General features: G+C 41.3%; 5 protein-coding genes and 1 long non-coding RNA gene across 17 annotated transcripts in view; 3 read left to right on the forward strand and 3 right to left on the reverse strand.

Moving 5' to 3' along the window:
* rps6kb1a (ribosomal protein S6 kinase b, polypeptide 1a) overlaps nt 1–10,924 on the reverse strand; it is a 12,862-nt gene extending 1,938 nt beyond the window's left edge. Inside the window, exons 1-15 of one of the 2 annotated variants that reach the window (XM_010748995.3) lie at nt 10,618–10,924; nt 9,708–9,751; nt 7,380–7,500; nt 5,409–5,477; nt 4,624–4,771; nt 4,422–4,479; nt 3,495–3,595; nt 3,000–3,090; nt 2,784–2,874; nt 2,569–2,676; nt 2,380–2,442; nt 2,173–2,250; nt 1,981–2,088; nt 1,146–1,258; nt 1–749 (exon numbers count right to left, since the gene is read on the reverse strand). The exon at nt 1–749 is cut by the window's left edge and continues 1,938 nt beyond it. In XM_010748995.3, the coding sequence (XP_010747297.3) occupies nt 485–749; nt 1,146–1,258; nt 1,981–2,088; nt 2,173–2,250; nt 2,380–2,442; nt 2,569–2,676; nt 2,784–2,874; nt 3,000–3,090; nt 3,495–3,595; nt 4,422–4,479; nt 4,624–4,771; nt 5,409–5,477; nt 7,380–7,500; nt 9,708–9,751; nt 10,618–10,689 (1,530 nt within the window). In that variant the 5' untranslated portion in view covers nt 10,690–10,924 and the 3' untranslated portion in view covers nt 1–484. The remainder of the gene's footprint in view (nt 750–1,145; nt 1,259–1,980; nt 2,089–2,172; nt 2,251–2,379; nt 2,443–2,568; nt 2,677–2,783; nt 2,875–2,999; nt 3,091–3,494; nt 3,596–4,421; nt 4,480–4,623; nt 4,772–5,408; nt 5,478–7,379; nt 7,501–9,707; nt 9,752–10,617) is intronic. The other variant, XM_019255446.2, reaches the window with a different exon arrangement.
* Nucleotides 10,925–22,659: 11,735 nt separating this feature from the next.
* LOC104933516 (vacuole membrane protein 1) lies at nt 22,660–81,802 on the reverse strand. 7 transcript variants are annotated; one of them, XM_019255433.2, is made up of 11 exons: nt 76,551–76,714; nt 76,240–76,378; nt 73,710–73,800; nt 72,250–72,360; nt 59,612–59,854; nt 55,973–56,104; nt 46,596–46,676; nt 46,111–46,227; nt 42,308–42,369; nt 26,915–27,017; nt 22,660–25,607 (listed from the first exon to the last, which is right to left on the reverse strand). In XM_019255433.2, exons 1-11 carry the CDS (start codon nt 76,690–76,692, stop codon nt 25,464–25,466), a joined length of 1,365 nt encoding a protein of 454 aa, XP_019110978.2. In that variant the 5' UTR covers nt 76,693–76,714; the 3' UTR covers nt 22,660–25,463. The 7 variants fall into 7 exon arrangements, with proteins under 7 accessions (XP_019110978.2, XP_027129760.1, XP_027129761.1 ...); XM_027273959.1 differs by adding an exon at nt 81,784–81,802 and having other exon boundaries at nt 25,494–27,017; nt 76,551–76,650; XM_027273960.1 differs by adding an exon at nt 81,784–81,799 and having other exon boundaries at nt 25,494–27,017; nt 76,551–76,653.
* On the forward strand, nt 76,630–81,051 carry LOC109137403 (uncharacterized). The gene is made up of 4 exons (XR_002041650.2): nt 76,630–76,720; nt 76,976–77,081; nt 77,196–77,332; nt 80,692–81,051. It is a non-coding gene; the product is annotated as an uncharacterized LOC109137403 (long non-coding RNA).
* Nucleotides 81,803–81,964: 162 nt separating the features above from the next.
* On the forward strand, nt 81,965–84,937 carry ptrh2 (peptidyl-tRNA hydrolase 2). Of its 3 annotated transcripts, none has more exons than XM_019255436.2 (2): nt 81,965–82,094; nt 83,900–84,937. In XM_019255436.2, exon 2 carries the CDS (start codon nt 83,908–83,910, stop codon nt 84,424–84,426), a length of 519 nt encoding a protein of 172 aa, XP_019110981.1. In that variant the 5' UTR covers nt 81,965–82,094; nt 83,900–83,907; the 3' UTR covers nt 84,427–84,937. The 3 variants fall into 3 exon arrangements, with proteins under 3 accessions (XP_019110981.1, XP_019110982.1, XP_027129763.1); XM_019255437.2 differs by having other exon boundaries at nt 81,970–82,090; XM_027273962.1 differs by lacking the exon at nt 81,965–82,094 and adding an exon at nt 82,128–82,152.
* A 371-nt stretch (nt 84,938–85,308) lies between these two features.
* Nucleotides 85,309–118,786, reverse strand: cltca (clathrin, heavy chain a (Hc)). Of its 2 annotated transcripts, XM_010749001.3 has the most exons (31): nt 118,470–118,786; nt 107,643–107,850; nt 107,267–107,269; nt 104,005–104,273; nt 103,743–103,904; nt 103,514–103,627; nt 103,096–103,269; nt 100,349–100,546; nt 100,040–100,240; nt 99,353–99,505; nt 99,050–99,172; nt 98,103–98,240; nt 97,834–97,998; nt 97,557–97,737; nt 96,841–97,004; nt 95,619–95,744; nt 95,379–95,521; nt 94,821–95,055; nt 94,575–94,697; nt 94,352–94,497; nt 94,059–94,242; nt 93,606–93,798; nt 93,057–93,214; nt 92,700–92,972; nt 92,291–92,608; nt 92,008–92,139; nt 91,784–91,894; nt 91,516–91,686; nt 91,178–91,399; nt 88,308–88,383; nt 85,309–87,342 (listed from the first exon to the last, which is right to left on the reverse strand). In XM_010749001.3, exons 1-31 carry the CDS (start codon nt 118,509–118,511, stop codon nt 87,209–87,211), a joined length of 5,040 nt encoding a protein of 1,679 aa, XP_010747303.1. In that variant the 5' UTR covers nt 118,512–118,786; the 3' UTR covers nt 85,309–87,208. The 2 variants fall into 2 exon arrangements, with proteins under 2 accessions (XP_010747303.1, XP_010747305.1); XM_010749003.3 differs by lacking the exon at nt 107,267–107,269.
* Nucleotides 118,787–124,228: 5,442 nt separating this feature from the next.
* Nucleotides 124,229–130,150, forward strand: nherf4b (NHERF family PDZ scaffold protein 4b). Of its 2 annotated transcripts, none has more exons than XM_019255439.2 (11): nt 124,229–124,410; nt 126,537–126,564; nt 127,212–127,276; nt 127,363–127,574; nt 127,659–127,863; nt 127,984–128,120; nt 128,277–128,481; nt 128,574–128,770; nt 128,870–129,079; nt 129,223–129,435; nt 129,527–130,150. In XM_019255439.2, exons 1-11 carry the CDS (start codon nt 124,236–124,238, stop codon nt 129,557–129,559), a joined length of 1,680 nt encoding a protein of 559 aa, XP_019110984.2. In that variant the 5' UTR covers nt 124,229–124,235; the 3' UTR covers nt 129,560–130,150. The 2 variants fall into 2 exon arrangements, with proteins under 2 accessions (XP_019110984.2, XP_019110983.2); XM_019255438.2 differs by having other exon boundaries at nt 129,524–129,706.
* The last annotated feature ends 1,083 nt before the right edge of the window (nt 130,151–131,233 follow it).

The following is a 131,233-nucleotide window of genomic DNA, read 5'->3' on the forward strand; positions in this document are numbered from 1 at the left end:
ATAACCACCCCCTCTGCAACCGAATTCTCCCACCACGATGGAGGCAACTAGCCGTAAACACTAAAAGTAACATTGTCCAGACTTATAAATAAAACAGGATAAAAGAGCACCAGTAAATCTTACGGTAATGCCATGTTGAGTACACCGAAACCACCTCAGCCCACTCAACAGCTGGCATCACCCCCGCCAACGAGGAAGTCAACTTTCATTTGAAGAGCGCCTCTCTCGATCACTCCTCCGACTGACCACATGTCTAACCGTATTTAAAATTGCTGCATCAGGCTGAGGAGGCCAGGCTAAGTCGGGAGGATGTGGGAGGCTAAGAGGAAGGGAAGGCGCTGCTGGAAGGAAGAGCTGGTGATCAGCATTGACAGTGTCAGTCAATTTAAAAAATAATAATCTACAAGTCTCTTGGAAAGAAAACAATAAAAAGGGGAAGAGGAGGAATTAGAAGAGTCCTAATGTTCGTAGGGCGGGGCGAGCATCATAGGTTCATTCGTAGATGTTCAGGCCGCTTGGAGTTCATGGGGTAGGCCTGCTTTTTGTAGGGCCCTACGTTGATGCCTGAAGGGTGCCTGATGGGAAGCGGCGCAGAAGCCTCGGAGTTGCCGCTGCCGCTCGTGTCCATTTGCTCCGCCGTCGACACCTCCATCGGTTGCTCCGAGGAGCTGCCAGGGGCCAAGAGGGATGGACAGCCGGTCAGCGTTGGTCCTCGGGGCCAGCAGTCCCCTCCTACGAACTTCACTGGACTGTGGGGGAGGGAGGTGCGGGAAGATTATTCCTCTGAGCAACTGATGCATCAGCTCTTACGAGGTCACATCATGTGAAAAAAAACATGTCGGAGGAATGATTTCGACAGTACTCTTCAAATAGTCAGCACATATCTTCCTGACAAACAAGTGTTTTAATTCCCTCTGAATAAAGTTCAACTCACATCTATCTAACCCATGATGAAGAATTATTTTTGAGCCCTCCTGCTGTGCCGCTGGAAAGGGACTTGTATTTACCCGTCTACTGATGACTCTATTCAGGTCAAGCCAGTTACAATTACGAGGTCAGCAGATGAGTAATCGATGTGGGAAATGCTTGCTGTGAGGAAAATCTGTAAGTGACCAAGAGACAAAAAAACAACAACTTGCCGTTACCTCACAGGTGTTCTTGGGCTTCCTGGGAACTTCCGCGGAGAGCGGACCTTTGGCTCGAAAGAGAACTTCTCTTTGACGTTTTCAAGCACAGATGGGGCTACATATGTGAAACCCTGGGGGAGGGTTAGGGGGACAAAAAGAAGAAGAAGCAGCAGCAAAAAAAAAAAAGAGAGCAAGGGAGAAAGAGAAAGAGAGAGAGAAAGAGATGTGAGTCCACCTCTTCAAAGACCATCTTTCCAAAAACAACCCACAGCTGATGATGAGCAATGAAAAGCTGAGTAAACCATATCATGCAATGTGGTGGAACAGTGAGCGAAGCTTCCAGGAAAACCAACAAGACTAAACCAGATGGGACGCATTAACCGATTCTCGTAAGACCTATTTGTTCAAAAGGAAATAAAAAACATCATGTCCAGAGCTGGTCTGTTTGTATGTTTGTTTACATGATGTGTCCATGCTTCACCGGAAGCTTATTTCAATATTAAAATTATGTTTTGTCTTAATGGAAGTACTAAATTATTCACCACGTTAAAAGTAATTACTTGACTCCAGGATATCTTTCCTACTTTATGTAGAGATTACTCTCCCAGGTGTTACTAGTCAGTGGCCCTCTCCTGCTTGCTACTGTTGTGAGGTTAAAACAAGAATTCAATCTTCAGTAAATGGCCACATTCCAAGCTAAATAATCTATTATTTGCTTGGTGTCATGTTTTATTATGGATTATTCTTCCTTACATAACTTGCTAAATGCCAGAAACTGTGTACAACACAAACTGGGGCAGAAAAGCACCAGAATCCGCTGCCTGCTGGGAGGTACGGCGCTAAGTTAACCCACCAGGAAGACTTGATTGGCACTTTCGCTGAGAGTGGAGTCGTCTGGGCTGTCCACTGGAGTCTGGCTGGTGAACTTGGAGTCAAACTGGCTGACGTCATCAGCTGATTGCTGCAAAAAAAAAGAACCAGGTCAGGTAGTCGTCTTGCAAGAAGGACTAGACACAATGTAAAATAAACATACAAATAAACTCACCAGGAAAGGTTTAAACGGAGGCTCTACTTTGCGAGCGAGGAGGTCATCCCAATTTATATGCCGGAAAAATGCGTGGCTCTTGAAAATACAATGACAGCAGCGAGGTTTTTTTATACTTCATGACTACTGGCTATTTATTCTACTAAGTCCTAAGTCAACACACTGCATGTGTACACTTGTGACTGTACTTCCAACACGTATATTTACCTGGACCTCAGCAGCATCTCCTGGTCCAGCCCCGAGTCGCAATGAGGCATTTCGTTTCAGCAGCTGAAAGACAAAATTTGGAGGATTTAATTATGTTCATTATTGTTTCTGGCACTCCAAATATTTGAGCAGAGACGACACAGCCAAGGCAGAAGGAAGGATTTTTTTATTTTATTTTGTACAGCTCACCTTTTTTAGGAGGTCCCTGGCTTCTTGTGTGAGGTAAGGTGGAAGGCTGAGTTTACATTTCAGGATTTTGTCAATTGTCTTCTTTCGGTTTTCACCGGTGAATGGAGGCTATTCAAAAAAGTAGCAGGACGGACACAATAGTTAGCAACAGCAGCAGATGATTGAAAGTTTTACTTTCTTCAGCGATGCTGCCGTTGGATCGACTGTGAACTTACCGCTCCCGTCAGCATGTCGTACATGAGAGCTCCCAAACTCCACCAGTCCACTGCCCGGTTATGTCCGCTCCTCATTAGGATCTCTGGAGCCCTGAAGAAGGAGAAGGGAAAGACCAAGATGATACACTGAACCGTCTGAAGAAGTGGGAAATGTCACTGAATGTTCAGATGTTTAAAAATCTGAAATAATCTCTGTACGATGATTGTGTGACGTACATGTATTCGATAGTGCCGCAGAAGGTGTGGGTGACCGTTCCGTCATGGATGGACTCTTTGCATAGACCAAAGTCTGTCAGCTTCACGTGTCCTAGAAGGAAACCGAGCAAAGCAACAACATGAAAGATTAGATAAAGAAAGGTCATGTGGGGAAAGGACAAGGATCGTTGACAGTATCTGATTCTACTGAACTTCTCTTGATTTATGATCTCAGTTAACAGTTTCCTCAAATGTTTATATCTATCACCACCTTCTAGACTTCTTCCATACAGCACGCTTTATAAATTACAGTCCTATTTAGAGTGAAGTATCCTGCCAAGACCAAACACATCCCAACTCGCAGTACATTACCCACCAGCTCTACATTCTTGTCCGCATATGGTCACTTTTGCCGATGGCCATAATGCCAAATTCAAGGCTTCACATTTCACGTAGATCTAGATGCAAGTTTTTCTAAATTTGTGTTTTTGCGAGAGACACTTCAGGTGTGTGTACCGTTGTTGTTGAGCATGATGTTCTCGGGCTTCAGGTCTCTGTAGATGATGCCTTTCTGGTGCAGGTGGCCCAGCGCCATCGAGATCTCAGCCAGGTAGAAACTGTTGAGCAAGCATGTCAGACGCATGTTTAGTTAACACTTTCATCGAACCGTCAATCACTTTTGTACATTTAGAAATGTACCAACACGTTCGACACGCCTCGCTGCTCTTCGGTGATCTGCAGTTGTTGTCCTCGATGACATTTAGGTTATTCTAGGAATATTACCCGCCCTTATTTGTTCAGCGGCTTGCTTCGTGTAATCACCGCTCTCATCTACAGGCTGTGTTTAGAAAACAGAGCAGCAGGTACTGCGAGTGTTCGTCTCCGTTCCAGGTGACCCTCAGGCTGCCTCAGAGACGGTGTCACCTGCTTTTACAAAACCGAATGCTTCGGAATTCAAATAAGAGACTGAATGTATGTGTCCTGATGTGTTTGGCAAATTATATCTGCTTTCAGACTCTAAACAGCCGCTGTCTGTCTGTCTCTTTAGAACCACTTGTTTAATTGCTAACATTATTCTGCCAGGGACAAGTGATCGCTCTGACGTTCAGACATCATCTGGCATCATCTGGCAGCACCGGGTGTTTGTTAAGATGCCCATAGTGCTGCCATTTGGAAATGGTTTAATATTGTAAATACTGGGGGGGTGGCCTTTAAAACATGTATACAAACATAGGAAGTGTGAGTGGAAACGGGAATGAAAAGATTCAATGAAATTTAAGCATAACATCCTGAAACAGAATAGTTTCCAGAAACTCTTAAATGCCCCCAAAATTTCCACTGATCACCAGAAACTCTGGGAATTAGTCAGAGGAGAGCTAAAGGCTAACGTTATCCCTGGCCAGATGTTTCGAGGCTTTACCTGTGACACACGAACTAACTCACCATGCTGTGTCTTCCATGAAGATGCCCTCTCTTTCCAGTTGCATAAACAGCTCCCCACCTGCAAAATGTAGCAGTTAGAATGTATTCACAGTGGAAATAAAGACCCAGATTTTCACTTTATTTAAAAGAAAAAAAACGCCCCCTAATTTCCTGCTTCCTTTGGTTTGTGCTAAAATGTTTGACTGGGCATCACTATGCTTACCGCTCAGATACTCCAGGATAAGGTACAACTTTCCGCCCGTCTGGAAGGCATAGATGAGGTCCACAATGAAAGGGTGCTTCACCTCCTCCAGAATGTTCCTCTCGGCTTTGGTGTGCGCAGTGTCCTTCGCATTACGCACAATCATGGCCTGGCAGGACACAGAAAAAAAACACAGGGAGTGCAGGGTGTGAAACTATTCAGGGAGTGACTTTAAACCCATTAGCCCGGTGTCAAACATCAGCTGCAGAGGCGGAGCGCGAATCAGGACGCCAGGATGGTAGCTACAGTAAATTCTCATTAAGCCAATAAACACAGTCATTAACCAAAACCTCAAGCTTCTGGGAATATGAGCTGGCTTTTCAGGAAAAAGTCAGGCCCCGGCTCCGTCTCAGCTGCAGAGAGGAGGCCAAGCTGAACAGAAGCAGCAGATCTGAGGTTTCATGGGAAAAAGCTCGGTGCCATTAGTTTGGGTGGTCTGCCCTTCTGGCTTCATAGCTAAATCCACCAGTATGTCACCAGAAAAGGCACACAGCGACATTCAGTATATGTGAAACACTATACACAGTTAAGCTGCACTGGGCTCGGGAGTCAGCTGAGTATTAAAGGTGCTAATTCCCCGTGGATGTAGGTTACTTTTGTTTGCTTATGTATGGATTAAATCACACAGATGCCGTTCCTCTTACACAACATACTGCATGTACACTCACCTTCAAATGCATAATCAAAAAGGACAAAACGTTACGCTCCGTATCAATCCGACACCTCTGAATAATATTAAAACTCACCTTCTTCAGAACTTTCATAGCAAATATCTTCCCAGAGGTGGCACCCGATACCTTCCGAACTTGAAACACCTGCACGAGGAAGAAATCCATAGAGGTTTAAACAGGGTTTCTGAAACATTTTTTTAGTACCACAGAATGCAATTCAAAACCTGTAAAAAGTATGTGACAACAGGGCGTAGAGTCATATCATATCACATTTCTGCAGCGTTTCCAAGCAGTTTATAACAATAATTCTTTGGAGAATAAATGACTGGGTGAAAATGTTCTTTTACAAATTTGCTTATAAAGACACAGAGCTCATATTAATGCTGCTGTAGCCAGCTCAGCGTGCTGCGTGCACAATCCACCGTTGCAGAACTATAAACTTTCAGTTTATAGGCGTCTGACTTCTCCTGGCGGCCTTCCACGGGACGCAAAAACATCTTTTTAAAAAAAATTACGACAGCAAGCAAGAAAAAAAACCCTGCAGATAACCTAACATGACATTTCTTTTGCAGATATTTTCTTCTTTGTCTCAACTATAGTTTGAAAAATTGCACTTTGTCATGCCGGGGACATTCAGAGAAAAGATTTACGACAAACAAAAATCGGCAGAGCGCAAAGTTCAGACGCCGCTATTGTGCATGATGTGTATTTATTCGACTAGACGATGAATTAACAAAAAAGTCACTGTCTTGTTATTCTTCTTTATTTATTTTCTTTTTTCTAAACTGCAACCAGGGACTGTATTTTAACTTTTATCTGTCTGCCCGCACAATTCTTGAAAGACTTTCTCTCAGTTTTAAAAGGCCAAGGGACTCGGCCAAAATACATCCTTTAACTACACAAGAACGTCAAAACAAATGACAGTGTGTTTCAAAAAATGGAATTACTTTGCAACACTGAGAAATTCCCAAGATGAAGTTAATGACTTCTTGGTCATCATACATAAAAACCACTTCAAGGAAGAATAAGTCATGCATCCGCTTGCTTTGTGAGAAAGTGTTTCCAAAATAACTCTGATGTCGGGATTAGAAAAAACGAACGTCAGAAACTTTCCAGCTCTCTATGGGATGGTAATACCAAAATGACACAATGTCAACACCAAAATAAAAGCATAAAAACAGGACAGATTTCCTTATCTTAAAAGGCTTTACAATTATACACAGGGGGCTGCAGGAGATTACAGTTTGTGTTATGGTGATGTGGGTAAAGGCGGAGATGTTTCTGGAACAGCTGTTCTTACATTTATATGGTTGGGTTAGATTTTTTCTCACCTTCCCACAGCCAAAAACACTGGAACTGACCTTTGGGTATTGAAAAGGCCTAACCAAAAAATGCTTAAATATCTACCATGCAAAACTCAAATTACCAAAAACTTGTTAGGAAAAAAGTCCCCGCACATTTTTTGGTGATCCCAAACAATTTCTTCTCCCACATAAATGGAAATGTGATGGCAGGTCCTGAGCCAAAATGGTATTCCCACACTTTGAAAAAACAATTGTTTTATTATATTTCAATAGCTTGGAGTCTAATATATTTTTTATTGATACCAAATCACATGTGAAAGGATCACATAAAGTGCACACTGAGAATTACACCAAACTACACACCCGCACAGCTTTTTCATCGCAATCCAAAGAAAGAGAAAAACAGAAGTTTAGTGTTAAGGGGGATGAAGGACTCGATTTTATAATCTCATTTTCATGTACGAGGTCGTGCAGCGGTCAGCACTGTCGCCTCACAGCGACAAGGTTCGAACCTCGCCACCTTTGCATGCTCTCCCCCGTGTCTGCATGGGTTCTCGGTCCAAAGACACGCATTTAATAGGTTAATTGGTGTGAAGTGTGTATGGTTGTTTGTCTCTATGTGCCCTGTGATGAACTGGCGACTCGTCCAGGGTGTAACCCTGCCTCTAAGCCCTAAGTCACCTGGGATCGGCGGTGACAGAGAATGGATGGATGGGTGGATTTTCATGCAAGAGTGTCTCACCTTTCCATAGCCACCTTTCCCCAAAACTTTCAGCAGCTCAAAGCATTCAGGCCTGATCTGCTCTGTTCCCTTGTTCACGCTGTTCTCTGAAATTTCAAACTTCTCACAGTCATCCATGTTACTGGCAAAACAAAACAAAAATAAAGAAAATACATTTTTTTTAAAATCACATTCAAAACTTTCACTTAACACTGTGTTAACAATTTCCAAGACAGCAAGGCAGCAGCATCATCAATAACAGTTATGACATTTATTCATTAGTCAATTGAAAGTAAATTAATTGCCATTATTTCGATTGTCAGTTCATGTTTTGAGTCTTTTTCAGCAGAATTACCAAGTTTCATCTCCTCATAAGAAGAATTTGTTGCTTTTCTTTGTATAATATGATAGTAAACTGAAAACATTTTGGTTTTAGACTGTTAATCATATTTTTTTTAAAACGCTATTTGAATATGCATTACTCTTTTCTGGCAGACCAAAGATTAATTGAGAAAATTACAGGCAGATTGAATGATGATGAAAATGATCGTTAGGCCTTAAATTTATTAAGACTGAAATGTGCAGTGTCAGCGCTTCATTTCTTCTAGTTCAGTGTGGGTAGGAGGAGAAGCTGCTGACCTAAACTGTTAATTATCAGCTGTGGATGACAATTTCTTATAGATGAAAACAGATACACATCTGATTATTAAGTGTTTGACACAGAAATACACTGGGAATGTTTTCTATTTCGAGGGTCGAGGACATCCCCTGAGGAGATTACTGAGCTGTGGTCACTGACGTCCAGAGCCAGGACAGCTGCAAAGTATTGTAATTATGTTGTTTGTTTGTTGAAATGAGATTTATTAATGTAGACTTCTAAATATTTAATAACAGTTATGACATTTAGGCCTAAACATAGACAACTGAGGATGTGATGGTGGCACAACAGTGTGTGCATTGCTAAATATATCCACATTAGTGCAGCGACCCTATTCAACGTGATATACATTATTAATGAATACATATGGCTAATGATCCAGATGTTTCCCTGCAGAGCAGTGACGATCCACCGCACCTTATGGTTACCTTTAGATGTCACTCATCTTTATTTGCTTATGGACTTATGCGGTATTGTTAAACTGGCTTATGTTTGGTTAGTGCTTACTGTAGCTAGATGAATAAAAACAGTGTCCTTGTAGCTCATTTTAAACTGGTCCATGTTTGGACATTGCTTCAACTCCATGGTCAACCTGTTCCATAGTCTCACCCCACTAACTGAAACACAAAAACTCTTCCTCTTTGTCCGAATTAAAGTTAGATTAAAGTTTATTTCCCCCCCTTAAATTGTAACTCCCCTCGTGCATAATGGATAATTTCTGTATATTTGGTCATAACAAGAGGTTATAAATGGCTCCAGTGGTTTCTGAGGAATCATTTAATGTCCTGATTATTTAATTCAGACACAGCGTGATGTGAGAATGTCTAAAAGATAAAGAATGCCTCCTCCGCCTTACTCAGAGGTCTCATTTGCTTATGTCACATATTCATACACATGCCAAGACATAATCTGAATCCTTAAATGGGATTATTTGTGGTTATGTCTTAAGTTTTTTGGGGGACATTTTCTATAAGAGTAAGTTTGACATCTTCATCCTTGCTCCAAGAGCATAAAAATGTCAGTTTCCTCTCATTCATACTGTTTGTAAATACAGGAAATATAGTCGTATTTAAGACGTTTGTATATTTCTTTGTTGCTTCACGTAGGAGGTGGTTAAAAGTGTTAGATTAGTTAAGACCAGGGCACAAAATTAGCACTACCCACCAGACAAATGCTGATAAAACCAGTCAAAATAGTAACCTATTGAGTGGTTGGTTAAATTTATTTGGCACTCTGGTTAAGATCGCAACCAAAATGATAAAATTACACAAAATAATCTTCATACACACAAATATTAGTTATTTTTTTAGATTGATTAGTCAATTGAAAGTTAATTAATTGCCATTATTTCGATTGTCAGTTCATGTTTTTAGTCTTTTTCATCTCCTCATAAGAAGAATTTGTTGCTTTTCTTTGTGTAATATGATAGCAAACTGAAAACATGTTGGTTTTAGACTGTTAATCATATTTTAAAGTAGGTAAAGGTAAAGTATGCTTCCTCCTCTTTACTCAGAGCTCTCATTTGCTTCACAAACATTCATGTCACATATTCATAAATGGGATTATTTGTGGTTAGTTGTTTTTGGGGACATTTTTCTACAACCCTTAGTGCTGACTTCCAGTCACCAAAATAAAAGCACGACATGTGTTGCCCCTGTATATTACAGTTTACTTGCTTGCAGTATACTCACAATTCAAAGCCACTGCATTGGTCCATGTATTCACTGAGCTGACCCTGCAAAAAAAGTCAGAAAATCTCATCATGATGAGCCAACAGGAGCTTATTTATAGACCAAAACATCACAGCTTCAGGTTAGTTAACAGGTAAACGAACTAACTAACCACCTGCATAGTCGAACGAACACTTTATCGTTCAAATAAACTCATATTTGTAGCTTATATCTTGGTTTTATAATGAAATAGTGTCTGATACATTATACTAACAACTAACTTCATGTCAGGTGAGGTGGTGGGGAAAGCTAGGCAGGCTAGTTAGCTGCTAGCATTGGTAGCATTTCAGCCAGTCGTTGAGTTTAAACCGAGAGTTAATTAATTAATTAATACGCTCATTAACGTGAACAAAACTGCTGTCTTACAGATATATGTGGCGTTTGTGTGACTAGTTACACGGTAATAACGGACGAATACCGATGCAGAGGAGCGCGGAGGAGACCGGTTTGAAGCGTAGCTCCATTGTCGGACACAGCTTAGCTTGGAGTTATTTTCTGTTTCTGTTTGGCTTCGTGTTTTTTCCCCACAGCAGCACTTTTATTATAAAACTGTATGTTTACATGTTGTTTTTGTTGATCTGTATGTTCATAAATCAGATTTTAACCAACCCTGTCCGGCGACAAACACTTTTCATGCAGCTCGTTTAAAAAAAATAATAATAACAAACTGCACTCGGGAAAATGTTTAATGTAGAATATCTGATGGGGAATTTATTTAAATACTATGTAATGACTGTGTGTGTGTGGGATACTATCTAATTTCGCGGGAAAGGGGCGGACGAGGACGTGTCCGATAATAGACCCCGCCGACACAAGGCCTCTGAACTGCTAAAAGCGGCTAACGGCTAACGGCGAGCTAACGTAAACTCACCCCGTCCTCGAGTTCGTCGTCAGAGACTTTCTCATCCGGTTGATCCAGATCGATGTCGAAAACACCAGCCATGGCCACCACGGCTCTTCAGCTCCGTGCGTCTTTAAGTCAGAAACACACACAGCCCCCCCGCTCTCTCCCCTCTCCCTTTTGCTTTATGGGAGAGCCATCGCCGCTACAACCGGCTACAACCGAAAGAAGCATGGGCTAACGTCCCGCTAACCAAAACAACACAAGGCTCCAGCCTCTAGTGTCAGGCAGCGGTAATACTCTGCTGCTCTGCCCAGGCTGGAGACAGATAATTCAGTCACAAAACAAAAACAAACACACAAAAAAGTGAAGACCTTCAATAATAGCAGGAGTGGGGATTTAATATTAAAATGATTTACATGTGATGATGTGTTAAAAATAACAACATGATGTTTGTTTCACCTCCAGAGGAGCTTCATGTCATTTAAAGCTGCTGGTGGTTGATTGATTGATTGATTGAAGTGTTTATTTCGAATATGCAAACAAAATAAAAATAAAAAATAAGGCAAAATATTTAAACATAGAAATATATATTCGAAAAGGAGTGAGAATCAGAATAAGAAATACTTAATTAATTAATTAATTAATAAGAAATTGTTTTTGTTACAGCAGCTCCCAAACGGTAATTGAGATAGTAAGTGAAAAAACAAAAACTTTAACCCTATACACCTATACAATACCCTATTTTAACACTATATACACACATGTATAAATAACAGTTAAATAAAACCAGTAACAGTGAAAAACCAGAGGAGCTTCATATCATTTAAAGCTGGTGGTGGTGGTTGGTTGATTGATTGATTGATTGATTGATTGATTGATTGAAGTGTGTTTATTTTGAACATGCATACAAAATAAAAACAAGGCAAAATATTTAAACATAGAAATACATATTCGAAAAGGAGTGAGAATCAGAATCAGAAATACTTTATTAATTAATTAGAAATTGTTTTTGTTACAGCAGCTCCCAAACGGTAAGTGACATAGTAAGTGACAGCAAGAAAACAAAACTTTAACCCTATACACCTATACAATATCCTATTTTAACACTATACACACCCATGTATAAATAACAGTTAAATAAAACCAGTAACAGTAAAATAAAAACCAAGTAACAGTGAAAAACCAGAGGACCTTCATGTCATTTAAAGCTGGTGGTGGTGGTTGGTTGATTGATTGATTGACTGAAGTGTTTATTTTGAATATGCAAACAAAATAAAAATAAGGCAAAACATTTAAACATAGAAATACATATTCGAAAAGGAGTGAGAAAAAGAATAACTTACAAACTCCCACCCCTTCTCTTTAAATAATAAATGACAATACCAAGCTTCCTTGCAACTTGTTTAGATATACCTGATACTTATAGATAAATAGAATATATCCCTGACTTTGTATTACAAAAAACAAAAAAACAAAACAAAATAAAACCTGCATATGCACTTAATACTTACATACATACTCATACACAGACGCATACACACATGCATGAAGAGAAGCAATAACAAAACAAAAACAAAACAAAGGAGACAATAACCTCATAACCCTTAGTGCTACCTAACACCTCCCTCATCCCTGTACCTCTTTAAAATAGTGTCTTTGTAGCTCATTTTAAACTGGTTCATGTTTGGACATTGCTTCAACTCCATGGTCAACCTGTTCCATAGTCTCACCCCACTAAGTGAAACACAAAAACCCTTCCTCTTTGTCCGAATTAAAGTTAGATTAAAGTTTATTTCCCCCCTTAAATTATAACTCCCCTCATGCATAATGAATAATTTCTGTATATTTGGTCATAACAAGAGGTTATAAATGTCTCCAGTGGTTTCTGAGGAATCATTTAATGTCCTGATTATTTAATTCAGACACAGCGTGATGTGAGAATGTCTAAAAGGTAAAGTATGCCTCCTCCGCCTTACTCAGAGGTCTCATTTGCTTCACCCACATTCATGTCAGATATTCATACACATGCCAAGACATAATCTGAATCCTTAAATGGGATTATTTGTGGTTATGTCTTAGTTTTTTGGGGAACATTTTCTATAAGAGTAAGTTTGACATCTTCATACTTGCTCCAAGAGCATAAAAATGTCAGTTTCCTCTCATTCATAATGTTTGTAAATACAGGAAATATAGTCGTATTTAAGACGTTTGTATATTTCTTTGTTGCTTCATGTAGGAGGTGGTTAAAAGTGTTAGATTAGTTAAGACCAGGGCACAAAATTAGCACTACCCACGAGACAAATGCTGATAAAACCAGTCAAAACAGTAACCTACTGAGTGGTTGGTAAAATTTAAACACCCTGGGAAAAGAAGGTCATTTTCTACTCTGGATCGCAACCAAAATTATACGATTACACAAAATAATCTTCATACACACAAATATTAGTTGCAAACAATGGAGATTTATTACTTTTTAAAAACATTTTTAGATTGATTAGTCAATTGAAAGTCAATTAATTGCCATTATTTCGATTTTTAGATGTTTAGATGTTAGATGTTTTGAGTCTTTTTCAGCAGAATTGCCAAAAATGACCAAGTTTCATCTCCTCAAATAAGAAGAATTTGTTGCTTTTCTTTGTATAATATGATAGTAAACTGAAAACATTTTGGTTTTCGACTGTTAATCATATTTTTTTTTAAAAACGCTATTTGAATATGCATTACTCTTTTCTGGCAGACCAAAGATTAATTGAGAAAATTACAGGCAGATTAAATGATGATGAAAATGATCGTTAGGCCTTAAATGTATTAAGACTGAATTGTGCAGTGTCAGCACTTCATTTCTTCTAGTTCAGTGTGGGTAGGAGGAGAAGCTGCTGACCCAAACTGTTAATTATCAGCTGTGGATGACAATTTCTTATAAATGAAAAACAGATACACATCTGATTATTAAGTGTTTGACACAGAAAAACACTGGGAATGTTTTCTATTCATCCTCCCTGTTTTTTAGTACTTCTGACAGATTACTGAGCTGTGGTCACTGACGCCCAGAGCCAGAACAGCTGTAAAGTATTGTAATTATGTTGTTTCTTTGTTGAAATGAGATTTATTAATGTAGACTTCAGCAAGATACTAAATATTTGGTCCCTTTGCTTTAAACTGAGGTTTCTGAAATTTATATAAAACGCTAGACTAACAGCTTCTAAGAGGATGCACGACAGGTTTATTTCACTTTGGACATTTTTACATGTCACAGTCGGACCTGCGTAACTGTGTAACCTGTAACACCTGTGCTTTTCCTACTGCAACAAATCAAAAAGTCTAGCCTATATTAGACCTTTTTTTGAGGCTATGCAGTATAAGAGGTTAAGTCTCTGGCTGTAGTGGGTTCCACCCAGTCATAATCAGATTATATATCCCTGTAATTCACTGAAGGGTCTGTCTACAACTTCCTTTCTCTCCAGTAGGTGGCAGCAAGGAAAAGGAAATCCCCTTTACAGGTATGAAAGCTGTTTTTCATTCATCCTAATATCTGCCTGTTTAGTTGCACTTTATTGAAATGAATTCAAGACCCTGATGAGATGCCAATATATTAATTAAAATCTTATGCATTTTAGTCTAGAAAGTCGAGGTATGTTTCTTCCTCAGGTGGTTTAAAACTTCATCTAGATGAGGATTTGTGCTTCAGTCAGTGGCAGTGATTATAAAAGACAAAAAAATGCAGCAACACTGTATACAAATGTAATAAAACTACTATATTAGAGAGTAGTGTGTGCACGATGAGTGATGTGCATGCCCTTGTTAAGGCTCCCCTGAGGTGTTTTACCTCACACAGAGGCAGCAGAGGTGCCTGACGCTGGACGATGCAACTAATCTGACAGAGTTGCAACACTGCTTTTTTTTTCTTTTTTCCTCCTGTAAGCCCTCCACACTTGCTAGTGATGTTGTTTGTGGTGTATTTGGAGGGAAAGTGACTGAGATCTTGTTGTGTTTCCTTCTCCCTTATCGAGCTCCTTTTGTAGAAATCTGAAACCGCATTTTACAAGACAGCAAAAAGGTCTGAGGACAGGTTGGATCATGTTTTCATCTTTCAGAGATGTTCAAACACAAACATGAATGTGATATTCTTTGTAGCTAGTTTAGGACAGAAAAAAAGAAGAAGGTCAAACTGAAAAGAGGTATTAACAGTTAGAAATAAGACGTTAATTATTTCAGAAATCGAATCGCAGTAATACGTGTGAAGCGGTTAACACCTTGGATTTTTTTCTCAGCTTTTCATATTTTGTGATCTTCTAAATGTGATCCATAGACATTCAGATACATTTCAGATATTTTTAATAAGTTGAAATTATTGTAACTGCCATAATTTCAGAGGCACTTTGGAAATTCGGTTTCATTTTACCTGGAATCCCAACTATATTTATGCATATCAGTAACATTTAGATCGCTTTTTTATTACAAATATTTTGTAAGATCACCCCAAGACATGTTTTAAGACTCCACTTTGAATGAAAATTCATGGCTGATGAGGTTTTTCTACAAAAACAGAGTTTAATTAACGAGTTTAAAAGCGAATCTGCTCCTCTGAACATTAAACTGTTGAACAAAAGAGATGCCTCCTACCATTCTCAGTGTTTCCACATCACACTTGTGTAAGTTGCGTATTGGACCACATTTGGCTTCCAAACTACTGATGTCACAAATTCCTGGTCCTTCATCCACATGTTAAACTTAAGGCAAGCAGAGAGAGACACCCTCCCCTCCTCCTCCTCCTCCTCCTTCTCCTTCAGCAGATGAATGTGAAAGTAACCATGTAGTGACTCTGCACATACTGCACATCAGGTTAAATCAGTACAGACTGGGACACATAAGGTCGGATAAGAGCAGATGACTTGCTGTGACGGCACAGCAATGTCACGACACAGGTTTTTTTACAATGATATGAGAGAAACAGTTCTCCTGTTTAGACCAGCAAACGGTGGTTATTTTCAGACTCCAAGGGTATGTCATGATTAGTCATGATGGTAATGGGGTAAACAGGAAAGCCTGTTGGATGTGCGTATTAAATAAATGTAATCTTCAGCAATCCCTTCCCGCTGTTTTCCTTCAGAACAGCTGATGCGAGAGCAGTCAGCGGGGCTCCCCAGCTGCAACGCCACATAAGTATTGATGAGATTTTTTTTGCCTAAAAGAGAGAGAGGGGTGGGGGTTCTTGTCTTTGAAAGAGTCAAACCATATTTGATCTCCACCGTATTTAAGTAAAAGTGACAGTGATTACAGATGAGTCCCTCAGTTTAGGAGCCAAAAGGTCAATCTTTACCACAGCCTCTTTTATTGTGGGGGTGTGGGGAGGGTGCCTGTAATCTCTCTCTCAGTAGGCTCAGGAAGGGCCCCCTGCAGGCCGGCGTTACTTTGAGCGCTGCCTCTATTCTCCCCGTCTGATAGTTTGTTTTACTTTGATTGCTCGCTGATCAGATCCAGCTGCACGGGGTAACAAAATATGTTTTCTGTGTGTGTTCTCTGTTTTGTTTAGCTTTGTTTATGTTTACAAAAGAACAGACTAGACACTGTTAGAAAGTCGCAGAGCTCTGTTGTGGGACCGTGTGATGACTTGAGGTCGGTATTGTGTTCACTCAAAATCACTTTGCATATCAACCGGCTGTGTCGTGCTCTCATGTTTCGACTTTGTCCGTATGGAAGGTCATTAATTTAAAAACGCAGGGTGAAAGCCGTCAGCATCTTGATCTGATTTTTTTTGTTTTTTCCTTGAATGCATACGCCTGGTGTTTACTGCAGGACAAAGACTTGTGGAGTGTTCTATCATAGTCTGAATGTTTTTTTATGTGGACAATAAATACCAAGAACTTGAGAACACAGTACCATATCTGCCTTTATGAAGCTCAATTGCCTCATAAATACTACTAAATTGTTAAAAAATGGCAGGCGTTCTCCTTTAACTGTCCAGCAACCTATAATTGACACAAATTTTCACAATAGACGATTAAGATATCTGATCGCAGCTGATATCCAACAGCAACATCCAGTGAAAAGGTGACAGCAGAATTTACTGTAGCACACTCGGGGAGGTGAGGGAGTTTGTTTTCCAAAGAGAGAGTATGGGCCACAGAGTGAGTCCTGAAAGACAGATATTTAAGCATCTGCTAAAGTAATCCCTGTAACCCCTGCGTATTATGTTTATTTTATGCAGAGGGACACTAGCCTAACAGGGTCAGCCATAACATATACATCAGGTCAGCTGTGCTGGAGTTTGGCTTAGATATGTGTCAGAACAATTAAAGGATAAACTGTGTTTGAAATGTTTAAACCGACAAACAAAATGCCTTGTGAAGACGGTGCTCAGAGTTGGAGGTGAATACATGGATATATTTTGATCTAAAATCCAGAATAAAGTAGTGGAAATCGTTTTTTTTAAAGATGATGTCTAGCTTAAATATTGTCGGATTGTAAATGCCCGCTGATAAATGTCTCTTACCATGGAAGTCCAATTCTGGCAGAACAAAGAAATGAAAAGCCAGAACAACAACACCCACTTCCTTAGCAGTGATGTCACAAGAAGATTCAAATACAAACACTCACGATAAGTCATTTGGACGTTTGAAGTGCGCATCTATTTTTATCGCTGACTAACATTTCGTCAATTTTCTTCCTCCGGCAGAAATCGGATTCCAGTTTCACTGAGAATTTGGAGGAATATACAAGAGAGGTAAGGATGCAAATGTTTCATTTCCCTTTAAGAAATTTAATTTCCCTCAAGATGCTGAGTGGATTAGGAAATAAAGCCAAGCACTGATGTACCTTTGATAATTGAGGACTTCCACACTCCTGTTAGAGTGTGGGACTAATACAGACACCGTCCTGTCTGCAGAGTGTCCTCTGAAAGAAGTTCCACTTTTTGGTAGTGCAAGGATGTAGAGCTAAAGGATGATTATCATAGATGCTGCTCTACCATTGATAGAAATGAAAGATGTCATGTAAAAGCTTTATTTTTTTCAGGTGAGGTTGTTAAAGCAGTAGAAGTACTTTGGTGGAATATCACTGCAGAAAGGCTCGTCCAGATGAGCTTGGGAGCACAGTGTGTTTGTTGTGTAGTCTGGCATGGATGTGTCTGGTTTTGTTTGCTCTTTGTGGTTGTTTGCAGCACGTTGATGGGCACGCTGCATACAACCACACTGCATGTGGTAAACAGGTCTCATGCAGAGTATGTGGACAAGGCTAAAATTAGCCCTGATTGCAATGCCATAAAAGCTGAGAGCTTAAGTTTGTAATGGTAATGTCACATGTTTTTGATGTCAGTATATAGACACAGAATATACAGATGATAGCTTTCTGTCTGCATTTTGTTGAACATCAGAGAATCTCTAAAAAAAGAAGATTTAAGCCCGATATCGGTACCGATACTGATCTTATGTCACGTATCCACATCCGATACAGTTTCTTTGTCTGCGTTTTTTTTTTTCCTTTTCATTCTGTATTTCTGCTATCATTTAAATTCATTAGGAGAGAGCAGGCCAACACCACAGTTTTTATTGCCACAGAAATCCCTGGCCTCAGGTTAGGTTACATAAAACTGTCTGGGTGCCAAGAAATACCACGATTAGTTTTTACCTTTCTGTTTATTACCAGATTAAATAAACAACATGAGGTGTTAGTGAGCTTCGGAGGCGTTTAAAGATATATTTTTGAACGTTGGACAGAGCCTATAAACTAGTTCTTTCAATGCTTCTTGTCTTTATGCTAAACTAAACTGATATTCTAGCTGAGTCCAGCACCGTAATAAGCCTACAAACATGACAGTGGTATTAATCTTCTCATCAAACTCAAATAAGTATATTTCCCAAAATAACAAACTACGGTTCAAACCCACAAAAGATGAGATATCAGTGATCATAGTCGAGTTGATTTAAATGACAAAATGTTTTTTAGTTCGATACCACCCTTGCAATTTTGATTTCTGGTGTAAATTTTAATCTTGATTTTATTAGCCACGCTGGCGACCTGAAATTTTGCACAAAAATTCATGTTCCCGGGGACGAAATACCTACTGACTCTGCAACTCTTTGACTTTTCCTCTAGTGCCTCCATGAGGCTGGCACTTGGGTTTTTTTTTTGTTTTGTTGAAGATGTCCATGATCCAAAGAGGAAGCATCCTACCAACTTGCGTGATAATCCCCTGACTTCCCCCACAGGCAGGATGCCATTTAAGTGAAGCTGGAAAGTTACAAAACAATTATGCCCACAGTTCACTTCCCCGCCCTTCAATAAATCAGGGTTTTTTTTGTTTGTTTCCAGCGCACCTACAAAACTTCAAACTTTGTCCAAATATGCATCTGCTGGCAGTTTTTCCGGTTCATGCGAATGTTGCCTGATTTGCATGTACAATGGAAAGGGCAGACCACACATTCCCAGCATTGGCATGCTTGGAAGGCAGTATGAGGCATTCCTCTGTAATATTTCTGAGATGGCATCATGTCATGACACAGAAACCTGCATTGACATGTAAAGCTGTGCTTAAGCTGCACTCAGTGCCTGAGGATAAAATCTGCTGCGGAGGAGAGTCCGCAGAAGATTTCAAGCATTCCAAAGGTTGACTCAGTGACGTTTTCTCACATCAAAGTGTGTGAGTCCTTTCTTAAACTTTGTGTGTGTGTGTGTGTGTGTCTCGGGGTATTATGTACATTTCAACACTCTTACGCTTATTCTACTCTCAGGTATGCTGCTGCTGTATTTTGTAGTTTAACTACAGCAGTCACGTCCCCTGTGTATTCCTGACACACCTGAATGACGCAGTTTTTTTTGGCACAACTCCTGGTACATAAAAAGGTTGGGGAAATGAAGAAGCATGACGAGCCATTATGCAGGTCTAAGACTCCTCTCTGTCTTGTTATGACACGTAGCCACACAAAGAAGGAAAAAACCCATGAAAAAAGTGACACAGCCCACTTGCGAATGTAGCTTCGGACCAAATTGTGATTTGTTTTGGACACCGGTGCTTGATTTATGTTGTAGAAATTTGAAAGTACAATAACAAATACGCAACCTGACTTGGATCAGGAGTGTTAACTCCTTGAGAAAAAGGCAGGCTGAAGAGCTAAAGTACGGATGTGTGTGTTTCGTCACGGTGCCCTCGCATTGCCACCTGGCATCGGCCATTAGGCTGTCTGCCATGCTGGCACTGTGTGGGCAGGAACAGCAGATGCTCCTGCCTAACTATGCTCTGTTAAAATACCCACACATAATTTAATTGAACACAGTGCTGGGAGATGTGTTTTGTTACGTCAAATTCATTCTGGAAAAACATATATGTTATCAAATGGATGATGATATGATTTAAATAATTGTAAATCACACAACAAAAGAGGCCAGCCAAGTTCCTGTTGATAAGTCAGACACTCAAGTCTTTCTGAATCGACCTAGTGATATAATACCAACGAGACCAATGATATCTCCTCTCAGATGGACTGAATTAAGAAGAATCTGAAGCCACTGATAAGCGTGTTTGATCTTGGCATGCCAAAACCACAATAAAGGAAACAAAGGCTTTTGGAGCTGGGGCTTTGCAGTAACCACATTTATAAAGTGTGTGTGTGTGTGTGTGCACGTGCATGTATAAGCATGAGTGTATGACGGAGAAAAGAGAAATCCACACATATAAAGCTCACAAAAGTTACACTTTACACGTAATGTGTTCTGACATTTATAACTATTTTTTTTTTTTTGGTTTATGGTTTTCTGTCTTGGTTTGTAGGTTCCTCGTTGTTTCACTGTTTTATTCACTTTTGTGCTTTTAGATTCTTCTTAGCATTTTCACTGTTAGAGTTATTATTATTACTATCATCGAAATTATTGTTTAGTAGTTTTAAAAGAACAGAAACAGAATCCGTTTTGCTTTTTTGCGTTTCAGGACTTTTATTTGCCAAATCAAAAGCTACAAATAAATGGGAATTCTAATGATTTATTATGTTGGATCACCACCTCTTGATATGTTTTAAGAAATGTAAAATACAACTGTAATTCTGCGTAATGCTTTAGGACAGATATGTGATATATTTCCACCAAATCAACAATTTAAAACTCCTTCTAATTTACGCCCCCATTCCCTCTGCGTCACTGACAAACCCAGAATCGGTTAATTTGCCGTTTCCAAAGTTTAAATACTACGCACACGATGCCTCTCTTACTTCACTGAAACGTCCGAACACGCACCAGAGGTTTCAGGTTTCAAACCAGTGATGTCACAATAATCCTACTCATACGTACATGCTGTTTTAAACTTGGACTTGAGGTGAGCACAAACAAACTCAACTCACTCCCTCCCTTCAGCAGATGAATGTGAAAACAGTCCGGACAGACGTGATTCTGCACGGTGACGCTGAAACATCTAAATGATGTAACAAGGTGCAAGACATATTTCTCAGTGGAGGTGAGGTGGGGTCTGTTTTTTCAGCAGATAAAATATAAATGGGGTTTTTTTTCAGAGGGCAGCCTACATCAAAACTTCAATGCTCAGTATTTTATTATTGAATTATGACACACTGTTTTAACTGCTAAAAATCAAACTGCAGTTAAGATTACACCAGTCTGACACCACATCGTATGATACTGTATCTTCTCTCGTTCTAAAAATGGCGTGTTCTGCAAATAAAACAGCGGGTAATCCTGGGTGACTAACCCATAAATTGTAATTTTCCTTTGGTAAGCATCGTTCTCGGTACCATTCGGTCTGCCTGCTCACTCCACTGCGGTCCGACGTGACCTCCTGACTGCTTTTTACCAAAACAAAAAGGACCTTAATGTGATTTGGAATTAAAAAGGGAATGAAAAAAATCCATATGGTCAACATAATTTAATGAGACAGAGTGTGAAAGGAACTAAGTGGATAACCAAATGCAGAGTGGGCTTGTGGGTAGGTGGGTGGTGGATGAAGTCTGTGATATTTCAGCATCCCTCGGTGGTTTGCCTGCTGACAGGGAGGGGAAAAAAACTGGAGAGTGAGAGACAGTGAGGGAGGTGGCGGTGGTGGTGGTGGTAGTGGTGTATGTGTGTGTGTGTGTGCGGGGGGTGATGGGGATGGGAGGGTCACTGTGCCAGAAATTAAACCAGACTCAACTGTAGTATATGCACAGCATATGGAGAGATCAGAGAGAGAAAGACAGGAAGGACAAAAGCAGTGTCATTATTTGAATGTCAGTCCCCCAGCCTGTTTGGACAGGCAGGATTTGCATGTTGGGTTTTCAGCCGGAGCCCCGGGGGTGGGGTGGGGTGGGGTTGAGGTGGGTGGAAATAGTCATCTTCATGGTGCTCAGGGTGTGGCTGCTCTGGGAACAGGACTTTTTTTTTTTCTCAACAGGGGTCTCTCTCAGAACAGGCCACACATCAGACTTCAGGACACAAGATCACAAGGTGTTCGCACCCGCCAATGTCGCGTTCCTGTTTGCTTTTTTTTGTTTTTTTCACTTCATAACCACAGAAAACTGATCTGAGAACGAAAACACCTGAACCACATCATCAGAAAATCAACAGAACAACCGTATGATGTACGACACATGAATTTATCTGATCGATATGATTTCATTAAATTATTTAACAGTTATGCTGCTGTTCATTTTATAGCAAGTCACCCAAATGTAGGTCACAGCTAACTTTTTGTATATTAAGCTTTTTTCTTTCAGATTTCACAAGAAAACACTTCTTCAAATGATGTTTCACGTTATTCATATTTCAGAATAAAAGCACATATTCTGTTTTATGGTAAGAGTGCTGAATTTAAACACAGCGACAGAAGTGTTAGTGTAGCCATAATTCATAACTCATAGCAAAGGCTTAACTTGGAATCTGAAATGGAGATGATGTCAGTGTGGAGAGAGCAAATCAGTAATGTGATAAGCGTTTGGATGTGAAACATTAGACGGGGAAATCGGAGTTGTGATGGACTCAGTATCCTCCTTGTCCCTCTTTCTCGGCTGACATGCGAGATTCTTTGGAGGCCTGAGGGTCAACACCGGCCTAGTGTGGTCAAGACTTATCACAAAATGAACAAGAACACCAATCGACTTTTTTTCAACAGACTTTATTTATATTGAAAGCAGATGGAAAAGTGCATACACATTTTAAAATAACCCAGGTAACAGTAACATCTATTAGACAAGAAATACAGGCACTTACACATCGAAATATAAACAGAATTTCTAGACAAACATGCACACACACATTCAGACAGGCATGCCAAAAGGGGGCTCCCTTATGGAACAGGACATCCTGAAACTGCCAAGAAAAACACTCTGTAAGCCAGCGAGCCATTCCAGTGTTATCCAATGATTTTGCTTTTATGACCAGGAAAAAGTTTTACCCCCTTTTTTCTCTGTTCTAGAAAAAAAAAAAAAGAAGAAGAAGAATCTAAAATAAAACTGAGGCTTTGCGGCAAAAGTATCCACTGGTCAAGCAATGATTTTCAGCTTTGTATAATTACCAATTTGTGGCCCTTAGAAAAACACCCCCTCAAGAGAGTTGTTCCAATAAAATGCAGCCTGCTACAAAAAAAAAAAAAAAAGTGCGTATTGAGCAACAGAAGAAAGTACTGAGTAAAAGAGAAGAGGGAAGTGTAAAAGGGAAGGGGAGAGCCTGGTGAGCACTGTGTGTACCATACCTAGGACTGAGTGTCACAATGTGATGTGTTGCAATAAGGTGTGTACTGTCTGGATTCTCTGGAAATTCAAGAGGACAGAGCCAACTCACGCACACACACACACACACACGTACACACAGAAGTATACTACTGAGATCACTACATCTGCATTTGCAAACATGCGAAAACACAGTTCCCCACATAAAACCACAATAAAAACCCTCAGAGACGTCAGCGTGGAGGAAATAAACAATAGACCCATGTCTCTGACGTTTCACAAGCGGTTGGGATAAAGAGAAGTGACATCGGCAGCGCGCACACACCTCTAAAATGGGAACTGATGCACAATGACAATAACAGAAAGGAGGACAAAAAACAGGATGCTGGGTCAGATGAAAGAGCCCGAAATGTCAGACAGCCTACAGACTGTTGTCGCCTTGCAATCTTAACAGCCAACACCAGTCTGATAAGCTATCTGACAGGCCGAGAGAGTGACGGACATGCCTGAGACGTATATACGCATGTACGGACACGACACGACAATGAAAGAAAAAAAAAAAAAAAAAAAAAGGAGGAGGTTTAAAAAAAAAATTTAAAAAATAAAAAAAATCCTAATCCGACTTACCATGACAGGAGAAAAGAGGAGATGTGAATGTTCTGACTGGAGCTGGTGCAGAGCGCAGAGCGCAGAGCGCAGGGTTCAGCCCGCTCAACAGTACCCCTCTGTTTTGAATCTACTCGAGTGATTCGTCTCCTGGCTCCGTGACTGGGGCAGTGCAACGAGTTCATTCGGAGGTTCAGCTGAGGTAACGGCACAGACGCTTTTCACTGTGCGCTGGAGGGTTTTTTTTCTCTCTCTCTCTCTCTCCCTCTCCCTTCTCTTTCACTCCCTCCTGCTTGTGCCTGCTCTAGCGCCCACTGTGCTCAGTCCAGCGTAGCACAGCAGCGACACAGAGAGAGAGAGAGAGAGAGAGGAGGAGAAAATAGCACATTTCACTGGCAATTACAAAAAAAAAAAAGAAGAAGAAGAATATATGGATGTTATCCAAAGAGCCCAAAGATCATTAAGGAGCTGCTCGTGTAATGTCAAACATGAGCTTGCATGTCCTCCAAAAAAAAAAAAAGAAAAAAAAGGATGAAGACAAAGTGAAGACAAAGAAAAACACTTACCATGACACAGACTGTCTCTAACTTCAAGGGGGGGACAGACACTATCTGCTATACTGAGACACACTCCTAGTCTATTAGTGGAGAGCGCAATCTGCTTTAATCCATAAAAGATAAAAAAAAAAAGGGGGGAGAGAGCAACAAATGTGGCAGGCCACGCAAACACGACCTGCTATCTCTGTCTCGCACCGAGGCACAGCCGTAGATCTGATTCAATATATGGCTGCATCTGGTAAAGTAGCCCCGGGGCTGACTCATGTGCTCTCTTCCTGGAAGCAGAACAATAAGGGCAGACAAAGGGACCAGCAGGGTGATTCATGGCCGGTTTATCATTTCTCATCCAGTAAAAAAAAAGTACCCAAGAGATGAGCTTTACTGCACACACAAAAGACGTGGTCATCTAAAGCACCATGAAACATTCATTAACATCTCCGACTGCGACTGACTTCTACAATATGCAGAAATGAAAGTGGAAACAATTATGTACAAATGTCTTATCTAACCACAGCCAATGCTGGACAACAACTCTACAGTACGATACAGTAATAAACACAGAATGTCTTATTAGTAATCCAACAAATATAGATAAATAAACAGGTTACTGAACATGTTACTTTGAGCTGCTTTCACAGATCACGCAGCACGAAAATCAAAAGTAATAATCCTAGCTTATTTAAGGTTCTCCTAGAGGAACAAACAGTGCAGCTTAAGGCCTCACTGAGGAGAATTATTGCCAGCAGCTTCTTCTCACGTGCTCAGGAATTGCTAAAAGCACCAACACGGACACTTAACCATGCAACAGCTTACTCACACGCACCCCCCAACGAGCACCTACCTTACAGAGAACAACTGCAGAAATCACTACCAAATGCAAAAAAGCCTTCAAAAGCAAGTGAATGGAAGTCCAAGTTCAACATAAATATGTTGCTACAAGAGAGAAACCAGATGGATTTAGCTTCAGATAATGGTGGTGGCATCAGCCAGGAGGCAGAGCAGAAATGAGGAAAGGAGCGGTGGGGAGCTTTTGGAAGTTGACGGCTCGCCGTGATCGCTAGGCTGGCCTTCACTCCGTCTTGCCCTCCGAGTACTTCTCCTGCTGCTTGCGCTTGGCATAGCTCTGGGCCATGGAGTTGACAATGGAGCAGACAAAGAAGCATACCATGATGACCACAACCTTCTCAAAGAGCCACGACAGCCAGCTCTCCTCCTGCCAGGAACCACAGAGAGCAGAGAGAGAGAGAGGAGAGAGGAGCTCGGTCAGTAAGCTGAGGGCCACCCCCACCCTCACCGCCTTCCACCTTCCCTTCACCCCACACCCTGCTCTCCCCTCTGCTCCTGATGCTGTAGGCTAGGTGGGGATCCAGCTCCATGTGCAGGACAGATAGAGATCAGGGGTAATAAAACACGCGGCAGCCCCCACCGTCCTCCCTCCTAACGCCCCCACTGACCCCAGCCTGCAGCCTGCCTCCACCAAGTTAAATTGCCTCGCTTCTCTCCTGTAACTGCAGGAGGCTCAAGTTACAAGAAAAAAGGAACATTGTTCTAGAAATGCCTTAATCTGTCCTTGTGCAACTCAGCCTATCCTTTTTTTTTTCTTCTTCTTCTTCTTCTCCTTCCTAGTAAGCGCATAAAAAAAGAAAAATCGTTTTCAATGAATCACTTAGAGCAAAGAGAGAGAGAGAGAGAAAGAGGGAGTGAGAAATAGAGAGGAGGGGAAAACGCTTTGAAAGAGAAATAGGCTACAGCTACAACTGGCTCTTTTTGTTCTAGACAGGGGGGTTTTGATGGATTGTCACTGGCGGAGGGGGGGGTGGAGGCCCCCGCCCCGGTCTACAGTCAGTGCTGGGTTCAGGCAGGGCACCGAGTGCAAGTGTGTGTGTGTGTGACACATAGGGGAGTGACCACACTCACACACACACTCCCAATTGGTAAGATGGAGCATGAGTCAGCACGCCCCGCGCTACAGTAGTACAGTTCAGTACAGCGAGTGGAGCCAGACCCCACACTGGCCCCTCTCCTCCTCCTCCACCTCCTCCTCCTCCTCCTCCTCCCTCCTCCTCCAGCCCGCCCAGTGCAGCGCTAACCTACTCTGTCATTCTGGCCCTAAACAAGCCTCTGTAATCTACTGTATCACTACAGGTTATAGTAAAATATACAACATCAACATTTCTCTTCTAAACATGAAATTAGGTTTTTTTTTTTCTTTTTTGTTTTGTTTTGTTTTTAAATAAAAATAAATCATATCGTGGGGATTTACAAATTTTAATTGGAAGCAAATGGCACAGGTAAAAAGAGAACGAGTTGTGTTCATGAGAGGAAAATGGGTCAGAGATATAAAGGAAGGCTTAGATAAAAGAGAAGAAAGGGACACACACACACACACAAAAAAAAAAAAGTGGAGGGAGAAGGAAGGAGTGAAAGAGGCAAAAGTAAGGGGGCCGCATTCTTTTCTTGGCACGCACACGTGAATGAATAGAGGCTGTGAGCTGTGGGGGCTGAGGCCCCTGTACTTACAGTTGGGATCCCCTCTCCAGCATGATGGTGCAGCTTGGCCTTCTGGGCCTCCAAGTACTCCCTGAAGGGCTTCTGCAGTGCCGCACCCAGCAGTGGAACAGCTCTGCCTCAACCAACAGAAAGAGAGAGAGAGAGGTGGTGGAGGAGGGGGGGAGAGAGGAAAAGGAGGGAAAGAGGGAGGGAAGGAAGAAGAGAGAAAAAGAGAGAGGGGAGGGAGAGAGAGAGAGAGAGGGGAGGAGGAGAGAGAGAGAGAGAGGAGGGGGGGGGGTACAAATCACGTCACATCATTGTTACTCACCAGCCCAAGGGCAGCAACAAAGGGAGGCATGCTGTCCTATGTCCTGTACAGGGTCGGTCTCCCCTGCTTCCTCTCTCCCCGAGAAGAGAGAGAGAAAGATGGAGAGATCAACGAGTGCAATCCCTTCACTGCTCATCCCCGCAAACACACATAAACACACACACACAAGCACACGCACACAGAACACAAACACACACAAAAAAAAGAAAAAGTACAGACTGTACCACAGCTAGAGAAATAAAAAAATTAAATAATAATAAAATAATAATAAAAAGAGATAAAAAATAAAGTTGGCCGGTCCTCATACAGCAGCCGCGGCAGCAGTAGTCACCCACATTCTCCCGCTCTGCTTTCCTCTCCTCTCTCACACACACACACACACATACTCTGCTTCCTCTCCCTCTCTCGCTCTCACACTCGCTCACACACACACATCGGTGAACTCGTTCAACTCCCCTGCAGTGCCTCCTCTGCCGCTGCAGCGAGGAGAAATGAATGACTTCTCAGAACTCTCACATTTATCACTGGCGGTTCCTGTAAGAACTGGTTTCAGCCAATTAATGAGGAAGTGAGTCGTACCCGAGCTGTCTCATCACTGGTCGAGATCTGTGGGGGGATGGCCCACGGAGGGAGGGTGCTTCTGTAAGACGGCCCATATTAGGAAACCCTTTTACAAGATTTAGTCACCAACTACAAGCACACTACTACCCCCCCACCACCACCACCACCCTCACACACACACACACTCACACACTCCAAAAAAAAACAAGAAAAGAAAGACGCGAGAGACTGCAGAGAATGCCCTAGAATAGCGAATCAGTGGCCCATCCCTAGGCCAGAGTTAGTGATTAATCACTAAACAAATACATACTTTGTATGTTCTTAAATACATACAAAGACCTTCACTTATTTTCTTTTGTGGCGCTCGATTACATCCCCTGAGCTATTGTTTTCTAAAATATTTCTTGCTCTGCTTGTGCGTCTTTTGTTCGCGTTGGGGGGGGAGGCTTTATCAAAGCTCAAAGCTCAGAGACACATCAAAGATTTTTAGGGCAGGTTTGCGTGGGCAGTAATGTCACATACGGTTGAGTTTATAGCTGATAACTTTCTCTGAAGGAGGCAAGTCATTTCCGTCCCTCCCCACCTCCACACACACACACACAGACATTCATACACGTACACACACCTATGTTGTGGTGAGAAAAAAAACAGGTTGTGTTAAATGAGTTTACAACAAGGAAGCCTTTTAGTAATGATTAACTTTATACCAGGTAATGGATATCCTACATGTGAATGGGCATAAAGCAGACAGGAAGTCTAACAGATGGATCACGCTTTAAATTACACAATAGAAAATGGTTAGGACACACGGTATCAAAAATCAAGCAAGGATTTTTTTTGGAGGGAAACAAAGCCTCTCCTATTCCCATCCCCCCACTTCACAAATTCCTGACATCTACTAACACACAGAAACTTACACAAACTTATTTTAAAATATATACATCCTGGATTTAAAAACAAACTGAACATGACTTTGCACGGGGAAGAGTAGAAAACACAGGAGGAAAAAAACACGAGTTCAGCAGATAGGGGTAAACAAGCAAGAACAAAGAGCGAGAGAAACAGTTTTTCAGAAATGGCGGGCGAATCATCTCCTACACGATGAGCAATACTGAGTCATGAGCCTGGGCAAATCCACCAACAAAGAGGCTCAAAGCTAGCAGTCTAAAACACGTTTTTAATGCCTCACAGTCAGGACTGTCTCTTGGTCTTTCCATTAAAAAATCTGATGATTTTATGCTTCTTGGGACTATATTTTCACTTTTTGCAGCAGGGGGTTGTCAGATTTCTGGATTTAAGATTTTCTGCTGTAAGTTTGTTCATAATATATCCGTGAGTACCTGTGCTGAACATCTGTGTGTTTCTGTGAGAGGAGTTCAGAAGATTATCTCTCTTAATCAGAGATAAAAAAACGAACTTCCTGTTCACTAGAATTAAATGAGACATTTGTGAAACCTGTGCATGCATTAAATAGATGTAAAGTTTCATGTGGTACAGTACTGTAACAGCTGCTGCTGACTTTTAATGTTCAGTAAAAGTTTTTGAAATTTAAAATGGTATTTATGGTTCTTTTCTAAATTGAGACGAGGCGAGGCAGAGAAAAAACTAGAAGCTGAAAGTTATAACAGCCATAAGATGTAATTTGGCAAACATTAAGCCTGTACTATTTACACAGCAGCTACTGAACAAACTTTAACAACTGGTTTGTTACAATCCTGTGCTTTAAGTCAGAGTAACAGAAAAGTCCTCACTTGTATGTTTTTTCCTCAGTTAGGCTCTGAGACACTGTGGCCTTGACAAACAAGGAAATAAATCAGTTTGAACAAAACTATTTACAGCACTTTTTAAATAGCAAAACATCGGATTTTTTACCCTCTGAAAGCTCTTGCCAAATTTCTGTATTAACTATAAAGGCTCGCTTCTGACAAAAATGGATCATATCTCAATTTATGGCAAGCATAATTCGCTTTAAAAATACTAATGAAGCCCTGTAGAAGAGCATGCATGTTGGTTCTATTAATTTATTAAATGTATACAATGCTTCACTCGTGATTAAAATAAAGCTAATAGATCCACATCTGTAATGTTATTTAATGAGCTGAAACATAAGCAAAAATGTGCCTAAAACTACATTCAATTTGTAGTTTTTGTCTTCCAACAGTTTTTGTCATTTAATGTCATAGTAAAGGACAGAAACTGACACACAAATTAATGCTGTATATTATTTCAAATAAGCAATTCTCTTATGCATTTCACACGAGAGTACTCTTTTTATAGGTCAGCATCCAAAAATATAAACGGGTCTAACAAATTTATTGTGAAGTATAAAAAGACAGTTAATCCAAACAGATCTATAAAATGTGACTCTTCTCACTTTGTTCTTCCAAAGAGAAAGAATATGGCATTGTTAAAAAAAAGGATAATAATATCAATAAGGGAAAGTAAAGTTAAAATCTAGGTGGTTTTACAGCCACAAAAGCCTGCATGTGTGGATCCTATCAAACTTTATAACTGTTGTTTTCCAATTGATTGAATTACTTCCAGAAGTTGTGCAAAAAAAAAAAAAAAAAAAAAAAAAGCACAAGATGCTTCACTTGCATGGGTTGTAAAAATCATTCCCAGCAAATATATGTGGCTTATTATCAACACTCTGGGTGTATCTTACATACCTGCACATATTAAAGTTAAATATTGTGCAGTGTGTGTGTGATAATTTGTTTCTTAATCAACATCAAATAGGTAACATGTAGGTTTATAGATATGAAAGAGCAAAAGATCGTAACTCCATCAAGTCATTTTCATTTAGTCAGTAAGTCAATAACTTAAGAACGAAGAAAAAATAATGAAATATTATTAAATGTTAAGATTTATTAGCTGCAACAAGGACACATGTATTTATACATTTATCACATATAAGGAACAATATATATATTTATATAATTAAAAAGCAAAGCTGTAGATATTTAAAGAAATCAACATGTTAAAAATGTGTTACACGTCTGACTGTGTGTCAGGTAAGAAGTGCAGCTCAGCAGCTGAGTTAAGTTTTTTGGTTGAAGCGGGTATAAAACTGTTCGGATACGTGATGAGTTCAAGTCCAACAGACAGAAAAGTGACATTAACCGCTACGCATGCTGTTTTTGTTCAAGTCTGTGTCATTCAAATGTGCAAAATTACTGTGTTTTGAGAGGGGGGATTACCACTTCATTCAACACTAAATTCAAAGTGACTCAACACAGTTTGATCAGTATTTCTGGACACCAACAGCTCTCGTCCAGAGACACAGGAGAAACCACAGCACCGCCACTGTTCCACAGTGCCACCAAAACGTACACCACTTTTCCCCCCTAATTTTTCCGAATTATTCTGAGTGGTCATACAGTACAGTGCGACTGTGCCACATAAACATATGAACCACAAACTGTTTGACAACTTATATCCGTGTGTTTAGTGAAATTCAACAATGCTGCCTGTTGGTGGACTTTACAATCAAAGTCAATTTTAGGGTAGTCCATCAAACCAACGAGGCACAATTTTGACCAGCTTATTCTGTGTTTGTGAGGAGAACACACACACACACACACACACACACACCTCACATATACACACACACAATAAATGAAGTATGAAGTATAAATATTTCATTTCTTTGTACAAAATTTAAATAATTTAAAGTAACAAAGACAAAATAATTCAAAATAGAGACGCTGACATGTGGTGTGATCTGTGACCTCTACAGCTCCCCGTCCTCCTCAACACAGAAGGACTCATCACCTCCGTCTGCTAAAGAATCCAGAAGAAGAGAATAGAGGGAAAGAAAATATTGCCAGTAAAATATACAAGGAAATCTATACACTTCCTGCAACAAACACACCTTTCTTAAGAACGTCTACTTTTGCTTAGTTTTTCTTACAAAGAAAAGCGAGCACATGCAGTTTTATGTATCTTTCTGGGCTGCAGGTTATAGATACAAATCAGCATTCTCTGCTCAAAATGTATAAAGATTATAATTAGGTGTCAAAAGCTACATATTCGCTCTTGTGAGGGATGAAAAAGTAAATTTTTGCGCTCAAGGCTATTCACAGCCTCCACTCCTGTTATCATATAACTTTCACCTGCAATAAAACAGCACCAAGCGGTGTCAGAAACCACGCCCTGCCTGCCTGTAAACCAACCAAACACACCAAGAAAAGAAGCCTACTTGATCAATAATCAGTAAAGACATGAGGGTAAGATAAGCTTTTGGAAAACTGGGCAAGAAATGGAGGGAAAACCCCACATTCCTCCGCTTCCTGCAGTCTGATTATTGCTGTGAAGGGTTAATTTGCTGAACGCCATTTCAGCCTCTCATTTTTTAATGAACTATCATTTCCTGCTGCTGTTCACAGAGCGTGGAGCGTGTTTAGGCGTCCTGTGTTCGTTTGGTGAAAACTGAATTCCTCAGGCCATGAGTCAGTGGCAACCTTTGACCCGTCTGCCCCTTCTGAAGGCTGCCACCTCCAATGGCACTCCAACACACACACACACGCATTTTTCTTGTTCTTTATGTTAATGAAAATCCCAAAAGTTCAGACACACACATGCACGTGCCCTGGCGTTCCAGGCAGGGAAATGATAGAGAACAAGGGCTCACATGACAGCCAAACCCTGTCCAGGTCCAACTGGTTACAACACCATCACAACAACTGGCTTAGGCAATCGCTGGTGTTACCCAACGCTCCACAGGGCCACAGTTCACACCTAACATAACAGCGCCGACACCACAAGACGCACGTGCATACTGTGGTTAGGCGGTGTTCTGACCTGAGGTACTGAAACTTGGACCTCTACGCCATCTCTGTGCAAAGCACTGACAGTTTGACTCATTTCCTTTTTATCAGCTCAGGGCTCGATGAATTACTACTGCTCTAATTTGATTTTATTAAGTGTCAAAATAATGAAATAATGTAATCATGACAAGAGATGTGTGTTTCACTTTATTGTAAGGAAAATTTGGATTCACGTGCAAATGTAAGGTAATATCTGTGTGTGTGTGTGTGTGTGTGTGTCAGTCTGTTCCTCCTCCAGTTTAACCGGGCTTTTTCCCAATGACTTCACCACTAAAGCATGAAAGCCCACTCCTGGACGGAGATCCCCCTGCCCAGTGTGTTTATCACATCCCTGCTCCACAGCCATCCATGTGTCAGCTAGCACACATACACACACACATATACACAAGCTCGGACACATGCTACCCTCTCGGGAGCCGGCAGTGCTGCCAGGAAATCAGGGGGCACCAATTATAGCAGTCTATTATTCCTCTCACTTCCCAGACAGCCACATAAAACAGCCTTCCAACCCCTATGACCCCCCAGGTTTCAGGTCGGCATGCCCACACAGACCCTCTCGGTCTGGGTGTGGAGGTGTGTGTGGGGTTGCTGGGTCACTGGATAACCAGGCCTGTACCCTTCCAATGGCGAGAAAGGGTTGTTCAATGAGTCAGATGTGACTGGAGACATATCCAGATAAGTCATACTTCTACTTGCAGAGCGGCAGCGTCAGGCCTGCTGGAAATAGAGGAGGTGGTGGTGGAGGAACAGAAGATGTTTAGGGCATCGCTGCTTACTCAGAGTGTCTCCATCCATCCCGTGATGTCATGCTTGGAGAAATGGCCGCTGTTTGGGATGTATGGTGACATTGTTTCCTATGGGACAACGTCTCGCCCCCTTTTTTTTCCCCAAATGAACACCCAATGACCCGGTGATAACCCCACCTACTGTATTTGTACTTAAATGTACACTTTATTAATCCCAAATGGGAAACTTTGCAGCAAGTCAGAAAACCCCAAAAAAGAGGGGTTAAATGAACACATTACGACATGTTAAATAAATGTGAAGGGCAGAAACACACCAAAGAAACGAGGTCACGGGGTGGAAAATTAATGGCACGTGGAATAAATGAGAACTTGAGACCGTTTGAAGCTCGACTGTCCCATAAACGCGATGTATGTCACTAATCCAACACAGCAGGTTAGCCAGTCAGCACAAAAGTGTATGTGTGGGACTTTGTACATGAACCACACCAGCTCCATACAGTCCCACAGTGTACTGTATAGAGCTGGTGTGGTTCATGTACAGTCAGACAACCACATAGATTACTACAAAAGCCACAACATGCTCTATATCTTTTTAGGTACATAATAACATGTTCTACTCTATAGGCATAAAACATAAGGGCAAGCTGCAAGGTCTATTAAAACTGTTTTGTGCGGCAACGTTTAAATATGACAGATGCATAGAATAGTGAAATCACTGAAAGTGAAAGTGGATATAGTTATTTGATATTTCTTTTGTACATATAGCCTTGCATTTGTGTTTACAGGCTGCAGAGGTTGTGGTTAAGTGTAAGAGTGAAGACAAGTGAAAGTTCCTGATGTCTGTGAGACAGAAATGTCTTGCTACAGTATCTAGTAGTAGTATATACGTACAGTATCTTCATGTACTGGAACATCACTGAGGAAAGGTGAAAGAAAAAAACAGACATTATTATTGTATGAATTTGATTTACGCTGCCATAGAAATCTAATCCCAAGATTTTCAAAGTAATAAATTATGTTCAGAGTGGTGAATCTTTGAGGTTCAACTGAATAAAAATAATTAGCAAATGATTTATGTGTCTGGGATAAAACAAATAAAACACAGCCTCCTCATAATTAAGATTTATGGTTGCCCTGGTTCTCACGGATTATTCACAACTGGACAATACGTGGCATATTTACGGGAAGGATGATCGCAAACAACACTCCTTCCTACCTCGCTCTCCCTGTCTAACTTTTTGTGAATTGAGCCGATGGAGGACAATGTGCCTGTTTTGACGGAGGTGTGGCGGAGGCAGGGTGTGGACGGAAGAGGGGCTCGGATGGCTGCCCGCCTGGCCTCTGAGTCAGGGTCTGTCTGGGATGACTCCTCTGGCAGATCACAGACACAGAGACACATACTCATGAGAACTGGCGAAATTACAGCACGCATTACGACGTCCACGGGATTTACAAAACAATACACTTCAGTGGAGGATGCTGATTAAGAGCTCGAGGTCACGTTGTGTTCCCCCTGATAAATGAGTTGCTCTAAAAATGAATCAAAGGTGTACTGTTCCCTAAAAGAACACACAAGCCTTTTGCCATCATGATGAATAAACAGATTAGTAATTTTTAGAGCCTTGAACTGAGCATGTGTAGGAATGATGTGATGAGCGAGCAGCATGTGTAGTCTGGCACAGTGTAAGACCGGGGACCAAAACAAATGAATCAGAGAGGAATAAAGCAGTAAGTCCTGCTATACTTGAGAGGCACATGATATGACACCAGACCTGGAACACACATCTGACCTCTCCCTCTCTCTCTCTGTCACACACACACTCACTCATCAAGCTACAATGACATTCAGATCGTTGCGTACCCTCAGTGTGCTATTAACCGCAGAAATAGGCCTACAGTACAAGATATGAACAATAAGTCTTCTTGAGCGATTGAATATTATTCTAAATGGCTGTGGTAAGACCTTTTGGCTCAGAGTCAAACCTCTGTTACTGCCTCTGTATTTCTGTCAGAGCTCGTGGGCCAAGGTAATCAGAATGGAAGTGGGGGAGATGAGAAAATGGACGCCCCGCCGGGCCTCGCATTAAACTTAACGACGTTGTATAAAAAGACAGCCGGCCGCAGCCTGCCACTCCATCCCTCAGCCCGCTCACACTGTCTCGCCCTGTTTGCCTCCGATCCCGTCATCCTAAGTGAGGCATCTGATGGTTGGAGGAGAGCAGGGCAGGTCGTGGAAGGACTGATCAATGCCATCTTTGTCAGGGGCGCTTCTCAGGTGACCAGAGCACCCAGTGACTAACAGGATCGAAAAATACTCCCTTCTTGCAGATTGGGTTAACGGGAAGGCTTTGCTCATGTGGCTCAAAGAAGGCTATTTATAGGAATGTGACAGAGACGTAAATGGTTAAAGAAGAGAGACTGCAGTGCTGTATATTCATTACACAAAAAGATATTGATTGTTTCTTTGCCCCAAATTGGTGCATCTGCTTCACACAGACCTCTGTGGTGAAAAAAAAAATCCCTCCCTGGTTGTCAAATCATACGAGCACACGCTACAGCTGCCTTCAACTCAGACAACTCAACATTCAGTATGAAACCACACAAACCTAGTTTCTATATGAGTTAGGGGGAGTGTGCAAAGATGGGTGAAATTCTGTGGAAACGAGCAGTAACAGACATTTCTCCTATAACTTCACTACTTTTACAAGAACACAGATAACTGCACTACTGTGCAAAACCCAGAATAGTTTGATTTGCATGGTTCAATTCAGCAATTTCACTTCCCCAGCATCACCCAACTTTTCTCGAGTTGCTCGACAGTTCACGTCCAGAAGATTGTGGGTTGACCTCCAGACTAGTACGAAATAGGAACATAAGAAGAAAATGGATTACACTGAAGGATCGGTCCACAGTTTTTTTTTTTCCCAAGTCTGTCATAAAACATAAATCAGGAGCCAAAATGAACATTAAAACAGGTTTTATTTGCTGCAATCTTCCCTCCAGTAAGTAGGTGATAGAGGACAAAATCCACAGTCAGTCCATAAATTTAGTGGGTAGAAAATTCCCTTACACACACAGAATCAAAGTACAGAAAGAGACCAGATCAAAAAATGTCAGTGCAGGAAGTAAGCTGAAAGTAATTCAGCTCTCTTAACTGATTTATGCTTACTCCAAAAGCAACCTAAGGATACCTACTTAAGGTGTAACGTTACAATTAAAACAACTGGCATGCATCTTTGCTCTCATTATAATGAAATGAAAATGTTGATTGTGATCTGGAAAGTTCCAGTATGATCCGGTGAGCAGCTCATACAACCCCCGACTGCCCTGCTCTGACCTGTGACTCTCCCCCAGCCTCCCTCTGAGCAGGGCTGCCCGCCTGCTGTGATCCCCTAATGCCGACAGACGTGTGTGGCAGGAACAGCCATCTGCAGGCCCATTGTGCTGGTAATGTACTCCCACCTTAGTGATGGACTCACATGGAAATGCATGCATTCTCATGGAGACGCGCAGGGTTCCCCCTGTGGACCGGGCACACCACTCTCTACTGGATAAACCTTTTCAGATCATGACTCTTCCTCTCTGCACCTCAATGGCTTTCTCCCTGAGAGCCTGCTCCCTCCCTTGACACATGAGTCTGACGGATTTGCCTGGCTCAATACAATGCACGGAGGGTGGCTAACTCAATCAAGATGATGGATTATTGAGAACAGTCTTTTAAAGTACTGGTGCAAAAAGCCAGAAGTTGAGATATGATCAGATGAAACTGTAACGGTGTTTCTCTTCTTGTCACAGTTTCTCTTTTCTCACTTTCTGTCTTTTCCACATTCTCACAAACATAACCAGCACCGTAACCTTCCTCACACTTTGGCCCTTCCCAGACCTCTACAGAAACTAAACCCAGTCCTACCACAGTCACCACCGACAAGGTGTAAACACACCGGACTTCTGTAGACGGTGAATCACCAGCACTTCAACACAAAATCAGCCCAACAGGCCTCATCACTACAGCTGTTCTCAAAATTAGGGAGGACTTCTATTTTTTTTTCTTGTTCGTATATATCATCACATGTGGCTTCTGAAAAAGCGACATGGATCGAAGTTGGCGACTCACAACAGATCAAACGAGGAGACTGCAGACCTAGGCAGCATGTCAAGGACAGGAAAGCTCCCTTTTCCATTACTGCATACAATGGGTGATTTTGAGCTTTTCCTGCTGTATATCTCCACCTCACTGGCTGACAAAGCCCCAGCTGAGATAAGAGAAAGGAGGATGGGGAGGATTGGGCACTGAAAAGATTAATCTGTTGCCCTGAAGTTATATGGAGCACAGCAGTCGGGGCTTGTTCACTTGAAGTCCTTCTGGGGACTTCAAGGGAATTTCAAGGAAATTCAAGGAAATATAAGGGTTGTGGGATAAGTCTTCAAGATTCAAGGGGTGAAATTTAGGTGATATAATGTAATTACAAAATAAAATACATACATTTAAAAAAAAATGTTTACGGTCTGATATTTATTTATTCATGTATTTAAATCAAATCTACAAAACTCTCATGACTTGTTGAATCCTGTGCAGGGGTCTTTATGACTAGAGGTGAAAGACTGCAAAACACTTTAAAGTAAATAACAGCATGAAACATCGTGATGTGCAACTGCTTCAGATCTTGATCAAAGCCCCACTCAGTGTGAGTTTGCAGAGTTTTCTAACTTAAACAATGACTGTACACACACGGCCGGTCTTGAAGAGGGAGACATCTGTACATTAGTCACAGGACATAAGAAACCTAACAAGTCTGATCAGACACACAGCTCCATCTGACCTGGTTATCAGTTCCTGTTATCAGCCCAAAAGCCTTCTGAGGAAGGTTTATTGTGACTTACTGGCACTTCAAAGCAAAATTATCTTTATTATTATCCTACTAAGGCTGACAGATGGTTATAGATTTAACCTTAAATAGTTTGTATGGCAGGAAAACAAGAGTGAAACCCATCTGCCGGAGATATGAGAATCTGTTTTCACAATACACATGAAGCAGTAATACATCAAGTTTTAAATGTCTGACACACATTTTTTTTTCGGTGATTGGAAAAACAGTTGAAAAAAGGAAAAAACACTTCACTTGATTGAACAACTGTCAAAGGACAGAACTTATTTTTCCACCAAACTTTTTTTTTTTTTTTTGGTCTAGCTTTTAGGAGGAACATCAGACATTTTAAGTCACTTATGTTCAGCTTCTTCTTTGCATATTCTCTACATTTAATTTCCAGCTAGTAAAAAAACAACAACAACAACTCAGGAATTAGTCATTTTTGTTAACAGAGGCGATGAAAATGAATGTTGACAGTTTTAAAAAGCTTCATGACGTTTAAGCCTCAGATCCAAACAGACTGAATTTCCATTCATAGAAAAACTACTTTCCTGATTAAAACTGCTGATGAATGAGTGACAACTTTTAGAAATATCCATATTTGGAAATAAGATCACTCCTAAAATGAAATGAGACATAAGTGTTGCAACACACAATATTCTCTTATTGAAACTTTAAAAGAATTTGTGGACACTCCCTGCTGGGTGAATAAGAGAATATGCTCGGTCATGATTAGAGGAATATTAACTTAATACGCATTAATCAAACTGCGCTGATGTACTGTACAGCAGTGTTTATTTGTTGACAACCGCACAGCAGAGTTTCAGTCTCTCAAATCATCAGTTCGTCACATCTAAGTTATGAAGTGCTGCTCAAATATGTAATACTTGCAATCTGTAGTAATGGAAATTTTAAGTCACTTATGTTCACACACAGACACACACACACACACACACACACACACACACACACACACTTTCTGTATTCATCTTATCACGAAAGTATGCGCTTTTACTACTATTGAAAAAAAGCTCTTTCAAAAACGAAAGGTCACACTACAACAAATAATTCAGGGGATTCACCGGGTAAAACAAGTCTCACATTTTGAACAAACAAGACGCTCGTGATAGACTCATAATGAAATATGTTACTGTGTGTTTTATCAGGCAGTTAATACATTATTATAATTAATAAATGATCAACTTAAATAAAATAAACAATAAATAGATTAATCAATAATGAAAAAATGTTGTAAATCTTCAGTAATTTTCAGATAATTTGAAATTTTAAAGTCTTTGGAAATCATGTTCTGTGAGCTATTACACACTGAGAGCTTACAGCCACTGACTTTAGTGTCCTCTGAATGAGTGTGTGTGTGTGTGTGTGTGTGTGTGTGTGTCTGTCTGTGTGTATGTGTGTGCTAACTAGCTCACCTGACAGGCAAAGGGCAGGAAATTAATTGTGTAGTATTGCATTATGTCATGCGGGAATGAATTCACCACGGCCAAAGTCCAACGGTCACTTCAGTCATCCACAAAGACAAATACTATTCCCTCAGTTTACAGAGACTGAATCCAGAGCTGGGCAAACAAAAACAAACTGAGCCTAAATATTAAAAATCCAAAACAAACACACAATTTGTGTCTCTATTTAACCACCCAGCAAAAGCATTTAGTTCAAAGTGAATTTTATTATATGAACAAAAAACAGATAACGATAACAAATGCCCCACACGCTTATAATATTTCACATGGGCTCATTGAAAATTCCTCAGATGTTATAAAACTCAATCAGACCACACAACAAATTTTTCATCTGTGTGAGAATTTTCAAAAATAATCATTAAACGCTTTTTGGAAAGCGAGCCTCTAAATCCTAAATTTTTGTTTCATCTGTTTATGCAGCACTGAAAAGTCAAAGCATTTTGTGGAAAATAGTTTCCACACATTTGAAAAATTCAATTAAAAAATCATTAAAAAAAATGGGGAAAATCAGATCACACTGCAAATCCGACGAAGTTCAGGCTTTAAATGTTTCACTGAAAATTTTGGAAAAGTCCGAGAGAAAGAAAACAAACAACACGTGGAGAAAAAAAAAGAGAGGACAAATGTTTGAGTTTGATCTGCATGTGTGTGTGTGTGTGTGTGTGTGTGTGTGTGTCACAGAAAGTATGCATGTGTGCATGCATATGTAACTGTTCGTGTGGGGGTGGGGACTCCAGGCGCCAACGTTTAAACGAGCGTAAAGGTGTAAATTTATTTTCAAGCACCTGCGTAGTTAACGCTAACACTGTGGTCTGACTGGTGCCTAAATGGTTCAAACTGAAAGGCTGCCGCTCATTCATAAGGTAACGTGTGAGTGAGAGTGAGAGCAGCACAGAGAGTAAGAGGTGAAGGTGGAAGGGCCTCAGTGAGGAAGGAAGCTGACAGTTGACAAGAGGGAAACTTCCTTTAGAGAAGAAGCGGGGCCTCGAGTCAAAGTGAAACCTGTCGATAACCAATGATCTGTCGCTCTGAGTCTGCAGCTCAATGAACAGTGACTGACTGAGTGGAAAAGTCTTTCACAGCCCAACACACACACACACACACACACACACACACACACACACACAGATATAAAGAGTTTCTAAAAACTTCAACATTTCTTCAACATAAAGTTTGTGATATCTAAGTTTCATCCATCACACCTAAACTGCAACATATTTTTACGTTGTGGCACTAACAAGAAGATTCGTGTGTCGTCTACGCAAAAACACAGACGCAGAGAACAAGAAGAGCAACAGCAACGTGTTGCGGGAGCCGGCGCTGGACAAAGTCTCCCAGAATTCATTTTAGAAAAGCAAACGCGCAAGAAGACAACATGGCAAGGAAGAGAGCTGATGCAATCTCATCGCTTGATTTCAGCAAGTGTGTGTGTGTGTGTGTGTGTCAGCGTGAGACAGGCCAAGGGTGCATGAGCATATGACTGTGTACGTGCGTCTGTGTGTAACAAACACTCCCACAGGCAGGTGTGTAGAGGGCAGTTTCCAGCTGCAGCCTCTGGCATCTCTACAAGGACACCCATCATGGTACCCATCGTGGCACCCACACCCAGCACCGAGGCTCTTTGAACTTACTTACATTTAGCCCATATTTTAAAGATTCAAAGAGGTGTGTGTGTGTGTGTGTGTGGGTGTAGGTGTGATTTTGACCTTTTGTTTTGCATTTTTATTAAAAGGTTTTACTGGTTTTACATCTTCAAAAACCAGTCTGTGTGTGACGGCTTCATCGTTAATCTTTTAATCCTACAAAATAACTTAATGGTGTTGGTATAATCACGCTGTTTCCAGCTGGGCACACAAAAATACTGACAGCTAAGTTTCCTACGTGAAATCACTTTCACCGGACGCTCGACTTTTTCTTCCCAAGATTTCCCAGACGAATAAACATTAGCACATCCGACCTGAGAGGTCTTTTTCTATCTAAAAAACGGGGAGGTTGAATCATGTTGATCAATCGTTAGACACCGAGAAGCAGCCCTCTCTTTTGGCTAGTGCTCCCTATGAGATCAGGTAGGTAACAACCAACCAACCAACAACAGTGCATCATGAGAGATAAAGCAGAAAGGAGGTTTTTGTGGTAGACAAGAGTTCATCCCGTCCTGTGAAGCAGGGCAGAACATGTTCATGCCCATAGTCATCCAGTGGAAAAATCCAGGCCATTAATCATTATGAAGACTATTACAGCAGAGAGAGGAGCCAAAAGGGGGAACAAAATGTGACAAAACCTCTGTTTTTAAATAAGGTCCGTGCAAAGTACTTCAAGCGGGACAAAAGCAAGTCATCCTCCGAAAGCGCCATGTTTAATTCAAAGCCACCTCTGACTCTGCGTGACCTTCCTCGTAGTCACAAAGAGGAACAGGCAGGATCCACACAAAGGGACAGAAATTACCTGAATGCCACATGACGACCCAAAAGGTCCCTCAACCGTCAAGTCCTGCATTAACCCTTTCATGTGCCATAGCTTGCACATCCCACATGGTACTTTTGGTGAGCAAACACGCGCGTACGTACACAAGCACACACGCGCGTACGCCCGCTGAGGGTTACTCACCCGATGAGAGAGACCATCTGCTCCACTATGTGCCTGCTGAAGGTGATGATCACAAACAGTTTCTGTATGACAAAGAAGAAACACACAGAAAGAGCGAGTCAGTAACTGAACCATGAGGTCACTGCTGGGGTTCAGAGCAGGGCAGTATGTGCATCACACACACACTCACCCTACCCATTATGACCTGGCTCATGCCTTGCACCACTAAGGCGGTTTGATCTAAAAGCTGCTTTTGTCATGGAGGGTAAGACATAAAAAGCCCGGGCTCTATGACACATGACCAACACAGTACACTAGGTCAGCATATCACAATGACTGTCATAAGAAGTGTGTGTGTGTGTGTGTGTTTGTGTGTAAAGAATGGATGGATAGATGAGTATAGGAATCAAAGGAGATGTGTCATTGCTTCAGAGGGGGTCTGGAGGCTGACTCCAGTCCGTCTGATTCCTGCTTAGTCACTGGGCCAGAATGGACGGGCAGATGACTGGCAGCTATTCTTTGCTCCTATCAGTCCCGTGTCCTCCTTGCAGGGGTGCAGAAACATGCACCCACCCCAGATTTTGCAAGGTCATTTGCTTGCCCTCTTGAGTTGCTGTAGGTTGCTGTACTCTCATAAACACACGTGTGTTTTGACCACTAAAAATGTGGTTTGATCCAGTAACCTCTAGGTTGTTTCTCGCGGGTCCGTCATTACAAACTCATGTCGTGCAGAAAAGAATTGTTCAAACCCGCAGGACCTTATTTTAAATTCTCGTCCAAATCCCATGTTTTCCAAAGATACTAAATATATACTGCTGAATTACAGGGAAAAGTGTATGATACATGAGACATCTAGAATTTTCCATTTTATATAATGACAGAGCCATAAAAATGTCATCTTGGATTTAAATATTTCATTCTATTTAAATGAGCAGCTTCAATTAGAATATTTAGTGTAATGTGCAAGTGTCTAAATATTTCTTATCTGACACAGCGGTCAAACCTCTCATGTTACGTAGGTGTTGTTAATAATTTTATGTATAATCAGCCTCGTGATAAGCAGAATATTTTTCAGGATGCTTTTGCAACAGGTTACTGATCAAAGGAAATGAAACACTACCTTTGTGACGTGCAGATCTGCACCAATCCTGCTGCAAACTGACCTAGCAACGGTGCAACGAGGACCACAGATAATTTGCAAATCAATTTAAAAACCACAAAAGTGTGAATAAATCTAAAACTGTAGGAAACACGCAGAGTAAGACACTATAAGTCAAGAGAAATAATACTCAGAGCGTCACTTTACAGTTACGCTGAAGATATCTTGGCATCAGGATGCCTCAATGATTTTAATTAAACGTGACAGCTTTTTTTTTTTTTATTGCTGCTCAGTTACACTGTTGTGTTATGTAACATGTCACCGAGTCCAAACACGTAGTATTATTTGGTTGTCTTTAGATTTGTGTGGGTATTAAGCCTCTGGACTTCACTGAAGGTTAGACAGAAGACAGACGAACAAGAGAGTGGAAATAAATGTCAAAATGTTGGCAATGCCACACAAACAGCTCAGTTGGTAGAGCAGCCGCCCCGTGTACGAAGGCTCGGGCCAGGGTTCAAATCCGACCTGTGGCTCTTTCCCGCATGTCAATCCCCATCTCTCTCTCTCTATGTTCCTGTCACTCTTCAAGACGTCTCTGTCAAATAAAGCTCAAAACCGCCCCCCAAAAATATCTTTAAAAAACAAAACAAACTTATAATTGACATCTGCTACAATAAAAAAAACTTGACATTTGCTGTTGTACTATTTCTGAGCCTCGCGGAAAATAAACACGAGACGTCACAGCGAGTAAATCCTCTCACGTCAACGTTGTAAACTTCAGTTAGGAGTTTTGAATGGGGATTTTGTGCACCCACATCTTCTTAACAGACACTGATGACTGATCTGCCATGCCACAAGAAGGAAGCAGGAAGGGACAGCAAGATGGCCGACACAGGAAAGCTGACTAAGATCCCCTAAATGTGTCTGCTCGGAAACAAACGATGACATGGTCTTTGACTGGCTCATTTCAGAGAATGCTGATAAGAGCTACGTACATCCCAGTCATAACAAGTTTGTCTCACACAGCCAGGCAAACACAATAACAAGGGGGAAGCAGTCAGTTCTCAATAGAAAAGGAACATTCGTTATCAAGAACCATGAGGTGATCTGAGTGAATTGACAGTAATGTGGAAGTGAGAGCGTCCTGCTTTTAGATGTCGTGTTGTTGCAACTCGATGCACGAGATTAAATGTCAAAGGGTGGAACAATAACAACCTTTTCATTTCACTTTTTTTTCTAAATGAAAATCCACAATCCTCTGCCACACCTCGCAACTCTTCTGTCCTCGGGAAAAAGAAAAAAAAAAATCACCTATCTCAAGGGCCTGACGTGTGTTTCCATGACATCAGCCCTCATTCTCAAGTGACCTGCTGCATCACAAAAGGCGTAAACCATTCAACAGTCGGACATTCAGACGTAAGGCTTACGGAGCATAAAAGGCAGAAGTAGTTCTGTATTTAAAAAAAAAAAAAAGCCTTTCCTTGGAGACTGCTGCTGAGAACACACCTGAAGCACAGGTACAAACCCAGATCAAAAACACGCTTTGAAGCACACACATATATACACACACCCACACACCACAAGCCTCAAAATCCCCTTTTGTTCCCTCTTGGCCCATGAGGGAAGAACGTCACCTGCTCTCCAAGCGTGCTTTCTTCTAATACTTCTTGTTTTCTGCTGAAACTACTGATTCATTTGCATTTAAAGCAAAAAGAAAAAAAAAACCTGGGCTTGGGAAAAAACTCAAACGAGCAGCTACCTGACAGAACCAGGTGAAGTCTTTCTTTTCTTTGAGAGACTGGGACGGACACACCTCTGTCAGCGGAGGCCCCTGGGACCTCTGGGTGTAATCTGGTATGGTGTGTGACTGTGTCTACCATGCATGTATCTCACCCCCTCCACCACCTTCCTTTCCACTTCCCCCAAACTCTCCCTCTCTCTCCATCACCTCCCACAGACAATGTTTATCTGCTTCAGCTCGCACTCACTAGGTTCGACCTCCCACCTTTTTTTTTCTCAGTTTGGTGCAGGACAATACTTTCTGCGTTATGATAAGGAGTGAAGAGAAATGCTTTTGCTACCCTTTCGTCTCTTCGTGTGTCACAATGAGCAAATCCCAGCGTTTTCTTAGAAAACAGAAAGTCGAGCCCCCGGTGGTAATCACAAACATACTGCAAATATCTGGAAATCCTTGACGCAAATTGAGGATTTTCCAGGATTAGAAGAAACATTTGTGATGCCAAATCTCCCTCACGGCATGTTTTTTCTTCGAGGGGTTTTGGATGTATGTGTAATTTTCCTATAAGTTCTCGATCTGCTGCAGCAGTCTGACCGGTCTACAATGCACTGGAGGTGCTGCAGCTGCGATCACAAAATGGTTGACTCCCCTTACTTTGGCTGCACAAAATGGCCTCCTTACTACCAGCTGAGTGCAGTGCAGAGATGCTGAGAGTGTGATTCATTTTTTTTTTTAACTCACTCACACTCTGAACAGTATTAAAGATGTATGCAAATCTCAAACTTTGACACACACATATATATATTTTGTTGCTTCTCTGTAGTGTGGAACAGAAAAGATAACATAGATACATCTCCACTGCTGTGAGAGTGAGCTTTACCTGCATGGTAAGGCAAGTCTCAACTGCACTTTTCTCTATAAACAACATATCAGCTCTGGCATTATTTACATCCATATCCTGTATATTAATGAACAGCAGCAGCTCACCTGAATGTGCATTTTGATGACTGCTTTTCCGATGAGTGTTGCACCAAAAAAAGTCCAGAAGGGAACCAAAAAATGTCCACAAGTTATTCCTGCCAAGTCAAACAAGGGGTTTGGAATCTGTCGGGGAAAAGATAGAGATGATTAGACTTGATATTATCTAAATTTACCTCAAGAAATACAAAACAAATCATATGGAACAATATAGCACAATGTGGAAATCCACCAGAATTTATTCTACATCAACAGATACGCCTATACAAGGTCACTGATAGTGCCAGGAGAATATCTGATACTTATCAAACATACTTTTCAGAATATTTACTTTTTCTTCACATGTTGAACAATTCAGAAACTGCCTTTTCTTTTGATGCTTACGTGTCACTAAAGCATCACTGAGAACACGACAAAATGATTTAAACTCACTCCTTCGTGAGGGTGATGCATGTTTTAATTAAAAAGAAATGTTTTTGTGTGGTTTAACTTACAGAGGCACAGGCTAAAATCCCCAGGAATCCAACCCTGTGGATCAGTTTCTGCACTGCTACTTTGGCTCGGGTGGCAAAGTCCTAAAAAGAAAAAAAAAAACAGCAGAAGCGAGAAAAATGTGTGATTAAAGTTTAACCACAGACTTCCTGATGATCATCAAATGCTGATCACACACTGTAAGTATGTAAACTGTACATACATAGACAGATATACAGACTGTAGACAATGCTTTGTTCACAGAAGACACCTCAGACTTGCTTCACAGATTTTTTACTAAACAGCAAATTGCTAAAAAATATGAATTTATTCTTATAATTACTGCAGAGTTTTCTATCAGACACACACCATCCTGTATGAGGAAAAGCTACATTATGTCTGACAGATTCAGGCTGTTTAAAATGAATATGAATGATTTAGATTCATATTTCACATCATAAATTATCACAATAATTTCAGATAAATTTCAGATTATTCTTTTTTTTTATTATTGAAATCACACAAACTTTTAGGGGGCAAATTAGAGCAAAGATGTTTTTTGTGTCTTTTTTGTTTTTCTAATTTTTCTTGTGTATGTGGAAGAGGAATATCACAAACGGGTGTGAAATAAATGTGTGTAGCCAGCTGCGATGTTGTTTTTGCAGAGACTTTTTAATGACTGCTTTGAAACCCATTCGAATGTGACATTAAAACAAATGAATAATTTCAGATGCTACCCTAATTTAATAACATCTTATCATCAAGGATCTGCTTTTAGGATTTCCCACATCATCTCTGAATGATAAAGTGTCATATTATTTACAAATCACTGCCATCAAACCTTTTAATTTTATATCTAAAAACACACTGGGGTCCAGATGAAACGAAAAATGAGGGGAAACCCAGTTTTTACAATCTCTGCTTGATTTTAAATAAATGCAAAGCAGCAGCAGCTGAAACAGGAGCATTTTCTACCTCCTGTAAATGTGCCCTGAATAAAAAGTTTTAAATGATTATTAAGCAAGAAAACTACTGACAAACCAAATAATTAGACCCTCAAAAATGAGATGTACAGCAGTGCAAACTGTTAAGAACTTAAAAACATATTTATTTTAAAAGGACTTTGCATCAGAGTGATTTTCACTCACTCAGTCTTTCTGAACTTGTTTCTAAACCCTCTGAAGTTTTAGGAGCTTCATTTTAAATGATCAAAATCGTTAAAACTTCATATATTAGCATGTATTTTTTTCATTACTTGCACTGACATAATTTTTTAATTCTAATTTATCCACAATCACCAAAGTAAATGTGAAAAGTGTAAGTGATGAGGAACTCATGAAGGGGAAAAGCTGCCTGCTTGTGCATATTTATTACAACAACAAAAAATATGAACTTATCTAATAATAAATAACTTTTTAGAGGGAAAATATAGCTATTTAAATCTTTTAATAAATGTTACACTAAAGTCAAGCCACTACATTAAATTCCTGACTCTCCTGCCAACACAACTATCTTCAAGTTCACAGTTGAAAAAGCAGTGATTCACCTGCAACATATTTAAAAGAATTACATGGCTTGTCTCTAAACATGTTCCCTGATTGTGGCAGAAAGATAAACTGGTTTTAGCTCGTCTGTATCTTACCTCCAGTTCCAGATATTAATTCCTTTGTCACTGGGAATGTGAGAACAAGACAACAGACTTTGGCCATTGCAGTGACTCACAAATTCTTACTTTTTTAAGCTGCCCATGCTCTATCCTTCCTGACAGCTCCACAAAAGCCTCTTTTCACAGCAGTGACACAGATTTTTCCTCAATATACCTTTTCTGGGAAGAGGAGCTTTAATCTGTTTGGATTTTCACCTAAACTACTTCTGGGAACACAGTAGGAATGCAAAGGAAGCCCCCTGATCCAGGACCTTTTATATTTTTTTTGGATAACACAGTCATTGTGTAGGTAATTTATAAAATGATTACTTTAATACCATACTATAGGCATTGTTGTTATTACTGTTATTATTTATGCACAGAAATTGTGCTGGGTAGAAATCAAAACTTTATGACAACAAAAACAACAATAAGGACTCTGAAATTTTGAAATATTTGATGCGTGAATTTTTTATTTTGCAGGCCTTAAAATATTAATAATCTGATTGTTGTATTTTTTTATAGCCGTGCACTTTGTAATGTCTGTCACTTTTTGATGAATTCTCCTTTTTTTAATGATTTCTACATTTAAATGATCGTGAAGTTGTTGCACTTTTATGATGAAAAACAATAAAATTATTGTTTCTTTGCAAAGTTCATATAATTAATGTAACAATACTGCCTCTTTTTAGGCACTGTGAAGTTCTCCACATATTCAAGTAATTATAATTGTGTTATTTCGGATGCAGCATTAGTTTAACACAACTCTTTGTAGCTAAGCACTGTCTCTTTGACATCTAAATGAATATTTAATCCTTAAATGTGTGCTTAATTTATCCTTACATAGAATTATGCTCAAAAATAATAAGTTATTTTTCTGCCTTCTACTGTAACAAATCTGTATATTATAGTTTGCAATGGCAATATGAAATTTTGTCGATGTTTTATACCAAGAGAATCCTTTTCACCCCTTCATTTGTAACTTCAAACTCATTTTACATTCATGTAAAAAACTCTGAATGAATAACTGCAAATGCAGTTTATAATAAAAACTATATGAATATGGCTTTTGTTCTAAAGTGAGGTAACCTCCATTAAAAAGAAAACACACACTCTCTCACACTGACTGCTGATATGAACATAAATTTATGTCTTGCAGCAAACATCCACTTTCAGAATACTCAGACAACAGTTTATTTTTCCTGAACCGAATGATTTATGTTTTCATAATATTTCCTGACGTTTTTTTTCACGCAGCAAATTGTTTCCAAAAATGCATCACATTCATTTTTGAATGAAATCCTCACATAGTTTGCGATTAGTGGTCTGTGTTGAGTTATTTTAAGTCCTAATATGCCTTCTTCGTGAGTGTTTTCTGTATATGAAGCAAACTCTTTTTTTTTTCCCCCCCTCCACTGAAAACGGATTTTTATCACTTTTATCACAGGAGGAACAAAAGATGAACTGAATGTTTCATATGAACACACAAGAAAAAAATTGTTTTCTTCTAAAAAAGTAAGGCCTCCAACTCCAAAACACATTAATTTGAAAAAGAAATGAGGTGCAGGAGAGGGGCTGGCAATACTTGATCGTACCTAATATGGTCAACAAAACCAGTACAGTGCTGATGACATTCTTTACAGGGTGCAACCAAGCGGACCGGAAATTTGAGAGACATGGGAGGTCGCCTAATAAGGTTTTGATGGGGGGAGCGAAGGGACACAGAATCTGATTGGTTCACGATTTGAATTTCTGCCTCCACTGACGTCCAATCATGAAGGTTTCTCTTTGGACTATCCTGCAGTTTTAATTCTAGCCTGTCCCAGTGTGAGCATACATGTGCGTGAGCGTGCATGTATGCGTGGGAGTGTGTGTGTGTGTGAGTTTGGTGTGTGTGTGTGTGTTGCTCAGCTGGTGGGAGACAGAGAGGGAAGGAATGTGTATGGTTGGTTTACAGCTGAACCGCTGAGGACTGAGTCTGGCCCGGGGACACCTGACAACTTGCCGGTGTTGCAAGCGCAGTCAGAACCCTGCAGAACCAATCATCGCCATGGAGACGGGGCCCTGTGAATCCCATTCATTTTCTGACATCGTGACACATTGCATTGTTTACATTAGGTGCCGTAGTTTAGCTTTTTGGCTCATGGGGTGAGGGCGAGCGTGAAAATATCACCGCAGTGTGAACAAAGGGTCCCTGAGGAGATGAGGGGAGGGTGTAAAACAGGGTGTGTGTGTGTGTGTGTGACATTGTGACGCTGTGATTTACTATAGTTGAACTATATACTTGGACTCTCTCTCTGTTCTGCATTTCTAGACCCGGGAAGCGTCTATCTTGGATGGCTGGGGTTCAGACATCCAGACTCTGTTGTTGGCGGCTTATGGAAAATCACCATCTTTGCCAGGCAGCTTGCCAAGGTCCCCCCCCACCTCCTCCTCCTCCTCCTCCTCCTCCTCCTCCCCAACCCCAGTCACCGCCGGCCTGCAGGGCTGGGCTTAGCAGCAATTACATTTGGTAAGATCTTGTCAAGGGTGCAGCATCATTAAAACCATGGAGGTTTCGGTTCCAGGTTTGGCAGCTTGGCACAGATGCTTTACTCAGCAGTCTGCACAATCACCCCACATGGAGCCGACGTCTGCAAGGGAACAATACTCGCATTTGATCTGTTGTTTATAGGTTTGAATCCCCCCCCACCCACCCCCACACCCGCCCAATTCCTCATTTGAATAAGAAGATCATAAGTGCTCCTCAGAAACCACATTTTTACTGTTGCTGTCTCTCGCTCTTTACAGCATGTTCCTGCCATGTGTTTGGTGAACACATGTCACTTTGGTGTGAGAAATATCTAACTTTCCGGAAGATTTAGAGACTTGGAAATAAAAATGGGCATCATTACCAACATGAGAAAAGCTACCAGGTCTGTTTTGAGTTAATCACAGTAAATATACTGCAGATTAAATAATGTAATAAATAATAAATAACAACTGTGTTTGTCACAGGATTGGCATTAATGGATTAATTGATTAATTGGCAAAAAAAAAGACTTGGTGCAGACTAGAGAGGCATTTCCTGTATTAAAATTTCTGAGGACAAAGCCGAGTGAGCTCTAGGTTTAATATAATAGTTTGAATGTCTGTGGTTACAGATGCCAGGTGATGACAGTTATTAGAAAAATCCACAGGGAAAAACCAGCGAGACGACCGTTTTGAACCTGATACAGCAACCCAAAGCCTTCACAGAATGACGGCTCTTCACCTTCATATACTGACATACTTTTAATGTAAACAGGATCAGGTTTTTGGAATAACTATGACGGGGGCAGGTTGTTGTTTTTTCTTCTTTTTGTCTGTCATGCCCCCCTGTGATACATCTGTTTATTTTGGATCTGCTGAAAAGTTACTCGGAGGGTTCTCTCGCACAAAAAGCGGGCTTTTAATTGTGACAAAGCTGGCAAAGCAAACACTTTGTTTTCCAGTAGTCTTTGGTGGTGCTGATGGGGTACAGAGTTCAAACATAGACAAAAAGCAGGCAGCGACAAGGCACTCTGCTCCATGTGGAAAATTAAAGTGTCAGACAAGGAAAAATCTATGCATAGCCTATACACAAGTCAACACCCACGCACATTTTTTTCTCTCCCTCTCTCTCTCTGTGTTTCCTTTTTTTTTTTTTCTCAATGAAAGTCTTTCACACAGAAGACACACATCTCCGGAGCGGTCGCGAGCCCCCCGACACGATGACGGCTAAAGTTCATCTCATTAACTCCTGACAAGCCCGCGCCTGCTCTCTCTGGCACAGGAAGTGGAGTGATTAAGGGACTCTTGACGCAATAGAAGCTAGAGTCCTCTTTTCAAGAAATAAAAATAATTTAAAAATTCAAAAATTCAAAATCTAAGCTGGACACACACACTCTCTCTCTCTCTCTCTCTCTCTCTCACACACACATACACACACACAAAAAATGCACCCCTGAGTCCACGTTGACAAATTCTTTAACAAGCTGTGGTTAAAGGGAAGCTGGTTTTACTCTGACTCACCCCCCTCCTTTCAAACAGTTTACTGGAAATAAAGAGGGAGGAGGAGGGAGGGGGCACTTTCAGAGAAGTCACGTGACAGGGCCGGGCAAACCACAGCACAGAGAGCCTTTGAGTGCAGTAGGCCAGGGGGGAAGGCAGGCATACGCCCAGCGCAGATGGCCCTGATTTGAGTTACAGGAGATACGATCCTGGGAGTTGGCAATCAAGAATTCACAGCCTGTTAACCCCTTCCGTGCCGGATGAAAAAAAAAAAAAAAAAAAAAAAAAAAAAAACACAAGCCAGGAAACAACTTCATTATCAAGTTACAAGCAATCATGGACCCGACCCATGCAGGATCCTCTGAGGCGGTCCGTGTCGATACTGAGGATTCCTCCCCAGCACACGAGCGCTCTCGTACTGAGCTAAAAGATTTAAGAGGGGAAAAAAAAAGCTGATGTTCATGACATCAGCGTCTGGAGCCGTTAGAAAAGGCATGACTTCATTATTCTTGAATAGCTCTGTTGAATGAATGAAAAAAAAAAAAAAACCCAGAGTGCTGTGCTGCTGTGCATCACGTGCACTTGTGGCAGGAAGTTGGCACGTGCAGGCTGGGAGAAATACCACTGAGTTTAAGTCAAACTGCTGGCACCTACCAACCTCTGTGACTAGAGCGAAGGGGACGAAGTCAGCATCTTAATCCAGCTCTGCTGCCACAGGGTGGAGAGAGTGTGTGTGGGAGTGTGTCTGAGCATGTGTGTGTGTGTGGGTGTGTGGGAAACGGGAGGGGGGGGTCGGGTTGAAGGGGGTCTCACATCCTTGAGGACAAAAGTTAATCACTTCCTGTTTAATACAACAATGATCCAAAGATACCAAAGTGTCTCCAATCCAATCCCAGTGGAGTCCCCACTTTGGCCTACTACTATTGATTGTCAAGCTTTCAATCAAATCCACAGCTGATTAACGCCTCCGCGTCCACCTTTGAAAAAGGTGGCAAAAGGTGGAAAATCAGAGAGGTGTTGCGGGATCTCCTTGAGCGAAAGAGGGAACCCTGAGAAACATCCAGAGTAACGGTAAAAGCCCTGGCGAGAGAAAAAATGTTTCCGTATGCGGCAGGTCCTCGCTGGTGCTAGCAACCTGCCTCCAGATGCTGTCCAATCACATGAGCACACATTACATACATAAACACAGCTGCCAGATATCAGAGGGAGAGAGAGAGAGTAAGAGAGCGAGAGAGAGAGAGAGAGCAATGCACAGTGGGAAACAAAGAGTGCGTGAGAAAGAATAAGAGCATACGAGGAGAAGGACAGAAAAAGAAACAATGTCAGGGAGAGAAAGAGAAACAGAGAGAGAGAGAGAGAGAGAGAGAGAGAGAGAGTACGGCCGGGTACTCGCAGCGTCACTTCTAATCTGCCCTCGTACGGATGCGACACAAACAGACGATGCTCCTCCTGCGTCACACTGTTAGTTTGTTTGGGAAAAGACACGCAGGAGGTCCTCGATGCCGAGATGATCACTTAGACAAAATCTCCTCTTCGCCACGCAGCCTATCTGTCTCCCTCTACCTCTGCTCTTTTCTCACAGTTTCAGTGGGAAGCGCCACTTTATCAGTAAGTGATGTCAGAGCTCCACTCGCGCACATGTGGTCTGAACGTCAGGGCTGCTATTGGTGTCAACCTACCCAGCTGTCCATTAGTAATAGTGGACCTTACAGCAGGTGCTGCACTGCCGCCGCTTGTTATCAAGCGGGAAAGATTCCTCTCTGCACATTTTGTTGCGTCTTCCTTGTTTTCAGTTTTCAGTGTCTTGAAAGGGGTCACATCACTTTATTTGTGTGGGAGTCAGTTAAACCATGCATAATTGAAAAGTGCATGATTCCTCTTTAGAGTAACAACGCTCAAAATACGCACATATCCTATTTATGAGAAGTCTAGGGACTTCTAGTGCATGCTTTTATTTTGAAATATTATTGAAATGAGATACAGGATAAGGAGAGACAACTTAATATGTTTATGACAATAGAACGCTGATTGATACTGCTAAGGGGAATTGACAGTTTGTAAAATGTGGTCGAGTCAACGGCAAAACACTTGCATTGACGTCTGTAATTGAGCTGTGGTCACAAATGCAAGATGGTTCAATGTTCTGAGCAAAGAAAGTTGAAAGTTGTGTAGTAAGGACGTGAAATGAATGCAGTGATTCACTGATGATGTGTTCTTTAAGGTTTTGTCCATTAGTTCAGGTTTGCAGGTTGATGTGGGAGAGAAGAGAGTGATGATTTCAAGATGACAACGGTTAAAACAACAACCGGAGCAAATGTGTAGATATTGTAATCAGTATTTTCTTATCATATTTTTCAGCGTTTCATGTGTTTGTTTGTTTTTAACGAAACAGGATGTTGAGACGAAACGTAATGATTGAAAGAACATGATTAAAGTGATCTGACATCAGTGTAAAAGGATGACCTAAAATCTATGATCAAAAATTGGATTAAACATTAAAGTACTCCCCCCTCAACTCTACTATCGATATACAAACGGAGGTCCAGTTTTGAACTGTGTGCATTTGCTTAAAAAAACAAGAATATTGTATTAAAATAAATATAAAAAGACATATGAAGACAGACAGTTGAAAAATACACCCAGGAAAATGACGTTGTAAATCCGTATACATGACTTTTCCTTTTGTTTTTCATCTCTAATACACAAACATAGCCTAATATATCATTTCATATATATTTTTTCTTTTGGAATAACTGCATTATCACAGACAGCATGCCAGTACTGAACGATTCACATCAAAACTTTCTGAAAAGTAAAACTCCATCTGTAAACATAAATAAATATTCCTTCGAATGGCCGAGGAATCCCCTTCATATCTGGGTTATTATCATTAAAATAACAGGATTTCGTTTGTTAACAGTCTGCTACAGTTTATTTGCAAATACAAGAGTAAGTGAGTCTGTTGTAAAGTTCGAAACCATTTATGGATGCACTTGACCTGTCTGACTGTTTGACCCGAGCTGTTGGACAGAGAAGAACATTCCTGAGGATGAAGACTGTGTCAGGACAGACAGGTCTAATGAAAAGCTTTTACAAAACCACATGCATGTTTCCCCTCATTCCTCCTCCTCCATTCATAATCACAAGAGGGTGGAAAAATAAATATTTACACTGAGTTGTTAGGCATTGTTGAAACATTTTCAGGGATCTTTGATAGGAGAACATTTTTTTACAGGGACTCTCAGAATGAAGGGCCGGAAATGGCGGGAACATTTTACTTGAGTGCATCATTGCTGTTCTCTTAGTCAGAACGTTGTGAAAGCACTCAATTCCCACTGTACCGTTGAGACAGTGAGGTGGGGCTTGGTAATTGGTCAACACACACACACACACACACACACACACACACACACACTGTGGTAAATTTCAGGCAGATTGCTCTAACTGATACAGAAAAGTACCTGAACTGCAAAAATAAAATCGACAGCAAAAGCAGTGCGATTAGAAATGAAACGGTACGAGTGCCAACGGAGTGTTAAAGAACACGCATGCAAGTGCTAAAGAGCGGGGAGGTGAGAATGAAGTGAAGCAGGTAGAAGTAACAGTTACAGTTTAACAAGATGAGCGCTGTGGGGGGTTAGAGGGAGGAGGAGGAGGAGGAGGAGGAGGAGGAAATGAGAGGGGGGGGTTACATAACAGAGGGTGATGAAGGGGTTGAAGATGATGCAGGGGGCAGTGCGTCACCTGAGCAGACTCGGCCTGGTCCAGCATCTCCTCAAACCTCTGGTAGTCCTCGTCGTCGGGGTCGGCACCGGACAGCCGCGCCGCTCGGGCCATGAAGTAAGGAGGAAGCTCTCCTATCGCTGTACCTGCACCCTGCTCACAAAACCAAACACAGACACAGACGGAGACGTGTTAATCAGTGCTGCTCAGCTGCTCGGGTTTGTATCACACTATAGTCCCGTCATGCCGATAAATCAACTTATTTGTTATGTACAGTTTATTAAATCATATTTTTTTTTTTATTCATTGAGTAGTTTGGTTGTAAAAATGCAATATTGGTCTTGAAATAATGCTAATTATTTTAACACGCTTTGGTTTCTGGGAAGAGGGGTTTATGAAGCAAAAATATCAATATCTACTATCCATAAGGAGCTTGCACCGCTTGACGTCTGGGATTGTGCGATCAGAGCGCTTAATGGGAATAAAACGGAAAGGATTTACGAGAACGAAAATCCCACAGATTATTAAACGATCATGGATACATAAAACACAGGCCCGGGGAAGGTGAAAAACCAGATGCCACCTCTAAACAGCATATCAACGCACCGCGCAGCTAACTAACTCTGCTTCAATCTACCTCGGACATGTGGAATGCAGAGTTTCTGGAAAATTTAGGAAGTGCTAACAAGCTCAGGGGGGTCTAAAGGAACCAAGATATCGATATCCAACAGCCAAAAGGAGCTTGTGGCTATAAAGAGGTGAAGCCTGTGTGATTGAGGGGGGGGGGCTTAACAGGAAGAAAGCGGAAGTGATTCGAGAGAAATAAATCCTCAGCACTTGGTCGGTTCAGCAAGTTCATACCGCCAAAACATGAGGACGGGGGGAGAGAGGGGTGAGGGGGGGTGAGGACTACAGACTTAATTAACACAATGAAAACAGCTGCCAAGAAATGCAGTGCTTTTGGAGTTGCTCACAGCTCATTACTTTAATGTTTCCAGGCACAGGGGGAGAGTAGGGGTGCGAGGGGGGGTTGGATGAGAGAAGATGCTAAGGATACAGTTAGTGTAAGTTACAATTACAGATGGCATATGGATGATTTCAAGCCCAAACACATCCCGGACATCCTGCGAACCACAGCAATGAAAAACATGAAGCTCTTGCACTGAAATCGAGTTCTTTAGGTGAAAACACAGAAAATCGCAGCTTCAATCTCCCTCCCAGAAGAACATAACAAACTAATCACAGCCACATTACTTGTATGTAGCTGAATGGCTGAGCCAGAAGATGATTAGTGAGTTGTTAGCAACCATGGCAGCGACAACAAGCCCAAACAATCATTCTCAGGAGGCGGTGCTATCCCAAAACCTGGCAGACTGCATCTTTAATCTGGACACCCTGTTCTCTTGTTAACACTGCAGTCTTTGATGAAATCTGCCAGTTTTCTCTCATAATGGAGACGTGCCCTAATCTCCCTGGCAGCTGCTCCATTCAATGGCCGTGCCTCTGTTTGTGAGCGTGCATGCGCCTGTATGTGTGCGTTTGTGTTAAGGGGGAAGTGAAATACGTCCACCTGCACAGTGGTGGTGTTTGAAGTGGAGCACTTAAGGGAGCTGCAGGAGTGGACAGAGAGGCTTCAAGAGGAGCAGAAAAAAAGACAAAGAGAAAGGAGGAAAGCGAAAGGAGAGAGGAGGAGAGGCAGAGGGGAGGGGAATGTCTCATGTCTCATCGCCGGCGTATCGAGAAGATGGGAGGCTGGCAGGAGGAGGAGGAGGAGGAGGAGGAGGGGGAATGCTGGTGTGGGTGTTTGAAACCGTGGGCACAACAGGTGTCTCCAACTGTAGAGACGACGCTATGCCAGGCTGGGGTTACAGGGGTGTGGTGGTGAATCCAAGGGGATTATGTGGCACACACACACACACACACACACACACACACACACCCCTATATCACACCTCAGAGCACGGTTTCGCTGCTGGGTGCAGAGAAAATTTGACTCCAGTTTGAAACCAGAAAAATTAGCACACTGCACCAATAAATCAAACATACAGACTTTTGTTGCGTGCGGGATCAGTGTGTCGGCACACACACACACACACACGCACACACTGAACGAGGTGTAGATATATTATGTGTCTCGTATAACGGCATGAAGCTATTATAAGGGGTAAAAGGTGAGGATCACTTTTATTAGCTCTGCATTAGCATGTAAATATAGCGGGTCATGTTAGGGTTACAGGAAAGGGGATTAATATCGTTACTAAAAGGAACTTTGTGTTGCATTGTAGTCCAAATGTCTGTGTGTGTCAGGGTATGATTACCCAATAAAGTTTTATTACATGTCTGTGTGTGCATGTTTCCGGTTTTGCATTTCTATGTGCGCATAGTTAATGTATTACAAATAATAAGGAAGCTAGAAAGCCAATTACAATAGTGAGCAGCTTGTGGAAATGTCGCCTGATTCCTGTAAAGCACCCGGTAGTGAACAAGTTCCTTCTCACTGTCACCTCAGCCTCTTCCATGTTATGTAGAACGGGGAAACAGATAACAAAGAATGATGAACGGTGATGTCTCGTGTTCGTGACCGAGTTCTCTTTTCTAAATGTTCAGCAGTTCTGCCTTTCTCAAAGGGGAAAGAAAAAAAAAAACAGAAACTGCTGATAACAGCGGACATAAAAAGGTACGGCTGTACAAAGAAGTCTATAAAGGAGTGTGACTTCTTGATAATTCACACATATCTGTTCTTGTTGTTATCTGTCCAGTACCTGCATGCATAGCAAAAGTTATTGTCAGAGGTTTCATGGTAACTCTGAGACATGTGTGAGTCATTGATAAACCACCAGAGCCTCGGTCTAAGTGTAACCAAAAACCCAGGTAGACGGTTGTTTTTTTTGTCGTAAGGCCAAGTTTCAAAAGGAAACTCTTTTACAATTTAAGTTTGGCGTGTCATTTTGACATACTTCTACTGTAAAGCAGTAAAAACATTTCTGCTGTCTCTGAATTTAAAAAAGATAGAAGCATAAACTGAAAATATTTCATCTTTCTCGGCAGCCACAAGGCTGGTTAGAGGTGTGAAACCGCCAACATCACAATGGGGGAAATACACGGTTTGGGGTTTTCCAGGCAAATTAGTTATCAATGAACACGTCTGCACGCAGTGTGAATGCATATGTGAATGCATATCTTGCTTTACTGGTGGAGCTCCTGTGTAGAAAATGTAAGTAATCGATGGCCACATGTGACGTGATTCTTAAATTAGATTGGAGGCGCCACACAGTCTTTCACACGGCGCGTGGGCTGAGCTGAAAGATGATTCTTTGTATTAACACATTAATACACAGGAAGGAATTAATTCGTTTTAGAGTTACAGTATGAATTGGATGTTAACCCTTGGCATGTATAGCTCGACCCTGCCTAATAATTCCTTTTAAAAGACATTAGATAAAATTAAAAATGTGTTCTGGTCAATCTGAAACCAAGAGGGTCATTTGGAAGATCTGAAGTTTTCACCTGACAGAAACAAGGTCACTTCAAACTGTGGCCAAAACTGAGCCATGAGAAATGAATATAAAAGCTTAACTAACTGTGTAGATCCTGCACACCGCCTGCTCTTCAGCTGTTCTGCTCTACAGTATGCGCAGCCAGTGTTTAACAGGCACTCACCCACATACAAGCTTCCAGGCGGACTTTGGAGATAATCGTCCAGAGAGTGATGCTTCCCTGGACAGCTGCCGACCCCACCAACCCGTCCGCCCCCGCGGCCTCCACGCCCACCTGCTCAGCATCAGATCCAGGTGCTGGTGCTTCGTGGTGGGGACAAACTATTTGGTCTGGATAGGGCGGCTCGGGGAAATCCACTGAGCCACATTCATAGGCCGCCAAGGTCACTGATGCTATGTGTGGTCCCTGAGAAATAAAGCGAGAAAGACAAGAGGAGCAGCGATAAAGGAAGATGAAGAGAAAAAGGGAGATGAGTGAGTGCACCTGTTGGAAGTAGTTTTGAGTCAGGGGGAGACCCCTTTGTTATTAGCATAGGGAGAAAAGGGAGAGAGGTGACTCAAATATTGATTGATATCATAAAAACAGTTATATGTGGGCCAGTATGTAGGCTGTACAGTAACGGAAATCAGCAATAAAAGTGAAGGTGGGTTGTTTCCTTTCTCCGTGAGTTAAACAGGCCATTAGTAAATGGAGAAAAAAAAACACATAACTATGATTTATCTGGAGCGTTATGCAAAAGGACGTTTCAAGCTGTTTAAAAAGAGAATCAAAGTGTCAACGGATAAAGAGTGGAGGGCCCCAGGTGGAAACAATCAAAGGTGGAAACCAAAGCTGGGGTATAGAAACCATTTCCCTAGTCACCTTTCCCAGGTGACATGCACACACACACACACACACATACGAGGGGGTATATGTGCGCCCACATGAAAGCAATAATAATTAAGAAAAGAGCAGCAGCAGAACGAGAAGAGAAAACAAAACTCTTCAGACTCTCTTCAGGCAGAATTTATTCATGTTTGACTGTTCTTCTTGTAAGAAAGAGACATTAGCATACTTAAAGGAGCCGCAGTCTTTGATAGGGGCCTGGTCTGGTTTACATTTCTGGCTCTTGTTTATTTACTCGTTTCAATTAGGCTTCCAGTGAGAAAACAGACGACTCAAAGGAAGGAAGAGGAGTGCAGGTTGGATTTCTGGTGCGTGGTGAAGGTTTATTGAGCTGCTGGCTTTTGTGTCCTTGACTCGACAAAAACCTCTAAAATCATCATCATCATCCTCATATCCAAGGCCACACACACACACACACACACACACACACACACACACACACAACCACAATTAAATTTGAAAACACAGAAAAACCCAAATGAACATATCAGGAAATCTCTATTTCAACACGCTTTTGAGACCAACATTGGTCACTTGAAGTCTCTTTTCTCTAATTGCACCTATATTATGTTAAACATGAGCAATTTAACGTTCCACTGCATCCTCACAGAAAAAAGATTGAAATAATTTCTCATTAAATGGTCGAGTTTCATTTAACACGCCTATTTTATGCAGCACACCTGTTTTCAGAAGTTATTTAATTTCCTCTTTAGGTCTAAGCAAAAGGTCAAAATGTGAGCGCTGACTCGCTCGACAGAAGAAGAGTACAAAAACCAAAGATTCCTGTAAAAACGAGTCTGCTCCTGCAGCATAAAATCTGTTATCTACGTCTGTTGTCTGAGAGGAACAAGGAAACCATTTGTATAAACGGCCGTTGGTCATTCTACACTAACTCATTATGACAATAAAGTTGATAACATCATCTGAGAGCACAATGTTTGATTAAGTTTTATACTGAACAGGATCCAGTCAGGAAGAAAAGGTCGTGTAACTTTGCATTTCCTCTGTAAGAACACACGTAACGCGCTGAACAACGCTGCACATGGATCTGAAATGGCACCGATGATCAAACAAGTCCGTAACACAAAGTGTGATCCCTGCAAATAAAGGCAGGTCCACAGAGTGGGCCGATGTGAGCTGGCCCTGTGTACTCTTGTCTATTCCATGTGTTTACAGTCTCGCGTGTGTGTGTGTAGGAAGGGTGCTCCCAGTGACGCACAGGGGCAGTTTGACATTACGCAATGTAGCGGCAAAATCTGGCAAAACCTGGGGTGGGGCTGGAACTTCCGGAGCTGCATGGGACAAGGCAGGACAGGACGGGACGTGGGAGGGCAGGACAGTGGTGTGTGAGGCAACAGGAAACAGCACTGCCTCCTCTAGGAACAGTGCACTCCCTTTAGATGACACAGATTAGTTTCTATACACACGGTATTAGGAAATAGGAACAGCCGCATATGCATTAATGATCTAAAAAAAAAAACTCCCAGGATTTTGCGTGCATGCTTGTTTTCTTGTAAAAGCATTAGAAAAATGGGAACATTTTAAGTGACCCAGAGGGAGAAGTCAAGAAACTCCCAGCACTGACCCAGTCAGACTGGATACTCCCCAGCCTCATGTCCTCCCCACTGACTCTCCAGTGGGAACACGCTGCCCTTACATCCCCACACACACACAGACACACACACACACACACACACACACACACACACACACCATATTCCTCCTCTTGCTCACCCCTTTCCAACTCTATCTCAGGTAATGTGTGTTTACCAAACACACACAGAGAGCCTGCCAACAGAGAGTGTTGCGTGACTCGGAGTACCTGCTCTCTCTCGCTCCTGCTCTGTGTCTAATGCTGTGTCACTGCTTCTCACCTTACACAAAAGCCCAGTCATCTCATGTTGTCCAGGTGACTCACTATTAATCTGCAGCCCAGCCCCGAAAAACGTTCAGGTAGCTGCCGTCTATCTCATTTCATTTCTGACATGATGACACACAGGCACAGGAAGGCGTCGTTGATGATTAATAATCAAGAGAAAAGTAGAAAATACATTTATTTTTCTCTCTGAGAGAAACTATTGTTCCACCTTATACACGGTTTACTCTAAACAAAGCAGTGGTGAGAGTCTACATGTGTTTGCTATCCCACCTCCAAACTATGTCTACTTTGAGATTTGCCTAATGCTGATGATGTTTGCAGCCACTAAAATACACATGAGTACTGACAGAGGCACAAAGTTCCTCTCTCTGACCCGATGGGATCCACAATGGAGACAACATTGCTGGCATTCCTGTGGCGACCTGCAGAAACCAATGCCTGGACTCCAAAACGAGTGGGATCCCCACTTCTGGGTATGAGTGCATCCAGACAGACTCTGAGGAGACTCAGTTTGGAGAGAGCACACGGTCAAAACAGAGAAGTACTGTCAAACAACCAAAGTATGATATCAGTGTGAGATATTTAAAGGAAAAGTTCCCTAAAATTAAATCAAATCTTCTTGCAGAGGCACACACAGAACTAGATTTATCTCTTTAGGGGATGCCGCGTGATTTTAAAACCTGCGTTGGTAAATGATTTTAACCTTGTCCAGAGAGCATATGTGGGTAATATTTCACTCTCGTAATAATCACAGCTGCAATTACCTTCTGTTTCTCTGCAAACTTGCTGCTCATCCTCTAAATTAAATCCCGCCTGGAGTGACGTCCTTAAAGTTAATCTCAGTTTTCTTCCATGGGAGGAGTTGCTTGTCCTCCTACTTTTTTTTTTCTTTTAATCAGTTCAGTGAAATCTTATTCCTGAGACAGAAACATATCACCACCAGTTTATAGGCATCAAATAGGCATAGGTGTAATGGCACCTTCGGGTACTGCTATTCTCTTTTGGCTAACCCTGCAGAAAGTCCGTGTCCATTACATCCTTTAATTTCCCGATGGTTAAAACGCTGTCCAGCATGATGAGTTAAATTACTGAGGAGGACAGTGAATACTTTATTTCCCACCTCCCTCTGCAGTGCTAATGACTTCTAAATTAGACTTCCGTTAAAAAAGGTACCCTGCAGAGTGTTTGACCACTTGGAGCAATTTTTTTTTGGATGAGTGTGTATCCATGTTGTCAGTATTGTGCATGAGGATGCACATACATACGTGGGAGCACACGAAAGCACGTTATTAGTTAAAGTTGTACAGTTGTTATGGTGACGCAAAATACAGCAAAGAATCAACACATGCAGGAAAGAAGACTGTAAGCTGGCTAACACGCATGTAAACAATACTTAGAATAAATATTTGCAAATGTTTTACGAGGAAGGAAAGACATTTGCATTTCAGTGAGTAATGCTGAATAATTCAGTAATCTGAAGCAGCAAAGACATCACATTTTCTAAAAAGATGGCCACTAGATTTCTGAGAAGTTTGACATGGTGAGGTTGAACTGATAACAAATTATTTCGCCGTGTAGTTTAACTTGTTCCCCGTCCTCCTCCCCTGACAGATATTTGCAATGAGCACGGCAGTTGCCAAAGCACATGAACGGAAAGGAGCTTCCTCTCGGTGCCACAGCAAGAACAAAGTGTGCGTCAGTGTGCCTACTCAAGGAGGATGTGAAAGCTGGTTGGCCAATAGCTGGTGTTGAGATGAGTTACTGACACAGAGAATCGACCACCTTCTCTGGTTCACAGGATCAAGAACCATTGTTAGAATAGTCCTGAATTAAACAGTTGATATATAAAACGATACTTGTCTTTGTGTGATGTTGTGCGTCACAGTGACAGTTATTTGCATTAATGTACCAGTGTAGGCGTGATGACTTGAATTGTACCGAAGCTTGTGCAAGAAGGGGGCTTTTTTACACTTTAAATTAAAATTACTGTTTCACTCTGAGCGTAGAAACACATGATAGCAGATGAATACACTCATGATGAAATTTCAAAAACCAGTACATTCCCAATAGGAAGCAGTAGCGCAACAGTCAGATGTCAGAAATACATTTTAAAAGCCACTGAAATGTGTCTCGGCATGCGTTACCAATTTTAATGTTCTGTACTAGGCTCCACTCTGAATTACCAAAGATCAAATAGATGCAAATTGCAAAGGGATATATGAAATTATATGATCCCTAATGTATTGTTTTTAATTATGAGACCCTACCAGATGGAGTCCATAATCGTCCCAGCCACCAGTCATGGCGCGGACTCATGTTAGTTTATGGTGGCAAATGTAGTTGCTTCCGAAGCCCCAAACCAGACATTAATGGGTGACCATAAACTGACCAGTTCTCAGTGACCACGACCACAGGACAGTCCAGTCATTAACAGGTCGCTGTGGTTGTCAAGGGCCATTTAAGCACATTAGACACGGTCCGGCTAGCATAACCTGTTAACCGCTTCTTACAGTGGGAGACTGCTGGAGGCCGAGCAGGACAAACATTAGAGGTTAGTTCGTTATGAAGAAGCCCCGGTCAGGATCTCTGAGGGAGGTAACAGAAAGCTGGACTGAGGCCAGTGATGGAGCAGAAACAGAGAGGAGGGGCAGGGGGTGTTTAGAAGTGGGTGGTAAGCACACACACACACACACGCACACACACACACACACACAGGGAGATGCTGGAGGTTTGAGGGGCTGATCCCAATGATTTATCCATGTGGTCTCACCATATGACTTCATGTTTAGAAACCTCTCCCTGACTAGCAGACAGACACACTCACCCCCCACTGAGTGATGGATTATACACCAAACAAAGACATCACTTTCATTCCAATCCAAAGTATCTGAAAGGGATTTTATATTTATTATATAAATTCAGGACTCATAATGACCTCATACTGTACACATCACACATCAAAGTCAAATCTAACGTGTGAACATGTTGTGTTCATCTGCAATGACTTTATTTGCAATAACTAATCATAACCGCTGATTGTTTTATTTGCTGATAAAAACACGTTTAGTAAAAGTTCATCTGGAATTCTGCTGACTTCATCTGACCAGCAGAAATATCAGGTCCAATGTGGCAAATAAATAAAAATCTGAATGAACCGAAAATTATTTTACGAAGTACTGTCTGAAAAAACAAGAACATGCAGAAATAAACCTGCTCTGTGCTTCATCTACAGTTAAATAATTACGTGTGTATTAATAAAATGTGCACAATATATAAATGTATAGAAAATGTAAGTAAATTATACAAAATTATTAACTGAACAGATTATAATGGGAAGCCTTTGTCTCTATTTACTTAAATTTACTTTCTATTTTGTTTTGTATCATCAAAATCAGAGCTGAAGTAATTTGATTAATTCAATTAAATGAAAATCAATAGTTTAATTTAATAATGAATCTAGTAAAAACATATTCTCTGGTTCTAGTTTCTTAGTTGTGAGTCTGTTTTTCTTTGACTTATAACTGAATATCTCGGATGGATCAATTTGAAGACATCGCCTCAGGCTTTCTGACATTTCATGCATCAACAGAAAAATCAGAAAGAGAAATAATCGTTAGTTGCAGCTCTAATCATAAAATACAAAACTTAGTATAATCAATTACAAACACTGAGGTATCTTATTGTACATTCTTTTTTGTACAGTGTGTAACGGTGCTTTGGATGAATCACTTCAGAGGACACTGGGTGTACATTCCTTCTTTGAGCGGGTTTCATTTTTACAGTTAAAACCACCGCAAGGAAACAAAACGTTAGCCCCCGTAGAGAAAGTCCACAGAAAGTCCATCAGAACAAAAAGAAGGGTGGTGTGGAGGGTGTGTGAGGTTGTGACGGGTAACTGAAAAGCGCCAGTGATCCTTCTGATGAAATTCGTAACAAATATTTACTTTAAAAATTAACTTAAACACCTGAAGTCTGCCAGCAGCACTCTGGTCTGGTCCGGTCAGGTTTAGCTTGTTGGTGCCATTCCAGACTGGCTACACACACTAAGCCCACTTTGGCCTGGGTCTGGCTTCCTGTGGGCTATGTGTGTGTGTGTGTGTGTGTGTGTGTGTGTGTGTGTGTGTGAAAGAGTGTGTCTTTTCAATGGTTATTGTACTTGGTATTAACGGGACTCCTGGGGCCTCCAAGACACAGACAGACTGACGCATGCCTCGGATGGCTGGAGTGTGACAGTTAAGATTGAGAAGCCATTAGAAAAACACACACACGCGCATTTACACATCTCTCTGGTATTCATCTTTGAAGGGGTTTGGTGATGAGTAAGTCATGACACTCGGGCAGACCTATGTCTCCAACCTCATGAGGAGAATAAATTACTTAAAATTCACTGATGAAAGCAATTGTGCTCTTAAGTCTTGCCGTCATATTTTTTTTTTTTTTGTGGAAGGAAGTAAAAGCCTTTTTGTGGTATTTTCATATTTCAACCTAAAGTTGGATAATTCCCCTCACGAGCAGCTGCAGATGCATAACTTACCAGTGTAAAATTCCCAACCAACATATCTTTATGGTATGTAAGCAATACTGCCCCTTCAGTAGTGAGAGGATCAAATCCAAACGATAAAGTTCTGACACAGTATCTAGATGTGCTTAAAAATTAATGGCTTCAAATTGAATTTAAGAGGTACTGAAGTTAAAGTGAGAGATCCGTTACTGCGAGCCAGTGGTGAGTCAAAGAGTAGCTTTACAGCTTTTCAAAGAACCACTGAACTTGATCCTGATGTGTCACTCATGTTCCGGGTAACATGCATGCAAGGTATCAATTCGCACCTTGGCGAACAGAGGAGGCATTATGCTATGTCGAGTCATGCTGCAAAGTCAAGAAAAATTCTGAATCAATATCTTGGCGATGTTTATATAGTAAGTCCACACTCCATCGGAGTGAATTCACTTTTTGAAGGGCCGACGCAGAGTCTTATCAGCTCTGAGTTCAGATGCAACTCTCTAATAAACTTATCACGAGATGCCAAAAACAACACAACAAAACAAACACTCGTGAGTGCTGGAAATTTTAGTCCAGGTCATACAAACCAACAGTAGTGTGTGAGTCACAAATCAAACAAAAGCAACCAGGTTTCTGTTGATGTGAGGTGCTCTATTGTTTGCTCATGGGATTGTAGCAAGGTTCGTCACCAAAAGAAAAAGCCAGACAATGGTCAGGTGAGTGTGGGGTAGTACACCACACACACACACACACACACACACACACACACACACACACCACACACACATACCAGCCCTTTGTCTGATAGCCTGCCATGCTGTGACCGAGTTTCCCTCACCCACATATTCTTGTCAGACTGAACGTGTGGGCGGACTGTACTTAACTGTGTAACGGCATATGAGCAGGAAAAGTTTAAGAACCTGAGCAGCAGTGTGTGTGTGTGTGTGTGTGTGTGTGTGTTTGAGTGTGATAGTAACAATAATGCAGGGACAGTGTGTGGAAGCCACACTCTCAGACCTGCTAGGCGCTTACAGCGATAGTTGGCGCTAATTAAAGCTGTGCTCCTGGTAATTGCCAACAGCCAAAACTTAATTTTAGGGGGTTTGCTGGGGAAAATCTGTATATTCTACACAAGCCTCCTCAGCAACCTATAATTTAGCAATCCTAAAAAAAACTGAATATAGAAAACTACACAATGTTCCTTTATTTAGTTGAGCCGCTGGTTTATTTTTTGAAAGACAAGGGACTGTAAATCATGAGTCATAAACACGCTACAAACATGGTTAGATTTTTTGTTATCCCATAGGATTGGTGGTGTTTGTTCCTCAAGTGGCTGCTGACATTCATGCTCCCAGAAAGACACAACATGTACACCTCTCACTCATAAAACAAGTCAAAGCCAAGAGGGAGAAAAAAAAAAAAGACTACCCTAGTTGCTATTATGTAAACAGCAACGTGCGCGGCTTCAATTATAATGACTTTAATTCTTTGTTGCTGTTGATTTAACGTTGAGCACAACAATTTTCATGCTGCCCATAATGACTTAATGGCAACAGCCATTACTGAAAGTAATTTAATGGTGGATGAGCTCTCTTCTAAAATATTTACAGCATTCCCAACCTTTCAAGAGTCGCATTCATCGCTAACCCCTTCTCAGTTGAAAGAGGATTTATGGAGGGCAGTGACACTAGTCGTCACTAGAAAACAAATACTTCAAAACCTAAGTGGGGATGAAAGCCGGTCCCACTCATAATTGTGATCTACACAGTTATTATGGCGGATACATGTGCAGGTGCAGGACTTTCAGTTTGCGTACATGTGCAATGATCCTCGCCTCTGCAGCCCCTGCCAAAATGGGATCTTTCCAGTGTTCCTGCGCGAGTTTATTGTTTTCATGGTCTGTATTATAAGTATGCACCCACTACGTCCTCCCTCAGAGCAGCTGGATGAAATACACTTGATGGAGTGCCAAAAAGTGTGCTTTTTTCTCCCCCTCACTACGCTTGAGTTGCAAGGTTTTGTCTTTCTCCTTTAACCAGTCCTGTCCATGTACAATGATCTCCCACAGTCTCAGTGGGATACAAACACAGAGAGGAGACACAGGGCAGCAATTGCCCATGTCAGGGAACAGCCACTTGTGCTCTGGTTTCATTGACTGGGAAGGTTTGACTGATCTCTTTGCTTTGCATTACTGGCTTTGCAGCCCCCTCTGCTGGTGGCTCTGCTGTACTCTCATAAATGTTTACTGCTGACCACTGAGGATGTGTGCTGTTAATGCGTGATGTATGGTCATTTATTTCTGCAAAACACCTATTAGCAGTAAACAATACCCACAGCAATTACACAGAGGTTAAACAGAAAACAGCAGTGCCCGGTTCAATGACGTCAGCGCTATGTCTGCAGAGAAATATGTGACCACACATTCTCTGTAACCAACGGAAATTAAAGGAATTACCTCCAATCAAGAAGTTAAGTCTTTTTAAGGAAGTCAGAAAAGGAACAGACACATGACAGGTGGGAATGGAGGGGAAGTCACATGATGAGTCACATGTTATGTCATGTGAAGATGGCACGACGGGATCTTATTGGTTATCAGAGCTGCTAACGTTCACGCCTTTCCACATCTTACAAAGAAGTGGGAATAACCAAAGAGCTGCTGATGTGATGTTACTAGAGTGCAATGACATGTATTTGTTAGCAAGTATACGGTTCACGCCACTCTTCAATATTATGATATGTATCATTTATTTTTTGGTTATTTAGCTGCCAAATGTTTTTAAAGAAAAGCTTTAAAACTCACTTCTGTTTTGCAGATCATTTAACCTGGGGCACAAAATATAAATCACGAGCTGTAGCCTGCATGTCAATAAAAAAACTGATAATATCATAATGATACAACAGTGTATTGATCAGTACTGACATTTCGGGTTATCACCATCTTAAGATCACTAGCACCATCTACTGATTGTTAACGACAATGACCTCAGTCAGTTAATTATTCACAAATACAATGAATTTATTAAACTATAATGTTATTCATATACCTAATTTGTATACACCATATGTATTACATATATTTTTTTTATTTAGTTCATGTTAGATTAGATTCTAATGTAAAATATTTAGCAGGATGTAATCTAGGGGTGCAAGTGCAACTCTCGATTATTATGTTATCACAATTAATCAGGTAGGGCTGCAAGGAACAATGATTTTCATAAACTGTTCATCTAATGAATTTTCTAGATTTGTTGTTTTAGTCGATAAAATGTCAGAAAATATTGAAAAAAAACGTCCTGCACATGTTCTCAGAGCCAAGGGTGACGTCTTTAGATGTCTTGTTTTGTCCGAGCAACAGTCCAGAATCAAAAGAAAGTCTGTTTATTATCATAGAATAGAAGTATAATTTATAATATATAAAGTTTTTTCCTGCTGGTCAAATAAATGATGGATCGACTGACTGACTGAGCTGCTGGTTTACTCAACGCCTCACAGTGAAAATGGCATTCAGTTGTTCCATCAAGCTGTAGGCTTCTGGATGAGAAGCGGTATAATTAAAGTTGAGTTGTAGCTGGTGTATATCTGTAGTGGTGCACTTGTATTTCACTTACAGGGTGACTGTGGTGGTGTTCTTTCCAACTGTTGACATGAGTGTAAATCAAAGTCAAGAGCTGGTAAACACGCTGCACATTATTAATTCTTACAGACGGGAAAGAAAACACTTTGAGAAAAGTTCAAGCTGCGAGAGTTACACTTGTAAGTCTGAAGCAACATCTTACCCAGTGTTCTGAAATGGTTTGACCCAGTTATATTTCACTGACCCAGTCCTAGTTCCTCAAAACAGGACAGCATGTCTGCTGGCACTGTTCACTTACCACAGCAGTTCTTAAAACTTTTTTTTATTATCACTGCCAAAAATCAGAAATATCTGTCGTCAGGACCAAGAAATCTACAAAATCACCCAAGAATCTCAATAGTTCCTTTAAACAGAGCCCTTCTACAGAAAAGAAGCTGTATAATTATAATCCTGAGGTCAGTTTTGTGCTTCTTACTTGTGGTTAAGGCTCCCAGTGAGGAAGAAAGAAAGCAGATACTAGATCAGACAGGGTTCTTTACATAAACAAATACAGTTAGACTAATAACTCAGGCCAATATTAGGCTACACTTATGGACGTTTCAGTACCAGATGATCAAAGACAGATGTAATGTAAGCAATAAATGATCCTTAGTGACAACAAAAAATGATCTAGGTGTCTGACCAGAGAATTAACTCCGGTGTGGACAAGTTGCATTCAACAGGTTCATGTCTGCCAGTCTGTGTAAGCCTGCAACGTTTCAACGTCTACAGCGCTGTCTCGTGGTCTGAATGTGGTTTCAGAGGCATTTCCAACCTACGACAAGTCTTTTTAAAGGGTAAACACTGAATGCTTAAAAGTGCTATTTTTAGCCAAAACATACAATATAAAAACATTTTATCTCAATATCCACAATAAAACATCACGCACTGGTGGATTAAATCCAAAAAAAAAAAAAAAAATATCCGCTCTGGTATCGGCCTTTTTAAAAAAAAAGAAAAAAGATATCAGTCAAGCTCTATAAAAAATGCACGACAGCAGCTCTAGCAAAGAGCACCAAGTTCTGTCATGAACCCAATGACACCACAACCTGCAGTAGCAGCCACACTCACTAGATGGTGACATCCTACTTTGAAAAACCCCAAGTCTGAAAAGCTGAGAGAGAGTACAGAAAAAACAGAAACTCTCAAATTACATTTGGGAGCGGCAGAATTTGGCTTTAAAAAAAAAAAAAAAACATCAGAATGGAGGACACGCACTTCAAAGTTTCCAGTTCAGCTCCACTGGGTGAGGGCACAGCGTGGACTCCCCTGGTGACAGATGGACTCAGAGCAGTGAAGATAAGCAGATGTTTTGGGACAGCAGTGGAGACCCACGCTCAAAAAACACCCAGAAGGAGTAAAGAGGGAGTAAAAAAAAAAAAAAGGAGGGGGACTGTGCGCAGAGGAGAGAAGGAGAAGGAGTAAAAAGGAGGAGGGAGAGAGAAAGTGAGAGTGAGCGGCGCAGTTGGGGGGCTGAGGAGAGTGGGGTGAAAGGAAAGAGAAAGAACTCCGAGAGGAGGAGGGAGAGTGTTTTTATCCTCATGTGCACTCAGTCAGAGGGGTCAGCGAGTGCGATTGTTCCTGGACTGCCTGTCAAAACAGTGCGGCTGCCACAGCGCCTATTCATCTCCGCCCCGCTCCGCAGACAGACCCTCACGTATGCATGTGCAAATGCATGAGGAGAAATAAATAAAAAAAAAGGAAAAAGCTCCTTAATAATGCTCTCACTAAAGCCTTAGCAACAACCCAACAACGGCATCAACAGAGCTCCTTTTAAGACCTGCGTCACTGCACCACCATCATCATCCACCGTGTGAGTGTGTGAGTGTGTGTGTGTGTGAGCTCTGACAGAAACATGCACAGGCAAGTGAAAAAATAAAAAGAAAGTGTGCAACTTGTCGTAGAAAGTCACATTTTCTTACCAGGTAGAGGAGGAAGGTGTGCAGGCCGGTGCCAAGACCCACCGATGACAGGATGCCCAGGCCGACCCAGTAGGCGCACCACAGTGTCTTCTTCTCCATGTAGCGAACATACTGCGGAGGCCAGAGAGAGGGGCGGTCAACCACATGGCAGAAACACATGCACACATAGAGTGTGAGGAAAAACAAGAAGGGGGTGAGGAGGGGGGAGAGAGAGAACAGACAGAGGAGGGGAGGGACAGAGACTGAGAGAGAGAGAGAGAAGGTACGAGAGTGAAAGTGTGCAAAACAGGACTGAGCTTAAAAAGGGTTGGAGAGGGCAAGAGAGCTGCAGAGAGACAGAGGAAAAGGAAGAGAGACCTTTGCAGACAGAGGCTGTTGTTGAGTTTAGAGGACAGAGCCCTGGGGTAGGAGTGTTCAGCACACTGACAGAAGAACAGCACCATTATTCTTTTTTTCTGTGGCAGGCAGCTCTTACACAACTAGTAAAGTAAAGTCAAGCCAAGTTCCTCCTCCTGTTCATCCACCACTGTCACTCCATCTATCACTGAGTTCACACCTCCTCCCTGGAGCCAAGGCAGGTTGTGCTCTGGAGGAAGCGTGGAGTGTGTAGATTACGGGAAGAAGGGAGAGGGGGTTGACTGGTAAAAAGAGGGGGGGGATCTGAGTAAGACTCCATTTCCCAGGAAACCCAGCAAAACAAAAACACCGCACACTGTCTGTCTCTTTGCTGGCAGGCTGCTGGGAAGTGGAGTGTTAGTCACGGCCGATAGTTATGTGTAGTTACTGAGAACTGATTACACAACTCTGAATAACAGTGAAAAAATGCTTCATGGCAGCAGATTTTAAAATACTACGGCTTATGGCAGGAAAACCACAAAAAGTGGGAACAAAAAGAAAGTGGAAGGGGTTTTAGTTGGACCCATATGCACGGTCTGCTGTGGTTGAATTTCACAGCTTCAGTAGTTTCCCTGTGGACATAAGAGATTAGCAGGTAGAACTGAGCTTTGTGGCAAGTTAATAATTAAACCAGCACACTCACACAAGCGCACACTTGTTCAACCTGATGTTTGTGCAGGCATCATTTAATAGGCACTCCTGCAGTGGGAATCTCTGTGTCAATAATTATGTGGGACAGTTGCACTATAATCAGACTTATTCACACATGCCACAGTGTGGGACCTGAATAGAAAAGCAGAACCTTAGTAGGACGAAGCGACAAATGTTTGGACAACCTGTGGACAGCAGCAGCAGCAAACCACCAACCCGTCCATGAACCACAGTCACCCCAATTAAGTGTATCACATTTATTGTGGAGTATTATGTGCTACCTGCATTCTGTGATTTAGACGAACAACCACCAACCAACTTTTTTGTGGAAGAACGGACTTCAGGTGCTGAACCTCCATTAAAAGGATGACTGTAATGTACTTTATTAGGGAATGTTGAGAGTGTTCAGTCACCTTCTGGTGTGCTCCTTCAATACAATAGGCAATGGAGAGGAGGATAAGCAGGATCAGCAGGCCAAACACAGTCTGTCTTTGCTGCCAGAGCCTGGGTGAAGGAGAAGGAGAGGGTGAAGGCGGAAAATGATGAATGTTAGTGTGAAGGGGGCAGAGATGAATGGTATGGTAATGAGTGAAGGAGGGGCAGAAGGGCAGATGAAAAAAGATTAGGAATCATTAGAAGCATGAGTGAGGCAGTATTAGTGAAAGGAAAGGATGCACTTCTTTGGTGGAGAGTGGGCGTCATTTTCATTTCAACTTTGGGGGAGAGGGACATCTGCTGGAAACTATTCAAGCCCCTGTAGATAAATTCTTCACCAACGGGGGCGACAGTAGTCATACACGACATGTACTGTATTTAACCCTTTGCAGTGCTTCGCATGCTAACCTGATTTTAACAGAAAAAAACACAGCAGGGTGTTCATATGGAAACCGCCCATTGTTCTAAATGTCCCAAACCCCAATAGTCTGAAAAACTTCCCATTAAACTGAGAGCCGGTTATCCCAAAAACAAAAGCCAGCTGTTGTGAAAATACCCCCTGGAGTTTTTTTTGCCCTAAATATTTGCATATTTTTAACGTGGAGAAACAGACGCAAAATTTTAGATTTAGGCGACAAAACTACTTGGTTAGATTTAAGAAAAGGGTTTGAGTTAAAACGACTGTGTCAGGTTTGTCAGTTCTGTCAAGCTAAATACATTAGTCATGCCAGGTTGTGTTTTCTGACAATGGCTGGTTTGTTTTCAGGACAACAAGTAGTCTCTCAGTCCAATGGGATATTAGACTATAGAGGTTAATAATAAACTGTTTGAACAATTGCATCACACCTGATGGCCGAGCGTGGAGGATGAACATTTGTGCAGATTCTGTGCTTCTGCTGAATGTTTGTGTCGCGTACGCTTAATCAAGACAATGAATTAATATTTATGACTTTGAATCAATTAATTATTAACACCGGAGACACTTTAATTAGGGACTGGACCCATTTTAATAATGAAGAAAGAGTTAACTACCTACCTGCTTTGAAACAAATCAGTGGTGGAGTACATGTTAGGTACTGCAGCATTACATTAACGTTGAAGTACAACTTTGAGGTAAAATACTCGGGTTTCAAACTTAGGCTACTTTGTACTTCAACTCCACAACATCTCAGAGAGAAATATTGTACTTAACATAATATTTGACTGCTATTGTTACTAGTTCTTTTACATCAACTATTTGTACTGTCATTTCACCATGGTGATCTCTTTCAGAGTCTCTGACATACCTACCACGAACCCAGTCCTCCCTATTTCATCACCATAGTCCCTGTTTACAGTTTAAGCAAAACAAGTGCAGAACCACAACACTGAACAGTACGTCACCCTGAGGACTGTACAGATGCTGTGAATTATAAACCATCTCATGAAGTTTGAGGAGAAACTCCTCTGGGCGTATTGTGTTCGCATGTATGCCCCTGCAGCGGTAACAACACCATGTGTTTTGAGTGATGGTGAACAGCAGCTTCGTTCAGTCAGAACACTGCTCGTGGTGCTCGCGGCTCACCACATCCTCTTGTAGTTTAGAAAATAAACACGTTGTCCTCACACACTTAACCGCAGAGGCCTCCCTGTGCGTACACTCTGACCTTCTTCTGGGCTCTCGGTGTCAACAAAGATTATGAGGTGTGTAAAAGAAATGTCGTGCAGCGCGGGGGAATTTGTCATCAAAGCAAACTGTGACGTCGTCTGATCTGATGCCGTTGCTTTGTGGGTAAGGTAAAATCAGTCGGCGAGGTGGAAAGGCTCTATTAGCAGTAAGGATGAGGAGTAATGAGGAGTAAAAAAGATAAACAAATCCGGCAATGTCTCTTTTGTGTTGCATTATAGGTTCCATTAGGCCTCTGACTGAAGACTAAACCATGGGGGAGAAGGCCTTCTGGGTTGATAGCACTGAGACAAACAAGGTCACCTCCTGTCTGGTTGTATGTGTGTGTTTGTGCATGCCTGGGAGGGGGAACAGTGTGGGAGAGTGTATGACAGCTGTTTTTTCACAACCATCACATCCTCTTTTTGCCTGCGACTGACACGCAGCACTAGCACCTTTATAAATAACGTTGTGAAAACACTGGTGAACTCCTGTCAGCACTATAATGAATAATACACAGAAAAATGATCATGTTAATGCAGTTTTCTTTGTCAAACTGTGATCAAATGCACAGCTCAATATGCCTAAAGTTTCATCTTTGCCTTTAATGTGCACAGTACAGCTTGAACTCATGCATTAAATGTATATTGAAGTGGAAGTGGAAGTGTTTTAGTCACCTTCTTTAAGTTTCTCACTAAACTGTTTTTGATATAAACATCAATATAGTTTCGATTCTCTAAATTTCAGGCGTAAGCTTGTACAAATGCACTCATTCAAGATGTGCAGTCCAAATTGAAAACAGCAATCCTGCAGAAGCAAGGCATTTTTGGGGGGGCAGGCTGCACCCCATCCTTTGGTCTCACCTGCATATCGACTCTTTAAGGGTGACGAGCAGCTCCAGGGTGAAGTAGTGGAGTGTCAGCAGAGGCTTCTTCCATAACACCAGAGCTGCACGCTCATCAATGTCCCTCTGTTTCCTCTCATCCACGGACAAATCTGAGTCTAGGTGCACAGTGTGGGTTTTGCAAGTACACACATTAATAACATTTTACAGTAACAATACAAACATTTTTACATATTTTCTTGTATCCCTGATGCACTCATAAAAGTATCTTTAAATATACATATGTCTGATATATTGCTCAGCTATATGTTTGATGTCTTTAGCTTTTACCTGTCAGCTCTCCATTTTGCTGATCCTTGACACCGAGCCGTCTCTGAGGTAGTTCACCTTCAGCCCCACACTCTGCCATTTTATTCACCAGGAGGGAGTCCTGCTGAGAGAAGAGACAGGCCTTCAGCATCACGCACTCCATATTGTACGTCGCTCGCCACGAAACTGAGGTGAGCCCAAAACAAATACAGATTCACATGCAACAACACACAGCAACATGTCTGTATACACTCACTCACCAGCTGACGAGCCGGTGCTCCTATATCCTGCAGATTACTGTAACCCAATCAGGCCTGTGCCTGACCTGATTGGTACTTTAATTAGCATCAATGGGGAGCATGCCAAATCTTAATATTTCTGAGTGTACACTTCCCCTAATGTTCGCATGGTGTTCGTTGGTGATATGTATTCTTCATCACATTTAGATCCACACGTTCATAAACGTGCCTGCGAGTAGAGCGTTCCACTACAGAGCCTCAGGTCTCTCAGGAATCTGTCAGTGAGCAGAGAGATGGGGACTCTGACATGGAGGTATGCAGTTTACCATCTGGTGGAATTGTCAGTCTCTCCCTCTCTCTCTCTCTCTTACACTCACTCACACACAGACACAGACACAGCGCCTAATCCCTCTATCCTGTACCCTAGGTCTGGGCCTCTGGCTCCAGTTTCCAAGCATTCACCCTGGCTGGGCTGTCAGGCTACAGACACTGCACAGCCCTGATATTACAGCAGACCATGATGCCTCTGTAGGACCTGAAGGAATCTGAGTGATACTTTCTGAGGTTTGTGAGAAATGCTTTGATTCTCTTCTTTCAGTGGTTTGTGAGAAATGCTTTGATTTTTTTTTTTTTCAGCTTCTGATTATTCCTGCAGAGGTTTAGAGTTTAGTTGTCCAATGTTATCTTGAAGGACAAGCACACACACACACATCATGAGCACTGAACAGTGAGGTTTTGGGTACTTTGCAGTCTAATTTGTGCAACTCAAGTGTAACGGGAAAATAAAAAAATCTTCTCAGACGATTAGACTGCGAGGCATTTGGAGAGCTACTCTTGGCCTTCTCAGGGAACCACAAACAAAAGCTTTTCATCACAGACATTAAACCTCGAACACAAACACACTCACATAAGTAGTACTGTGCCAATGCTTCATGCACAACAGTATTTAATACACCCTATCATTTCTCTACTTGCAGTGAGAACAATGTATTGTCCAACAAAAGGGCTCAACAAAGTGCGTCACTGTGTGATATCCTGTTAGCAACACTAATTATAGAAATTGGTGCCAAACAGGTCAGTTTGTATGAATCATGCACCTCGGCTACAAGTGTACAAGTATGTTCTTTATTCTACAGGAAAGTTCATTTGATTTTAAAATTACATTTCTATGCATTATTCTCAATCAGTACCTAGTAAACAGTTTCATAACAGCACTACTGCTGCAGCTCCAGCACTCGATTGCGCAATCCCACTTCCACTCTGCCAAAACAACACAGACCTGTTGAGTAACTCTTGTGCGACGGACAATAAAAAGCTCACGGGGACACAGAGCACATGCACTTCAGGATGAGAAAATTTGATAAGCTGCAATCAATTTTCACATTTCAAAACAGAGATAATCACAGTGCACTGGAGACACATTAATTTTCCACAAAGTGTAAAACAAAGCAGGTCTGCCATAGAACAGCCTGGTGTGTTTCAGCAATGTATTATGCAGAGAGGGTAAACTCACCGTTCAGCTGATGATTAATCCACAATAAACTCTGAGCTCAAATAAAACCTGTGGTGGAGCCCCAGTGGCAATGTAGGGCAAAAGTACGCTACCCATGAACTGCATCATAACTTGAGTGCAGGGTGTGGTGATGGAGGGGGCCAGTGAGGGATAGAGTACTGATACAGAGTTGCCGGGGGAGGGAAGAGAAGGCTGACATAAGAGAGACACAGAACGACAGAAAGAGGGAGAGATTTCATCATTTGCTTGGTTGAACCTCCAGAGAGCCAGTCTAATTAAAAGGTCTATAAATAAGTGGATCACTTTCCTGGAGCGCACTTCTAACACTTCTCAGTCCTCAGTAGGTTTCACACGGAGAGTGAATGAATGGCATCTGGGCAAAGAGAGCTCAGTTAATTCCCAAATTGGAAGAAAAAAAAAAAAAAAACACCTCAGGACATCATATTTTTCAGGTCATAACTAGAAACAGAAGACCATCGGCGTGTTTGAGTTTCAGCGCCACCTTGTTTATCAGAGTGAGAAAAGTATTTCAAACTCTTTCCGGTGAGTTTCCTCTTGGGAACTTATTAGGAAGATACAGTCGGAGTGAGTTTCAAAAGGGTCAACGCAGAACGTCATTTATAACATTCAGCATAAGACTTCAATGATAGAGTATATACTTTATATTAAAGTGCAGAGCAGGAATGATATTTATGTCAAGCACAGCATTTGGAGGCTGCCCAGATGTCTTAGCACTTCAGTCAGATCAGTTACATCCCATTAGGTGTTGACCTGTTATATCACTGAGAGGTCACTTAGTTCATGTCGAGATACGAAAGTGTGTCAAACTACAGACTGATGCAGGACACAGTAATAGACGAAAAGAAAACAAATACTAAAACTACAGCATAGAAATGAATTGTGACACGTTTACAAATGAAGAGGTAAAGCAATTCATTATTGTCTTTTCAAAATAAAAAGATGAACTACCTGTTGAAAACAGCCAGTACTCTGAGAAACAGGTAGTGCTTTACCTTTTGTCACTAGAACAATGGCAGCTTGGATTTGCCCTAGTAACAGCCATGTTATTATAGCCTACTTTCCTGACAGAAAAGAGGCTAAACAATACTTTCCAAAGATAAATACACCACTGTTGAAAAAGAAATGTGGACCATGTCTTTCTAAATGTTATAATCACAGCTCATGGTGCCTTTAAAAGAAATACATTCCTCTGTGTTCCATAAATTCATCTCAATGATGCAACCTTTAAAAAGATTTTCTAAAAATACAGGCAAATAGTCACACATATTCCAACTTAAATCCAGGGTCATCCATAACACTTCACATGCATGAGGACAAGAAAAACTCCAGCTGACATTATGCAGTCCTCTGAGTTTACATCTCAGCCCATATGCAGCACACTATCGGCTGGATCTTGGCTTTCAATATTTGCTCTGTGTCATCTCATCTTTAACAATATAATAACAACAGAGCCTATAACTGCATGACAAATAAGAGGAAGGTGTTTGTAGACAAGATGTCTCTGCTGCTGTATGCAAAGAGGTGACGACTGATACTGTCTGGTATGTCTTATGAAGAAAGATCAGTTTGTTGTTTGTGATGTAGAAAAAAAGACATTTGCCATGCGCACATTAAAGTATGTTGCAGAGGTCTCACTCGAAAATTGATATGGAGTAGATGAGCTTGATGGTATAATGTGGGTCTAAGATTAATGGGAGATGTTGTTGAATGCTACCAAAATGAGAAGCACACATTTTAATAAGCAAGTGCCACTCTATTCTATCTATTTAGGATATCGACTGAAAACGCCACAATTATCCATTTTTCTCCTTTCAGAGAAACTTGTGAAAAAAACCAGCATCATGTTACATTTCTATGTGGTTTCAGGTGCCTGTAGGTTTTAGGTGCAGCCTATTTAGTTTTGTTCACATCACCTTTGTTCAATAGAGGGCAGTGTTGGCCTAGAAGTCGGTGTTGAACTGGCAGGACGATTTTGGGCGAGGAAAGGTGCCCATGCCAGTTGGCACCAGCGGAGCTATGGGGTGACCAAATAGATCATGTTGTGGTTGTACTTGTCTGCCTCAGGTTTCGAGGTGTAGACCTGAACACAGTGTTCCTGAACCAAAAAGTACTAAAGTTAAAAAAAACTAAATAAAAATAGAGGGCATTAAATAATACCACATGTTTAAGAAAATTGTTTTCTCAAGTGATTCGATGGTTATAAGTAGTAGATTCTTTTGCTGTCATCAGCAATTATTTTCTTACTATTGTTTTCCTTTCTTGTTTTTTCCAGGATGAAGTAGCACACACACTTAAAACCTGTTTTTTTAATTCTAAGATTCTAAGATATTCTCCTGGAGCCTTACAGCAAGTTGATTTCACACACTCCTTCCTGTTTACTAACACCTAGGCCAGACCTGGAACCAACAGTCAAGTTAACCACGACGAAAACCGAGTCTGAGAAGATGAACTGAAATGGCCACTGTGCACGATGAAAACTGTCAGCCAAGGAAGGAGGGTCCCTCATTTGTGGTTTCACATGTCAACCACACAGCCATCATTAAAGGTTCAAAACATTAAATTAACTGAAATTATCAACAGAAGACAATTTGCATTTTATGTTAAAGATGTATATTGTGTTGCAGAGATATCTACTGAGGTTAGTTTCTGTGTGTCCTGTCTTGTAATACCTGGGGACACATGCCATTGAGTTAACCTCTATATTTTATTATGGAAATTTCACATCCATAAATGTAAATTTCAAGATTCATCACCACAATTTAAGCTATATTTAAGCTTAATTTAAGCTATTTTTAATTGAAGTTGATTATTATTTGAAGTCCCTTAAGTTAATTACTAATAAGAAATGTCTGTCTATAATAAATATTCATGCAGATATTTTCAACCAATAACCTGTCACAACAGTTATAACTAGAACTTTATTTATATGTAAGATTACAAAGTCTGTCACATCTAGGTTTTATTTTTGCTTTTCCCTTTTGGTCCTTATTATACTATCATGTAACTATGCTGGTGCTATGTTACTATTGTACAATGTGAACTAGTATGACTTTCAGTAAAGTTTGGAAGAAAAAAAAAAACATTGAGTCATTGAGTTAAGTTGACTTGAGTCACTGTTCTGAGACTTGACAGAAAATAAATGAGACTTGAGTGAAAGATGACCCTACTTAGGACGTGACTTATTTTTGTAAAACAGAAGTTAGAAACACTTAAACAAAAAAATTGGTTAACCTATAATAATATAGATGTGCCACCCCTGACTTACAATAATGTGAGATTTGGTTTCATAAGGGAGGACAGAAAACTAGAATATAACATAAATAACTTGGTTATATTCGCCAAATACTTGTAAATTTTTAAAAAAATACCCCACGTTTTAACATTTTTCTAAAAGAACTGCACCTTTACTTTGATTCTTTAAAACTTATGAAATCAAAGAAAGCCCCTATTGCTGTATGACAGTTTATCAACTTTGACTTACCTTAGCTTAACTCACCTGAGTAGTTCAAGGACACCTTGGAGAAGTTATTGAATTTAAATTGAATATATTAGATAAGATATGAGGTTATTAGTCTGGAAATTTTGTTCACAAATTTGTTTAAAAACTGGACAGGTGTGTCTAATCAAGATGCTAATTAAAAACTAACGTAAGTATGTCACAGGTGTGCCGTCAGGTTCAGCCAATCAGAGGCCAGAGTCGTGACGTTGTCTGAACAGTGCGTGGTGGCGTAATGCGCATGCGCAGTAGCTGAAGCTTCATCCATGCCGCCAACACGTCGAACAAACCGGCAGGTATGAAACTAACACACTTTATAACGATTCAGCCGCGTGTTATCAGCACTATAGAGAGGTATGAACATGTATGAACGTGTATGAAGAGCGTGTTTGTTTGTAGAGTGATGTATGTCGCGTTAAAGTGCGGTTTTTTTTGGGCGGGAAGCTAACCCAAGCTAGGCTAGTTTCACATGTAAAGTTAGTTATGTCATCACACACACACACACACACACAGGAGCTGTGTTTCCGGTGAGTTTAGTCACTCCACACCGTCAACAACAACAAAATCTTGTTTGTTTAACGTTAAACGTTCATAAAGATGAGGTAAACAACTGGATGTCCGTTTGAGCCAACATGGTCTCCATGACAACCGGTTAAGATGATAATAATAACACATTTTATTTCATAGGCGCCTTTCTGTCACTCAAGGACACCTTACATTGTGATCTGTAGTGAGAGCAGGGGACAGGTGGAGAGAGGTGGAGGTTAGCCGCAGCAAGACGGACTACATGTGTGTGAATGAGAGGGACCCAAGAGCTGGAGGCAGCAGAGATGAAGATGCTGAGGTTCTCTTTGGGAGTGACCAGGATGGATAAGATCAGGAATGAGTTACACCAGAGGGACAGCACATGTTACAGGTTTTGAAAAGGCCAGACTGAGATGGTTCGGACATGTCCAGATGAGAGAGAGTGAATATATTGGTAAGAGGATGCTGAGTTTTGAACGGAGGACTAGAGGAAAGGAGCAAAGAGGAGGTTTATGGATGCAGTGAAAGAGGACATGAAGGTAGTTGGTGTGAGAGAAGAGGATGCAGAAGACAGGGTTAAGATGGAGGCAACTGATTCGCTGTGGCGACCCCTGAAGGGAAAAGCCGAAAGAAGAAGAGACAGAAACGAACAAAAAGAACCATAAAAGTATCAAATTACAAACAGGTTATTAAAAAACAGGTTGAAATAGGACAATGCAATTGAATCAGATGGAAAAAGCTGTTTTTAAACAACCGAAACAACCCGGTACCAAGTCGTATCGAAACTGCACCTGTCATACCTGACGATACCTGCATTCGTTTGTTTTTGTACCCAGATCAAGAAAAAAAGACTGTTTCTATGGTTTTGCTCGCAGCCAATTACCACAAGCGTTCTTCGATTCAATGCGCCGTGTGATTGGTCCACCCATAGTTTGTACGGCGGTACAGCCGGTTCAAGACGCGTGGAGTTGGGTGGTTATCATGACGAGATGCCGCTGACATTTACGCAACCGATTTGATTTCTTTTCACATGATTAATATCGAATCAAGCTGGAAAAAAAAGTATCAGATGAAGTACTCAGTTGGTATTGAAAAATTTTAAACGATACCCAGCCCTAGACGGGCGGAGGGGACAGTCAGGTGAATGGAGGAGGAAGATCTGAAGGAGCGAGGCGGGGCAGCAACGTGGAGAAGATCCGAGAGATACGGTGGTGCGAGGTTATGGATGGCTTTAAATGTGAGCAGAAGGATTTTGTAGTTTATGCGGGATTTGACCGGGAGCCAGTGGATGCTGTTGCAGGACAGGAGTGATGTGGTGGATGGACAGCTGAATTCTGGACCAGTTGGAGCTTATGGAGAGATTTGTGGGTGAGGCCAAGGAGGAGGGAGTTGCAGTAGTCCAGGCGGGAGGTGACGAGGCTATGAACCAGGATGGCAGTGGTATGAAGAGTAAGGGAGGGACGGAGGCGGACCGGGTGATGATGTTGTTAATGTGAGACTGAAAAGAGAGTGTGCTTGATTTCATGATTTTCCTTTTTTAAGCTCACAGACTTCTCCTGTTCTGTTATTTTTGCAGGTGTAACTATGGATTTGCTCTGTGCTCCACTGGGCTTGGGTGTAGTAGCTGGACTGGGCTGTGGGCTCTTCCTCGGTTGGCACCTCCGCTCTCGCCTCGGCCCAACATCCAAAGCCCTGATGACGGCCGCGGTGGGGAACGGTGCCGGTGAAGCGAGCGTGATGGGAGAAGGAGGCGAGTTCAAGATGATACTAGTGGTCCGAAACGACCTGAAGATGGGCAAAGGGAAAGTCGCTGCCCAGTGCTCCCACGCCGCCGTGTCCGCTTACAAACAGGTTCAGCGCAGGAACCCCGAGCTCCTCAAACAGTGGGAGTACTGCGGCCAGCCCAAGGTGGTGGTGAAGGCACCCGATGAGGACACCCTGATTGATCTGCTGGGTCACGCCAAAGAAGTGGGACTTCCTGTCAGCCTGATCCAGGATGCAGGAAGGACACAAATCGCACCCGGATCACGCACCGTGCTGGGTATCGGTCCAGGCCCGGCAGATCTGATCGACAAAGTCACCGGAGACTTGAAGCTCTATTAGACTTCCAGCTTGCACGTGCAGGACTTGCATACAACTTCTTTATCGTCAAAACCGTTTGCAATGTAAACTAAGTTGGGCCACCATGAGTTTATATTTTTATACAATGATTATCAGTGACATGTACAAGTACATAAATTATTTCTGTGCAATCTTTCGGAGCTTTTTGGATGTATGCATATCACACTAGCTGACTCTCGAATGATACTTCACTGTGATAGTGGCAAAAACACCACACGCTGTTCGCGTCAGTCCTCCACGGTGCTCGGAGGAAACAGATGAAGGTTGTAGCTCTCGACACAACTCAACCACACTGTAAAACAACAGCAGAGCTCTTCACAGCAGGAGAATCACCCGTTACTAATAAAAATTAACGATGGCTTAGCGGTTATAGTTTGAAGCTGTGCGTTTACTGTTGTGAAAGAGGTCTATACTCACTCTGGTCCCCAAAATGATCGCTTAATAAAACACAAGACAAACCCTCATCTCAAAATAAAGTCTGAACATTGATGATTCTTTTATATTTAAAGTTTTTAATACTTCAGAATGCCACCGTGATCACTGTAGTGGATGTGATTTCAGAGGGCAGCAGTAGAGCTGGTGATATAGATGCAATATCAGTATTTTACAGTATTCTCTTCAATGCTGCACTAAGTAGAAATGAATGCCTCAACATAAAACTATCATCGTATATTCTTCCTATCTTCCTGGTTCAAACCGTCTGTGTGGAGTTTACTTAATAGGTTAATTGCTGACTCTAAATCGTACATGTGAGTGTGGCGTCTCTCTGTGCCTTGTGATGAAACGGCGACTCGTCCAGGGTGTTCGCCCACAGTCAGCTGAAATAGGCTCCAGTCCCCTGTGACCCTGAACTGATGGTAACTCTTTACTAGTCTGCTTTGACTCCTGGCACCCTCTGATTTAAACCATCACAGGGTGCTCGTACTATATGCTGTTTTTAATCTGTTAGGTAAGTCATGGACTGATCTGAGTATATCAAATAGACATTACACAAGGTAGACACAACAACAGGAACACTTTATAGTAGAACGTAATCAGACACCAGGTTGTCGCATCAAATACGGGCCTCCAGCTGAATCCAGAGCACTCGGACACACATGACAATCTTCACAAAGTGGTTTACTGCAGACACACTGAACTGGATTGTGCTAAATTGGCTTTACAGTACTATGTCAAAGACTGGTGCTGACGGCACTCGCTGAATTCAAAACTGCATTTCGGTGTAACCTCCTCATTTGCTCCGGCAGGTTTTCACCTTTGCCCTGCAAGTTTGCAAGGTCAGCAAACAGATACAGTGTGTCCTCACATTGTTCTTACACATTATTACACTGAACTACAATCTCTCTTTCACACACGTTACATTCTGCTCAAAAAAATGATATCGCTTCCTCTTTTTCTGAATGTGCACCAACAGGACAGACCCGTTACCCGGACTGTGTTCCTCTCCCGCACTTGACCACGTATGCAAGACACAATCAGACCGTTCTTGACAAACAAGAAGCCTTTATTCTTTTTTTTTCTTTTTTTTAAGTGGAAAACAAAACCGCTGTTTCATTCATTATGATCCTTATTATGCACAATCAAGTATCTTAAGTGCACAATTTTAAATCTAAAGGTAAATTTAGATAAGAATATAAGTTCAAAGGAGTTAATGATTGATTTCCTGTATACACGCAAGCCTTGATAAAAACTTCAAATTACCACGAGTCCTGTGATATTGTTTCTGAATTGGATGAGTGGGGTCAACTGAAAAGGTTTAAAAAGGCAACCCTCAACAGGACGTGAGGAGGAAATAGTTTGGGGGGGGAAAAGATCTCTCCTGCACACTCAATGACAGTGACCTAAAACAATATCCAGCAGAAACAAACTGCAGCAATAAAGAGAAGAGGGGGGCATGTTAGTCAAACACAAACAGGTCTGCAGTCCCTCCTGAGGTGGAATGGTCCCACGTTAAGAGCAGTATTTAAAGCACATGAAAATATCATCTGAATGCAAATTTATCTGGAGAGTGCTGCATAGGCTTCGCCGGAAAGAATAAAACTTTCCTTTAAATCGTATGTAAAATACTCTCTTGGGTTTTCTTCAAGAAACAGCCCTGAAGAGTGTTTGTGTGTGAGTGTGTGGGGACACGACTGGTACGACGTAGTGTTTCAGGATTGATGTCATGGAAGCGGCGGTCTCATGTTCAAATATAGAAGAACATAGCGATTTTTTTTCGTGTGTGTGTGTCTGAATATACAATAATTAAATGCATTTTACAGTCGGACAGAAGAAGCTGCTCACACACATCAAAAGGAAAAAGGTTCTACATTAATTCTTCTCACTACAGAGTGCAAATCAGATGCTTCACAACAGACCTTTTTTTTTTTTGTTTGTTTGTTTTTTTTAAACCGAGAAGAGGACTAGCTCTTCCCACAAACCCCCCATTGTACATAAACCATTTCCCATTCAAATAAAATAGACAAAAGAAAAAATTAATCTAGTCAATACGGAATGTGAGAAAATTAATCTTTGTGATGCAATCTTTTTTTTTTCTTTGACAACAAAAATAAAACTGAGTCCTTCATGACAGTTTAAAAAGGGGGAAAGTAAAAAAAAAAAAAAGAAGAAAGAAAAAGAAAGAAAGAAAGGGTTTGTCTGTGTTATCCGCTGCTCCCTGTAGAGGGCAGAGAGAGACAATAATGGTCTGGTGAAGGACTGTGGGAGATGGATGGATGGTAGCTCCAGCCTGCATGTGGAGGAGAAGGGCGTGGTGGGGGGGTCTTTACATGCCGTAGCCAAAGCCTGGCTGAGCTGCTGGCTGAGTGTATCCTGCAGGTGCCTGGTAGCCGTAGCCGTAGGCTTGCTGAGGGGGCACAGGTACGCTGGGGCCTGCTGTCAGCATCAGCTGGGGTGTGCCTGCAACAGAGAGACACACACAGGAAACGTTAAAAACATGCAAGTGGTGTGTTTTATTTTAATAGGAGATCTGATGTACAACTTAATGATTTGGTCACAGAGCTTCCTCTGTGGTTTTTATGTGGTGAACCGTGAAGCTTCAGCTGTGGGACTGAAGGCAGCTGGTACCATCTATTGTAATGATGAATAAGAACGCTCTTGTCCAATTTGTTAACCTCCCTAAAATTATTACATTTGTCAAACTTTCCATGTTTGATTTTTTAAAACTAGTCTTTTTAATCCACTTCTTTCTGTGAACTCACTGATTTCATCTGCCTTGAGTCTGGAGCAGTCAGGATTAGACATGTGAATCAGAATCTGCTGACAGCTGGTGGGTTGTTTGGTCACTCTCAATCAAATGTGATCAAACAATGCCTACACAAAGGCCCTAAAGAAGTTCGCAGCGTTAAATTATGACTAAAAATGTTGCTGTTTGGACCTGAATATGTAATGTTAAAGCTAAAAAAAACAATGCATCATGGCATGTCCAAATGTTAAAAGAAGTCGCTCATAGATTCATGGAGCTTTATAGCGAGTTACTGCGACTTCAGTGTCCTTGTCTTTAACAGGCAGACCGACAGTAGACCGACATGGATAGTGACTAGCTGGTGAACACAGAGAATTTAACAGATAAAGATTCAGATAATTCCCTCATGAGTTGGTAGAGAAGCCCAAAACAGAACAAAAAGATTGGATATTGGAAATGAACAACTGTTTGCCATAATAACTTAAAAGTTGTTGTTGATGTTAAAATCAGTTATGGCATGTTTAATATTTGAAGTTTCCAGGGCCTTTAAATACATTCTGATATTTAAAGCTCTATGAATGACCACAGGGACTACACAGTGCTCTATGTGGAAGGAAGACTGGCGCCTTTGCTTCTGATCACACTGAAATGGACAATGATGTCATTAGAAGACTGTTACCATAGACGATGGGTTGTGTCTCTGTTGCCTGCTCCTCCTCTTTCCTTAGGGACTCTGAGGTTTCTAGTTTATCTACCTGCAAGGCAAAAACAAACAAAAAAAGCTTCATGAGTAAACATACGAAACAAGTTAAAAATAAAAACACAGTTACACATTTAGAAATTAATGTGGGACTGCGAAACCCAACTATCAGGAGCAGAAGTCAGTTTCAGGTCACTGATCCAGAACTATTTACAGAGATTTCTACTGTTTATACAGAACATAATGCATTCGTGAGTACTGTCCTTGCTTTTATAGAAAAACTAAGCCAATTCTTCAGAGGAAAATAAAAATAAATGTATGTATAAATAAAATAATTTCATCAGGCAGCAAGTCAGATGCAGCAAAAAGCATATCAGGTCCTCAGGGGGAAAAGAAGCAGCACCTGGATGCAGGTTATTTCTACAGATAAAAGTACGGGCTTGCTCAGCAGTGCACTTCCAAATCTTGAATATATGCATTCATCATTCAGTTTCTCCATGCTGCTTCGGAAAAAAAACAAACAGAAGCTGTGTAATTTAAAACCTCTGCATAGATTTTCAACGAGCTGAAGCTTCAATGTGAACAAACAGTCTCATGCTCTGTGGCTACGTTCAAACTGCAAGCCTCAGTGCTCAGATCAGATTTTTTTTTTGATGTGGCCAATTGCATCCACATGCTCAAAAGAATATTAATAATACGTCATATGACGTCACTTGTACGGAGTAAACATGGAGGTAGGGCTGCCACGATTAGTCGATTAGTCACGATTATGTCGACGAACAAAATCGTCGGCAACTAATTTAGTAATTGCGATTTGCAACTTCAACGCAACTTCAGTGAATCCCCGTGAAATCAGGGCAGTGTTGCAATTTTAACCAATCACCACGATTTTTCCGCAACTTCCGTGCAGTCAACTCGGCAGGTCAGGGACGGCCGCACGGTGCGAGAGGATCCCCTTGTCCGACCTCTCCCCGGCACTGGCTGGCCTCCACCGGGCGCATTTCCTCCGTGGCAGCTCTGGGTCGGCATGGAAAGACTCGGGGGCGAAGGTGGCTCACGGCTCCATCCACGAGCTTTACAGCGCCCGCCCACTCGCCCCTCGCCGGGACAGTCAATTTACGTATGATCCAATTAGCCGACTAATCGAAAAAAAATCGGTGATTAGTCGACTATCAAAATAATCGTTTGTGGCAGCCCTACATGGAGGCCAACGTTTACAATGCATGTGTAGATGCGGAGTTGTATCTCGGAGTGGTGGGATCATGACATAAATGACTTTTAACTACATTTGTTGGGCCCTCTCCAAAAGACCCGCAGCAAGACACGGAGCTCAGGTGAGGGAGTGATGTGAAAGTCGCATGAATTCAAAGATGAGGTCGCATCGTTAAAGGTTTCATTTGTGCAGTTCATACCGTTATAGAGAAAAAAAAAAACAGATCTGAATCTGCTTGTAGTCTAAACGTAGACTATATGTTACACCGCCGGCTGTGAAGAACAGGCTGCAGCACTGTGATGCAGTTTGTTGGGAGAAGGAGGGAGGAGGAGGAGGAGGAGGGGGGAGTCTCAGGCCAGGTGCTGCACTACAGTTCAAGATTTTCAAGGAAGCCAGACAACCAACAACCTGCTGCTTAAATATCAGCAAGAGACATTTCCATACATGCTTTATTCTACCGAGCAGCTAAAACAACACAAACCCTTTGAAAACACAAACAGCTTCATCTTGTGCAGTGTCATCATCTGTGAGGGAAATGCACTTTTAAGGGAAGTCGCAGAGAATTGATTATACTTGTTGAAGCTTCTCCGCTGTTTGAGCAGTGCCAAACAAAACGATGATTATTTTCATGTATTCAGAAACCAAATATTTGACTAAAGCTACTGCCTACAGTGCATTTCTCCACAAACTCCCCTGGGTAGTCTTTTATTTTGGACTTCTAATTTAATCTCTGTTGCAGCCTGCTGCTGGGTCACAGTTCTTTAAACATGAGATAGGAGATGTGTTTCTATAAATATGTATAGGGTTAAAATCATTTCCAATTCAGAAGCTGTTGCATGTGATTTTCTCTTGTAGTCTTATCCCTGACTTATTGACCATGACTATACTATGACTATTGACTTGATTTACTTGGTGCTTCCCTTAAGGAGGTACAGTAGTCCAATTATTTTATACAATCACACCTGTTTGTTTTTTTCTGATCCGTCTAATGTCAACATGACAAATACAAAATCTTCAATCCTGTGCTCTTGTAGCAGTTGGCTACGGCGTAATCTCCACAAACTCTAAAGTTTTATTAGAGACTACACATCTAGAAAGTTCCCCAACAACTCTAATGTCAGCTTGAAAGATCTTTCAGTGACTGTGTTGAAGTGAGAGTGTAGCAAAAACCATGCACACTCAAGGCCGCAGACGTCTGAGCTAAAATAGTTTGAGATTTAAGCTTTCACCTGTTCCTTAACGGCATCAACCTGGAAGAGAAAAAGGCGCAGCATAGAAGAACATTACAAATACTTCCCTGTAAAGAAAACAGTCGACCATCAGGAAGTATTCTGCGTTTGTCTTTCATCTGATAGACTACTGACCAAGTTCAATAAAAACAATGGTATCTTTATATTGTGAATACTGTAAGGAGTCCAAATTGTCAACATGCCAACCATGACATTCTCATTCTGTCTATAAAACAATGAGGGTTTTATTAGCTCCTTATTCCTGACTGCACCGTTAAGACCTGGTTTAGATGTTGTAGACCTCGTAGTCACCCTCTATGACAGGAGAGCACAGCTTTCATTTATTTAAAAACCTATGTATTTATTCCTCGCTTCACTTCACTCCAGCCTGAAAAGAGTTGACCCACCTTGCTGAGGTACTCCCTCATGACCTGAATGAAGTATGGCATAGAAAAGTCCATGATGTTGTGCCTCCAGGCGGTCTCCAGCACCACGTCAGGCCGCAGCAGGTCGTAGCAGGTGAACAGGCAGGCGGCGAAACACTCTTTCTTGTCCTCCTGTAGGAACCAGGACAGCAGCTCCTCTGCCAGCTCCGTGTCCTTGGACTCTGAGGCATACTGCATGGCGTCCTGCAGGGGAGACACAGCACGGACAGGTTAAGGGATGGTCCGAGCCAAACTCAGCAGTGCATCAGAAACATTCACAAAGACGGTAAAAGGTCAATGTTTGGGAGGAGAAGAGGCACCTTATAGAGCTTGTCCTTCTTGCAGAGCTCCACGCTCTGTTTCCAGCGGTTGTTGCCCTTGAAGAGGTAGGCAGCGATTCTCCTGAACTCAATCAGCTCGTGCTTCTCCAAGCGCTGGGCCAGCGAGATGTTGTCAAAGTTGTCGTAGGCGTCTATTGATGTCCTCAGTGCCTAAACACGAGTGTGATTTTAAAAGGGGGGAAATGTTAAAGCAGAATAATCACATTTAATAAATAAAAACAGCAGCTCTGTCTCTCACGACTCTCACCTGATAATCTTCCTCTGTGATGAAGAGGTTGTTAAGTGCTTCATTGACTGATTTGTTGTTATGGTTCTGTACTGACCGCAGGTAGGGTTTGACCAGAGGCAGCTGTTTCACCTGTGAAAAACACGTTAAGTCAGTTTCTATCCAAACTTCGTCTGAACAGAACTTTACAGAGATTCATGAGGAAACGCGCTCCTTCTCGACCATGAGGAGACATTAACGTTTACCTTGCTGAAGAAGTTGACAGCACGGGAGTGATCCAGTCTTGGAGAAAGCACTATGAGCAAATCATTCAGTAACAAGGGCTTGAACTCCAGATAGAACTGGGTGGCTTTGTAGTACAGCTCCACGTTGGCCACCTACAACAAGGTGCAGAGGGAAAGACAGTCTTAGGAACAAGTATTTAGGAAACATAAATAAGGACCAGGATTTTATAGTGCAACAGAATATAAATAAATAATACAATGGTACTTAAAACAATCCTAGTTGAGCCAGGAAATCAAACTGAACCTTGGTGATGATGTCTTTGAACTGTCCTTCCTTCCAGGCATCTGTCGGGTGGTTCATCATGGTGATGATGGCGTTGTCGAACTCCTCGTACTTGTCATACAGGAAGACCAGCTCAGCCCACAGGTGAGCCTGCTCTGCTGCTCTCAGCACCTTCGGGATGTTAACTCTGGACCAGAAGAGCTCCAGATGCTCCCTCATCTTCTGGGGCTTGAACTTGGAGTAAAGGATGGCCAGCTCTGTGAACATCCCCATGTGAGCACGCTCCAGGCCCAGGGCAGCCTCCAGCATGGTGATCAGCTCCTCAAAGTAACCGCGGTCCTGAGAGGAGGAGGACAGAGGATATGTTAAAGTAAACTCAATGCAAACTCTGCACAGACACACACATGAAATGCCTTTATTTCCATCTTACCTGGTAATAGTTGATCAGCTCCTCCAGCTCGTCAGCGTGCACCACGATGTGGAGACCGCACATCTGGGCCAGTCTGAACTCTTTTCCATCCACGCAGGCGAAGCACACCTCTTTCCAGGTGCGGGTGCTGTTGGCCTTGCGGGCACCATCCACAGCAGCCTGGTACTCCCCGAGGTGCACCAGAGTCGAAGCCAGACGACCGAAGTTGGAGACGTTGTTGTATAGCAGCTTCGCGGCATCGTACATTTTCTCATCGTAGCAGCGGTCACCAACCTACAAAACAGACACAATGAAGACGGTGCTTCATTTCTGACCTGACAGCTTATTCGACGACATTAGAATGAGAGCGAGGCTTACCTGTTGGATGTGAGCATTGTTGGGTCCGTTGATGAACTCTTCCAGCTCAGCCAGGCGATTGGTTTTGGCCAAGGCAAAGATGAGCTCTGTCTCCACGTAGGACTCGCGGGCCTTCTTACGAGCCATCTGAAGGAATTTGACCAAGTCCTCCCAGTTACCTGAAACACAATGACAGTAATATTAAGCTATTGAAGCATTTCAACATTATTTCTTTTCATTTCTAGATGAAATGGAACACTGCTTCAACTGTATTTCATGCTGATATGCACCTTTGATAAAGAATTGCTGCACTAGCTGCATCTATCAGCAAATACCCTTGGAGGAAATTCAACATCAAACTCCACAATACAGCTGATGTGCACGGTATTGATTGCTTTCAATCGAATTGGCACTGGCGAACAACTAACAGCTTTCTCTGAATCCCTGCATCTGTTCCTAGATATTCATCAGCTAACATCATTTCCCTCTATACTTCATAGAGTTTTTCTAACATCTCTGCTGTGACATACTGGTAGAAACAAGATACTTCTCCTCAACACGTCTTCTTACCGCTCTTATCAGCAGCCTGTACCACCTCCATGTATGCTGAGGGATCATCGGCTTTGATGTAGGAGTCGATAGCCTCTTTCACCAAGTCCTTCTGCAGCTGAGCCTTGGCCAGCTGGCTCCACACAGCCGGCTCGTTGCAGCGTTCTGCAAACTCATATGCCCGGTCCAGGTTGCCAATGTGCTCGATCAGCACCTAGGTTAAAATATCAAAACATGGACGATCAACACTTTCAGTCACTGAGGTGTTCATCTAGCTGTTAAAGACAGGGTTCCCACACCTTCAAAAAAAATCTAATTCAAAGACTTTTTAAGGACTTTTTATGCCCAATTTCCAAAAATAAAGGACCCTAACACAGCATAGTTTGGGACAGACATTAAGGTTAATTAATGTTTTCCCTCCTAAAGTTCACAAACTTTAAAGGATTTCAAGGACCTGTGGGATCCATGACTGACCTGCACAGCAGAGGTGTTGACGTCAAACTTCTTGAAGATGGCAAAGGCTTCCTCGAAGAGCTCGTTGCTGATGGCAATGTTAGCGATATCGGGAGCGTCATAGTTGTCTAGCCTGCTGATGTACTCCATCACACGGGTACGGTCTGCTTTGATCGCTGTCAGGATCAGCAGGTTCTGCAGATTTCTGTGGGAAAGCAAAGGTTTGCATCCCTCAGCAAACTTTAATCTTGAATATGATTTTTGAAATGTTTCATATGAACACCAGCCAACGATCTTATGTCACAGCTGAATACCTGTGTTCACTGAAGACAGAGTTGTCCAACACAATCTTCTCTAGCAGCTCAATGAGCTCGTTGGGCAAGTCCGCAGTCATGAAGGCTTTGACAGTGACTGATACCTCTTCTGGGTCCTGGGTTTCTGACAGGGCTGTCTGCACCACCTGAGGGCAACGCAATAGAGGCTTAGAGAAGCACAGGGCAGTTTTATTAGAGGAGATAAATCTTGTGTGTAATTTACCTGGTCAATGAGTGGTCGTCTGAAGGGGTTGGCCTCCAGCAGCACACTGGCCCACAGGTCAGGGTCTTTGCGGCGGACCAGGTAACGGGACAGGCTCTTGAACAGGGAGTTCTCATTGCAGACCTGATATGAAAGAACAAAAATGACAAGGCAGTTTAATGTACTGCATCAAAACAGGAAGGTGAACTGCAACAGACATTTGGGTACAGAGGCGAGAGGCAGACAAGTACAAAAACTCATCCTCACATTGATCAGCTCCTGATCGCACTGTCCTCTCTCGTAGGACACGCAGGCCAGGTGGGGGTCTCTCTTCTCACAGTACTTTCCAACCACACGGCTGTCATAGTACGGGTTTTCCCTCAGGAAGCGTTCAGGGTTGTTGTTGCTGTCAATGTAGATCTTGGCCAGAGCGTTATGGGTAGCGGGCTCCTCACAGCCTTCGTGGATACGAGACTCCAGCCAGGGCAGCAGCAGCTTCAGTCTGTCACAGAAAAAAGGATGTCAGAACTCTGACTGCTTCTCCTACTTTTAAAAACCTGCAGCAACACTCTTATTATAAAAGAATTAATAACCCTGTGTTTCTAAGTCAAATTGTCGGTCATAGAAAAGTCGTATAAATGTCAGATACTCTGAAGGAGGAAAATATCAACCATCTGGTGTTCCAGATAAAGCTGCTGACTGGAACATTTTCTCTCCTGATAATGAACTTCTTGTAATTGTACTCAAAACATCACCATTATTTGGGTGGAAAAAACATTTTTTAGTTCTAATATTTAGAAACATATAGGTGGAATCGTGCAGCACCTGTTCCTCTTTTCAACCTCAGCGACCAGTTCATCAGTAGAGAACTGTCCCCTGACAACCAGGATCAGGCTTTTGATGACATCCTCTGAGCAGTCCACGTCCAAGAGGCCACCGACCACAACAGGCAGACGGCTAGGATTCACCTAAGACACAATTTTTTTTTACAACACATCTGATTAGTTTACATCTGTAATACACGGATGTATAATCACCAAGGTGCATTTGAACACTGGGCCTTACCTTCTGCACGTAGATCTCGATGTATTTCTGCAGGTTGTTGCGGTACAGGTAGAGCACCAGGTCATGGACAAAGTCAAAGCGGTCGCAGACGATGATGAGTGGTAGCTGGTCGGTGAGTTTGGCTTCCTGTTCGTCACACATAGTGGAGGGAAAGAAGCCACAGTGAATAAGAGAACACCATCAACCTGCCCTGATGCAACAGGGCTGATCTTTTACCACTGCACTTACTGGTGTACTGTGTCACTGAAAATGAAATTTAAGATATCATTTTCTAGCTCCAGGGGCAACTCTTCTCGATTTATAAATTGCACATCTAATACAGTATGATGGGGGCGGGGAGAAAGGTGTGTCACTACAGCAAATGGAAGTCACATTGCAAGAATCAGTGTGTTGAAAAAACACAGATGTTCTAAAGTAGCTTTCTTATTTAAAAAGGCAGAGAGCTGTGAGTTGTCAGATCAACACTAGACAGCGCTCACCTAGTCCTCTGCACTGGTGTGCTGACACACTGCTGCCATCCACACTCAAAAAGGATTAACAAACTGGGATTGTGCACCTTTGTCAATATCATCCAAGAACATTTTGCACTGATTAGAGGCTCCTAATAATGTGACGACACATGACTGGTTGCAACCCAGTGGGTGTATGGATTGTGGTATATCAGCATATACACAACCATACAAATCCCAGTTTTAATCCTGTGCCTAAAAGGTAATAAAGGGAGGAGGGAAACAAGCAAAAGAGGGGAGAAGTCCTGTACTGTGGGGAAGGATAGATTTACCTTATACATGTCCTGCCATCCCAAAGACAAAAGAGGCAAAGCAGAAAAGATAATTGACTGCCATCAGGATTGTTGAACATTTTAACCAGTAAGAGAATGTGAATTCTTTATTGATGCCCCAACAGGATCTGCTTTAGATAGTTATTATTTTCTAATCTATAGAAAGGAGGCAAATTGTTTATCTGTGACGCTTTACTTTTAATAGCATTTTAGGGAATATGTGATATGAATGAAAACATACTAGAAATGGGGATTCAAGACAAACAAATATTGAAAAACTGCTCAGACATGACACTGAAAAGGCAACAGAGTAATCTGAAACAAAAAGATGCAATACATAAGGCATAGAGAGAGACAGGAATGAAAGAAAACTCAGTGAAAGGGAGAGAATAGCTGTTAAACGTCAGCGTTTGATCACTTCAGCTGTCCCTGCGGCTTTACCTTGAGGAAGTTCTTGACGCGCTCTGGGTCGTAGCAGTTGCTCTCCCTGCAGATCCTCTCCACCTCTTTGATCTGGCCCGTCTTGCAGGCAGCCTGGATGTATTTGAAGTGAACTTCAGGGTCCTGACTGAAGTTCACAATAGAGCCCAGGAAGTAGAACAGACCTGAGAGAAAAGAAAGACAGTCACTTCTATTAAAGCTTGAAAAGAGGTGCACCTCTGTAGTTCTGCTGATCTAACGGTAGCATTATGGGTCCAGTAATACATCATGAAAATATATAACAGACATTAAAATGTAGCTTCATGGCTGCAGTTTCTCTCTTCTCCAATTAGCTTACTTAACCTTTATACTCCATTATTCCAGTAATAGTAGAGCAGCTGAACTAATTCACCTCCAGGCCATTCTGCACTATTGATTGTACTGCCCCTGTTCTGGCCTACTTGTCTAATTGATAGTTAGGGGCATCTGTCTAAGTACACAGGCGGCAGGGAATGGCTGTGTAAATTAAACTGAAGGACAAGTCAGATACCACTCTAATGTCTAGCCTGCTAACAGGGATAATTAGGTGAACTGCCCCATTGCACAAAGTATATCCTAAACTTTTAAGGAACCTATTGGCTACTTCAATACTTTGTATCTCTGACTGTACTGGGTCTAGACTGTAAAATCCAAATCTCAAATGCAGCAGTATGTCTTTATAAAGTTTGGGTTCTCACCTTCAAAGCTCTTGAAGGACTCAAAGAGCTCAGTGAGAGACTGTGTGGTGAGCTGCTCGTGGTACTTGGAAGCCACCTGGACACAGATCTGCAGGTTCTGGCGAATGTTGGCAGACAGCATGGCCCTGAGGCACTCCAGAGAGTCCTCCACCGACAGAGAGCCAAAGAAGTTCACCAGCCACTGGAGATGGAGGAGAGAATGAGTTAACATCATAGGTCATACAATATGTACCATTTTAAGTTTGTAGAAAATTCCACAATAAGCAACTGAGCCTACCTCTGGGTTGAGCAGGTGTGTATGCACCACAGCACGCTTGATGTCATACAAGTCGGTGTAGTGTTCAAGCGCTCTTTGCAGGAGTCCGGCCTTCTCGCACAGCTGGGCGATGTGGGCGCGGTCGTAGTTGGTGAACATCTGGTTGCCCAGGATAGCATCGGCAACCTGCACCAAGAAGCAAAGAAAAGGTTAGAAAAAAATAAAATAAAAATGCATCCCAGCTCGAGTCATTAGATTCCTTTTAGTAAAATACACATAGATGTGTCCACCTGTGGAGCATGCATGAGGTTCATCTCCAGCAGGCGAGTCTGGAGTGGTCCTTCCGAGGGTCTGTTGTTCTTCAGAGCATCCAGGAGGAATGAGGTGCACTGCTGGATCAGGTTGTACTCCATGAATACATCCACGATCTGTAAAGGAGGAGGCAAACAGGTGAGAATTTAAACTCTGGAGAGGAAGAGAGATCATGCTTATGTATGCTGGAGCGAGTACACACGGCCTCCCTCCAACATAAACATAAGACTCCACTGACAGGATTAAACTTGAGATGCAAGAAGACCACATACAGTATGTATTTAAAGCTGCCTAATGGCCACTTGTGATGCAAATTGAACGTTGGCTGAATACAACACATTTCCTCCTCCAAAAGATTGAAGAAATCCTCCGATGCAGAGTGTTTTATTCTTAAAACTCTTGTTCCCTGCCAATACAGCACTTTAGGCAACACAAACAGCTGTGTCAGCAGTTGACATTTGCAGTGCAGAATGTCTGCAATGTCAGGAAGTGAAGGAAGAGGTGCATTTCCTTTATACTACAGGATAGCTGAGCTTCACAGATGTTGCCATGTGCGTGACTCGGTCGAATGCTTTGTCCAGTTTCGAGGAAAGTTTGGGGTTGACACGTTAACTGAGGACTTGGGATGCAAGGTCATAGTGTTTATCTCAATTTAGAAAAGTATAGTTAAGTCTCACCCTAACCTCAAAGACTCTGCACATCCCAATCCACCCTGTGCTGCACAGCAAGGGTTGCTTCTTAAACTCCTACTAACCTTTAAGTCAGAGTAAGTTTTCTCTTTTAGAGCTCTTTCACAGAGACCCATTCCACTCTTTAATCTCTTTTAGAGCTCTTTCACAGAGACCCATTCCACTCTTTAATATAACAGCGGACAGTTAAACTCCTTTTGTTTTCTAATTTGGAAGTAATCCATTTTATTCCTGACCTGTGTGATGTCAGCCAGAGGCTCTTCATCCTGGACCAGCATCTGCGCAAACTGCAGACCTTGTTCTGGGTTGATCCGCATCACATTCCTGAGCAGAAAGATCCAGTCTGGAGTGTAGCCCACCTGGGAGCAAAAAAATAAATTAATTAAAAAATAAGAAATGCACTGAAGTTTTCATGGAGACATTTAAACATGAAACATGACATTCGTTTGCAAAACACACAATTGAAACTAAATCCTGCGTTTCATCACTTGAGAATGATTAAATCTTCAAGAGCTCAAATCTCAGTCAGACAGACTTACCTTCTTGGCGTACAGGACAATCTTGGGGAACTGACCAGTCTCTGCGAAGCACTGGATGACTTTGTTGGGAACATTGGCCCTCAGGTAGACACTGAGAGCCAAGGTGGGATCCACTGCCTTCACCAGGTCACCCAGCTCCTCTGAACACTCCAACTGAAAACACAGGACAAGTAACATCAGCACTGAAAACAAGGACCATAAAACAAAGACAAGCATACGAGGTTCTTATTTCATCTCTTTCATTTTATTTTATATCTTTTTAGATTTTTCCATTTTATTTTCCTGTTGAAGAGTTTGTAAAGTTAACTATACACTTGATGGCATTACAGTGTTTATTACGTGTCTATAACTGTTAAATCACTGTCATCACATCGAGTGTGGGAGGAGGTGAAATGCTGCTTCCTCTTTTTTTTTTGGATCATCTGACCACGCACTGCAAAATACATTAATATACGCTGAATACAAAATGAGTGCAAGTCCTTTCCAGGTTCTCTTATTTACCACTGATGTGGCTGAGAACCACCAAGTGTAATGTGTAAATATAGTTTTCTACGGGAATACTTCAAATTCTTTATATAATAGATGTTCTTACATGTTCCAAGATAATAAGCGAGTGACATAAACAAACAGGCCACTCAGGAAGAGCCTCTTCCTGTGAGTGGAGGCTGAGATGGAGATCTGCAATACCTTGTCTTCCTTCAGCCACTTCTCCAGAAGCTGCTTTCGTCCCTGCTGGAGGACAGGCCTGCAGAGCTCCAGGGACTCGAACTTGTTAAGCTGGCCCTGGTCCAACAGGATACCAAAGTACTGCAACAAGGGAGAGGTCTGGCCCGGCTGAGTGGGAACACTCTGAAAGCGACGGATGGTGTCTGGGGTTCGCAGGATACCCTGAAAGAGGAAAGGTTGACTGAAGGTGAGAAGATCCTTGCAGTAAATGCATTTTTGTTCAGACTATATCAGAGATGTTAAATGACTGTGTGCTAACAGAATGAGTACCTTTGGTGCATTGGCGGCGACCTTGGCAGCCTCAGAGTAGTTGCCAGCAGCAAACAGGTTGTTGAACTTGCGTGCAAAGAGCTCTTCAGCACCGGCGAGGTTGTTGCGGACAGCTAAGCGGAGAGCCAGATCTGGATTCTGGAGCACGTTAGTGATGTAGGGGATGATGTTTTCCTCTTCCACGCAGACTGACAGCACCTGTGTTATAGGGGGAAAATAAAGAATGTTGCAGTAAAGTACACTAGAGATAGGACAGAGGGTTAACACAGTGAGGCACAGCACTGCTCACTCTATTATCACCATAGCAGCCTCATTTTTTGTGAACATTTCCTTTTATTTGTTTCTATCATATATAAAACATCAAGTTAAATTAAGTCAGAGACACTGCTCCCTAACCCACACCCCCAGAACGTTTAGCAATTAACGCGAGAGCGATAAATCGACCAGGCCAATCTCAACTGGATAGGATAGATGGTCGTCTTTAAATTTTTAACTCATCTCAGATTGTTCTAGATGACACTGGAATAAATCAAGACATTCCTTATTTATGCCCTGTGCCAGAAATTAGCAGAGTGTGCAAGCTCAGCTGAATAAAACTGTGGGTAATAGCACTAAACTCCATTAAACGCTGTCTGGCCTTGAGGTTGTGGCTGCTGAATGCAAATGTATTATTAGTGGGTCAGTGTAACGCATGGCTTTTGTGAGGAGTCTGGCAACAGAGAGAAAGTGGAGTGAGTTGAATGAAAAGAGCAGAATGAAGGAAGGGGGGAGGGGGGCGAAGGAGAAAGACAGCCAGTGTTGGCCCCTCTACAAACAAGCCCAGCAGGTCAGTGCCCCAGCTTTTAACACGGGTGACTAGACCTCATTCTTCCTGCCATGAAAGCGGAGTCACTTACTCACTATTACTTGGGTGGACTAATTGGAGGTAGTCGAAATAAGAAATGGACAGAAAAGAAGGGGTAAAAATAGGTCCCTTAGTGGAGAGTCTGTGCTCTACTCTGTATGTAGGTGTAGTCAGGGCGGAGGAAACAGCAGCCGAGAGAGATGAGGCTAGTATTAAAGTCAGGAATAATTAAAGCCAGAAATATGTGAAAGGCACATGGCAGATTCAAGAAATCTTCAGCACACGTGTGCCAATACTTCAGTATACTTTAGCAGTTGATTGAAACATGTCTTTCAAATACACTGACCGGAGCCTGATGGAAAAAAGAGACACAGTAGGCGGAACAACCAGAGAGCACCAAGCGTCAGATGACACATGAGCCGTCGTATCGAGTGAAACACTGGCCCAGACGCACACACAGAATAGTAAAACTGCAGGGCAGACATTGCAGGTCTCTGCTTTGCTACTGACGTGGAAGATAAGGTGGAGGTTGTGATTGGATGAGAGGACTGGCACTAAGAGGATTGAGGGCACCAGGCTGTGCTTCCCACTTCACATCATGTGCTGAAGGGGTTGAGGGCCCCCCCACCCTCTTCTGGCTCTATTGCTTTCTCTCACTCCTGATGTGTGTGTGTGTGTGTGCAGGAGGTCTGCGCTACAGCTCACATCACTGCATGTCAACGTCACACCAGGACTGGCACATACACACTTCCTGGTATGAGTCATGGTATCAGAGATTGTGCTGCTGCAGCTCAGACTCACAGACAGGCACTGCTAGATTCACAGCTCCTCATAAGAAGGCTACTGATGAGGTAGAAACAGTCAACTAGATTATAGACACTCACTGAATAAAAGCTTTTTCATGTCCATCCAGGTGGTACTGATTTGTTTCCCCACCACTTTGACAAGATAGCACACCTCTGTGGTTAACCCTCTGGGATGGTATCAGTGCCCTATCAACTGTTTTTGCAGGATTAGTGACCGTTCACCACCACCACAGTAGCTTTTGCATAACCAGCTCCACAGATCGAATGATTATTACGAGTCTGAGTGGAGGAAACTGCTTGTGAAGACAACCGGGAACAAAAATATGAGACTGAATTCATCAGATCATCTTGTTAGAATGTTGCTTGTTGACAACAGGGGATTTAAAAGGAAATGGACGGTAAAAGCATTGTGATAATCTATTACTCAGCATCAGGTTACCCAATATTGTTGATAAGCAACCCATTCAACTGGAGCCACTGAGGGGTCAAGACAGTGGCCTATTATCTCTCAGATCACTGCCTCTGTGTACGTGTTTGTGCGCATGTGATGTGCGTACACACACACACTTCACTACTCCGGCATACGGCAAGATCCGTCACTGCCACGGATCAGCTTTCCTCTCTTCACTCAATTATTCATGTGGTGTGTGGCCTGGCTGGAACATTATTCATCAGCTGGCTGGATCCAGTTCTCTTCTCTGGTTCAGCTTTACAAAAGCAGTAAGACACAACCCTCTGCCCCCCTCTCTGTGTGAAACACTACACCTTGGATTATTTATAATGCCTCCTAGCAAAGTCTGAGCTTGCCTGATTGACGACATGCAAACATGGAGTTGTTGTTATTACCCCCACACAACAACTGATGCTGATGTTGTGCTTGTTTGCATTCACTGGCCTGTGTCAGATTTGCTGGACATGTAATTGCTGATGACATGAAGAGGGGTAAATAATAAAGAAGTGGTTATGTTGTGGCTGGAGTAGAGTTTTGCTGGCGAAACCAAATATTCTTCCTAACCTCTTCCACACAGACGACCGAAGCTGAGCTGCTAAACGCAGGCTGCATTTAATTTCCTCAAGCGCTTGGTTGACATTCTTACCTGTCCCTTCCTGTTGACGCCGATGATGCCTGAGGTGGCCTCGTGTGGAGCGGTAACAAAGATGGTCTCTCCGCTGATGCGGTTCATGTAGATGCAGGTGCCCGTCTCCAGGTCATACAGGTGAATGTAGCCGTATTTGGTAATGAGGAAAACCACATCTTGCTTGGAGCTTATCTGCAATAAAACAATGAGATTAGAACAAAAGATGCAATATTGTGTCTGTAAATCTAATTATAGTGAAGAAGAATTAAAAATAAATTGTACAAATGTAATTATTATTTTGCGTATTCTAGGTTCTACACATGTCGACCTTATACGGGTTGTGACCTAATTAATTCAAATTAATTAAGCATTCGTTTAAATTCTTAAAACTTCACTTTTTAAGAAAGTGACAGCCTAGTCTGAGCCAGGTCCACACCTGCATGGCCACAGGGAAGTCGTTCTGGGCTTCTGGAGGGAAGAACACATCCACTGCTTTCTTTGGAAATGGCTGGTTGCCAGTTGGTGGGGTTCCCACTTCAATGATGTGCAACTGCGGCGAAAAAGAGAAGACACAAGTAAGAAACAGACTCGGGGAGGTTTCGCTGGCGAGAATGCCAGTTAGATAAAAGTCTGCTTTCCCCTAATATGTTATCAGCATCAGTCACCTTTCCTCCGGCCTGGCCTCTGACAGCAAAGCAGAACAAAGTTGACTCCTCTGAATTCCCCTCCATCTTGAACTGGGCGAAGCTGGCAGCGTGGCCTTCAATAGGCTGAGAAACCTTTCTGTCAACGGAGTAGAGCTGCATGGCTCCCACCACCCGATTTTGCTGGAAAAAAGCAAAACAATACATATAAATGTAGAAAACAAACTGAATATTCTCTGATATACTTGGTATTATACTCGGAAGATGTGAAAAGCAAAATTACCTGGGCTGAGATGCCAATGAGCAGGAGCCATTTCTGCTTGGCGTCAGTGCGGTAGTTGATGATCTGGCAGCCTGCCAGGCTGGAATGGCGGTCAAAGACTTTCACGGGCTGTGAGTCGCCCTCCATGCTCCAGTGGTAGACGGCATTGTCAGTCACGAGTGCAACTGTGTTCAGGGAGATCCACTTCCAGAAGGTAACATCGTCTGTCATGGTGTGCGCCTTCATCTTGCTCTTCATCTCAATGTTGAAGATCTGAAGGGTTTTGGCAGCTAGAGGGTGGAGAAAAGGGGGCAGGATCCAGGCCCCAGAAGGACATTATAGATTCTGACAAGAGTTTGCCCACACATAGATTCATAGGAAAAGAAACTAAATTTCAATAGAAAAGGGAGATTAAAATTTGAAATATTGATAGTCATGGCGCATCAAGCAACGACACCATGACTGATAGAAAGGGGATGCCATACATGCTGTAGTCGGAAATTGTATCATAACTGAAGTCTAGTGAGACAACTGGCAGAAAAATATGGAACCATAATATAATTTTGGCCTCCTGAGAGGCTACACAAGGTCAATTATGTGCACTTTAAGTAAGTACAGTTTCTATTCTAAACTCTATAGAGGAGTATTATAAATTATGTCAATAAGAACTCGTTGCCAAATGCCAGAGGAATGTAGATTTAGAAGTAAATGAATAAGAGTAAGGGAAACGTTAACTTAAACAATCCAGTGAGCACAACTCGGAGACAATATAGATTACGGTCGCTCCTCATACTCTATAAGTGTGAATGACTGAATACATTCATACCCATAATTAAGAATATATACCGTTAAACTCAGTATTTAAGATCACTGACTACAGCGCTGGAACAATGTTTCATAAATGTACTCAGTATATGTAATGTTATGTCCGACTACGTGGCCCACCCCATCAAATGAACAGCCTTCATTGAGAGAAACAAAGCAGACAGAGGGTGGAAGCAAGAGACAAACAACTCACAAAGAAGGCAAACACATCTGCATCGGAGTTAAATAACAGTGGAATACGACAGTTAAACAGATACGTAGAGGCACGATTACAGGGGTGGGGGGTCGCAAGAAAAGGTGTCCAATGATTATGGTTTGATTGTCTACAATTGAAGTTAAATGTTTTGTGATGTCCTGATAACGGATCAGACACTAAAAAAAAAAAAAAAAGGGGCACTCACCTGCATTTTGTTCATTAGTTTAAGGTTAATTTAGTGAGCTAGAGCTTTTATTAAGAAGCAGTGTGACTTCCTTGTTTGCTCATTATTTCAGTACTTATCAACAAAGTGAGAAAAAAAAAGCAAAGACCAATGCGTTAGCACAACTGTCAAGATCATTTCTGCCATAACTACGCCATGGGATCAGAGTACAATAAGCAGTGTGGTGAATGGACCACTTGCAGCAGCAGCCAAATTTCAAAGAGCAAGCAAAGGGATTTTTTAATTGAATCATGATCAACTGCTGGAGGTGTGTGTGCGCATTGCGTCAATCCTTCAGACATGGTTACATGAAAAGATTACGGATCGGTACTGTGTCACATGACAAGGTCGGCGAAGAAGGATCACTATGGTAGAGACAGGGCAGGGAAGACAGCGGGGGTGTAGAAAGAGACAGGAAGGGTCTACGCTGAAACCTACACTGTAGAATTAGTGAGGAAATGGCAGGTACTACAACTTTCTCCATACACTGTGGAGCTACTTTCCACATAGAAATGTTACTGCAGGTTCGGTTTTAATAAAAAATAATGCTCATCTGCATTTTTCTTGTTTCTTTGCAGGAAACATTTACTGCGCTGTCTTAATCACAGGATGACCCCATTTACTACCAACTCTGGGGTGCAGTGTGTTCTTCTTTGCAGCATTAGTGTGCCCATAACATTTGAATCTACTTTTAAGTTGCTTTAAATGAATCTTTATGTGTTTGCTGTGTAAAAATTTAACCAGGCAGCATCATGAGCACTCCTGCTCATGTCGGTATGTCACATGTTTGTCAGCAATGAGCTACAACTCTATAAAAGTTCAGCGTACAATTTAAAACTGCACATTGTACCGTGTCCTCTGCAGAGCGGACAGTCAGCAGAAACAGGTTGTTTAACTAATTCTAACAAATGCATATATCTCTCTATATATATAAAAAAAGAAAGAGGTGAGCTGTCACACCTGAAAAACTCTTTTACCATCAACACCCCAGAAACATCCCAACAAAAATGACAATGTTCTTGTGCTATGATTATTCGAAATCAATACCTTCAAGCCTGGTTAGTAGTTTGCACAATTATGACAAATAATGTCAATGCCCCAAGGATCTTTTTTAGTGATCAAATATATTCTTTTTACAAGAAAACCTGCAGTCCAGGGCAGTTTTGGCCCTTAGTAGTTTATCGACACAAGCTGTTTGGCTCATAAAATGTTATTTGAATAGTTTGATAGTGCCAAAAGCTGAACACAGACAGATGGACACACAAGGCTGTTGGTCTCTTGGATCCACTGAACAGGAAGTGCTCCTTAGCTTTACTTTTCACGCCCTGACAAGCGAGCCTTACAGGTTTTAACCCAAAGTCTCAGCTCACTCCTCGTCTGGGGCTCGTGTCCCGTGAAGAACATGTGAAATCAAATTAACGCAGCTATCAGATGCCATTAGACTTCCCACAAAGGTTATAAGTCAGAGCATTAAGTCTACACTGTCTTTGTTTGTCAAAAGTTGCTAAACTCATGAGCATTTATTAAACACAACTGGGAAAACAAGTGAAACAAAAGGTTTGGGTAATTACCACTTCACACAGATGGAAGAAGACATGGATTTCAAATGAAAATCGAGAAGAAATGTGAATTAAAATGAAATCATTTTTACCTATAGTATTACCACATGTAAAAAAGGTTCTAAAAATCACATTTACATGTAATAAAAATGATGATATGCCAGCAAGCTGTAAGGCTGTGAAAGCTAAATCCTGTTTACGAAGAAATATTTTCAGTGGCCCAGATGTGGAAGAAGGTCCAACAAATTATCCAGAAATGGGGGTAAGAAATATGAAAAATAATAAAAGCTAGGCCATTAACTGATCTAGGCCACTCCCAATGGTACACAGCGGTGGATTAAGTCATGTCAGCTGTAATCAATGTAGTCTACATGCTTCATTTGTTTACTGAAGAGAGCAATATGAATGGGATAATTTCATTAATACTGTCTTGAAAACAGGATTTCACTTCCACAACGTAGTAGTTAAATTTCAACTCACCATCTGCAAACACATAAGAAAGCAGTAAAGAAAAATAAAAAAGAACATAGAAAAGACAAAAACAAAAAACAACAAAAAAAGTCAAAGCAATCATGGATGCTGGACAAAAAGAATTAAAAATATGCTATTTTGAATATTTACAGGACAAATGTTTGGAAAAAACATACATGTTGGCCAATAAAAACTACTTCATAGTGGAAAAAACTAAAGTAGCTGGATGTGTATGGACATAAATAGATGAAAATAATTTAAATAATTATTAAATGGAAAACGTTGCTATATTAAACAAACATGTCACTGAAGTAATATAATGTAGTTCTCTCTCTACACTGATTCAGACAAATATGGCCTCTGCAATACCAAGAAACTGCCTTACCTTTAAGTGCAATGACCTTGCTGGCTGGATTCATGATGGCGCTGTCAGCTGAGATGGGCCTGCGGATAGGTGTATTGGGGTCTGCCATGTCAATGATCACCACCTGAGTCTGCTCCCCCACCTTCTCCCGGATACAGATGAACTTATCCGACTCCATGGTCAGGGTGCTGAAGCCTATGTTGGCCGGATTGATCCCTAAATTTTGGAGCTAGGAGAAAAGGAAACAACGGAAAGGTGGAGAGGGGGATGTTAGGTTGAACAGAAATAGCCTGCAAAAGGTTACATTTAAATACAATATGCAAAGAAAACAGCATCACATCCTCCCTGTCACCATCTCCAGGCTGCCATTTGAGAAAAGGTAACTAGTTTATTTTAATTTCACTGTAAACTAATGTGCTATTTACCGTTCCTGTTAGACAGCAGTGAGTAATGGGGCTCGAACGCCTCCATTACTTTAACATTTAACAGTAAAAAACAAGTAAAACGCCTGCTGCTGACCAACCAAACAACAACAACAGTGTCTAATAAGAAGGCTTAGGCTCTATGCTCAGCTGCTGAGCACTACTGCAGCCAGCCTATGAGGTCACCATGCCTGACACCGAGCAGCGGCTCTTTGGGAACATGTAGCTGTGCAGTGGTCACAACGGTTAGAGAGCTGGGCTGGGTGGAGGACTAATCCTACGCCAAGTTCCCAAAGCATGGGCCAAAGAGGAAACTACAAACATATTACACAACACTTTAGTCTCACTGCAGGCTGACTAATAGCAAAAAAAAAAAAAAAAAATCAAGGCCTGACTTCTTGCACCTACTAAGACTGAGCAATTTTATCGATCCTGCGATATATATCGATATTTTGTTTCCTCAGAAAATATCGATTTTTCAGCCGCGAGTATCGAAAAATAGATGTTCGGCAGACTGAAAGCACAGTCAACGAATGGACAAACGTTACTAGGCAGACTAGTTTCTTTTTCAACCGATCAGTGGAGGGTATCTATGACGTATTCTATCCAATCAAAGGACTCTGGGGTCTTGTGGAGGTGGGACAACAGAGAGAGAGAGCTGTGTGCGACCTTTTGTATTAAAAGGGCATTATTTTATTGTTCTTCACATACTTGGTTGAAAAACTGCATACATGTGTCAGGCAAAGGGATTGAAAAATAATATTTTAATCCAGAAACTCTTCACTAGTTCTGTTTGAAGTGTGATATGACAAAAATCAGATTAATTTTGTCCAGTATTTGCAAGCTGTAGACTCTCTGTCCAGTCAGAGTATCGAATCGTATCGTTGGCTGAATATCGTGTATCGTATCGTGAGATTAGTCATGACACCTGTCTTGACAGTCACCTGGATCTATGATGTTAAATGACATGAATAATTAATTCACATCCTAAGGCTAGAGCAAACAACCAACAAAAGTACGCCACAGTGCAGCAGCGTTGCCTTAGTTTCCCTGACGTGTGATACAGGAAATAAAGAGGTTTGACCTGCATAAAAACAAAAGTCAGGAGGCTATAGGTGAAACGCTTTGCAGCACATAACTCCAGCTCACCGCCAAGGCTGGAAACAGGGCATCCTGCCCGCCACACACAAATCCTGACACAGCACAACCCACTGAGGGCAGAGCCAAAGCAGCTCTGGGCAGGTGTGTCAAGACTCTGGTAGAAGAACAAACCAAATATCATATTTTCAATTCTAAAATGAAACTACTACAAAAGCTCAAATTCTCCAACAGTAACACTGAACGGGGAAAAGGACAAAATGCAATCGTTGCAGAACTTCAGTGTCTTCCTGCTGAGAAACTGCAAATGGCAATGCTGTTGTGAAGTAAACCGAGAGGAAATGAAACTACCAAAAACATTTCATATAACTTCCTCTTGTTTCGCAACAATTCAGTAATACACCGTAGTTGTACTAATGTCATACAATTGCCTGAAGCTATCTGAAGTGTAGATGAATAAATATATGTCTTTGTTGTTGTTGTGACATAACTTCCATTTGTCACCAGATTAAATTTCTACACATTGTGATATCATAGCTTAAGCATTTAACACTTGAAGAAATGAATCTACACAAATGTAATTTATCACGTACACATACTTTGCCACAAAAACCAATAAAATGTTTTTTTTTTCCTATCAAGTTGGAAGTTTAAGTTAAAACCATTTTAACCTAAGCAAAGTGTTATTAATAGACGTTACAACTTGTAGCATTAAGTTGTGTGTACAGCTGCAAAGGCAGAAGTCTGACAAAACCTCTCTGTTTGGATGTTTACCTGTGGCCATGAATAACTGATAAAGCTATAATGAAATTACATAAAGGCCATTTAGCTAATGGCATTACTTGAACGGGGAAATGTTACGTTTACATTCTAATGACCTGTTTTTCTGCTTCACTTTACCAGCCACAGAAGTTGAAGCAGACTCATAATTTGTGGCCCCCTAATTTAATTTTTTTTAAATATCAAGAGCAGTTTTGCGAACACAAATTGGATCCCCCGCCAAAGGGCCTACAAGGCAGACACGATGAGTGTTTGTCTCAAGGCTTGCTAACAATATAATGCAGCTCCACTGTCAACAATTTGCTGGAGCCGAGTCCTAATCAGCAAACAGAAACCGCGGTTCCAAGAATTGCTCAACGAAATGGGAACACCTTTTATCAATGACAGACACACCCTCCACCCCCCGAGCCCTGCCCCACCCACATTCTTTCACTCATGTGTAACCTGGTTCCCTCTCAATGACATTGCGATAAATGACCTTACAGAACAAGTGTTACTACCGGCTGTGAGGAAAGAACTGAAAACTTGTCTGAAACAAACTTTCGCCACTGTGTTTCATGTATTTTTTTTTATTGCTATGCAGGGTGACATCATACAGTAACGTCACTGCTGCTTCCATGCCTCTTATCGCTGCCATTGTCCAGTAGGGAAGCCTTGTTTACTGAGGCAATATTTATTCAAACACCAGACAAAGGGAACGATCGTGCAGAGAGAACATGCTTTAGACATTGAATAAATCTATTTTCAGTGATAAATTGTTGAAATGGACTTACTAAACATGGATTCAAACCAAGAGCAGCATCATCTTTTGTAACAATATCAGACGGTCCTGTGTAGTGGCTCTGAGATCAAGACTGTGTGAATTAACCATATGACTTTCTTTAAATTGTCTCTCTAATCTCCACAGACCAGACTGAGGTGACTACGTACTAAGCAGAAAAGGAGGGTTATCCTCTATTACACAATAGTTTTCTAGACAGATTTACGTGCACTCTCCAACTCTCTCCCTCTACCATCTGTCATCTATTCTGGGATCAGCAGGAAGCCCTTTCATTCACAATGAAAAGCATTCGTAAAACAGGAAAGAGTGGCGCGGCCTGAATATGGTACCTCTGTCCCTCTGAATAAAGAACAGCGAGCAGGCAAGATGTTGCGCTGCCGGAAGATCGGGCACACCACAGTTTGGTCTGTCTGACTGGTTTGGCTTTGGAAAACCTTATAGTAAAACACTGCTGTGGGCTAAGGCCGCTGTGACATCAATGAGCAGGAATTTGGGCAGAAAGCAGTGGAGTTACAACCAATGTGGAAAATCATTTAGTCATTTAATCTTAGCCTTGCCTGGCCTTGATGCTGGCGCTTTTAGTTTAGCTGTTAGCAACAGGCTTTGATGAGCAAAACATTTGAATCCATCGGCAGCTAATTAGCAGCGGGGTGGTGAAAAGGTCAGCACAAGAGACACTGGATGCCAAGGTAAGAGATCAGTATTATGTATCATCTAGTATGATGACCAACAAACTAACCTGCTGATTAGAGAAGCTATTAATAATACAAACAGGGCAAAGAAATGTCTAATAATTTGAAAGATCGTTAAAAGAGAGAAAAAAATAAACGAACAGGAGGAATTCTAATCAATTTATATGTACACCTGAAGGCTAACGTTGCTAAAATATGCCATGTAGACAGTGTGATGGCATCAACAAAAGACAGCATAATGACTCACCATTACATGCATTACTATCATTAGCCTGACGGGAAACTATTAACTCCACCCCTCGTCTGTGATATGACATCACAAATTAGTATCTCTGCAAGGCAATGCTTGTGCACCAGAGACCGCAAACTTCCCAGGTTAATATCAACCAGCAAAGAGGAGAGCCAGCTCGGTGCTCTGTGCCAGGGAATTCAGGAAATGAACGCCGTTCATTGCTACCTCATTGGACGTTTTATTGAAGAGCGACTGCAGTTACACCAATCGTTCTCAAGTTAACACGATGATCCGCTACCTCTCGTAGGAATGAGCTGACACACAGTTGCCACAACTACTGATAAAGAACGCTCTGGCTCACACTTTTGTAAGAACTAAGGAAGTCAATGAGAGATAAAATCTGTTGTGTGAGCACCTCTGTTGGATGCAGCACTGAGAACAATACTAGTGATATGCGTGGTTAGTGAAGTACGTTTCAACCCTAACTAGTCGACACCAGAAATACTAGCTGGTTAAACTAATTAATATTTTATTAAAGTACAATGCTAGTTAACTATTGGATCCAAGATGTTTGCAGCACAGTTAAATGTTGACTGTTTTCTGGGTAAGGGTTTCCTTACCTTTAGTCTAGTCTAAATACGGCAAAATAAGTTGTAATGAACATCCCTAAACAAAACCCTTCAGTGGCCTAGCATGCAAACAATCAAGGCCCTGCTCTGTGTCATAGATTGACAGAGTGTAATAATCCTGCACTCTGAGTGCACAGCATGAGTTCGAATCACAGGGCACGATCTTCTGTTTTTATCGGCTCTGTTCACAGCGTGAGCAAATGCACCGTCGAGAAGAACCAAAACACATCAGCTTAAGTCGAAGCAAATCCCATCCTTTCAACGGGAATGAGAAGTCACGGGAAAACAAGGCAATGAGCATACCCACATGAAGTTCACTCACATCTAAGTGAGGAATCATCTTGGTCTGGACTAGGTTATCCTGTATAATATTGATTTCAATGGACTGCCACTGTGTTTGTCCGCCGTGTTGCACTGCCATGTTTCTACATTAGCCCAGAACATACAAACTAAACACTGGCTTTTGATAGGGCCGTTGTAGTATTGTTGTTGTTTCTTATCCACACTTATAATGGGAGGGTAAAGGCGAGGTGTTTGCAATCAGTTGTAGAATTTTTTGGAACATCTTTGTATTTTTCGTTCAGCGATGTGAACACCTAGAAGCTTCACTGCAACTGGTGCAATGTATCAGACAAACATTTGATACGTGGCCCAAAATCAATAACATTATTTTTATGCACCTCTTGTCTAATACAAATATGAGATCCATCATGCAGCCCTAGTGAGGATGTTTTCTTGATAATTTGAGCTGATTCAGAGCAGACACTGTGCTCTCTTCCTCACATCAAACTGAGTAAATTCCCATTGAGAGCCACAAAAATCGAGCTGATGGTTGCTACTGAATCTCACAGAGATAAGGAATCAGCAAGTAGATTTGAACTGTCCCCAACGAACCCAAGGGAGTCCTATCTGTTGATTTAACCTGTATGCTCTTCCTTCAAAAAGGAAAGCAGCATCTTGCTCAGCAGAAAAAAGTCTTGTGTGTATGTGTGTCCCAACACATGTTAAGTTCAAGGCAGGCAGGGAAGGATGTGCTATGTAATGTGCTGAGGCTTGCAGCACTTCATTGCAGTGCTCCACAACAGGAAACCAGGGATCCATTGTCTACCAGGACTGAAACAACAGGCCTGCCCAGTTCTGCCTCCTCCACTACCATGTGACACTGGTGGGGGACATGTGACCAGCCCAGGGGTGAGGAGCAAGAGGACTGCCTTTACTGTTAGATAAGGGGGTGGGGGTGGTGGTGAGGGGGTCGAAGGAAGGAATGCATGCGTTTCTGGACCCCATCCATCTCCGCTCCAGGCCAGTTCTGCTGAGGTGGTTTTGGGACTGCAGTTTCCTTTTTCTCCCCGAATGCATGCTTTATCTTACATTTATACAGTGCTGCAGAATGTGAAGTGTTCAGCAGATCTGTATCCTCAACAGCCTGTCACGAGATATCAGCCGGTTAGTTACTAGCACGGTTCAAAGTGCGACTTGACAAACCTTAGTAAGGTAAGGTGATATTTAAAGAGCATTGCCTTCCTACCATGCAAACAGTAGATACAGGCATGGACAACGAACAAGTTAAATTTACTATTAAACATCACTGAAAATAAATCTGAATTATATGCATGTAGTGTCAGCACTGCAAGTTGCATCTTTTCAGAATATTCAGGGAGCTGAATACTTTCTCAGACCACAGACATCTAATTTAAAACTACACACATTTATCTGAATGAGCATGACTACCAATTACACTTACTTTTTCTGTCCCTCATATCAGCACTCTGTGCAGATTTGTTGAGCACGATGACGGCTTTCTTTAGATAATAAAACAATGGTGCTGCCCACAAAAATCACTGTTGGGAGTTGAGGATACTGTACCGAGGATGTAGGACTCCTGATGTTTATAACGAAGTTAGCAAGTAAATGTTTTTAACTGTTAGAAATGACAGTCTAAATGTAAAAAGGGTTGAGTTGAGGGGTGAGTTCTGTATTATACCATTATTACTGGGTGTTCTGGAAGAGTTAACCGATGACATATTTTGTAAACATAATAGATTACTGTGTATACTTAATATACAAAATGTTCACATGTGCGTCGAAACTTAAACTAACAGTAACATGTCATTATGGAGTTGTATGTGAAATATTGTGTGGACTTAACACAGTATTTGTGAGCTTAAGCTTTTTTGCTTTTCCCTGCACAAATCATCAACATATTTGGTACCGGAAAGGAAGGCTGACTTGTGAAATCTCGCTGACTAAAATATTATTTGCAAGGGAAGCTTTTGTCAACACAAAATGTTGTCATCAGATAGATCCGAGAGCAATTTTTAATGAGTATGCACAGCCAACTCCCAGGTGAGGATTGGTACTAAAGGACCAGTTTTAAATAGACATGGGTTGCCGATTGGTCAGAACCATAACACTCCTGGGAAGTGGGTGCTGCTATTTCGACATCATTCATTCATTCCCAATGTTGCATATTTTCACTTTGCTAGATTACGTGTACAAAGTGGAGTGCATATAACAGGCTGTGCGAGAAAAGATGTCCCTATGTTACAGGTATTTTACTTGACATATACAATTGAAGTTGTTTAACTGGAGTCTACGAATGGATGATGTATAAAAATGCAAGCTATGCAAGTTGACCGGATGACAGAAGACAGACAATTTCAAAGCTGGAGGGGGAGGGTGGAGGAAGAGACAGAGAGACCAAGGTAATGTGAAAATCAGAAATGTTCACTTTCATTTCAACATCTGACCATAGATAAAGTTTATCTCTAAGCCAACTGAGAGGTACAATATCTTGATATGAGAGTTTTCCACAGTTTCACCACAGTTCAATTAAATGGTAAGGCTTCACCGCCCTATTTGCCCTAGATACTATACTGTGGTTCTCCACAATCACATGCAAAGATTGACATCTTCAGGGTAGATTTGCTATGATACTAGTGAACATAGACTTCTCAAATTTGATACTTATGCTTAAACTATATACAAGATAAGGATTCTTTGAGTTGTTTGGACTGATTCAGTCAGCAGATACTGGCCTATAGCAGACATATCTTGATAGACATATATAATAGCCAGTATATAATGCAGAAAGAGCTGCTTGTGGTGGTACTGCCAAGTTTATCCAGCTGACTGATCTTGGATTTAGAGTACTGTAGCAAGCAGCATAGAATAAGAGAAAAGAAGCAGCGCTCAGCAAAGTCAACTAAAATTGACATTCATATCATACATATTCATATCAGTACTAACTCATATAGAAAGGGTCCATTTTCATTCCATTTGAGATGTTTGGTCTCTGGGAGAACTTCCTGGGTGCTCCTGTGAGCAGCCATGCCATCATCATCTTATAGTACCTGACAAACTGACAGCCAACATGATTGATGGATGGACTCATCGGGACAAAGCAATCAGAGATTAACCAATAGGGGAAAAAGGAAACACAATTGTAATTACTTTGGTAATTGTGATCATTTATTCTGATATAAATTTTAGGTCATATCATACGGCTCTAGTATTCTACATGCTGTGAAACATGTATGAAACAGCATATGCAGGTCATGCATTAATGATAGGTGCTGGAGATCCCTTGGGAGTTGGATTAGTCGTACGAAATGACCTTGTGATGTGCCAATGACATAAATCAGAGAAAGCACGCTTCACTCTTAAGTTGATAAAATAGAAACGGCTATTGTAATTATGCAAAAGATGAACATAAAAGCAAAGCATATCAAAAAGTATGAACGATAAGAAGTCACGTGAGTGAAATAGTTAAATTCAAGATCTGCCAGTATAATTTCACGGCAAATATGTGGAGTCGGGACATGATTGCACAAGCCTTCCCATTGGCTTAAGATAAAATATTAGTTCAATATTAATGCACAGTAGTACCCACATTAATTCAACACTTCAACACACTGCATTGCTCTCTCTTTTCCACCCACTCCTGCAATCAAGAGGACTTAACAAAGGAGTCAAAAATCCATCCATAATCATTTCATTGTAACTGTATGAACAAAAGACCTTTGCATAGCTTTTTTTTTTTTGGTGAAGCACAGGCTCCAGACGAGCTCTTGTGATAGAGCTACATATTAACTCATCAACTGCTATCACATAAAGTTAGATGGCAATAACTCAGTGCTGTGCTGCACTTTTCTGTAGAGGATTTAGTGGCTTCCAGCAGTGTACTTACTGGTTGCAACCCCTGGCCTCACTCTCTCCTACCGAATGGTGAAGGTGAAACTACGGTGACCTTGAAAAACATGAAAGGCCTTATCTAGAGAGAGTGTTTAGTTTGTTCGTTCCTCTCATACTAAGATAACATAACTCTTATTTTCACATGATTATACACTAATGAAAACATAATCATGCAAATTATATTCCATTCCTGGCATATTCTGCAAATACACCCCTCTAAATCTTACGCACTGGACCTTTAACAGCATCAACAGCGAACAGAAATGATGAATCTGTGGACAGCATCCACCTGCTCTGAACAATAACAGTGCTCTACTCAACCTCAATGTTCTAGCAGAGGTTTTGTAGTAGCTGGATGATATAAGATTAGGAGGTCCGGGTTCAAACATTCACTCTGCTAAACTAAACAAGAAACTGAAAGTCACTATCAAGTCCAGTGGTAGTGACCCTGACCTCTGACCTCTCTTCGGGGAATCAGTGTCAAAACATTTATCATCACTCAGAGTTGAGCAGAGACTTTAAAATTAAGACAAACAAGAATAACTTGGATCACAAGTTAATTGTCTACATTTAGCCCCAAAGTCAACAGTCTCATAAGGCTGTGACGACCAAAGTGCTCTGCTGCGTTCAAGGCCAGAAAACAAATGAAAAAGAGGGGAAGACAGATCACATTTCTCATCCGAAGCTTGACTGAAAACACCAAAAGTCAGCTATCATTTATTCATTACACCTTGAAAGTCAGCACTCCGGACTGAATCGACAAGCTCATGAGCCATGAATGTTTCCACTTCCTCAACCTGACAAACTGGCAGTTTTATTAGGGTTATAGTAAAGGTGTGGCCTTTTTAAAACAAGAAGCAAAAGCACAGTCCAGACCAATCAAGTTAAACACCTGTTTGTCTAGTATTACCAACAAAAAAAACAAAAAAAAAAGTGTAACAACAGCTTCGTTAATGCCTTATTAACTAGGACAGCTCAGCTCGCAGACAACTGAAAACTTGACAGAAACAGAAGTCATTCTCATATTTGGCAAAGTCATCCAACGTGTGGGGGAGTAGGACAGTTATCAGTCAAGCCGACACACCACATGACCACTTCTACGAGCAGCCAACGTGATCTCCTCCTGAGGTCGGATAATCACTTTTAAAAAAAAGTAATATGACGACGCATATTTTATAACATGTCACACATGAGTTTACTATACAACTGACTTCTCACCGAGCTGTCACATTACTAAATGTGATGGCAATTGATTGTAGATAATGCAACTCAACCAGTGCCAGGTAAATAAATGAATGAATGAAGTATTTCAATAGCAACTGAAGTATCTTAACCTGTTTTTAATGTTGTATTCTTGTCATTTGATATACTTTTATGGTTCTTTTTTGTTTATTTCTGTTATCTGCTGTCTACTCTCATTTATTGTAAGGTGACAGGAAGGCGCCTATGAAATAAAATGTATTAATATTATGAGTTTACTATAAAAGTAGAGTACATTTCCACTTCTCACCGAGCTGTCACGTTACTAAATGTGATGGCAATTTATTGCAGATAACGCAACTCAACCAGTGCCAGGTGTTCAGGCAAATAAAGTAATGAATGAAGTATTAATATATGTTTCGCTTGTTTAAACAGTCATCCTTATCGCAGCACTGACAGACACCATCTGCACTACACAGCAGCGAGCACTCCGAGAAAATGAATACTTTATCTGTGAATGTGTTAAGAAATGTTAACACACACAGCACCTTAATGTGTTTATATCTTATATGTGTGTGTGTCGTCGTTTAATATGCACGAACAAGGGGGTGGCTAATCAAAGTGTTAGCACGGAGGCTAAGATGCTAACCGAGATAAACGTCATCCACCCTGCCCGAGCTAGTTAGCACGGTTAGCTCCGCGGGAGCTAACTTAGCTTCAAGCTTAGCTCAACCGTTAACTTGTTAAAGTCCACCGCGAATATATCGCAAGACAAGACAAAACTCGGCTTGACAATTGAACCGTCCATTCATCCACATACCTGCAGGTGCTCCTGAAAGCGAATAGGCAGGATCTGAGCCATGGCGGTTGGTTGGTCGGTCGGTTGGTCTCACTCTTCTGTCTCACTCTCCTCCGGTTTCTTCTAATGCTAACAAACTACGACAGCCAAGGGAGCCTCTAAGTCTAAAAAAAAAAAAGTCCAAATGAGTCTGAGCCTTGTATAAAAACGTACTGTCGGTGTGATGTTTTTTTGTTGTTTTAATTCGTCCCTGAACTGTTTACTTGCGGGCTTTCCCCTGGCTAACGGCTGACTGCCACTACATCGACTCCCTGGACCTGCAATGGCGGAGGAGGCTGGTCAGCAGAGAAAACATCCCGGAAACTGAATAAGGCGGATGAATACGCAGTCACACTTTTTTTTTTTTTAAGTGCATTAAGTGCGTTTATAAACCTTTATTTCAGCTGTAATTTTAACAGTTTAATATCCTCTTTGTAATCCAAAACAGAGTTGCACAGGACTTCAATATAACAACACGTTAAATGTTATAAACTGGAACTACTTCTTTTCTATTCGCCCTTTCATTTTTGCCACATCATTCGTCTTTGTGATTTCTACGTCAGACCTACGTGTTGTACACTTGTTCCTCGCAGCCAATCAGAGCGCTCCAAACTCAAAAGCCAGAAATTCAACTTTTTTTCCTGGAGTCTGAAGTCCTGGATCTATTGGACATTAAATCTGTTTAAATTAGGTTTAATTGATTTTATATAGATATATATATATTATATATATATATTATATATATATATATATCTATATATATATATATATATATATATATATATATAATTATATATATACGTACACACACACACACAGGCCCTTCCAAAAAATTTGAATATCATAGAAAAGTATATATATATACAGACCCTTTCCAAAAAATTTGAATATCATAGAAAAGTTGACTTATTTCCATAATTCCATTAAAAAGGTCAAACTTTCATAGATTATAGATTCAGAGCCCACACTTCAAACTATTTCATTTTATTTTTACATATTTTGGGCTTCCAGCTCAAAAAAACCCAACAGAAATTCAAAAAATTAGGATACTGTGAAGAAATCAGCCCAAATTTTGCAGGGCATTAATGTGTCACACACTAATCATCTACTAAACTCAAAGCACCTGACAGACTTGACCACTGGCCAGAAGACCATCATTGATACCCTCCATAGGATGGGTAAGCCACAAAAGTTCATAGCTAAGGAGGCTGGCTGTTCACAGAGTGCTGTGTCCAAGCATATCAATGGAAAGTCTAGTGGAAGGGCAAAATGTGTCAGGAAAAGATGCACCAGCATAAGAGATGACCGTGGACTTCAGCAGATTATAAAACAGAGAAGATTCAAGAATCTGGCAGAGATCCAGAAAGAGTGGAATGAGGTGAGATAGATAGATCAAGCATCCAGTAGCAGCATGCAAACATACATTGAACATACATTACACAGTAACCATATGTTATAATTAACCTAAGATAAATAAATAAATTTAAATATGTACAGAGGAATGAAAAATGTGCAGAGGAGTTAAATTCTAAAAGAAAAAAAAGTGCAGGATGAATTGCATACATTTGATAGAAGATAAATATATAACTGTGTTAAGGAGTTAGCTCATGCTAAACATCTATACAAAAACTATATAAAAAGTAGAAACTGTAGAAATCAAAATGTTATATACAAATAGAAAATAATAAAGGGCAATAAAGCGATTCTGATTCTGATGAATTATTTGCATTTTGTTTGACATTATTGGTAAATTTACTATAAAAATGAACTTTCACCTGCTACATAAAATATTAATGACAACCCTTTAAAATGTATATAAATGTGTCCAGTAGTCTATATTTACTATATATTATAGCTGCTGTCATGAACAACGGTTCAAGACAACAGCTTCTTCTTACTGACACCAACTATTACACCATAGTCAAATCTTGCAAGCAAAGCAAATTATCTTTCCTGAGAAGCAACTTTTCCTTCTTCCATCAGAATATAAGAGTAGTATTCTTAGAGTATATGAAATGTCTCCTCATGTCATTCTCTCAAGACAGTTTCTTTAAAATTATAATTACAGGCTATAAATTAGTGACACTTAAATCAAAGTCTGTAAGCAAAATCTGTGCGTCTTGGTCAGAATAACGTAATATCTGCTGGGTGGATTCTGAACCCAAGTGATCGTTTCCCTTTTTTACATCCACAATTTCTGTTGGCAGAGGATGTTACCTTGTTGCTCAATGTACAACTGAATGCTGGGAAGCCTGCCCCCCAAACAAACTGACCCTTTAGCTGAGTTGTCATACTGCTGAAGCGGCAGTTATGGCTTCTGAAGAAAAGAGCGGACACAGGAAAATTAGCACATAGTATTTGTCATACACCGTGATGCCTGCTGAATAAAGATTCTCTGCAAGAACATCTCTCATAGAGAGAGAATAGAGAGAAAATAAACCCCAGTTTGATAAAGATTGTGTCCAAGCATTGGTCATCTGAGAAGATTATTGTTGTTTGTCTAATAAGTGAGTCAGTTATGTTACAAACATTACTCTCTTAAAAACATACTCTTGGCAAACATTTCATTCAGGTTTTGAAGATAAATGACATGAACAAATAAATTCAGGTGTAAACACCTATTGCAGATTTATTAACAGACAGCAAATCAAGTAAGTTTAAAAAAAATATGAATGAAATGTTATGAGCTAGAAATGATGTTCAAATTCCCCGTGATGTTTTTGTTATTACTTTTGCTACTTTCTATGGTGTCATCATAATAAATTGTCCCAAGAGCATCTGTGTTTCCAGACAACATCTGGATTGTCATCCATCCAGAAGGATCCTCTGGCCAAAAAGAACCACACACGGTGGAGACACACACACACGCACACAGACTCAACATTTCACAATCAAACTTTAAGAGGAAGTGTTGGGGAGAAAAACAAAAAAGACTGCATCTTTAAACCTGCATCATCATATTCATGTTAAAGAAATCTAAAGTGTTGCATATTTCACTTCAAACTCACAAATTACATCCATGACTAATGTTTTATCTCAAATCCTAGTCTGATGTATATGACAATGAAGGGTGCTACAACTAAAAAGCTTCATTACTGTAACACAAATTTCAGTTCGTAGCACCAAATGCATGAAATCCTCTATAGCAAACAATTCCAATAACAAAATATTTGTTTTGATAACAGACGACAGAAAGAGTATTGCATGGAGCAATAGTCTTGTTTCCCACCTGGGTCCAAGTCCAATAAATCTGGACTAAACCAACTAATTTGCTGAGCTATAGTTTCAAAGGCAGAGGGTGTAGTGGAGGCTGCCCTGAATGGACCATTCAGGGCTGTTGCCATGGATTCACCGGCTGAGGAAATGCAGGACACATACACTAACAGAGAAGCCATGTGTGTCACGATAAAAGAGTGGCCTTTGGACTCTGCGAGGATGTCACACAGGCCCTCTGAGGCTGAAATCAGCCTTAGGGGCTCTGCAGCATTTGTCCTCGTCTTTCCTTATAGACTCTCTGACAAGCTGTCCCCGCCTCTATTTAATGTATCTCGTCTCTCGCAGCTCAACGAGGAGTCAGGTGAGGTCAGCTGCCACGCTTGGACTTGAGATATGTGTCACAAATGGGCTCATGCTTACAAAAAGGTAACTGTCTCCTTTACAGATTTTTGACCGTTAGTACACTCCTGTGCTTTGGCAAGGATTTAGGCACAGATGGGAGCTCTGTGTCTTCCTGTGGCTGGGAGGATCCCATCAGGGATGGCTGAGCGGGACTGACACTTGGACCCAGAACCAGGATTGAAAAGTCCCATAGAAGGCCGATTGGCTCTTCTGTTCACTCTCTCTCTCTCTCTTTCTCCCTTTCTTTTTCCTTCCCTCTCTGCTCTCTCTATCATTCTCCATGCTCCACCTTAAGAAGGCAGAGGTTAGGGAAATGTCATCACACAAACATGGTGTATACACATACACTTTCCGTTATTTCACTGTCTTTTTGTCTGCGATTTAGCAGATTCATGTTCATTCAGTTCCTTCTTTTATTGAGTATCCATCTGCAAAGTTCAACTATGATGCACACGCTTGCACTAATCAATCTGACTCACCATACTGTATTTTCATTTAATTTCCACAAATGATATTGTAGCCTAACCTTTGAACCTCAGTGGAGGTGAAGTTACTAATTGACTGCGTGTGGGCCTTTGCACCTTGCAAGCACGAGGAGGAGTAGTTGTCACTGGTTACAAAAACATGCGCATAACACCTATTAATTATACAGCCTATACCCAAACCCGGTAAAATCAAATAATCTTGATGTACGATCTGAATGGTAAACTGCTCAACTGCTCTGTCGTTGTCTTTGCTCTTTGGTTAAACATGAGCGTGAGTCAGTTGCCCTCATTATACTAAAAACCAGGATTTAAAACCTGCAGAGGGGAGGTCAAACCTGTTTTCCCAAAAAAGAAACACTTTACTCACAGAGCCTGGGACTGACTAAGCTTTTTACAAATACCAGAATATGTTGAAGTAATAACAAATACAGATTTCATTCGGCTGAAATTTTAACTGAAATTCTGTGAAATTTCAATAAAAATATTAAAACTGTTTTCAGTGCAGAAAAAAATGATTTGGATTTTGTTGCCATCTAGTGGACCGAGGCTTTAATTAGACATTATTGATTGGTTGACAGGCACAATTTTAAGGAGAGACTATAAGACTATAAGTATGATCACGTAATCTCTGAACAAACTGCATGTCTAATTCCTGAAAGATAGAAAACTAGTCTTGGGAAACTCAGAGTTGAAACTTCTTCCTGACTCTGTACAAGCATATCAAGTTTATCCTGAATTGCAGCATGCTCTCATCTCAAAAAAGGAACCACATTATTATTAATCACCCAACACCCGCATGTTTTCATCAAAGGTGCATGTTTAAACATCATCCAACATAACTTGTAAGTTGAATTATAATCTTTCCTTGTCACCAGATAAAGTTTATCACACGCACAACCTGAAGAACAATATTGCAAAGTGACCTATGCACACACATAGACACACTGACACACACGAACAGTCACGTACTAACAGCACTGCGTGGAATACTATGATATATAATACATAACCTAATATAACCTAATAGGAATGCAATGTTTTGAAGTTTCAGTGCACAGAAAAGCAGAATGGAGTTAGATGTCTCACTTTCGTATTTATGTAACTTTTATATCTCCTGCTGCCATTTTATCTAGAGAAATACAAGAGCTAGCTGTTGAATGCTGACAAAGAGGCACCACAGTTAATTAGACTAAAATAGTGAAATGACAAAAACATGGAGACAGTTCATAACCTCCAATATCTCATATTGTGTTATAATAAGTGTTGTGTGGCTTCCTGGGCTGAGAAGTGAAAGAGACATGGCCGGTAATCATCTTTGATTTCTCATCCTTTTTCTGCATTTCCAGTCAATCAGTTCTTAGTCATGCTCACCATGCATCAGCACCATTCCTTCTCCTGCTGTAACAACAGCTGAACTGTAAATCACTACTCTGTTGCTTTTATTGGAATGTTGGTCTGTTTGTGTAACTTGCCACTGAGCCTTGGCCTTGGCACTGACGGTCAGTCTCAGATGTTATTCTCGTGGGAGCAGGCACAGATATAGTATGCACACATGCACAAATAAGTGTAACAGTATAAAAAAATGATTCAGTGGGACTGATCTTGTGTTCTGTACTTTCAGTCCACAATAAAATGCAAAGCAGATATGGGAACATGTGCTCAAAACTTCACACACAGATTAAACATTAAGCCTGGTGTCCCTCAAAGGGAGGAGTCTCTCTGTTGTCAGAATACGTGTGTTTTACTCACACTGTTACATCTGTCTGTGTGGCTGACTGCTGACCTGATGGGAAAGAAACACAGCATGAGATCAAATACAGGTAGTCTATTCAAATTTTTTATCCTAAACTTTGTTTTCCAGCTGTCTTATATGGGTTGTCTCATTCATGTTGTCCTCATTCATGTTGTATTTCTATATTTCTATGAATTTCCGTATTTTTTTTTCAGTGTATTTTTCATGCTTGTGCCATCTTTGCATTCTCCTGAGCTCCATTCAACAACAACCATTGTCTATAAGTCTAAATATAAGTTTTAAATAGAACACTTAACTTGATTTCTTTTCTTCTGTCTGGGTAGTGCTTTTAAGATAACAAAAAAATATATATTTTCAAATTGCGACCATCATTCATAACTCAAAGTTCTCCCCTTTATAAAGTGAGAAAGCCAATTGTGACTATTTAACAGACCCAGTTTGGCTTCAGCAGCTTGTCTTTGTGTGTATATCGAGGATCACTATGGCCTAGAACATTAAAAAGAAGGTTTATGATGGGGAAAAGCAAACAGTGACCCATTAGCTGCACCAAAGTGCCTGTGGTATAAGCTATTCAGGAGAGGGGCTGCTTTGCGATGTAGAGGTGATGTGAGAGGTAGATTTCATGTGGGAGCAGAGAAGTGCTTACATTATCTCAATAGTTTGTTTCAGTATCAGAAAAGCAAGGACGCTTTGACACTGACATAATGAACCAAACAGATAAGAAGCGTGAAGGACAGCGATGGTTTCGTGTATAAGCCGTCTTCATTCCCCCTAATAGGCACTACGGGGAAATGAGTAACCATGAGTAAACGTGACATTTAGTTTATTTAACTTTTATTATATGGGGGAGGTTGGCTGAGCATACACATGGTGTAGTCAATGAATATTATAAGGTACAGAGATTGGTTTTCATAGAGACAATCATTTCATGAAACTGCTGTGCTAACAGCAAAGGCAGGTTTTTGCTGCGTAATTCATGGCTCAAGGCTAGAGCATCAACAAATCACTGGAACTGCCCAGTGGGCCAGAGCAGCAGGAATGAGTTATAGCAATTTAAAATCATGAGCACTGCAGATAAATAGGTGTCACTGGTTATTATTTCTCTCAGACAAGTAGAAGGCCAGCCAACTTTATCATATGGTCAAATGGTTTCTTGCGTCTGAGAGTGGATGTGGTCGGATGTTGACATCCTCAGAATCTGCTTCACCAAACATCCTCTTTCTACAGCTGGACGCTGCTTTTGTTTCTACTCTGCTTCAGTATAGTTTATTTTCAAGGCTTTCTACATGATATTTCGATGTAAATATCACATTAAGATATCCGTATTCTGTGAAATTATGAACAATGCTATAATATATATGTTCACTACTGCAGAGTAGCATGGCTTTTATTTACTTAATATTTGTATCTTGCAGTGCGTTAAAGGGATGATGTCATTTCTCTATGGTATATTGGACAGAATCAGCAGCACAAGAGACAGCCTCGCTTACATAAACGGTGAATAGGACAAGACTCAAAATAGATCCCTGCGGCAGACAACTTGGACACTCGATAGGAATGAATGAAAATTATTATATAAATTGTTACATGAATGACTCAGTCGTGTCCTTGTATGTAAAAAGAATGTTTTTTTAAACCCATGAGCTGTTTTTCCTCAAAGAATTACTTTGTACTTGGGAAAGTACAATGTAATGTTGTCTTGAGGCATATAAATATACAAAAAATATGTATATATGACATCTGACTGACAGTTTCAGTGTCAGATTTTTTTTTTTTAAATCAGCCTCATATTCACTAGACATTTACAACGTTAAGGTTTTTAATGTTCTTCGATTCCCTCCTCTTCTAGAGAGGACAAAGACTAAAGATTATCACTTAAAGTCAAACCCAGTTTTATGGTGCCTCAGCTGATAGTTAAAGTCATCCAAAGCTCAAACGCCAGTCTTACTGCTGAGCTGATGTTTGACAGTTCAGTAGACAGAACGACGGAGACGTTGACAGAGCTGTAAGTTCAAATGAATATATTATAATGTGATTGACGGTTTAAGATCATGTCTGACTGTGTTTGAAATACTGACTGAAAATGAATATGGTAACACATATTTTAGCAGATATGATAAATATGTATGGAAATGTGTGAATATTTAACTTTACTACTTGAGTTTTACTCTGCCGTGATCTCTGTTTTTCAAGGTCTGGTGGAAATGATAGGGTTGACAGAGTAAGTCTTCTGTTCTCTTCTAATTATTTGCACTAATATTCATAATCTCTAAAATAGTCTAATTATTTCACTTCAGTTCAAACATGTACTGATACTATACTAACTGCTATAATAACTGCTAATCAAACATAAAATAAGTAATAATAATGATAATCATGACAAAAAATAATGTTAAGGTGATCAGACATGACATAGACCAGCGACATTCCTGTTCCAAAGCTATATCATGTTAACGTTTAGTATACAGCTAGGCTTGAATAAAAAATAAAAAATGGAATTATGATACTTTGGCACATTGACTTTAGGACTTTGGGCGTTTAAGATAAGGCCTACTGTGCACAGATAAAGCCCAGTATCGTGCTGATAATTATAACAGGTTTGTTTGTGCAATTAACTAAAATTTAAATCAGAATCAGAGAATCAGAATCAGAAATACTTTATTAATCCCCACAGGGAAATTGTAATTATATCTAATGGAACTGATTTTTTGCTTTGAAATGAACTCATTTTGAAAAACAAATGTGTTTATCTTGCGCTTTTACTGAATTGTAACGTCTGTCAATGTCATAAACAGAAGGAAAATGTCTTTTTTTTTAATATAGTTTCAATAGCCAATAGTCACGTGTCTCTCATTTCTCCTTTTGCAGGAAATTTACATTTAATCCTAAAGAGGGAATAGACAACCCAGTGATGGTCATCACAGATGATGCAGGTATCTTGCATATAAATATTTAATTATTTTCTTGTATTTAACCATAAGGAAACTCTGACACCACTTTTCTGTTTCATCTTTCTCAGACTCTGTGTCAACACCCAGGCCACGTCTGTGTGTTCTTAAACGAGAGGAAGGGGAGTCCTATGGCTTCAATCTACGGGTGGAGAGGGGCCGCCAGGGTCACATAATCAGAAATGTAGTGACAGGAGGGGTGGCAGGGCGCAGTGGCCTTCAAGATGGAGACAGGCTTCTGGAAGTTAACAACTGCTATGTTGATGACATTCCTCACCCTGAGGTAAGATAAGCTCAATACATTATTAAACTAACAGAAGCATATCCAATGGACTGATGCGATTCTAACCCTTTTGTTATCAATCAGGTTGCCAGGAAGATAAAGCTAAGTGGACACCAGTTGTGTTTATTGGTCTTGGGTGGGAACGAGTATGAGCAGGCTGTGTCCCGAGGTGAAGACCTCCGAGGTCTGGCCAAAGTGCACAAGGGCGAAGGCTGCAAACCACCCAGACTCTGCCACATAACCAGGGATCCTGTCTCAGGTCTGGGCATCAACTTCACACCTGTGGAAGGTAACACTACTCCTGGTAATCACAAATTCCACAGTTTCCAGATTAGATGTCTACCAGAAAGACATTAAGTTAAAGTCTGCGCAGTGTTATTCAGTTTCTCCTCCTGTTTCTGCTCTGTAGGAGAGAAAGGTCGCTTCTCTGTGAACCTGGCTACAGGAGGTGCAGCTGAAAAGGCAGGGGTGTGTAAAGGAGATCACCTGGTGTGGATGGATGGAGCAACAGTGTCTGATCTCACACACTCTGCACTCAGCAGGATGGTATGAAATCCACCTGTCAGTCACTCTTTTGTTTAGCTGTCATTCACTCCAAAACCAGTGATTAAACTTCTTAATAATAAGAGACAAATATAACTGAAAACATTTGAAGAATAAAGTTATTATGGCCAAATAATGATAAATAATGTTTTGTTGTAGATGAAAAAATGTGGCAATCACATCACCGTCCTAGTGATCGACAGCGAGAGTGAGAAGATCTACATGCGAGAGAGGATGCCCATCCTGCCCACCATTGCTGTTCCACTTAACCTGCCTTACAGAGCCAGAAAACACCACCTGGTCTCTGGATCTGAGGGCTACGGCTTCCTCCTTCGACTGGAAAAGACGGCATCGGGACGCACATGTGAGAGAGAGAGAGAAAAAAAAAGCAGGGTACAAAAACACATTTTAGACTTGAGTCTTTATCTTAAACATCTTTGTATTTTTGAATAATAGACCATGTTCTACGTGAGATGGACAGTGGCAGTCCAGCGGAAAAGGCAGGCATGAAGGATGGAGAGCTGCTGCTGGAGGTCAACGGAGAATCCGTGGAGTCGCTGAAACATGAAGAGATTGTGGACAGAGTGAGACTGAGTGGAGGTCAGGTCTCCCTCACCACCATCACTCTCCAGGGGCTGGAGTTTTACACCAAGGTGGGCATAACTTACCTGAACATAACTTTTAAATATATAATCAAATGCTCATTGTAACATAAACTGGTCTGCTTCTTTCCTTTATTTTTATTTCTGCAGTTGGGTCTATCGCCTCTTCTCTTCTGTGAGAATGAAGCTGATGAGAGTGAAAAAGAAAGCAGCACACCAGCCTCTGTAGCTGAGCAGTCACCACAAAAGGAAATTGATGACTCCTGCAAACCCAGACACTGTTCTCTGCAAAAAGGCCCTTCGGGACTTGGCTTTAACCTGGACTGCGTCCCAAAGAGTCCTGGGACCTTTATCAGCCAGGTGGGGAATGAAATTCTGTATTTCTTATTTCTGAGGTGAAAATAACAAGAAGAGAGAGAGAGAGAGAGAGAGCGGGTCAGGATATTCTTATTTTGTTTGCCAAACGTGGTGGTATATTTAGCCTTTTTTTATTCTCCCTGTAGGTGGCTTTTGGGGGCCCTGGGCAGAGTGCTGGATTACTTGAGGGTGATGTGATAACGGAAGTCAATGGACAAAACGTAGAGGAGAAATATCTGGAAGATGTGATCTTGCTGATAAAGGAAGGAGGACATTTTCTTTCCTTAACAGTCATGCATAAGACCAGCTACAAGTCGAAGCAGAGTGATACACCCACCAGAGATATCACTGACACTGAGGTAAAAAGACTACTACTTAATCTATGTATACGTTTATCAATTTGTCAGTGACTACAATGTTTAACATCTTTTCTTGTTTGCATCTCAGCAGGAAGGCGACGATTATGAGATATCAGCTTTGTGAGCGACAAAGATACCATATGCTGTCCATACTGGAGAGACTCCAAACTGAGCTGAGCAAGAAACACATGTCTAAATTATTACTATATTATTATATTGGCTGAGACTGCCCTAATCTAATCTCAGCATATAACGAGTAAAAGTCAAAACAGATAAAATTAAATAAATGAAAACTGTAACTGTGTCAGTTGCACAAACCACATATGTATTTTTGGTTCAGTATTATACAAACAGAGGCGTAGAAGATTTAGTCTTCATGATGTCGATCAGTTAAAATACGGAATAAATTTAAAAGCTCCATAAGAACCATAATCTGTACAAGCTATATTTCTTATTGTACTGTGATGAATGGAACTGAGTGACTGTGTGAAAACACAAATTACCAGCAATAATAAAAATGTTCTGGTGATAAATGAAAAGAAAAGCACTGTTATGATCCTTAAATATTATTTTTTTAAAGTGTTAATTGTATTGTTTTGAGTGTGTTATGTATACATGAACCTGATGTATAAAACATTACATATAAAATGTTGTATGTTTATTGGGAATGCAGCTGATGGCAAATATTGTAGCAATTAAAACTAAACTAATCTTTCGTTTGTTGTGTAGCATATTTTTTAAGTTCAGTCTGAGAAATTATTTTTTTTCATTTCATTTATTTAATGAGACCATGTACAGTATTAAACATAAACCATTACAGAGTTTAGCTTACAGCTACTTTTCATCTGCAGTCCCTTGGGCAGACACAATTAAAACATATTACAGCACAATAACAAACAGTACAAAGCAAAAAGAAACACACAGGACACATGATACAAAATACAAAGTTACACACAATAGCACATAACATACACCCACAATGTCAGTGGCTACAGAGCTGAGACTTTTTCATGTGGTTTTAAATGTACTGATGGAGCTGCAGCTCTTTATATCGTCAGGTAGGGCGTTCCACTGAGTTGTGGCTTTCACAGAGAAGGCTGGTTGCCCAAATGCAGAGCGACAAAATAGTATGGTACAATCCCGTACAGAGGATATTCTGGAGGATCTAACAACAACAACAACAACAACAACAACAATAATAATAATAATCTAAAACACAACACAAGTTTATACACAAATATAATAGTCGGACACAAAAAGAATTTTAGCAGAATGTATTACCCACTTTCATGTAACTGATCTGACCAATTATATTATAAGATTAAATGACCCGACATCAGATTTGATCTGATTCTGAAGTATTTATCTATCTATCTATCTATCTATCTATCTATCTATCTATCTGTCTGTCTGTCTGTCTGTCTGTCTGTCTATCTATCTGTCTGTCTGTCTGTCTGTTTCTCTCTATCTGTCTCTGTCTGTCTGTCTGTCTCTCTGCCTCTCTCTGTCTGTCTCTCTCTTTGTCTGTCTCTCTCTCTCTCTGTCTGTCTCTCTCTCTGTCTGTCTGTCTGTCTGTCTGTCTCTCTCTCTCTCTCTCTATCTGTCTGTCTATCTGTCTGTCTGTCTGTCTCTCTCTCTCTCTCTCTGTCTGTCTGTCTGTCTGTCTGTCTGTCTGTCTGTCTCTCTCTCTCTCTCTCTATCTGTCTGTCTGTCTGTCTCTCTGTCTCTCTCTCTCTCTCTCTGTCTCTCTCTCTCTCTCTCTGTCTCTCTGTCTCTCTCTCTGTCTGTCTGTCTCTCT

Source organism: Larimichthys crocea, chromosome XXII, assembly GCF_000972845.2.
Source record: "Larimichthys crocea isolate SSNF chromosome XXII, L_crocea_2.0, whole genome shotgun sequence".
NCBI classification, from domain to species: Eukaryota; Metazoa; Chordata; class Actinopteri; family Sciaenidae; genus Larimichthys; species Larimichthys crocea.

Excerpts from the sequence above, each read along its gene's own strand:
- cltca (XM_010749001.3), bottom strand. The coding sequence starts at position 118,511 with ATGGCTCAGATCCTGCCTATTCGCTTTCAGGAGCACCTGCAG. Across the intron at positions 97,999-98,102 it reads ACCTCATGCATGCTCCACAG|GTTGCCGATGCTATCCTGGG; the intron begins GTGGACACATCT and ends TTCTTGGTGCAG. Across the intron at positions 95,745-96,840 it reads GCGTCAAGAACTTCCTCAAG|GAAGCCAAACTCACCGACCA; the intron begins GTAAAGCCGCAG and ends TGTGACGAACAG.
- LOC104933516 (XM_019255432.2), bottom strand. The coding sequence starts at position 76,692 with ATGGAGTGCGTGATGCTGAAGGCCTGTCTCTTCTCTCAGCAGGACTCC. Across the intron at positions 59,855-72,249 it reads ACACCTTCCTCCTCTACCTG|GGACCACACATAGCATCAGT; the intron begins GTAAGAAAATGT and ends TTTATTTCTCAG. Across the intron at positions 46,677-55,972 it reads ACCAGGCCGAGTCTGCTCAG|GACTTTGCCACCCGAGCCAA; the intron begins GTGACGCACTGC and ends TTTTCTTTTTAG.
- nherf4b (XM_019255438.2), top strand. The coding sequence starts at position 124,236 with ATGGGAACATGTGCTCAAAACTTCACACACAGATTAAACATTAAGCCT. Across the intron at positions 124,411-126,536 it reads CAGCATGAGATCAAATACAG|GTCTGGTGGAAATGATAGGG; the intron begins GTAGTCTATTCA and ends CTGTTTTTCAAG. Across the intron at positions 129,080-129,222 it reads CTGGGACCTTTATCAGCCAG|GTGGCTTTTGGGGGCCCTGG; the intron begins GTGGGGAATGAA and ends TTCTCCCTGTAG.
- ptrh2 (XM_019255436.2), top strand. The coding sequence starts at position 83,908 with ATGGATTTGCTCTGTGCTCCACTGGGCTTGGGTGTAGTAGCTGGACTG.